Source organism: Erpetoichthys calabaricus, chromosome 10, assembly GCF_900747795.2.
Source record: "Erpetoichthys calabaricus chromosome 10, fErpCal1.3, whole genome shotgun sequence".
NCBI lineage: Eukaryota > Metazoa > Chordata > Cladistia > Polypteriformes > Polypteridae > Erpetoichthys > Erpetoichthys calabaricus.
Window position 1 is genome coordinate 84,879,164 of NC_041403.2, and position 144,179 is coordinate 85,023,342.

The 144,179-nt window shown below is 38.0% G+C and overlaps 1 protein-coding gene across 1 annotated transcript; it reads left to right on the plus strand.

The window, feature by feature from the left end:
- The first annotated feature begins 19,237 nt into the window (after positions 1 to 19,237).
- syde2 (synapse defective 1, Rho GTPase, homolog 2 (C. elegans)) lies at positions 19,238 to 118,380 on the plus strand. The gene is made up of 7 exons (XM_028811526.2): positions 19,238 to 21,332; positions 46,176 to 46,931; positions 62,072 to 63,189; positions 73,920 to 74,046; positions 96,632 to 96,813; positions 99,580 to 99,811; positions 115,882 to 118,380. The coding sequence occupies exons 1-7, from the start codon at positions 19,448 to 19,450 to the stop codon at positions 116,451 to 116,453; spliced, it is 4,872 nt and encodes a 1,623-aa protein (XP_028667359.1). The 5' UTR covers positions 19,238 to 19,447; the 3' UTR covers positions 116,454 to 118,380.
- The last annotated feature ends 25,799 nt before the right edge of the window (positions 118,381 to 144,179 follow it).

Here is a 144,179-nt window from a genome sequence, read left to right on the forward strand (position 1 = left end):
AATTAAGGATGTGGACAGTTTCCCACCAGTGCACTTAGGTAAGAAACACCCACACCACGAATTCCCCTGGAACTGCTTCAGCCACTCAACCACCATGCCACCTCGCTAAGCTGCAAGCGTGGCGATTATTTATTTAAAACTGGCCTCTTGACGTGAGCTGTGGACCCGCTATACCACAAAGTCCCTCTGTGCAATGCACGTCAGAGTTCACAGCGAATGCACAGGGAGAGACTGAACACGTGCGGAAATCATCGGCGTGTACGAACCGGAAGGGAAGTGTGTTGTCGTGAACAGATGCAAAAGTTTGGTGAACTTTTTGGTCGTAGTCCGATCTGTACATGTTCCGAGACGTTCGTGAGCCAAGGTTCTACTGTACCTATATATGTGTACTAATAAATGTACATGTGGGAAACATCTGACATCTGGGGCATCTGACTTTAAATGATAAATAAAACATTTGTTAACTGGAAGTCATTTTGGGACACTTAAAACTGAAACTTTTTTTAAGTGATGTTGTGTTACCTGAGTTGTGTGGTCTCTTTTTCTGCACACTTTTTCTAGATAGATAGATAGATACTTTATTAATCCCAAGGGGATTCTGTTTCTGATATAAAGCTTAACTTGTATATTTATGTTACAGAGCTGAAGCAACCATGTGCATTATAAAGAAAACGTGCTTTCATCTATAACATAAATACAACTTGTCAAATAATTTTAATGAGATCAGCCTTCAATCTAATTAAAGGTTAAAGTGTTTTTGATGGAATACTAGTTTCTCATAGGCTTTACATAAACACATCTGTTCTCCTTAAATTGAGCAGATTCCTATTGACCTTACAGCATGTTTTTAGTTTAAAGCAGGAAACCTGTACAAACACAGGGAGAAAATGCAGCCTTTTTTTTTTTTGAACAAATCAGTCAGTAGGTACAAGGAATATCTTCATTTAAATGTGAAGCATTTAGTCATGGAATAACAGACTTTGATTTTCAAGTAAAAACAAGGTCAAGATCCCTTCTTGCAACATGCAGTAAAAGTTTTTATAATATGGTATAGAAAGTTTGTAATCTGTAATCATTTAAGATCAGCTTACTAACCCTTACACATTGCTTTTTAATACAGATAGGATATTAAAGGGCATAAAGAAAAATCAACATTATAGAAGAGTATGCTGAAAATCAACAGATATGAATCTTACTTATTAGGATAACTTAAAAAATAGTAATAATAATAATAGTTTATTTATCTAGAACCTCTCCCATGCTCAAAGCTCATAATTATATCAGGTAATGCCAGTAATGATGCCACTTCCATTATGTTGCATCCTGGAAAGAAAGCACCAACAGATCCACTAGTTTTAATACTTATGGATCTCTACCGCAGTATTACACAAAAGGGATTGATAATAATTCATAATAGAAGCAACAGGATTGTCAGGGTACATGTACTTTTACTAATTTTAAAAATACTAATTTAACAAATGATTAGTATGACAAAACACTCAAAATATATATGGTACTGTATTTTGCATGCTGTGCAATTAGAAAAAAATCTGGCATAGTCGCAGGCTAGCATTACCTTCGGTGCCAATATCAGTAAATATTAATAGTCCGTCATGAACCATACCTTGAAACCTCTTGATTATTGCTTTCCCAAACTGAACTGGGATTCTGGGTGATTATTGCAATAAATAGCAAATCATTAAAACGAGCTGCTCTCAGTCAACTGTTTTGACCTTTTCCATTTTTTTTCACTTTAATCTAAACAGGTCTCATTATAGTCTCATTTTTGGCAATTTTCATGTAAACTTGGGGGTTGGTGGCAGGATTGGCATCCAGCCACTGTAAAAAAAAAAACCTCACACTGTGCCATTGTGGTGCTGAGGTGTCGCCCGCTGCACTTGGGTCCCAATCCAGGTGGTTCGTTTTGTGGTGGGTTTGTCAACACGCTATGCTCCCAACCAACCTTCATCAATTAATGCGCAATAAAAATATATAATAATAAAAATTAGGTTCTAGCTTTCCTCTTAGTGTATTTGATAGGTATGGACCATGTGGTTTCATCATGCAAGCAGGGAGTGGCATTTTAACATGTGGCAATTTTTTTATAAACTAATGATTATCTCGAGGGCGGCACGGTGGCGCAGTGGTAGCGCTGCTGCCTCGCAGTTAGGAGACCTGGGTTCGCTTCCCGAGTCCTTTCTGCGTGGAGTTTGCATGTTCTCCCCGTGTCTGCGTGAGTTTGCTCTGGTTTCCTCCCACAGTCCAAAGACATGCAGGTTAGGTGGACTGGCGATTCTAAATTGGCCCTAGTGTGTGCCTGGTGTGTGGGTTTGTGTGTGTCCTGCGGTGGGTTGGCACCCTGCCCGGGATTGGTTCCTGCCTTGTGCCCTGTGTTGGCTGGGATTGGCTCCAGCAGATCCCCATGACCCTGTGTTCGGATTCAGCGGGTTGGAAAATGGATGGATGGATCTTATACTTGAGTGACTCTTTGTTCAAATATTCTATATTTTTTATTTGGATCTAACATTGAAGTATGCTTTATCATGTTATCAGATCACCTTGACATGCACCTAACATGACAGGTACCAACTAACCTTTTAAGATTCTTTTTTTTGAGAAAGAGAGCTCGGCCAGCAGAGTAAAACTTTAAGCTAGTAAAAATAAGTACATAGGTAAATTAATAAATGAATAAAGATAAATGAAGTAAATACTTTTTTCAATTTAAAAATAAAAAGAAAAAGATTTCTTGTCAGAAGGAGAGTTCCTTGAAAATCAGTCATTTTTTTCATCTTTCAAATTGTCCATTTTTACTAGGCACCAAATGAACTGAACTCTTTGTAAAAGTGTCTTCTTTTACAATAAAAAATGGCATTGGCTCTCACCCTTCTTGCTCAGAATGAGCACATATGTGATACATCTGGCTTACAGGTATCTCTATTAACTGAGTGCCATGACATTTTGAAGTTTTTATCAAAACACAGAAAATATTACAGAATCATTATTAAGTTCAGGGTTATCTTCCCATGAGAATCAAAAGCTGCACAATCTAACCTATGCAAAAATGCTCTGAAACCTGCTTCACCTTTCACCTTCACCAACTACATTAACACTCTCTCTTTAGAAGTATCTTCAGTCAGTCAGGTAGTCCTGGCAGTACTACCACACACACACTAACTGGTCTAACACTAAATCATTACAGAGGTTTTTTAGAATTTATTTTCGCTGGTGTTTGGATTAACAAGTTTATGACAATAATTGTGTTTCATCATTTTTTTAAGACTTTTATAAGTCATTGTGTTTGATAAAACATGAGTAAAACCAGAAGCGATTATTAAAGGGTACACAGTTTGACAATTGTGAGGAAAATATTTTATTGTTCTTAGAGCTCTTACGGCTGGACTGGAGAATGGTACAAAACTACCTATGAGTTGTTCAGAAAAACTTGATTAACTACCGTATATTCAATAATCACAATTAATATTGATTTATTCTCTGGATAACTTGTTTTTAGCATATGTTTTTGCATGCAGTCAGACAAATATATAAAGTACATACTTTAATGGTTAACTTAGCTGTTAATAATATGATGCAGCAAGACATGTTCATTCTTTCAAACATGCTTACTCTAGTTAAGGTTGTAAAGACTGGAGTCTATCCTGGCAGCACTGTCCACAAGACAGAAATAAGCCTTGAACAAGATGCCAGTCATTCATAAGACACACTCACACAAATGCCCTCATTCGCTCAAATGAGGGTAATTTAGAGTTTTCCAATTTACACAAAAGACATCGTGATGTACCTGCTATACCAAAATGACAAAAAATGGTGAACAAGCCTCCAAATAGCAAAGGCCAGACTAGACTAGGACTTCACTGAGTCTGGGCCTAACATGCAGGCCTCTCTCCAAGTAGCGAGGCCCTAAAACTCATGAGGCATGGCATTCAGATTGATTTGTTCAAAAACAAAAAAATGTCCTTCAGAAGAGAGGTAAACTGTAAAACTTCCAGCATAAAGGACAAGCTCAACAAAATATCTTTAAAGATATAATAAATTCAATTTTTTATTCATGAAAAAGAAAATGGGAAAAGGCAAAATGAAATTGCAAAGGTTTAGAATAAAAGACTTTCCAATACAAAACAAACCCAAACCTCAATCCAATAAGTAGTAATCCAAAAAACAGAGACAAAAACATCCATTAAACCTAAAAAAATCAGAATAAGAATAATATACACAAACAGTATTCCACCATACTCCTTTGACACCCTGGGAAACCTAGTATATTTCGCCTGAATATTAAGTCTGTGGGTATTTCCTTAGCAGTGATGTCATATTGGCTCTGCCTCTGGGGGGCTTCCACCCACAAAACTCAAGAAATGTGGATTTGTGGCACAAACACACCTCACATAATAATGAAACAATATTTACATTAAACAATATTAACAAAAAATACATAAAAACAAAAACACCAGAAAAATAATACTTGAAAATGACCAAAAATGACAATAAGACTTTTTACTATACATATGCTAGGGAATAAAGCCAGGTTGGAATATAACGCACACATCCTTGAAGAAAAGTAAGTGGAAAATCATAGTAGTGAAGCAAATTCATTTGGAGACATGAACATGCAAATTCTACAGAGAAAGCAACCATGCCACATATTAACTACTGCAAGATGGATTAATTCATTTCTTCATCATCAGCAAGTGTTTCTATCCTAACCTTAGGTTGAAAAGATCTTAACTCTAATGTTGCTCTAGTTAGCTGCACTAATATGACTAGCTGAATGACTGCTATAATAGTGATGCTGTAATAATTTAAAAGTACGGTACTTCAATGAGCAACTGCTCCATTGAGAAACTTACTGGATTTATAAACTTTCCATCTTGAACTCTGATGCTTTAAACAAAGCCTTTGACTTTACATACTCTCTTTAAGTAAGAACCTGTTACTTAATGGGTCGTTACTTACATTTCCAGGTCATCTTACTCTTTCTTCCATGCCTAACAACATTCAGCAGTGCAAGTAAGCATTTTAAAATCTTTTTATTTGTAATATAAGGTAAAATATCCAAACAATAAGATGCTGCAGATGTTCTATCAGACGGCTGTGGCGAGTGCCCTCTTGTACGCGGTGGTGTGCTGGGGAGGCAGCGTAAAGAAGGATGCCTCATGCCTGGACAAACTGGTTAGGAAGGCAGGCTCTATTGTAGGCATGGAGCTGGACAGTTTGACATCTGTGGCAGAGCGACAGGCACTGAGCAGGCTCCTGTCAATCATGGAGAATCCACTGCATCCACTAAACAGTGTCATCTCCAGACAGGGGAGCAGCTTCAGTGATAGACTGCTGTCAATGTCTTGCTCCACTGACAGACTGAGGAGATTGTTCCTTCCCCACACTATGCGACTCTTCAGTTCCACCTGGGGGGGTAAACGTTAACATTATTCAAAGTTATTGTCTGTTTTACCTGCATTTTTTTTATCACTCTTTAATTTAATAGTTTATTTATTACTATCTATCTATCTATCTATCTATCTATCTATCTATCTATCTATCTATCTATCTATCTATCTATCTATCTATCTATCTATCTATCTATCTATCTATCTATCTATCTATCTATCGCACTAATTCGATATAACTGTGGATTTATCATTTTCTCTCTTCTCTTCCCTGTATGCCATGTCAAGAAAATGTACTAAGTCGTAAAACTATACATACCTTAAACAGACCTGTTCAAATAAGCTGTGATAATGATCTGAGTATTGTGAAGTATCTGTTACACTAACATTACACATCAAGACCATTTTCATTTTATTATTTTATTCTTAAAGGAAAACAATTATTTATCTTCTGTTTATCTCTTGATATATTGCCAGCATTAGGTATGCTATTTATAGTTCTCTTTATACCCAATACTTTAAATATATTTCTATTGAATCTAATGTTTAGATTCATTCTTTAATTTAGTTGAATGTATACTGTGACAAAGAAGCAGTCCATTGAAACATGGTAGCTATTTATGTTAGCTGTGATTATGTGTTATCAACTTAAGAGTCCTTGTTTGAATCAGATAGAGCCACATTCAGCAAAAAACATTACTACTGTGCAAAAATACCTTACAGTTTTTTCTGTGACCTTCCGCAGCGCTTTCTCAAATTGTCATGTCACTCTGACATCTGTGTCTTCTTTCTAAATAATATTTCAAACTATTGGCCTCCAAATTTCTATTATGATTGTTCTTATATTTTTTTTCTTTTACTTTTTACATATCATTGCACTTTCGTTTATGTGTTTCTTGGTTTACTTTAATGTAACCTTATTTCATTTTCATTTGTTTACTTATGTTTCCCCTTTTTGTTTGACCACTCCATTCTATAACATTGACTGGTATATTACGTTGTGCTCTCAAGCACTGTCCTTATGTGACTTAGTTCACATTTATCAAATCAATTTCAATAGGTACAGAAATGTATTCCATTGATTTAAAAGTTAATATGGTGTCCCGCAGGTCTCAGTACTCAGACCTTTAATATTTTCACTTTCCATGCTTCCGTCAAGAACTATTATTAGAGAATAAAACATTCATTTTCACTTGTATGCAGACAACCCCCACCTAGCTATACCTTTCTTTTAGACCAAATTATATTTCTTCCATAGTGTTCTTAATTAACTGGGTCAGTTTATTAAAAGAACAGATGATAACTACTTGTTTCTAATCAGAAAAAACAAAACCGTTATTTACCGGGGGGAGTGATGCAGACTGAAATAGTATTCTGACACTTTTTAACTCAACTGGTCTGAACATTAGTTTTACTGAATCAGCATGCAAATTAGACATTATCTTTGATACCGGTATGTCTTTTAAAAACACACACTACAAAACTATCTAAAGTCCATTTTTTCCTTGAAAATATTGCACAAATTAAGGAGGTTTCTGACTAAGGATGAGACTTCGAAATTATTTCATGCATGTATTTGTAATAGGATTAACTACTGAAATGCATCATTCATTGGCTGTTCATACTGTTTTATATGCAGCCTTTATTTAATTCAAAATGCTGCTGCATGAATCATTACAGGAACTAGAAAGTATGACCACATAAACTCCTGTTCTTAAGTTTTAACACTGGCTTCCAGTTAAGCTTATGGCTGATTTCAAAATCCTCCTTTTTGCATATAAAGCCTTAAATGGCCAAAATCCCACTGGAACGTATGATAACTTACAAACCAAAGAGCATTTAGAACTCAAGATCCCTGGCCCATTAAATATTTCAAGGACTCTCAAAATAGCATTAAGAGTTTTTAGTTACAGGCACCAAAACTATGTAATCAGCTACCTGTTTATACAGGAGATGTCGCTTCTCATCTTAAATCCAGACTGAAGACCCACTACTTTTGTCTAGCATACTCTGGTTAGAACTGTTGATTAAATGTGCATATTACATCAATTATTGTGTAAGTAATACAATAATTATGAGCCGTTACTAACCCTCCTCTGTTTTGTTTCTATTGTGTTTCTCTTCTTGGTGACCTCCTGAGGCACTTGGTGCCATACAGTTTTTGTGCCCATACAAAGACATCTGTGCTACTGGAAGCCTTGTAATAAATAGTTGGAAATATTTTGCTTTCATATCAAATGGCACAACATAGACATATACAGTAGAATATCCAGGAGATTGGTGGGAAGCCAGTTGGCCTAGGTCTCTCTGATTGTAACTGACTTTCTATGATATAACTGATTAATAAAGTATCTATCTATCTATCTATCTATCTATCTATCTATCTATCTATCTATCTATCTATCTATCTATCTATCTATCTATCTATCTATCTATCTATCTATCTATCTATCTATCTATCTATCTATCTATCTATCTATCTATCTATCTATCTATCTATCTATCTATAACTGACTGAGGAACTCCCAGCAGTTTGTTTTCCTCCAGGAATGTGGATGACTGGAGTTTTTGTTTTACCCTCCTCCTTTGTCAACTGGTCACAGTTTTTGTTAGGGCCCTATGATTACCATAAATAAAACCTATGATTTTATGTGTTGTGGAAAACACGGACAGAATCATGGAATTAATGTATAAAAATGGATTTTAGATTTAAAAACGGAAATGTGCAGAATTTAGAGACAGATGGGGTGACTTCTACAAAACTTCCTAATTAATTAAACAATTGAATAATCTGTAGTTCTGTCATTCAGATACTATTTTCTAGTTTGTTGTTTTTCAAGCAAACGCAATTCTTTGTAGAAATTCAGTTGTCCCTCTAAATGTTTGTGCGCATGTTTCCTGCATGTCTTCTCATTAAAAGCATGCGAATTAGCTAGTTGCACAAGACAAAATTGTCGAAGCGAGCAGTATCAGATACCCTAACTAGATCGAAAAAACTAAGACACACTGTAAAATTGAGTGCACAACAATATCCTGGCGACTTTTACAAAACTGGACAACAACTTTTCTGCAAGTTTTGCCAGCATACCATAGACTGGACACGAAAATATACTTGCAATGACCATGTCAAATCTAAAGAACAAGGAAAAATTAAGATCAAAAAGTGTTCCCCATCAGGTAAGAGTAGAGGAAATGACAAAATCGTCACATGCAAGACGCCAGTTTGTGGAGGACTTTGTGGTCATGCAAGTCAGACATGCCGCTCAAAAAAATGACGAAGATGCGTCCTTTCTTTATTAAGCATTGTAAACAAGGAGGTGCGCTGCCAGAAAATGAGAGCAGTCTTCGTCAAACTCATTTGCCCCGTGTCTTTGAACAACATACGGAAGCCGTTCTTCGAAAGATTCGTGGCAATAAAATTTATGTTGTAGTTGATGAAACCACCGATAGCCGAGACCACATAGTTCTCAACATAGTGATAGGTGAGTAAACATTTGGAAGTATGGTAATTCTTTTATGTAGGCAGTTCTAATTGTACATGAAATTATATTTAACCAGTTTTAACAGTCTTTCCCATAGAAAATATTATTAGTGAACAGCACTTGGTTGTTAATGTGTTCCCTTTTAAAAATAAACAATGATGTGTTCTGGATTTAATAAATGTTTTGCCTCGCAGTGACGAGGCACGCAAGGTCCACATTTGACTCTTCCGTTATAAACTCAGCACCTACAAACCTGGGCAGAATAGCAAGCATCTCTTCAGATGCAACGAGCACTTAAAAGCGTGCCTCTCTTAGTTTTTTGCCGTTTAATTCCTGGATTTAGCGTCTTGCAGATTAGTTTGCTTTTGCTTTGTAATTAATTGTTTTAAAATATGCAGTATATGAAGCTACAGATGTAATGATGCATGTTTTCAATCTGTAAACATTTAAGGTTTGAGAATAATTAATTATTGTTTTCATTCAATCATTTCATTATTGTTTGTTTTGTTGTAGCTGTTGCTACTTACAGTAAAAAAAAAAAAAATCAGAATCAAGGAAAAACAAAATGGTGAAAACCAATAATCAAAAAAAATAAAACGGAATTTGTGAAAAAATAAAACGGATTCCATAGGGCCCTATAATCAGTTTGGAACTGCTTTTTCTTCCTGTCGTTGTATTCAGCATGTTATTAGTAATTTGTGAAGTTAGTAATTGTGTTTACAAGTGAACTTGTTACTGCATTCTAAACCTGCACTCAGTGAACAGTGCTATACAGAAAAAAGCTTAATTGAATATAATTATAAATTTTGGAGGGATTCTTGAGATTTTACAGTATTATTTTTCACTTGAGGATTAAACTTAAATTTTCTGTTCTGATAATATTTCTGTATCATTTTTATAAATCATATATTTTAATGTTAAGTTTCAGTTTGTCCTTCTTATTGCTCCTATTTCTTAGTTTCTTTAAAAAGTGGCAAGAGTATAAAGAATGACAGCAGTGATACTCAACCTAGTGAAAGTGAGGTGAACAATTGACTTGATGCCAGATGGTGCACAAATTAACTGGATGGCACCCATTCTGTGCCTGTGTGAGTGTAAATGGTGGTGTAGGATTAAAATAATGTACATTTTAGATGTTAACAAAATGTAATAGATGAAAACATAGTGACATTAAAATGAAAAAAAAAACAAATGGTGGGGTCATGTTCCCAGGTCTCTACAGAAGCATTTTCCAAATTTGTTCTTTGCAGTTCTTTGTGCATACTTCCCATCAAGAGGCTGTATTTAACAAACTGCACAATGTCACTTGCTTGAGTTTTCCTTTAGAATCCAAAAAAATCCTTTTTGGAGGCTTTAGTAAGAAATAATGAGCAGATTTTGTTTTAATTTCAAACAGGATTTGTGGACACAATAACTGCATTTCTTTGGCTGTATTGCAATGCTCACTGTGCGTTATCCATAAAAAAGGGTCTTATATAATTTAACCCAAACTGATTAACATTTTCGTAAAATTTATAGAAAAAGAAAAGAAAGTTTGAAAGCCTAAAGCACTCTTGCATTTTTAGTCCCATGTAATCCAAGTTTAGGTTCACAGATGTCTATCCCGTCAGCATTAGGCAAAGTGATTGAAACAAGAAATTGTTTTCCTTCTAACAGACTTAAAGAAATGTGACATAAACTTAGGCAGGGAAGTCAGATCAAAACCAGATACTTAAATTTACATTTACACACCCATCTGAATATAGCTGCAGACCGCATAAACCAACAGTAGGCACCTTAATGAGATTGGCTGGTTGTGCAGATTAACCATAAATATAGCAACTGCCAGCCTAAATAGGACCGACTGACAAAACAGCCAATGGCAGACTGTATAAAAAAAGTGTGGGAGGGCAGCTGACTCCTAATCCAAAAGATTTACCAACTGCAAAGTCAAGAAAAAGTACATAGCCGCTCCCTGTCTCTTGATGGCAAGATGCACAGAGAGGACAACAACAAGGCAACTGCTAAATAGGTTGTGGACTGGCTGGCTAAGCAGACACAACAAAGGCTTCAAATTACATAATGGATTGGATGGCTGCTGTTACACAGCAAAAAAGAACAAACTAACACAAGAAAACAGCAGCCTTGCTAATGTGCAATGTAACTGTACAAAAAACAAAAAGAATTCTGAAAGATGGTTGGCTAGAGAGACAAAGCTGCTGCTGAGTTACTTCCTAGTAAGTCAGCTTATTGAGACTGGACCATAGCTGTTTAGTGAGACACTGAAAATTTCTCTTAAGCAAAATAGCCAACAGTCAGGAAGACATAAGCAACTTAACAGGACTTAACAAAAAAGTACAACCCCAGTTTCAAAGAAGTTGGGACACTGTAAAATGTAAATAAAAACAATGCAATGATTTGCAAATCTCATAAACCCATATTTTATTCACAATGTAGAAAACATATCAAATGTTGAAAGTGAGACATTTTACTATTTCACAAAAAATATTAGCTCATTTTGAATTTGATGGCAGCAACACGTCTCAAAAAAAGTTGGGATGGGGGCTGGAAAAGTAAGTGGTACTAAAAAGAAACAGCTGGAGGAACATTTCACAATTAATTTGGTTAATTGGCAACAGGTCAGTAACATGATTGGGTATAAAAAAGAGCATCTTGGCAGGGTCTCTCAGAAGTAAAGATGGACAGAGATTAACCAATCTGCAAATATTTGTCTACAAATTGTGGAACAATTTCAAAATAATGTTCCTCAACGTAAAAATTGTGAAGACTTTGAATATCTCATCACCTACAGTACATAACATCCATATTACTAACCGAGAATGGTAAACCGGATGGCATGGACGCAGGGACACGGCGATGGGACCATGAGACGTACTGCGCAGGCGCGTACAGCTCAACTAACGGAAATAACAAATAAAAGAACCGCCATATTGTGAGTGGCACTACTGCGGAGTGAGGTTAGGAATAATGTGCTGCTTGGGATTGTACAAACCGCTGAACGCTTTACACCAAATTCAAACACAATACAGCTCAACGATACACACACGAGCCCACCTGGATAAGATCAATGAACGCGGGTGCCTACAACAAGCGTCAGAAACTGCGGAAGCAAAGCAGGCACGGGTTAAGACACTACGGGGTCCGCAAAGGTCCACAAAGATAGTACGGAATATATAAGAGCACACCGATCAAAAAAAAATCAATCATGTAAAAGCACATAGTACACACAAATCATGTGCTCTCAGCGCATAGAAAGCGTATAAGGACAATACGGAGAATAGACACCCAAAGGCATTGGAGAGAAAAAAAGGCAGATAAGAGATTATGAAAACAGTGGAATTCGAAAGGCTCAAACAAACGATGGCGCGATACACATGCAGACAAAGGTACAGAATATGGAAGCAGTAAAATTCAAAAGTATTGTAGCGTCCCACCCAGGTTGAGGGCTTTTTGGTTTTAAGTGACTGTTAGGTCCGATTGAGGGAAGGCGGAGTACAGCATGGAGGACTGATAGCGGGGTATTGATTTCATGCGGTAATAGGGGGGGACATTGGAGAGGGTGCTAGAAAGTTGTGTTTGGGGTTAGGAAGTCAGCGATTGTTCAGGTAGAACTTTTGTGACACTTTGTCATGTCAGTCAATACAGTATCAAAGAAAACATAGAAACGATTGCATTACCGCAAACAAAAAGTGATTAATCATCAGAACCAGGTGTAATTGAAAAAATACCAGGCCAAATTGAGGTCTGAAAAAAAGTGTACACAACAAAGTCTTTTCGCATTCGCATCATTCAATGGACAAAACGTGGATTTACACAATAATGGACCATATGCTATGAGAATCTGTGATCCCACAACAGTTAAAGGAACGACAAGTTAAATTTCAAAGAGTACACAATTCGGTCGGGTGTATATTGATGATGCAAATTTTAACAGGCAAAAAGAAAGGTGATGTATATATTCCGCAAGTAACTTTACACACCAAAGGAGATCGTGATATGCCATTCGTAGTAAAATGTTTACAGTTTACCGTGAGAATAGCTTTTGCTATGACAATCAATAAATCACATGGACAAACAGAAAAACTCCAATTATTTATTACAGAAACAGAAACAATATTCACTCACGTGCAGTTATACGTTGCGTTGTCACAATGTGTCTCCAGAAAATATGCTTTTTAGTGAAGCTTTAAAGTAAAAGTGAAGATAATGAAATTGAAACAATTCCAACACACAAATCATGTGCTCTCAGCGCATAGAAAGCGTATAAGCACAATACGGACAATAGACACCCAAAGGCATTGGAGAGAAAAAAAGGCAGATAAGAGATTATGAAAGCAGTAGGGTCCCACCCAGGTTGACGGCTTTTTGGTTTTAAGTGCGTACAGTATACTATTAATGAACATTCATTAGGATTAATGAATATCATTTGCTATCATTGTCATTCACTTAACTTGCAGAAACAACTGGCAATACAACTAATGAGTTTACACGTTGTTGTCAAAGGGGTCAGGTTAGACTGCCTCCTTTGGATGAATATCCTTAATATCTACGGATGTTTCTAACTAACAATGTACCCGAAAGTAAAAACATTGTGGACTGCATTAGATCCTACAATAGTTCATTTGCTTTTACATCTACCGTGGTAAATATCAGGCCACCAGCTGGCAATGGCCCAATACTGCTTTCGCGTATGTAGACAAATATTACATCGGATTGGAACAGTGCACCCTGACCCAAATCACGAACGCAAATATGCACAGATCTACGTGTTAGATCCAGATGACGCACTCTATCAACGATTTTACTACAAATGTTGTGTATAAAGAAGTATTCCAATAGATCCTTCTAATGTGCCATGCTATGGGTTCTTTACTTCCTTTGTTCGTCATCTACACCTTTACAATTCCATATATCTCAGACATTCATCAATGTATTTCAGGTTGCCCAACCCCGGGGGTAGGCGAGCGAAGCGAGCAGGGGGCGGAGCCCCCTTGTCATCAAAATATTCTAAGAATCCGAAGAAATCTCTGTGCACAAGGGACAAGGCCGAAAAACAATACTAGATGCGTATGATCTTTGGGCCCCCAGGTGGCTCAGCATTAAAAACAGGTATGATTCTGTCATAGAAATCACTGCAAGGGCTCAGGAATACTTCCAAAAATTATTGCCTGTGAACACAGATCGCCATACCATCCATAAATGCAGGTTAAAGCTCTAACATGCAAAGAAGAAGCCATATGTGAATGTGATCCAGAAATGCTGCCATCTTCTTTCTGGGACAAAGATAATTTTACAATGGATTGAGGCAAAGTGGAAAACAGTTCTGTGGTCAGACTAGTTGAAATTTGAAGTTGTTTTTGGAAAACATGGATGATGCATCCTTCAGACTATAGAGGAGAGAGACCATCCAGCCTGTTATCACTCAAAAACCTCCATCACTGATAGTATGGTGGTGCATTGGTGCCTATAGAATTGGCAGCTTGCACATCTGGAAAGGCACCATCAATTCTGAAAGGTATATAGAGGTTTTAGAGGAACATATGCTCCCATCCAGATGATGTCTTTTTCAGGGAAGGCCTTGTACAGTTAGGTCCATAAATATTTGGACAGAGACAACTTTTTTCTAATTTTGGTTCTGTACATTACCACAATGAATTTTAGATGAAACAACTCAGATGCAGTTGAAGTGCAGACTTTCAGCTTTAATTTAGTGGGATGAACAAAACAATTGTATAAAAATGTGAGGCAACTAAAGCATTTTTTTTAACAGAATCCCTTCATTTCAGGGGCTCAAAAGTAATTGGACAAATTAAATAACTGGAAATAAAATGTTCATTTCTAATACTTGGTTGAAAACCCTTTGCTGGCAATGACAGCCTGAAGTCTTGAACTGATGGACATCACCAGATGCTGGGTTTCCTCCTTTTTAATGCTCTGCCAGGCCTTTACTGCAGCGGCTTTCAGTTGCTGTTTGTTTGTGGGCCTTTCTGTCTGAGGTTTAGTCTTCAACAAGTGAAGTGCATGCTCAATTGGGTTAAGATCAGGTGACTGACTTGGCCATTCAAGAATTTTCCACTTCTTTGCTTTAATAAACTCCTGGGTTTCTTTGGCTGTATGTTTTGGGTCATTGTCCATCTGTATCATGAAACGCTGCCCAATCAATTTGACTGCATTTAGCTGGATTTGAGCAAACAGGTATGTCTCTGAACACCTCAGAATTCATTCGGCTGCTTCTGTCCTGTGTCACATCATCAATAAACACTAGTGTCCCAGTGCCACTGGCAGCCATGCACGCCCAAGCCATCACACTGCCTCCACCGTGTTTTACAGATGATGTGGTATGCTTTGGATAATGAGCTGTTCCACGCCTTCTCCATACTTTTTTCTTGCCATCGTTCTGGTAGAGGTTGATCTTGGTTTCATCTGTCCAAAGAATGTTTTTCTAGAACTGTGCTGGCTTTTTTAGATGTTCTTTAGCAAAGTCCAATCTAGCCTTTCAATTGTTGAGGCTTATGAGTGGCTTGCACCTTGCAGTGCACCCTCTGTATTTACTTTCATGCAGCCTTTTCTTTATGGTAGACTTGGATATCAATATCCCTACCCTCTGGAGAGTGTTGTTCACTTGCTTGGCTGTTGTGAAGGGGTTTCTCCACCATGGAACTGATTCTGCGATCATCCACCACTGTTGTCTTCCGTGGACGTCCAGGTCTTTTTGCGTTGCTGAGTTCACCAGTGCTTGCTTTCTTAATCAGGATGTACCAAACTGTAGATTTTGCCACTCGTAATATTGTAGCAATTTCTCGGATGGGTTTTTTCTGTTTTCGCAGCTTAAGGATGGCTTCTTTCACCTGCATGGAGAGCTCCTTTGACCGCATGTTGTCTGTTCACAGCAAAATCTTCCACATGCAAGCACCACACCTCAAATCAACTCCAGGCCTTTTATCTGCTTAATTGATAATGACGGACTTGCCCATACCTGCCCATGAAATAGCCTTTGAGTCAATTGTCCAATTACTTTTGAGCCCCTGAAATGAAGGGATTGTGTTAAAAAAATGCTTTAGTTGCCTCACATTTTTATGCAATTGTTTTGTTCACCCCACTGAATTAAAGCTGAAAGTCTGCACTTCAACTGCATCTGAGTTGTTTCATTTAAAATTCACTGTGGTAATGTACAGAACCAAAATTAGAAAAAAGTTGTCTCTGTCCAAATATTTATGGACCTAACTGTATATTTCAGCAAGACAATGGCAAAACTGCATACTGCATCTATTACAACAGCATGACTTTGTGGTAGAAGAGTCTGGGTACTGAACTGGCCTGCCTGCAGTCCAGACCTTTCATCAATTGAAAACATTTGGTGCATCATTAAACATAAATACAACAAAGATGACTCAGGACTGTTGATCAGCTAAAATCCTATATCAAAACAGAATGGGACAACATTCCTCTCCCAAAAGTCCAGCAACTGGTTTCCTCAGTTCTCAGACATTTATGGACTGTTGTTAAAAGAAAAGGGGATGCTACACAGTGGTAAACACGGCCCTGTCCCAACATGTTAAAGATGTATTGCTGCCATCAAATCCAAAATGGCCTTATTCTTTTCTTAAAATGGTACATTTTCTCACTTTAAACATTTGATATATTTTCTGTGTTCTGTTGTGAATAAAACATGAGTGTATGAGATTTACAAATCATTGCATTCTGTTTTTATTTACAGTTACACAGCAACCCACATTTTTTGGTTTTGGGTGGAATTGGGGCTGTAACTAAATATGTCATATAGTTATTATAAATTATAATGTGTTGCAAACTGTGCTTTTCCTTTGCTTTATTTTTTTTCTTCTAGTAAAGATAATGAAACCCACGCTTGTAATAAAAAAAATAAATTTCCTTGAACAAAGACAAATAATAGTATGGCAACATTCATTAATACTCTATACCATCAAGCAGGACAGACTGAAAAAAAACTTTTAAATATACACCATAGTTACAGATCATACAGGATAGTCTGATAGGATTATTTATTTAGATGTTTTAATTTGCACATTGTCATAAAACATCATTTATGAATCAGAAAATAAATCTAACTACTATGATCAATTTGCACTGATTATTGCCTAGTTTTATTAGTTACAGAATAATACTCCTAGAATACAGTAAACTACAGTACATAGGTAATATACAATTAATTAAACAGCAACAACATACCATGTCTGCTTTGGGGGAAGCCTGAGCTATAAGGAACCGAGCGATTCCTCCCTGTGTCATCTGCTCTTTAGCCATTCAGACATGGGTAGCACTTGCATTGTGCAGTTTCAACTCGGATATCCTTCCATTGCAACCGAAAAAAGCTTGATGGCAAATATATTTGTTGCTAGGGACAGGGTTGGCCCACTGACATTCTTTCCCCCCCATTCAGATCTACAGTATATACCTCAACAGCCTTTTAGTTTCACAGGTGGACTTGCATTAGCAGACATCGCCATAGCAATGTTTACAGTCCGTATATTGTCTTATTCTGGACTTTCTGCTATACTGCAGGATGTGACTTTTTTCTGTCATTGTGTTAATGCAATAAAGGAGTGTGCAGAGCTTGTTTGTCTAACATTTGTATGCCACAGAAATAAAATTTAGTCACTCCGTTTGTATAACTGGTTTGATTTTAATTGTTCTCATGTTAATCTCTGCAGCAAGAAGAGCTAGTGTATATATGAAACGATGTGTATGAAAATAACATTCGAGTAGGGAATGATCCCATATTATAAAGTATGGGTGGCAACATCACCTGTGTATGCAGGTGAAGGTCACTATCAAGAACCAACACTGGAAATGATCAAGCGCCAGTAACCCGTTACAAATATTAATAGACTTGGATTCATTTGGCAATGCTTAATTAACAACATGTGAAGTGTAGTCAAATTAACGCATTTAGGTGTTGCGTTAAAATATTTTATTCTCAGAAATTTTTAGTGCATTAATCACAAAAGTTAAAAATAATTTGTCAGCTGCTCTAATAAAAGCAAAAGTCGCCAAGTAGATTTTGCTGGGATTTCTATTCCTGACAAAGATAAAAAAAAATAAACAAAAAAAAATGAAGTTGGGGAGACACACCTATTATCATATTCTCATAAGAAAACACACACAGGAGTGTTATTCGTGTGTCACTCTTGCCATTGTCACGTTTGTGACTTGTCCTGATGGTGATGAAATCACCAAAAATTAAGAAAACAAAGAATGGAAACTAAACCAAACATCAATAAAATGGAAAAAATGGTAGAAACAGCATGAAGGCATATCCAAACTTCCAGTAATCGTAACATAAACAAAACTCAAACGTGCAGAAAAAATAAACAAGAAAACAAATAAACCTAGATAGATAGATAGACTCTTAAAAATAATGCTTTGTAGTGGCACGTAACCATGTTGTGTGCATATATATATATAGAGAGAGAGAGAGAGAGTTCGGATAGAAACACTTTTTGCAGCATTGACGCTAAACCAATTTTATTTTAACGGTGGTACATAGGAAGATGGACTGCTAACCCAACACTGAATATTGAAGATGCCAGGTCTGTGGTGAAGTAAACTGCTGCGCCATGTTTGAAGTCTGCCACAGGCGATTACACATTCTAACCGCTACAAATCGACTACTAAATGTTTGGGCAAAGCGCCTTAACATGACGATAAAAGCCGGTAACGCAGGGAATTGTCATACTAAAACGCAGCAGTCAAGTCGTTCTCACGCTGTGACTCACTACATCATTTACTGAGATGGATAGTTAGAATTCCTAGACTCATTCCACCCCCCCCTTAACCCGGCAATATTTATTTCAATGCCGTTAGTCTGCATATGCGTGTCAGTACATGGCAAAACTCTGGGCTAAACTTTTTATTGCGCTTTGAATACAATATCAACTTGATAAAATTTGGACATTCAAAAAATAGTAATTAAGTAAAACAAAAATGAACAAAATCATATTCAAAATGCTACTGCAATTTAACTTTCCCTATTTTACCTGTAGAAAGGAGATAATCATTTTTAAATGCGGTTTCCGAATGCATTAAGATTTAAAAAGAACCAAGCAAAACACAGCTCTCTTCCAAGACCTTCGCACTTTGAGCAAAGGGTTCCTTGTCTCGGGCCTCGATAGCACCTATCGGAACCCTACCCTTAGACTCTCCCGGTACACTTATGAACGCCAACTCCACACCGGAAAAGAAATTTTAGCGAGATAGAGCTTGCGCAATTGAGATCTGCCCTTTCACCCTCTCTGAAAATATTTCAAGTATTTGAACTACAGATCAGAGAGAGAGAGAGAGAGTGTGTGTGTGTGTTTGTGTGTAAAGAGGGAGAGGGAGGGGGGGAGGAGGAGAAGAAGGAGGAGGGGTGAGAGCGTAAGGCACCCAGCGAAGGATCCTGACTGTGTGGCAAAAAGTTGTTGGAGAATGGAGAGACACGCGGGGTACACCGAATCTTCGATCGGAAGGATTCGTATGCAAACTGCTTTCAACTCACCGGGGAGCAGCCACTAAAAAGTGGAGAAATACGGGCGCAAAAAAGGAATGGCTGATCCTCTGCGGAGGACATTACTAGCAAAACTCCGGGGCAAGAAATCCAAGACAGCCACAGCAGCTGTGGGATTCGGCGTCGCTTCCAATTGCGATAACCGTGAAGGTAAAGAAAAAGTTTTCCAGCAAGTAGCCGAAGAGCAGTCGTCAACAGAGGTCGCGACAAGTGCTAGTCGGGGCAAGACCAAAGGGAGTGAGGGCAATACAGAGCGCAAGATTAGTGTAGTGCGATCAGACCGGGTGATTGTGGCTGGAAGCACATCTGCTCCCTGTGAGACCTTTGTGCAAGTGAACAGCCTGGAGATGCTCAGCGATCAGAACGCCGATGAGTTTCGGGGTCGAGATAATGAGCAGCTCGTGGGGGGGCCTCTTCAAAGAGCCACATTGCAGAAAATGAGCGAGAGGGACATGATGAGTCGCTTTAATGAGCACGATCCTCGTTTCATTAGTCCCACGCGACCCGCGTCCTTCGGGAGGTCAGATGCACATAGACATGCCTTTATTCCTCGGCAGTACACTGGGGACTCCATTGGATTTGGGATTTATGAGAATCACGGTTTAAACGGAGACAACGCTTTTGGACATACTGGGCACGCGTGTTGGAGAGATGCCCAGTACTTTGTTTCGAAGAATAACATGATAAATATTGCATCCCGAAATGGTGTAGTTGGAGGTTCAGGATTTAGCTCACACATAGATTACAGAATGATAGAGACTCGAGAAACTGGGGTGCGAGTTGATTTAAATTCGACCACAGAAACTGGCCGCAGCGTCTCTCGGGATAGTGCACAAGACGGTTCACTTCTTATGTTGTCCCAGAGTTGCGGAAATGGCCTGACATATAGCCGTAGTTACGGTGATAGCTTTCAGGGTCCCGCATACTTTCCCACGGACTTGACCTGCGTTAGTTATCAGACCTTAAATGGGTTTGAAGCTAATCTAAGGGAGGGAATGCAGCGGCACAACTCGATAGACAGTGAGGATGAAGACTACTATGACAACTACGAGTGCGATACTAATGGTCTTCAAATGGTTGCCGATCCCGCCAAAGAGTCCCCATTCCCGAGGCTGGTTAGCTGTGAGATCGCAAACAGTCTGGGAAAAAACAGTGCCCAGGAAACCGACAGACTCCGAACACAGCTCCAAGAAGCTTACTACTTGTTGATTAACGCTATGCATGATATTGGGACCGATAATCAGGCGGGCAGCACCGTTTTTGCTGATCAGGTGAGCACTTCCAGCTGCCACTCCGAGGACAGCGTGTGTACGCAGTCTTCTGCTAAGGCATTGGAGACAGATGGGTGCCCCGCATCCGAAACTCCGGAGCAGGCAACCCTCATAGCGGCACCCCTAGTCAGTCGGATAGTGTGCGAAACTGGCTTCAGTAAAAGTAGCGACGTCCGTAAAAGCACGGGGGACATAACGATGGTTAGATACACAGCTGGCTTACACCGTTCACTTAGTGACGGAGATGTGAGGTTGGCTGCGGACCACACCGGGTCCCCTCGCTTGGTCAACATCGGTACATATAACAAAGAATGCAAACTGCATATCCAAGAAGTACCGAACGGACACATCCTGGCAGGACATTACGGAAAAGACAGTGTTGCCACGGTAAACAATTTTTCTGGATTCTCGGAGGTTGTGGAACACGAGGGAAGCAAAACTGAAGGCTGCGCGGGGGAAAGCGGCCCGGTGAAGCCGCCGGGGGTGACGGTCAACAAGATGCAAGAGTGGATGCACAAGGGTCGTCTGCTCTCCTCAGAGATGAAACAGCGGATCACGGGCTCCACACACAGGTCCGTCGGAGTCTCGGAACCGAGTGCCAGGAAAGACGACACGGCCAAGAAGAGCGCCCTGGCCGCCTGCCCAAGGACAGGTAGGCACGTTGACCTGGCAACAGGGAAGCGCGCATTTCTTCTCGGAGCCTTTCGCCTGTGGCGTGAGGACGGGTCGCACTTGCTTGTCTACTGGGTGCCGCAGACGTTGGTGGAGGGCTTTACAGTGCACGCCTCTGGATATGGCTCTTTCTTTGAATACGTTCCTGGTGTTAAGGTGGAAGGTATCAGTCTAACTTCAGCATTAACCTTATTTCCAATCATTACTTTCTAACAACTCTTCACGCTGCGGTTCACCTCTCCTCTGTTTCACACCTGCCATCTCAAAACAATTGTACCAGTGGACTGCTTCCTTCATCTGAAACCTAACCAGCTTGTATTATCTTTTATACTTTAATGAGGTATTTCTGGAGCATTGTGCTTAACCCTAAACACAAATATTTACACTAATAAGTGTTAATTATACATCTGTTCTTTTCAGTTTCCTTACTTTAGTATAGCAGAGTTTATTAGGGGTAGGCAGTGTGCTTGGTGCACCAGACAATGGACTTTAAACCATAAAGTTAATTTTTCCGCATGACTGACAGTACTGTGTGTTTTTGGACAAGTTTTTCAGTCTGTTGTAGAAATGTAGGAATAACTGTACTATTTGCTATGCTTTACCTGTAAAGCAACATGCACTGGTGCTAAAGGTAGAAAGGAACTTTATCAGTGATTGTGGTATTAGAAGTCAGTTAATCATGTAATTATCAGTTATGTTCTAAGAACCCAAGTACAATATGCCTTTGATTGTCCTCCTAGAATTCTAAAAAATAGTGTCTTGTCTACGTAACTGTCATAGGAAAAGTCTAGCCACCTTAAATTTGAATATAAGATGAGCAACCTCCAAGGTTTTCTATTTGTAGAATAGTAGTTAAAATTTGTTTATGCTCAGAATGTTCAAGAGATACCTATTTTGTTTATTGAAGTAACAAGGATGAGTTTGTGCAACAAACTAATATCCTGTTGATTACATATTTTATATTATTTATTGAATAAAACAGTTTTATTGCACTTGTAATATTTTTAGTGTATACAACACTGACACTGTTATCTTAATACTCATGGGAAAAGATCTGGGTTTGATAAGCTTTATAAAAGTGATGTCTATAATTTCTGATTTCATGTATCTTAACAATCTTTGCATGTTGAATACATTTTTCTCTTAAAAGAGAGAAAGCAAAAGACTAACTTGGCAGCATAGGCTACAAGCTAGAAATTAACACTGAACAGGGATCACATGCATAGTTACACTCTTGCATACTGAGAGAAGTAGTCTTAACATGCACATGTCTATCTCTGAGGCTTGTTTTTTCTCCTACTATTTTACTACTCCTATGATAGCTTTTTTACATACTGCCGTACTAGGGTGTTGTACCGTGTTAGCCATTATGAATGTAGAGAAAAGCCAAGCAAAATGACACCTTTTATTGGCTAACTAGAAAGATTACAATATGCAAGCTTTCGAGGCAACTCAGGCCCCTTCTTCAGGCAAGATGTAATTACATACTGCCGAAATTTAATCTCAACTTTCTTGGGGATTTGCATCCCATCATCACAGCCAAATTCCACTTCCATGTGAAATATACATCTAGAGGATTGAGTAAGTATTCAGACCCCTTCAGTTTTTGCTTACTTTACTATGTTGTAGATTTAATTTTAAGTGGAACATTAGCCTAATAGAGCATTTTTCTTACCAGTCTACATTTAATAACCCATAATGACAAAGTAAAAAAAATGCTTTCAGAAAGGTTAGTACATTTTTTGAAAATCAAAAACTGAAATCTGTCATTCATGTAAGTATTGAGACCCTTAATTCATTACTTGGTAGAAGCCCTTTTGGCAGTAGTTATAGTTTTGAGTCTCCTTGGGTAAGTCTATACAAGCTTTGCACACCTAGATTTGGTCAACATATCCCATTCCTCTTGACAGAACTTCTAAAACACCATTAAATGCTGTGTAGGGTTCAAGCCTGGACCTTGGCTGGGCCTTTCAAGAACAGTCAAGAGACTTGTCCCAGCATTGTCTTGGCTGTTTGCTTCAGGTCATTGTCATGCTCAAAGGTGATCCGCCACCTGAACTCTGACCTGTCTTCCTGTCCCTGCTGCTGAGAAGCACACTCATAGCATGATGCTGTCACCACTGTATGATGATCAGTGCCTGGTCTTCGCCAGACATAGTTCTTGGAGTTCTGCCAAAAGATTTCAGTTTTTGTCTCATCATATCAGAGATCATTTTCTTCATGCTGTCTGAGTCCTTTTTGCTGTTTGGCAAACTCCAAGAGGGCTGTCATATGCCTTTTCCTTAAGTGTGGCTTCTGTTTAGTCTCTCTGTTATGAACACCTGATTGATGAAGTGCTGCTGAGATGGTTATACTTCTGAAAGGTTCTCCTATCTCAGCAGAGGACTTAATGAAGTTCTGTTAGACTGGCCATTGGGGTTTTGGTCACCTCCCTGACTAAGGCTTTTTTTGCCTGGTCACTTAGTTTGGCCAGATGGACAATTTCAGGAAGAGTACTGGTGGTTTCAAATATTCACGTTCACATTTATTGAGACTACTGTACTATTGGGAACATTAAAAGTTTTAGGTATGGTTTTAGTACTTTTCCTTGATATTTCACTTACCACAATTTTGTCACGGAAATCTACAGAACCTTTCTTGGACTTAATGGCTTGGTTTTTGTCTTGACATACATTGTGGATTGTGTGATCTTCTGTACACAGGTGTGTGCTTTTCAGAACTATGTCCAATCAATTCAGTTTGTCTAAGAAGGACTCCAATCAAGTCCTAGGCACATCTGTAGATAATTAAAGCAAAATGGATGCACATGACCACAATTTGGAGTGCCAGGCAAAGGGTTTAAATACATTGAATGAGGGATTTCAGTTATTCATGTTTAATAAATTTATAAACCATTCTGAAAACATGTTTTCATTTTGAGATAATAGGTTATTGAGTGTAGATTGATGGGCAGAAATGGCACATTTATTCATTAAAAAATATATCTGTTAGAGTAAGTATACAGAAAGGGATGGGGACTGAATACTTTGAGTCCACTGTATTTTTAAAAAATCATCCACCAAATAAAGAAAAGACATTCTTTATTTGATTACATATAGACAAATATCTATTTTAGAACACATTTTTAATCCTCCTTAAAAAGAAACTTGCCATGTGAGCATGTAAATGCCATGTGCTATTATATTCCATATATAGTTTTAAACTTACAAATAAAATGAAACAGTGAAAATATTTTAAATTGGGAAATTTATTAAAGAAATAAAATACAATTACTGACCTGTACCTTTTCTTTGCTCAGTTATTCCCCGCTTTTTTGAGTTTACAGGAAAATATTAGGAAACCGCACATTTTTTTGGGGATTTTAGCCTTTATGTTAAAGAGTCATTGTCCCAGCCAAACCTTCTTGCAAATGTCATGTTAATGTCTTCAGTTTCCATAAGTGTGTGTAGCTCAGATTCATTTTAATAATGCCCATAGAGGAGTCTGACATTTAACATCTCTGATAGTCAATATGAGCGTTTATCAAAAAGTAATTAACTTATTTTTATTCTGTTATTAAAACCTGTTTGATCTGTAGATAAAATATAATGTATAAGTGTAAATAGTTTTATATACAGTTTTTGTTTTGTTTCTAAATAGTTACTTTTATCACAATAATCTTTAAAGTTACATGCTTACCTGCAAGTTCCTGTCCATGCATTATTAATTTGACAAATGTATTACAGAAATAGCCTTTAAGGCAAAATTCCTAAAATATGACACAGTTCCTGTGATCAATACTGTTTTTGAAATGTTGATTTGGCTATAACTGGCTTTATATACAACTTTTGAGCCTGTCTTAGCTTTTTCAACATTTTGTACTGTTGTCTCATTGGATTTATTGGAATTTGGATTTATTTTTTTATTTTAATTTTGAAAGTGACCTTTTTGTGATTCCCCCATTTCTATGTTTTATTTACTGGCAACATGATTTTTTACAAGTACTTTCTCAGGTACCTCTATGAATATCCTTCATTTTAGTGGGTTAGTCTCTTGTGGTATTTTAGGCTTCATCACTTGCAGGAAAATAAAACAAAACAGTCTTACGCCCTAATAAAATGTAACCTTCGCCCTTAAGATTTACATTGATTGTTTCGATTCCCTGTTGCTTTACTTGAAAATAAGTTTATTAAAGTGGATGAAGTAAATAGTTTCAAAGTGAACACTGGGTGCTGACAGCTTCACAGAGTGCCACATGGGGCTCATGATTTAAAAGACATCAAAGGATTTTTATTTTGTGTGCAGCTGCTCTCAACACCCTTCATAATCCTTTACTAAATCTTCAGATGAGTGTTGCTTTTAGGTTAATATTTGGTATTGAAAAACATCCAGTGTTACAGTATACAGTATATGTAGGCAAGTCTGATATTATGTACTGTACATAAAAGAAACTTTATTTCTGCTATTTTATCATTGATAAAATCAAGGTTATTTATATGATTAATGGAGAATTTTTTTGCCCACTGATAGCAAATGCAAAATGAAGAAAAATGTCATCATTGTGTGTTTTAGCTCATTCATGTACATTTTTTTCTTTGTGTGAAATAGTGAGAATAGAAAGTTGAGTGAATAGTGTCAAAGCCTGCAGAGAACTAGCAGATATGCTGTGTGTTGCTCATGATTAAAATTAGTGGTATATTTTTAAACATCCATTTAATTTTCTTTATTTGAGTATTACATACTTTTAACTTTTGTCGTGTTCACTAAAAAATCAAACCCAGTGAATTTTTGCTTATAACAGAGCAATTTCTAGTAGTAAGCAACAGTAGACTTTCGGGAGAAACCTTAAGGTGGTTTTGTTTTCGTGATGGATTTATGCTTATTATATATACATATTTGTGCCTTTATTTCAGTGCTGTAATTGAAGAAATGTAGTAGTCAGTTCCATATTATGCAATATGTTTTAATTTTGTAAATACATTCATTCAAATATATGGAAAGAGGAGAGGGTAAAGTCTTATCCTAATACCACTGACCAAAATAAAGGAACAAGAGCCGAAATTGAACCTAAGTCCATCAAATGGCACTCACTAACATCCTGCAAGATTAAAGTTATCTATAAGTCTAACCACCACATATTTAGGAAGTGTAAGTATATTGGAAAACTTGAGTGTAGACTGAATACTGCAGTTGGTGACTGGGCTAGGACTGGGACCCAGGACTCAACTCTATAACAATATACCATTCTGTTTTGCATTAAAATGTAATAATCTTGAAACGTTTTTGTCCACACCTTTACTAAGAAGTGATACAGTGACAAGTTTATGGATGGAATCCTTTCAGTAAACAGCTCCAAAAGAATAAGCCATGAACCAGCCAAATGAAACCACACCACTCTAAATGTACATTTTCCTACATACATTTAAAGAAGAATGGATGACTTCCTGAATACCCATCTTACCACCCTTTTCTGTTCTGAGAAGCTAATGCATGTATGATGAAAACTGGCAAGAGATTTTTATGTAAAAAGCCACACCCTTAACAAACATAATAGTATTATGTATATATAAACCAAGATTTTAGTTTTTAAGAATTTTTAGCCATCTGCTAGTATTATGTATATATAAACCAAGATTTTAGTTTTTAAATGATTTGATGGACTATAAGATAATGGGCTGTCTAAATTTCACTTTATAATTCTTTGATTCTTTTATTTAAAATTTATCATCAGACAAGTGCAAAATGCAGTTAAAGATCTTTTAACTTTTCCTATTTAAAACACAAATAAAAAACATTGCTACCTAACATATTAAAAATAATTTTGATCTGGTGAGAAGTAGCACATTATTATAAACTAGCCAACCCGCGGCGTAGCATACGCCACATAATTTTGTATTGATGGGTGAACACTTCCTGAAAGACACAGTTGTCCAAATGGGGTGGGTTTGAGGATACGACTGTAATTGAATGAAAAGATGGAACTCTGGAGAAAGCAACATACAATTGTCCGTGACTGAAAACTGGGTTTGGCAGATACAGGCATATCGTTTTGAAAGTGTGTCCCTGTGCCTTATTAATTGTCATTGCAAAGGCCAATCTAACAGGTAACTGTCTGCGTGTAAACGTAAAAGGCAAATTTGAATCTGATGGGGTCATGGATTCTCTCTCGCGCCTGTGTGCGTGTGTGTCTCTCTCTCTCGCGTGCGCCTGTGTGTGTGTGTGTGTCTGTCTGTCTGTCTGTCTGTCTGTCTCTCTCTCTCTCTCTCGCGCGTGCCTGAGTGTGTGTGTGTGTGTGTGTGTGTGTGTGTGTGTGTGTGTGTGTGTGTGTGTGTCTCTCTCTCTCTGGCGCGCCTGTGTGTGTGTGTGTGTCTCTCTCTCTCTCTCTCACGCGCGCGCCTGTGTGTGTGTGTGTCTCTCTCGCGCGCCTGTGTGTGTGTGTGTCTCTCTCTCGTGCGCCTGTGTGTGTGTGTCTCTCTCTCGCGCGCCTGTGTGTGTGTGTCTCTCTCTCGTGTGCCTGTGTGTGTGTCTCTCTCGCGCGCGCACCTGTGTGAAAGAAAAGATGGAACTCTGGAGAGAGCAACATACAATTGTCCGTGACTGAAAACTGTTTATTGGCAGATACAGGCATATCTTTTTGAAAGTTTGACCCTGCGCCTTATTAATTGTCATTGCAAAGGCCAATCTAACAGGAAATTGTCTGCGTGTAAAAGTAAAAGGCAAATTTGAATCTGATGGGGTCAGGGAAATCCGGGGAATATGGACAGTTTGTGAGGTAGCAGCTGCGATTGTTTTACACTCCAGTACATTGCGGTGAATGCTGAGAACAGTCAGTCAAGTGCCTTTACAGAGACTTCTTGCTGGCATGAGGTTTCTGAGACACATGACGACTGAACCAATTTTAAGTTCGACTTTTTGCGTTGGCATGCCAGTGGGAGTAATGGCTGCCCATTGGGTCATGGGAATAACGCCGCCGGATCGCCAGTCGGCATCATTTATGGTCGGAACTACGACGGTATGTGATCTTCTTCGAACCTCCGACTTTCATTCTTGATTAATGAAAACATTCTTGGCAAATGCTTTCGCTCTCGCGCGAATTGTTGGCTCAGTAGTGCGTGTGCCATGGTCGGCTGCTTAGTGAATTGTTGGTGGGCGGGGCTCGGTCTTGCTTGCCATGGACTTAGTGAATTATATATATAGATAATTTCCTACATATTAAATTTTACGTTGAAATTCTTTAAAGCCTTACATCAGTGGTAACCACTGATTTTTAACATACTATTGAGGTATTGGTGAAAAAAATCTAAGTTGTTTAAAAGAACTATTGTTTAATATAAAAATGAATTACAGTTTACAAGGTTTAATTTTTAAATAAATAAATAGAGACACTAACCCTGCTGGAGACATCTGTATGTACTATTTAAATATCTACAGTATATATATTTTCACGCACATAAATAAACATATTTATGTTTATACTATCAGATATAATATTATAGGCAAAGTGTTGCCCTATATTTAAAGAAAATGTTTTATAACTCAAGCAGATTATTTATGAATAGGATCCACATATATGGCATGCATTATATATAAAATATGCAATCTTCCTTATGTAAAATTTAAATATATTAAACAGTTTCTTGATTGAATGCTACTGTTAAAGTAATCAGAATAATTAAAGTCAGTTACATCCTTTCTTCTGTTTTGGAGAGGCATTTCACACTTCCAGGCTAAAAACCTGACATGATCTCATCCTGGTTTTAGCTCTCTTTACTTCTTGGGGGAGGTCAGAGAATCCTTTTTAGAAAAGTGGGAAAGATAGGAAGTGACTTTTCTAAATGTGGAGTGAGTTAATCACAGGTTGCATATTCAATTACTTCAGTAAAACCAATTATACATATGGTTAAAACTGTATTCATGAAGTCCAAAAGTTAGGACGCCAAAGTTTCTTTTCTTTTTTCTTTTTTAAATATAACTTTTTCATGATTGCTGGGTAAGGCGGCCTGTATGACTGCAAGCCATGATTGTTTCCATTACAGAATATTAGTTGTTTACAGGCACTCTGTGACATGAACCAGTGGAATTATCAATTAACTTTACAAGAAATATAGGGATGTGGATCAAACATGTATGTATACCAGCCATTTTCCTCAATATTATTTTTAAAATCTTTTGCTTGAGTGTATTATAATTCAGTGTTGCATTAACATGTTGTCATTAGGTTAGATTAGAGGTGGTGTGTTTTTATTCAATTGTCAAACTGGCCAAATCATAAAAAAATTATTTGAGGAATACCTGCTAGCCAGGGTCTAAATTCCAGACATTTGAAAGGTCCTGTAATGATTGGCATGCTGGTCATTGGGGAGAAGTTTCAAGAGCACTGACTAAGGGTCAGAAAACCTCTGGTTTAAATTAAATCTGTGTAGCTCAGCAGCTGGTTTAAAATATACTAAGGCTTTAAGGATTTATTTTCACGTGTCAGTTTAAATTGAAGGTAGAGAAGGAAAGCCTGATTGGGAATGACATGTGATAATAATCTCTGCTCCTTTTTACTAGTGACAGCAAGAAACAAAAGTTAAGTACTTAAATGAAATTAATCCAAATAGTACTTGCCTAGTTAAATTAGGGGTTGGTTAGGAAATACTTTCTACAGTGGAAGATAATTCTTACTGTACTATTAGTTGTTTAGATGATTTATTACAAATAACGGTACTCTTGAATTTCAGATGCTCTTTTTTAACTAAGCCTTTGATGCATTGAGGGCAGATTTGTTGTTTATTACCTGATTCTCAAAATAATTATGAAAACTTTGTTTTTTTGGAATGAAAAACAATTAGTCAGAGTTGTTCTTGACTAATTAACTTAAGTGCTAATTAAGAAATTGACTTTCTAGTAAGGCAGAGAGACCTCAGCCTAACAGTTAATACTTAGATTCTTAAAGCTGTATATCAAATGAATGCCTTGTAAAGGAAAATTCATGGAAGTCACATGTGTTTTATCAATAGGTTCTGAGCCCCTCTTGTGTGCGTAATGCAGTCTTCCAACACTGCACTCTGCTAAATACAATTGATGCTTTTATTGAAATTGGCAAGTAACATCATGTCAGTTGTTTGACTGAGTGGCCCAAGGTTTGTTTTAATGTTCTTAGTGTATGCTTATAATATACTGGCACTGTTCCCCACATATAGCATTTGCTTTAAAGATTTGTACGCTATTATCTGATATGTGAATACTGCACAGTTACCATGATTGTGAGAATAGCATATAAAGTATTTATGGCATAACAGTTAAATGTCTTATCTACTTTTGATCTCTTATTAATGATCCATTCTGTTCTTTAATCTGGAGAAGATGATTAACCTTTAGATTTGGGTGACACTGCATTGTCTGTGCTCCGTTCCTGAACAAATTAATGTAATTGATTTTGTTAGATCTCAATACTTATAAAGCATCTTATCATAGTGCTCATTATAGAAAGGCACTATATAAAACATTTGTTTTATGCATTTGTAGCTTCTTATTAATTTAAAGTATAAAGTAGCACTAGAATGCTTGTTGTCAATTGTTTTAACAAATTTGATACAAAAAGTTGATGTACTGTGGCTATTCATTTTGTACCTTTTTCAGGGAAATGTATTACCTTTATTTGTACCAGCATTTTAATAACAAGTTGTTTTGGGGTTCTAAGCCATTTTGGCTTAAATGTGTATGAAAGTTTTAAACTTGTATTAAAGCGTTTAAGGGTCATTTTTAAAGTTTATATTAGATGTTGTACTCATTTGAGCAGTCATTTAATTATAAGGATCATGTTTGAAAATTAAGCTTTTGGCCTCCCTTCTATATGCATAGTGCAATCCAAAATGTATTTTTTGTTTGTTAACTATGTCTTATTTGTATTGTTTGTATAATAAAGATGGACACTTGCTAACTATTTTGACAGTATTTCTAGTGCTAAATGTAGGCGGGAATACATTTATCCAGTACAGGGTATAACTTGGGTACACTAGCAGAATTAACTTTGCCATTTAATCATAAGGCACATCCATACACCCACCCACCTGCATTCTCTTAGAGCAGGACAATTTAGAGTTGTCAGTCAATCTAACAACATGTCTTTGGATGATGGCATGAAACTCATGAGAAAACAGGGAGAACATGTAAATGTCATACCTCCAGGCAAGAACTGAGCTAGAGCCATAATAATATGAGTTGGTAATGATTTTTAGAAAATTTCTTTTATTTTTGTATTGTCAATGTGGATGAAAAGTTTTATCCCATTAGATTTCAAAGAGAATTATCAGGTTTTCTGTTTCACTCTGATAATACATGAATAGTCCCTAAATTACTTGTCACTGTTTTTGACAACATGGCATGTTGAATGTTTTAGATCCCACAAAAGGTTAATCAACAAATGTAGGTTTGTTTTCCATTTGAGTAAAAATGTTTTTTGTGGGAGGTGTATTGTTTCTATAGTACATTCTCTTAAGTGTTCAGATTTCCAGATTTAAGTGTTAAGAATTTCCTTCTAATTATGTTCTTCGAAAAGTGAGAGAAATTGCTGATGAACCCCATAAAAATATATCATGTAGATCACTCTCTGCAAAAAAGAGCTTTTCTCTTTTTAGAGCTTATTTTCATTTAGCTGGCATTAGCACTGGGGACAATTACTTCATCTTTGTCTTTTTTTTTTTTTACTTTCTCATATATGATATATAGGGAAAGCATTGTAATCGTCCAAAAATTTGATGTTGAGATTTTGATGAATCTTGACGTTTTAGACCTCCCTGAGTCCGAAAATACAATTTTTGGAGTTATGTCTTTGTGTGTGTGTGTGTGTGTGTGTATAAACACGATAACTTGAGAATGCCTTCACTTAGGTCAACCAAATTTTGCATTAGGTATTAGGTGCAAAATGTAGATTTCTATCAACTTTTGGGCTATTTTCGCTAACCAGAAGTGGTACTTTACCTTTTATTCATGCAGCTGCAGAGTCAGATTTATTCAGCTTTACTTTTATTATAATTGTTCAATATATTATTAATTTGATTTGATTTGTCGTTGATGGTTCTTTAATGAACATTATATAAAAGTATAATCATTGTCTTGCGGTTTACTCCTCAAATATCCATATATCTGAGTATACGAGAATGGCTAGGGGAGACCACTACCAACTTTTATCTTTGAAATACTACTAATAGGTAGGAGGGTTGTAACATTCATATTATCTGGTAACTTAAAAACTAAAAAAAATAATGGATATGGAATCAAATGTGCTGTACAATATGTAATAATGTGTGCATCTAAATAATAAATAAATTTCTTTATGTACTGTACTGGTGTGCTGTACAGGGTGGGTTGCTGACTTGTGAGCCCGATGCTGCCATAATAGGCTCTGACATCCTCTTGACACAAAATTAGATACACAAATTCAGGAAATAGTGGGACAGATGAACCCCACGGTACTGTAAAAGAAAGAAGACTTAAACTGTGATGCTCAAGTTTTAGGGCATTATTCAGGAGTTTTTTGCATGTATTTAATGTATGTATGTATTTATCTTTGTTTAGGGTTGTCAAAAGTATCAAAATATTGCTAAGTATTGATTTGTAACATTTTTTAAATTGTTTCAGTACTCATATTTCATGATATCTATTATAAGCCTACATTACTGAATGTACTTCGAGTTAATTCTGACTTTTAACTGTTGAGCCTCATAGTCTACCAATGGGCATTGCCCTGCAGATCTATTTCTTATTGTATTTTATTTCAAAATTATGGAAACATTAATCACTATAAGCCTGTAAACTGCTGTGTTTGAGGTAAGGATGACGTTTACTGCATTTCTACTAAAACGTTTTTGGAGTTAGTTAAAAGCTTAACGCATTAAAACAGGGATCTGCAATTTAATTTTACCTACAAATCAGGTTTATTGTGTGCTATTCATTCAGGGCAATACTCTTTAGCACTAGTGCTTTGTCGCTTTCTCGATTATTAGACTCTCACCGCGAATTGTGCTGTCGTAGCGTGTTGCTTTCTTTTATTATATGCAAATTTAAAATATTTTATCACATTTACTATATAGTGTAAGGCGATCCTTTTTTAGTTCTCAATTGCATAAACAGTGGCACTACTTTTCCGGGTCCTCATATTCGCTGTGTTTTGTAGTAGAAATTATAGTATAATGACTAAAGTAAAAGTAGGGTTGGATTTGGCTGGCTGTGGCGGACTCTTCACAAATGGGAGTCTGCTTGAATGCAGAAGTGTGCTGCTTTGACATAATCTTCAATTGATGACTTTTTTTTTTTTTTTACTTTGATGAAGGCCCTGTTTTATGCAGTTTTCTAATACTGTTGTAGAATCCAGCTGAAATTTAAAATCTGCCTATATAGAATTATGACTGTGGGTCAGTGGGACCTACAGCTTTTGGGATATGGCTTAATGTGGTTTAACCCCAGCGCTGTTGACTACTACTATAGTTAATTATTTGTATGGTTTAATGCGTAAAATTTCTGTTACTTAAAATCGAATTTCAATACTTAGTATTGTATCAAAATGTATTTATATCTTATATGTATACTTGTTACATTAGACTGCTCATTAACATATATACAATATGTTTTTATATATAGAAAATTATTTTTCGATTTTCATTTTTACACGACTTTGGAGATGAGTGCCAATGTATACAGTGCAAGTCATTTTTATAAATTATAAAATATCTGTGCCTTAGCTTTTCTACATTTAAAAAAAAGTAGTTCATAGAGAAAAATATGTACAGTATATGTTACATTCCTATTTTTAGTACAAAAGTACTTTTATACAGCAAAATGTAAAATAAGTAAATTTACTCTTTACTACTGCAATTTTTGGAAAGATAGCAATGACCTATAATTATCATTATGCATTGGCAAGCATGACAGCACTTTTTATGTGCCCATCTTTTTTTTTTTTTGCGAATAAGCTTTTCGACTCTAAAGGAACTGTAGTTTGTAAGTAGTCTGGAATGCCATGCATGTGTAAACCTGCTTTTATTTTTGTTGTGAACGACCCCTTACACAAAAACATTGCTATTTTTTCGTAAGTGTTGTAGACCATTCATTTAGCATCCAGAAAAAGATGAAGTCATAAAATGTTAAATTCCTAACATTCAGGAGAATAGTGTTAAAGTGCAGCCTTTTTACCACAGTCTGTGGTAGTGTCTACCACGTGCTGCTGATTATAGTGTATCTTGCTGACTTTGAGGCCTGCTCTTATGACCTTGACTATGATATATCGAGCAAGACCAGTGCTGTCCTGCTGTAATTTCCTGCTTGTTGAAACTGGCAGAACAACTACATTGTTGAATTTTGGATAGGTGCTGTTTAGATTGCTACAGGTAAGTGTCTGAGGTGAATAAAATAACCAGTGCTACTGCTCCCTGTGTTTACTATTGTTATATTTTCTCTGGACTGGTTGTTAAATGTGAGCCTTCAAAGTTTTAAGGCATTAGAGAAATTAATGTAGATCCTAAATTAAACCATTTTGAGCAATTAAGAATTTGTCCATATGAAAAGTTGCTTAAAGTTACTTAAAGTTGGAGCAAAAATACAGAAGAATACAATTAGATTCGGGTGATTAGTAGAATGATAATTTTATTGACAGGTATTTTTATATCTATTTTTACTTTTCTTGCAATTTATTTAATTGGGGTGATATGTTGGTGCAGTGGCTAGCACAGCTGTAGAAGGCTGAGTTTAAATCCATACCCAGTCTGCACTGGATTTTCTTCAGGTACTGTGATCCTCAAACATTGCATTATTGTGCATTTTAGGTTGATTGGTGACCCCAGATTGGTCTGGTGTGATTGAATGTGGCCATGTTCCCTGAATTTACCCTGTGATGGACTGTTGTTTTGCTTTGTCCATGGTGTTGCTGAGATAGGCTTTAATTCATGTGACCCCAATAATAAAAATGTAACATTATTATTTGCTCTTCATTCTCTTAAAAGATATTTGTCACTTATGAGTGGAAAAAAAATGGATTTGCAGTGTGAGCATTGACTTTATTGCTGTTTGCTAAATAAATAGGTTTTGTGTCTCAGCATCATCATAAAGACATAACATAAACACATTAAAAATACTTAAAATCTGGGGGTTTATTTTTTTATTTTGCACAGAAAAAATCATAGTGAGTAGGCCTAACTTTTCATCTCAGAGGTTTAACTGCCATTTTTTCATGAGCATTCCTCTATTATTTGTGTATGGGTTAAGAGAGATTTCTAAATTATAAACCATGATCACATGGAAATGAAAACAGTAGTGTTACTTCTAGCTCAAACTCATTCTGTGGTGAGTGTGAGTGAAAATATAGTTTAGTGGATTTTGTCAGTTGCTGTTCTGTGCCCTGTGGCACTTTATTTGGGATGATTTTATAAATAATAAATACAGTCTTGTAGTGAGTTACAGCCAGCAGAGTTGAGGCCATAGGAAAAGAGTAGGTTAATAATGCTCTAGGAATTGCCCAAACCAGCCGCAGTAATATATTGTTGTTATGAGACCCTGTAAAATACCAACAACAACAACAACAATAATAATAATAATAATAATAATGTTTTCTGACTCTTGGAGTGCCCTTTAAGGTTTATTTTGATCCACACTGCTACATGTGGCTAATTCTTATGCATTTAGCCCACACCAACTTCTCTTACACCAGTGTTTCTCAACTTTTATGGTCACGTGACCCAGTTTTGCCTTTTCAAATTTATTAATGACCCACTAGCTGCAATTAGCAAAGCCACCTTGGTAAAACAAGTATGACCAGTTTTCCCCCTTAGTGAAATGAGCACACTTAGAAAACAGGAAACATTCTGTGGAGCACTGTCACTTACTTAGGTGGCCAGCCACAATCCAAGGACAGCAACCCATGTCACGACCCAGTGGTTGAGAAGCACTGTCTCGGGCAACCCAATGACACCCACTTCTGAACCCATGATAGCAACCCTCGACTCAGTGGTTGACAAACACAGCCTTACACAGATGTGGCATAAGGGTGCCAAGAGTTGTAGATTGGTTTGTGCTACTCCATACCGACAGTTAAAAGTATGCATACTGGTGACCCACACCAGATATACAGAGCCTAAGTTGTAATGACCTGTACACTGTGACGGACATATGGTGAATTTGACATATGGCCAAATGGCCAGTCCCTGATAGAGATCAACTATAAGTCAGGACGTGACTATATTTAAATATTAATGCATGTGATTTGAATATGCGAAAAGGTTTATAATAAAATGTATACAAATCTCCACTCTGCCCATTATATTATTAAATACCATTCTTTAACACAACGTTTTCAAACCTGCTTAGTCCAATTTAAGGTTGCAGGATCCAAGATAAGACGCAACCATAGATGGGCTGCCAGTCCAAAGATTGGTTAAGCAGCTGTTGCACATCTTTTTACTAGGATTCAATTTTAAGAGTTTCTCAAGAAAACAGAAGTTATCAGGAATGCCTAATCCTAACAGTCTTATACAATGTGTAATGTGCACTCTTATTCATCATCACCAATATCTACTTTGGCACTGCTTTATATATTTGATGTGTTTTATATATTTTTTTATATTTAGTATTGCTAGGCAGGGAGGAAGCCTTAGTTGAATACAGATGGGCTTATATCTATAAATGGAGGCAACTAGTTAACCTCAGAGAAGCAAAGTATGTATTTTTAAAGAAGAAAATATCTATGCAAACAGACTCCAAATAATCTCAAGCATCTTAAATAGGAAAAGGAGACTGGAGAAACGACACTATGATCAGTTATAGATGTGGCTCAGTGATAGGGTTTTTTTAAATATATTTTTATTGATTTTATTTGAAGTGTTTAACATTCCATACAATCAAGTCAGACTTAACAAGCCAAAATTCAGCTCCCACCCAAGTGATCAGGAGTTTTGTTTGGAAACTTGCAACTTATTGAAGGAAGAAGGAACTTTAGTGCATAATTTTTAGTGGCTTTATTTTTCAGTTTTTTATTCTTCCTCTTCTATTCCTTTTAAAAGCTGACTTTATTTTGGTTGTCTTTGGTATGTCTTTGTTATATGTTAAAGTAAAGATTTATTGCATGTTTATATTGTGATCACAAAAAGAAAACATATCCATAGTATATATTGAAAGGTGAAATCTTTGCTTTCATGACCAATAGAAAACATTGCCATTACCATGTATAGTGTATATAGTGTCTGTATTGTTTATATCTTAACTGCCAGAACTACAGGTAGTGAGATTTGGTTTGTGTTGGGAGAGGAAGCTGTGGATTCTACTTTATTTTTACAAATAGTTAAATTACAAATTACTTTTGATATGCTGTCATTTTGTTATTTACAGTCCACCACTAGAAGATATCTTAGCTGACAGTTAATATTTTTCTATTTTTTGTTTCATTGGTCTTAAGAGATTAGTTACATTTTTTCTTTGCACTGCAATGTGCTAGAAAGAAGAACCCTGGCCTCTTGATTGTTAGCTTAACTGATAAATTTACTGATGTCATGGTCTACAAAAGGCCGCACTTGTATTAATCAAAATGTATTAATAACAAACCCCATCACTTGGCAACAATTTTCAAGAATATTTGATACATTATGAGAATTTTGGCTTAAATATCAATTTATTTTGTATGTTACATTTCCTGTGTATAGGGTGACCTATGTCCTGTTTTAATGCATTGCATCTCATTTTATACATTGCAACCCAGAATTTAACAAAATATCCCGTTATCAATTGATTGGTCATTTAATAAATGCACATGAAATTCCAAGGCCCCTACTTATTCTTTGATTAAATATACATTTTTACAATGTGCACAAAGCTCCAAGAGCAACGCAACAACCCCTCACCCATCCCACACTTTAAATATACATTTTTATAAAACAAATTAATCCACATCTGTTACACTTTCTGGATTAACAAGGGGGCTCCGCCCCCTGCTCGCTTCGCTCACCTACCCCCGGTGTTTTGAACCCGTGCCCGCTGGTCAGCTGTAGTTTCAGACGCGCGTTGTAGGAGCTTGCGTTGTTTTGAACCCGTGCTTGCCCTGCTTCTGCGGTTTGAGACGCGCGTTGTAGGCGTATATCCGTCAGTTGAGCCCGTTCGGTTTGAACCCGTGCCTGTTTTGCCTCCACAGTTTCAGACGGTGGATAGGAAGTAAAGAATGCATTGTATGGAAAATCACAAAGATTTATTGGAATATCTCTTTATATACAATATTTGTAGTAAAGATGGTTTGTTGTCCTTGAATGATTTTTTCTTGGTATTGGAGTATTTATAACTTTAAGCTTAATGTCAGATGAATGCTGAACTCATGAGAAGGCTACATAAAGTTGTCCATGTCCAAATACGCGCTCAGAGAGGTATATACCAACTTTGTCCATGGTCTGTGCTTGGGATTTGTTGATTGTCATGGCAAATGCAGGTTTACTGGGAAATTGGCGTCGCCCAAGTGTAAATGGCAATTGAAGGGCAGAACTTGTAAGGTGAATTCTAGGAATTAAAACAGTATTGTCAGTATGTGTCCTGTAAGTATTTTTGCTTCAATAACATTGTTTGACATGGTGTTGATGACTAAACGTGTACCGTTGCATAAACCCTGTTTAGTATTAACGTTTTTTAATAGCATGACAATTTTTCCGATTTTAAGGTTAAGATTGTGTTGTGGCAATCCGGCTGGGTTAATAGTGATCAGATATTGTAAAGGGAAATTAAGATGTTCAATGTCGTCTGCAGAATCAATTTTGTCAGAAAGAGGCGGCTTTCTCCAGGTAGTAATGCAATGACTTGGTTAATTATGTGATCCACATGAATATTCTTTGGACATAATATAGCCCGTCGCGTTAACAGTGTTATCTGGTCTATTGTTTTGGAGGCATGAGCGTAATTACATTAGTTCTTCCTTGTTTAGCGTTAGTAACATGGATAATGGATTGCACTTATTGTTAAGACGTAGCGTTTTCTGTGGTTGAATTGTTAAAAATGTATGACTGTAATGTGATGATTAAGTTACAGTGGTGTGAAAAACTATTTGCCCCCTTCCTGATTTCTTATTCTTTTGCATGTTTGTCACACAAAATGTTTCTGATCATCAAACACATTTAATCATTAGTCAAATATAACACAAGTAAACACAAAATGCAGTTTGTAAATGATGGTTGTTATTATTTAGGGAGAAAAAAAATCCAAACCTACATGGCCCTGTGTGAAAAAGTAATTGCCCCCTTGTTAAAAAATAACCTAACTGTGGTGTATCACACCTGAGTTCAATTTCCGTAGCCACCCCCACGCCTGATTACTGTCACACCTGTTTCAATCAAGAAATCACTTAAATTGGAGCTGCCTGACACAGAGAAGTAGACCAAAAGCACCTCAAAAGCTAGACATCATGCCAAGATCCAAAGAAATTCAGGAACAAATGAGAACAAAAGTAATTGAGATCTATCAGTATGGTAAAGGTTATAAAGCCATTTCTAAAGCTTTGGGACTCAGCGAACCACAGTGAGAGCCATTATCCACAAATGGCAAAAACATGGAACAGTGGTGAACCTTCCCAGGAGTGGCCGGCCGACCAAAATTACCCCAAGAGCGCAGAGACGACTCATCTGAGAGGTCACAAAAGACCCCAGGACAACGTCTAAAGAACTGCAGGCCTCACTTGCCTCAATTAAGGTCAGTGTTCACGACTCCACCATAAGAAAGAGACTGGGCAAAAATGGCCTGCATGGCAGATTTCCAAGACGCAAACCACTGTTAAGCAAAAAGAACATTAGGGCTCGTCTCAATTTTGCTAAGAAACATCTCAATGATTGCCAAGACTTTTGGGAAAATACCTTGTGGACTGATGAGACAAAAGTTGAACTTTTTGGAAGGCAAATGTCCCGTTACATCTGGCGTGAAAGGAACACAGCATTTCAGAAAAAGAACATCATACCAACAGTAAAATATGGTGGTGGTAGTGTGATGGTCTGGGGTTGTTTTGCTGCTTCAGGACCTGGAAGGCTTGCTGTGATAGATGGAACCATGAATTCTACTGTCTACCAAAAAATCCTGAAGGAGAATGTCCGGCCATCTGTTCGTCAACTCAAGCTGAAGCGATCTTGGGTGCTGCAACAGGACAATGACCCAAAACACACCAGCAAATCCACCTCTGAATGGCTGAAGAAAAACAAAATGAAGACTTTGGAGTGGCCTAGTCAAAGTCCTGACCTGAATCCAATTGAGATGCTATGGCATGACCTTAAAAAGGCGGTTCATGCTAGAAAACCCTCAAATAAAGCTGAATTACAACAATTTTGCAAAGATGAGTGGGCCAAAATTCCTCCAGAGCGCTGTAAAAGACTCATTGCAAGTTATCGCAAACGCTTGATTGCAGTTATTGCTGCTAAGGGTGGCCCAACCAGTTATTAGGTTCAGGGGGCAATTACTTTTTCACACAGGGCCATGTAGGTTTGGATTTTTTTTTCTCCCTAAATAATAAAAACCACCATTTACAAACTGCATTTTGTGTTTACTTGTGTTATATTTGACTAATGGTTAAATGTGTTTGATGATCAGAAACATTTTGTGTGACAAACATGCAAAAGAATAAGAAATCAGGAAGGGGGCAAATAGTTTTTCACACCACTGTATGCTATATAGTCTTCACGTGTGAGGATGCCGAACCTTTAATACGGAGTGTTCGTTTATTCTTATTGCCCATCAGGTGTTGTGCCTGTGTCTTGTGTGGTTGCACTGTAAATATTGTATCACTGTAATGTGATTCAAATATGTTGTGGAGTCCGTATTTGTGTGGTTTCTGTAGTATATCGTGTTTTTGCTTGTGGGTTATTAGAGGTGCGTGGATCATGCATGTGTAGTGTGTTTGCGTACTGTCTGGCGCTTTCCGTACTCCAATTGATGTGTGACCCTTTCTGGACTCCGTAGTCTGTCCCGTTTTGCTTTGGGGTGGTGTATCATGTCGGGTTTGATTTGTGAACCTTTCTCGACTCCGTATTCTGTCCCGTTCTACTCTGGGGTGGGGCGCTGAGTCCTGTTGTTTGTGTGATTGTATTACTGCAATGTGATTCAAATATGTTGTGGAGTCCGTATTTGTGGGGTTTCTGTACTATATCGTGTTTTTGCTTGCGGGTTATTAGAGGTGCGTGGATTATGCATGTGTAGTGTGTTTGCGTACTGTCTGGCGCTTTCCGTACTCCAATTGATTTGTGACCCTTTCTGAACTCCGAAATCTGTCCTGTTTTACTCTGGGGTGGCGTATCATGTCGTGTTTGATTTGTGAACCTTTCTCGACTCCGTATTTTGTCCCGTTTTACACTGGGTTTGGGCGCTGTAATCTCGGGCTTGATGGGTGACACCGTGTAGACTCCGTAGTCTGTCCCGTTTCACTCTGGGTCGTGTGTGTGACTCGTCCTTTTTGTGTGCTATGGGCTTTGAGTGGCGCCTGCGTCTGACTCCTCTTTTTTGTGTGCTATGGGCGCGTTGTCTCATTTCTTATTTCTGTTAGTGGAGGGGGGCTTTGTGTCTCAATTCTTATTTATGTTAGTGTGTGTACTCCGTAGTCTGTCCCGTTTCACTCTGGGGCTTTGTGTGGCGCCTGCGTGTGACTCCTTTTTTTTGTGTGCTATGGGCGCGTTGCATAATTTCTTATGCGTTGCCTCATTTCTTATTTCTGTTAGTGGAGGGTGGCTTTTCCTGTGGAGGGGGGCTTTGTGTCTCATTTCTTATTTATGTTAGTGTGTGTACTCCGTAGTCTGTACCGTTTTACTCTGGGGCGTGGGTGTGATTCCTCTTTTTTGTGTGCTATGGGCTTTGTGTGGTGCCTGCGTCTGACTCCTTTTTTTTTTTGTGTGCTATGGGCATATCCGGTTTACCATTCTCGTTGGAGGGGGGGGCTTTGTGTGGCGCCTGCGCACTATGTCTTTTGCGTCCACGGGCAGGTCCCTGCGTCCATATCTGGTTTACCATTCTCATTTAGTAATATGGATATGGATGACTTGTGTCCTGTTTTGGAATTATGCTGATTTGTTCAGCCTACTTATTATTTAGGTGGAAAATAAGTAATAATTACTTATTATTTAGGTGGAAAAAATATAAACACATAATTTTAAATATACAAGTTGGTTGTTTTTGTGTAAATCCTTTATATATAATTCAGGGGTGGACAACTCCGATCCTGGAGACCCGCAGTGGCTGGTCTCACCAACAACACATCTTATTTAATTTCATGGCTTATTAGTGTTTTAACACTGCCATGTCAGTTCATTCTTTAATCACAGAATTTTTTTTTCCTTTCTAATGTTACATGTATCATCCAAGTGATTTAAAGCCTAAAACGGATGAGTAATTTTCATTTAATCACTTTCTTTTCAGTTTACTTCTGAGTACTTAATTAAACCAAGTAGTGATTGATGAATACACAAGGGAGGAAATGGAGACAAGCTAGGTGTAGAACTGCTGGTTCTTTTGTTATTTGCATCTTATTGCCAATAAGGAACAGTTAAAACAATGAATATAGCTGTTTAAATAACACTAAAATAAGCAATTAAGCGTTCAAAATCTTAACAAACGAGATAATTAAAATGAAGCAGAAAATGTCACCTATGCAACAACCTTTCAAGGCCAAAGGCATGGACGGTCATCACCAATCTCTGTTATTGACATTATTAAATGTTGATGCCCAGATGTGAATTGCTGTCTCTGTTATGTAGATATCAAGAGATCAACTGAAAAATATCACACTTATGATAGTTTACATTCTTTGACTATATGGAAGCATATTTTATTATTTTGGAAAGATATTGCCTGCTGGTGCTGGAATGATAGTGCATGCTTGGGCTTTGGTGCTCTAATGAAAGAAAGATTGCAATCAAGAGACAAGAACTGAACAGTCTTTATAGGCATATGTTTAGTTTTAATTGGGTAAAAGTTTAGTGCAGATATTTTAGCATAGGCTGAGTGGTAGTGCAAAACGGTTCTAAATCGAGTTTGCATATTCTCCCCAGGTATTTACAGAATGATTGGTATCAGTGAGTTTACTCCCTCAATTCTGTTAAAACATTTCTTCATCAAGAGCTACTCATTCTGCATTAAAAAATGTGGTAGGTTGTGGTGCTTCAGCCTATTTCATAGTGGATGTTGGGCAGTATCACACATTTTCATTTTCATTTCTTTTATTGTGCTTATGCATGACATACCATGAAAACTGGGATGTGCATGTGACTTGGATCCTTTAAAAACCTATGGCTTTTATTAAAAGTAGAATTCAGTGTAATCAGGTTATTTATGATTGACTATTATTTGTGTAAGGTATATAAAAAAAAAAGTCTTAAGTGAGCTTTTCACCACCATGCTTCCACTCGGAATTAATCTTGCTTCATAGGCTATTTAAAATAACACAGAATTTAACGGCCGAAAAGTTTAAGAAAAAAATCACAAAATGATTTGAGTGCACATCTGTGTTATGACAAGCCACGGCAGAAAATAACAGCTGAAGATACTGAATTGCAGAATCAAAAGTAGGTGTAATGAGACGAACAACAGAGCCAAGAAAAAGGTTTTGAGATTAACCCCGTATACTTGAAAACAAGTAAGCAAGTTGTAAGCACAACAGAGCAAATGAACTATCTTTCTAGACTGAGTCTAAAATAAGACTGAGTTAGTATGGAGGGAATGGTGGCTTTACCGTATAGATGGGTGGGAGGAAGAGGCGTGTCTTTTGAGCTGCACCTGGAAATGAGGTCAGGAGTGAGACTGGGTGGGAGGTCTTCTGAGCTGTAACCGGAAGTAAGATTAGGTAGGTTTTCCTTCTGTGGATCTGTAGAGGAAAGAGAAAAGGTTTTAGTATGCACTGCCAACCCTTGTACCAAGAATCTGTGATAAAATTTATTAATTACAGTTTACTTTTACTGTCATAAACATGCCTCAGAAACGCAGAAGGCATGTTTTCTTGAATCAAAACCTTTGCTACTTCAAAGTGGATATATTCTGAAGGGTGTAAGGCTTTTTTTCATTTTGGGACCCTGGGGTTACATTAGGTCCATTATAGAATACAAGAGGAGGCTGTTTTTTTTATTTATAAAATATGCTTCACTTTAGAATGCAATTTTATGTGACAGATTTATATATACTGTGATTATATAGAAATAGATTGTATTAAAAATATTGAACATACAATATCATTTAATGTTATATAATACTTTAAACCACATTGGCCCTGGTGTAAGCCTGTCGAACGCCACAGTTTGTCCTGGAAAGAATATATGAGCATTGAATAAGCCTTTGTATGAATGTTAATCCTAATCCTCTAAAGGATTCTGATCAATAAATATTAACCAGGTAGCAATGTTACATTATCCATGATAAGTAAGTTACCTTGGTTAGGTAAGTGCCCTAAATAGAACTGGCATACTCATGCTGGGAGATATAAAGGTGTATATTAAAAAGGTGACATAGAGATTGTGAAGGATTAATCTAGGAGGTTAAAGTTAAAGGTGAAATTAAAAAATGCCAAAGAAATGCCCTGTGTAATTTAGTGCTATGAGCTAACAATAGCCTTTTCTGAAAGTGTTTGATAAGATTAGTTTAAACAGAATAGCTAAGTGACACTATATATTTGTGAGAAACCCAATTGCAGGATTCTGCTTAAAAAATTATTAACGTTAATTCTTTCCCCAGAAAATTCTGATTTTACCTTGACCCTAATACTTTACAACAATGGTAGCTGCAAATACATTTACTTACTAGGCTGCAAAATTTTAAAACAAATATTTGTGATTTTCTAAAAAAGCTATCATCTAGATATTGCTCATTTGCTTTCACCTTAGTCTGTCTTTGAATTATGTGTTTGAACACCTCATGTTCACACACTAGGGTTTTTGTATTCTATATACTCTGTCATTTTTTTCTACTTAAGTGCTTTCTTAGTTTTCTTGGTTTGTCTCCGTTTATGTGGCTAGCAATTAAGCACTGTGAATCAAAAGAATGAGAAATTGCTCACGGAAGTATCAGACAGACATGAGTAAGTTTCATTTTTAAAAGTCACAATTGCGTATTTGCCTGTGTTTTGCATTTTTAGTTAGTTTCCACTATGTGCTCCTCAAAAGAAATGCACATCAGACAGGAAAATTAACTAAGTAATCACAACACAAACAATGTATTTGAGAGCTTTAGTCTGCTTTCAGTTAGACACTGGGAAAATGACATTATCATTCTTTCAGTCAGCTCTCATGGAGACTGTCTTTTTTGTTTAATTGACCCCCCACCCCACCCCTGAAAGATTGAAATTATTGATAAAGTAATACATGCAGACACAGCACATTCCTCTTTCTTACTCATGTTTTTGTTCCTTTCGGACTAGTGAACTAAAGGAGGTGTTACTAAGTAATTAAATGAAAAGAAATCAAATAATAGCAGTGGCCAGAGATTTAAAAATGATAGAAAATGAATGAAACATGTAATTAGTATGGTGCAATGAAAAAGACGACTAAGAGCCCTGAAGCAAACAAATTGAGTTGTGAATGGAATGGAAGAGAGGAGGAGATGATTAAAAATAGACTCGCATGTTTTCAGATATCCTTAGAAGACAATCTTGTATAGGCCTCCAAAACCAGAGAATGGTAATCTTCCTCACTTTCTTTGGCTGGATGAATTGTAAGGAAGATTTATTTATTATGTATCATATTTATAAAGCCAGAGCGTAGTCAGGCCAAAAGGGGAAAAAAAATTTTTTTTCCAGTAGTTATTGAATAATACCAACTCAGCATTGTCTTCTGTTGTTAATGGTTTGCAGATTAACTCTGTCTCTCTCTCTGTTTCTCTCACCTAGAAACTGTAGAGAATGCACACAGCACTCTCATGGGCAAGCGAGAACCAAGAAAATGTAAGCATAATGAGACCACAGAATCAAGGTTTGCTGTCAATAGCATAACTGTGTCCAAAAAACGCAACTGGTTGCAGCAAAGTTCTCATAAAAATCATACTACTGAGGAGAGCATAATTTCTGGTGCATCTGAAGGAGATTCTGTTCATGGAACTAGTCCTCCAAGTCCCTCTGAAAGGAAGAGAACTGCCCAGCATCACGCAGTTTTGCATGTGGTATGCACTCAGCCTTTGCGAGCCTTTTGTCCACAGAACTCAATGAAACAGACAGGGCATCCAAATCAACAAAATACTAACTCATCTCCTCTTGGACATCCAATTGTTGATCTCACAGAAGACAGTGATGCTGATGATGAAGGAGAAATATGGTACAACCCCATCCCGGAGGATGAGGAGTCAGAACCAAATACTGGGTGCAATGTCAGTGCAAAGGTAGGCCGCACCCAAGCACCTAATTCAAACAGTCTGAGGAAACCAGGCAATGGAGATTCTAGCAAAAAAGTGGATTTCTTCCTTCCTCTTGGGAGCCCAGCTTCCTCAGAGGTTTTGGCTGACTGTCTTAGTGTTGTTGGCAATGAGGCCAACCACGCAAATTCCGCACATTCCATTGATCGTCCGCAGTTACACAAGCAGATGTTTGGTGGCAAGGTGGGAGGTGGCCCTTCTGCGGAAGACGTTTTTGTTCCAGTGACCCGGTCAGCAAGTAAGTGCATGTGTAATATGTTTGCTTTTTTTAAATGTTTAATTAGTAGAAAAATAATAATTTGGTGAGAATGATATATGGTATTTCATCCTGAAAAATCTTGTTCATAATTCTTCTGTATCATGTTTCAAAAGTTTCCAAGCAACATTCTTCATATTTGACACTAAGCACTTGTCCCATGTGTTTTTTATGTGAAAATGTGCTGTTGACTTACTGTCTGGCATACTTACCACTAATAAGCAATTTAGAGCCGTACTGAACACATCAGTCACTGGTAGCAGCAATCAGTGGATCATAGCATATAAGAGAGAGAAAAGACACAATGAAGTATTTTCTCCAATGTAACAGTTATAATTCAAGTTTGATATTGTGTCTATAACAAAGAATATTATTTACATATATATATATATATATATATATATATATATATATATATATATATATAGTGTGTGTGTGTGTCTATAGAAGTGAAGGTCTGTGATACAGTTTGCATATTTGTAGATAGAAGTCCAGGGAAGAAAATGAGTTGCATATCTTAAAATAGTTTTTTATTCCTAAACTTGGAATAATCTACTTGATGTCATCTTCAGATGGAAATGATTAGACATAAAAAGAATCTAAGGCAATATATAGCAAATGGGAGTGGGGTTTAAGGGGGGTAAATTACTATGGTGGGGTTTGCAGGGTGTTGGTCATAAAGTTTTTATTATTTGGATGTTCTTATTTTAAAGCCTATATGTTATATAATTCATGTCCAAGTGTCTGCTAATGGTGTTTTGTTTGAAAGCCAGTTTTCTGGCTTTAGTATTAGCCTTGAATATACTTGCACTGTGTCACAGTTAAACATGTATTGAATTGGTATGTGCGTATATCAGAGACCGTGGGTCAGCATACATGTGTTGCAAGTATTTTACATAAACTGGCAAACACTCTGCAGATAGTCCTTTTTAATGTCAAAAGCAGCAAATCAGCAGAGACATGGAATGCAGTATGAGTATACAGTATACAGTGAAATGCATGCCCAGCTGTATAGGTGGGACAAACAACTAAAACACTTGCAACACATATACAGTATGTGTGTATATATATATGTATAATATATAAAACATATCTTTATATCCCCGCCCCCCCCATCCATTTTTCAAATGATCTTAAAGCTTATTCCAATACAAGGTCAACAGGAGACAGAGCCTGTCCTATATATGTTGCATATATTCTGGATGGGATGCAAGTCCATTACGTGCACATCCATTGGCTGTCTATAGCCCTTGTGTTTAAAAATAAATTGGTCTTAGACTAGTGAGTGCCTGGTTTGACAAATAGCTTAATGACTGGATGAATAATAGCTGCTAAGTGGGTTTGCCGTTTGTGACTGGCCTTAAATGGTACCAGACCCAAAAGAGAGAGGGAAGGTATCTTCTGACCTGACCAAATCCATTTATAATAATGTGCAGTTAGGTTATGCACTTTCACTTGTTAAAGGCCTAAAACAGGGGAGGGGGCATCTTTTTATATAGAAAACATCCCAAGTAGTTCCTTAAAAATGAAAAGTAATAGTCTATAGATTAAAGCTGTAGGATGCCCTCTTGATCCAAGTTTAAATATGTAGTTTCTTAAAATATGAATTTTAAAAATGTAAATGAAACTTTTTGGTTCTTAGTCATTTATATGTCTCAAATCACTTTTGTAAGAAAATATTAGCTGTCGATACAGGTTAATCTGATATGCAATATCTGAAACTTTCTGAGTGGCAATACAATGCCACAAGGAGAAAATTCAACTCCAGGGAATGATTTATAAAACTACTTGGAAATTGAGCTGAAAAGTATGCTTATGCAAAAAAGTGGATGTGAATAACAAATGTAGATTCAAAATAGATTTATTCTTTCAGAGGGGAACAGGAAGGTTTGTAGTTCCCCCAGTTCCCTGTGAATAACAGAGTGCCACAAGGCAAATACACACGATTGGCAATCCAGGGGTGTTTGACAATGCAGAGGAAATTGTTGGTTGAGTGGGGTGTACTGATGCAACAAGCACCATTAACCAATGCAACACAGTCGAAAAGCTTTGTGAAATGTCATAACACCTGTGTTCCAAGGTGTTGCACGGCACAATTAAAATTACAAGTGACTTGTGCGTTAATGGTATTTCACTGCTTACAATTAACAAAATCAGCTTCATTCTCTCTTCAGGTCCTTATGGCAATATGAGTTCAGCATATTGCTCCAGTTACATTAAGAAAACTGGACACTGCTGGAAATTCTTTTAATGTTGCCAAAAATGTTATGTTTTATGTATGTATGCCCACACCATACGAAAACTGAATGAAGTGATTCATGGCTCAGTTAATGACTTTCATCACAGCAGGCATGGAGTGAAGGTTGGCCAAGATATTCTTGACCTGCTGGCCAGTTCCCTGAGAAGTGACAATGTATAGCCAATATAAACCGATGAAAAACCAAAAAGGTTCTCCAGTGCAAATATGCGGCATTGACCCTCTTAACATGGAACAAAAATACAGTCCATACTTCATAATCATACCTTCTGAGGTAATATGTTTGTCACATCAACACACATTAACAGTTTGGTGATAATGAATTATACGCATGGGTCATGTTTTAGCTGGTTTGATTGCATTTCCCTATTTGATCAAGGGTGTGTCCTCAATGTGTCTTATTATGTACTGTATATGGAAATATTCCAAAATCCAAAATGGATCAACTTGTATCAGCCAAAAGAATGAGCACGGAAGTGGAAACTTGTATGGTCTGGATTTCAGCATGAAAGAACAGAGTTTTTATTATTTTGTTCAGTATGAGACCACAGTCAAATTTGAATGTCAGTGAAGTCATGAGGCCACATCTTGTTGCACGTTAGGTGGCAACACTGTAGATTTCAGCAAATCCTAGTGCTGAGCCATCAAAATCAGAAGTCTTGTGTTTATTTCTGATGTACTGTATATGCTCATGCATTCACTGACTGCTAGAAAAAAATAAAAAAATAAAACATTTTTAAGCTGTTCCCTGTACAGATGTTTCACATCCTTGCACGCCTTTGGCTACTGGCTACTGAACAAGTGGGGGCTTGCATCGCTGATGGTTACTGGTTAGACTAGAGCTGCTTTTACACCTCCAGTCTATTTTAAAACCTCACCACCAAAAAAGCCACCTTCATTTTTCTGTATTCGTTCAAGGAGAAGGTCAAACTGGCAACCTATATAACTTCAAAAGAAACTACTTTTAATTACCCTCAGGAAAAAAATCTAAATACTGTGTAAACTGTGTGCATAGCATGTGCATTCATGTTTAGATGTAGTTTTGTGCTTATACAGTATAAAATATGTGCAGTTTTGTAAATTTTATTTCTCCAAATGCAGCATATCCTTCTAAAAAATTCCATACTGTACAATATTTACCTGAAGCACTTGTTCTCACTGACTGAATGAATTTTTTTTTTTTTTTTTTTTTTTTTTTTTGTGCTTTACATATGACAGTAGCGATTTACACCTTCACTTGTGGAGGCTGTTTTTCTCTTGTATAGTGTCATAAGTCTCAATTAGCAAATCCATTGCATTGTACAATGTGTGATAGATAGTCCAGCTGTAGCAGAGGCAGCAGTCTTATAGAAGCAGATTTTTTATCCAGTATACCGTAACAGATGTAGCAAAGACAGCAGTCGTTTCCAAAGAGCTTAGTATTGTTACTATGCAAGGTGACTGTGTTGTCTGTTTTGTCTTCAAGTGGAGCAATTTAAAAATTAAGCAATGTAAAGCTTTAATGATAGAAACATGCAACAAACTTTCAATTAGTTACTTTAATAGGTACTGAGCTGTGAAGTAAGTACAAGGTTGTCAGTTTACTGCTCATCATTGTGTGAAGTTTAGTAAATGATTTAAGATCTACAGTGTTTAGGGAGTAGCTTTGGATAAAAGTGTTTAAATAAAGATTAATTTTTGATACTGGAATTCACATAGGGCAGGACACATTCAGTATACAGGTATTTGGGTGTGTAACATTTATAGGAATGATGCCTAGACCTCTGAAAGCTTAGCACTGGTCTTCCACACTTTTGAAGGTAGTCATGGTGTCCAAGCACACACTCTCACTTTCATCCCAAATTGTTGGTAATTTAAACCCTCTACTTGGTGTAGAAAAGTTGAATAAAAGCATGCTCCTTAAAATCTAAGCTTGCTCTCTACAAAGTCTTCTAGTGATAAAGAATGTCTCATTATGAACAGTCCCCCCAACCCTTCAGGAATTGACCAGTATTTACAAATTCTCTGGGTGAATTGCTTTAAGTATGCTGTAGTTTGTTCTAGACTCACCTAATACACTTTCACCTTTATTTTCAATTTGAATGTAGTATTGTGCTTGTGTGCAAATTTCCCCACCAGTCTAGTTCTCATTAAAAAAGTAACACTAACGTATGAGTTTACCATTAACTCGAACAGTGGTGTATAATTATTTCCCTCATTTGTACCCTGCCAACAGTAAACTACATACTGCCATCAAGAATATAAGGAGATTGTGTTTATAGAATCCAAAGAATACCCTACAGCAAAAACGTGACATTCTTTTCTTCTTCACCAATGCAGATGTTTGTTGGGCTACCCTTGTGTTCAAATTAGGTCTTTTGATGAGTGCTGCATGAATCATTTGAAATGCTTAGAATTTATTTTCTTCTTCAGGCATCATTTTTGATCTGCTTCTTGGAATCTAAAAACATATATGTAGTGCTGCATTTTTCCTGAGCTGTGATTTTTTGCCTTTTAAGTGTCATGCAGGCATTGCCATCACCAGTCTTATATATTCAATAGATTCTCAAGGTTATATCCAGTTCAGCAAGGCTCTACCTTCTACATGGAGAACGTGTCATTGTGTCTACTCAAACAATCAAGCTGCAGTCCATCCAGGCATGCTGTACAGTGGTAATTCTCTACAGTTCCATGCTACAAGTGTTAATTGCTGCCATCTGGAAGTGCTGTGCATAGTGACATCGTAGTATTCTGTATTTATGAAACCTATGTACTTTTTTTAGTTGCTTATTTGTTTCATTTACTCTGTAGAGAGAGTTTAGTAATAGTGCTGTTTATTTGGACATATTATGTAAAGATTTGGTGATAAAGTCTGTCCCAAACATTTCCCAGATTTTGCATGTAAAAACGTGTGATTTTTAGATAATGTTTTATATGGTATTTACCATTAAGGCATTCATAAAAATCCTCATTCAGGCACAAATATTCAAAGAAGTACACAATAAAAGAGGAACACAAAATCCATGACAGCCCAAAAAATATAGGAAAAGCCTATCACTTATCCAGAACTATATATACACCAACATACATCTACTGTGGTTGTTTTATACCCACATAACATTCACAATGCAATGAAGCTTGATTGCCATTATTTCCAAAGTAATATTGCTTAGCATATTGATATTATAGAGGTCTTGTGATGCTCTTTACTGTAACCTGTTTGTCCTTCCTACAGTTTCTTTTCACAAGAATGCTTACATGTCTTGTTGCCCACAATACTTTTTATCAGTGTGCAGTACAGAGAAAGCATATGCTTATTTCAGCATCTGTTTAGATTCAAATACAACACAATGTTCAGGGGACCTCTGGATGTTTTAGATGCTGCTGCATAAAGACTTCTGAACAATATGCTATCTTTGCAATTAATTATACACTTAAAACAGTTGTGCCCAAATTACTGTCTGGAAATTTGCACAATAAATCATGATGTTCTCCAGTGTCGGATAACACCATTCATAGCAATTCGGATATCTAGTCTCTATATATGTCTGGAAACACTACTTGTTACTTTTTTTTGCACATGGGTCATTGGTTACTTCTATTGGAAGTGCTTATAGACAACATAGATTTTTATTATTTGTCTTGATTTCTCTCCAGGCACCTCACTGGAAACAGGAAACGTTTGCATAGTTTGGGTGAATACAGGAAATTATAGCTTTGAAACTTTAGCTGCATGCCAGCATTCCTCTCCTGGATTAATGTAAATGTAATTTGTTCTGGAAATTTAACTTGTTGGGAAGGAGAAGAAGATGAATAAGAACAAGTTTTAGATTTGTTTCTGCTAATGTTAAATATTCTGGAAAAAGCAAAACAAAAAATGGCTGACATAGTGAATTATCCAGGATGCAAAGAACACAGCAAAATGCACTCCTGCATTGCATTTGCTTACTTAGCCTGCTCATTTATCCTAAGCAATATAGAAACCACAAGTAAATTAATGTACTAGTGTTATCAATGAATTAGATTTAAACAGGGTTTCATAAAAGAGGTGGGATTTGAATTGGCTACTGTTAACCTAAACCCAGAATGCATAGTTTTACTTGGAGATTGTTTCTATTGTTTCAGATATACATTGAATCTCTCTTTGTCATAGTTTAAATATGTGTATGCGGCAATCAAGGCCATGTGTTGAGCGTAATGTCAGTGAAACACTCTCACGGATAACAGAGTATAAAGACATGCAGAAAGCATTTCCAATATTTTACTCAAAGGTATTTGCAAAATAATAATGTAATGCTTGGGAATGCCTTAGTGCTTCATTTTATAACATACTGTTAATTCTTTTAATCTGTGTTTCTTTTTTCTTTACTATTTATTTTTTGTCATTTTATTTTCTTCCTGCTTATTTTTGGTTAGCTTTTATGGGTTCATACAAATGAATAATGCAGCAGTTGGTCACTTCTGCTAAAATGGTTAGATGTCATGCCTGTCTATATCCAATTTATGTCTCGATGTGTCAGATGTCCATACTTCCATCCATTGATTTGAAATCTTCTTAATTTAATATAGAGTTGCAGTGTGGCTAGAGTTTATCTCAGCAGAAGGGACCAACCATGAATAAGGCACGCACATTTTTGGCTTACGCCTGGCCAATTAGTTGTCCCAACTATTAACACAGACATCATTAGAATGGAAGAAGAAAACTAGACTGAGCAAAACACACAAAGACACAGTGATAAACATGCAAACTCCACTCAAAATGCGACAGATTTTTACCTTGGGTCTATTTTAGAAAGGTTCATCAAAATTGACCTGTCTATCCTTCCAATGAATGTCGAAGGTGCAAGGTACAGTATGTTGATATCATATGTTCATTCCCATCTATAGTGTATACACTTTTTTTGAGCTTCTACCCACAATGACTCTTCTAACCTGAAAATGTAGCCTTAGATTTAATTTGTGTAGTGAACCTACAGAAACAGTGTTTGGGATTGTTTCAGTGATGCCCAAGTGAATGTAGCAAGCACTGGCTAACCAAACTGTGGTCAGTGAAAGAATACAAAGTGGATGACTGAACGGTTTATTTATAGTACAGGTATTAGCTTCATCATAATTTCCCAGCTCACTGAATTTTCTAAACTGTCTTGCCTTTTTGAAAGCTTTAAGAGATTTAATTATGTTATAGTGAGTTTTCTTTTTTTAAAGATCAGAGCACATCACAGAGTAAACAAACAAACATATTTACCTTTTTTTTGATCCTGCTGTTTCCCAGTTTTAGAGAAATGGGGTCTATGCCAATATCATTATATACAATACAGGGCTTTATGCCACTCAATTGCCAGGTGCACTGTAGGTCTATCTACCATCATCTATTAATAAGTGTGCTGAAAGAACCAGAGTCTTAAGTGGAAATCCTTGTAAACATGGGAAGAACATGTAAATTAAATTTGCACAGCAGGAGCTGAACTAGGGTCCATATACTGTGAGACAGCAGTGCCACCCATTATAACTTAACATCTTCAGTGGAGAAAGATTTTGGGAGAAAACCAACATTTCAAAGAGAAATCACACAAGGATGAGAGAAAGAGGAATCTCTATACAAAAATGAAAGTGAAGGAGCCAATGCCCAAACAATTCCTATTTTTTCTTACCTTTGATAAAAACTTTAGCATATTGTTTTATTTCTTCATGTAAAAACTGACAGTTTTAAAATAATACCAGCAATCTGCATTTGAGTTAAAAAAAGAAGAAAAGTTGGGATATGATAGTATACCTTTGTCTTTGGAAGCACTGAGTCTACTGGACTAGCAAATAAATCTGGGGAGCTTCCATCTATATTCACTCAATCTCAAGAAAACAAAAAAAAACAATGCTGAAACACAGCACATGGAATGCAACAAAACAGCCTACTAACAGGATTGTGTAGTGATTTGCAGTACAAGGGGAGTCTTTGTGTTTTATCAGACGCCACATTTCTAAGAAATTTCTTGCCAGAAGGGCACAGCAGGCATTCTGAACATAGTGCTGCCCTCTTTATGAAATGAGAGCAGATTTTTGTTTGCATTTGATAGTACAAGTGAAGAAATACATGATTAATAACATGCAAAGAAAATCCATCTATGGATGTACTGTATGGAAGAGCACATTATATTTAAAAAATGGATTAAAGGTAGCTCTTTAGATATTTAGATATTGTGTTTTTTTGACTACAAAATAAAGTTAACTGATGAATATTAAATAAGTGTCATGTCTATTGTGTATATTTGCAAATATACAGTTCACACATGAAAAAATCAATTTATCACATACAAATTATATATACAGTACAATATGTAGTGAAATGCTTAGTTGATAAACTTTTAAGAACTTTTAAGAAGACTATAAAGGAACAATAAAAATGATACTATAAATTAAGTAATGAATAATAAATAACAAAATAACTTAACTAAATAACTTAATGTACTAGTGTAAACATTAGGATATCATGTAGTTCTAGATACTTTCACTCATTTGAATTGCAGATCATATGCGGTGACTGCATATTTATATACAGTACATTATGTGGTGACTACATATTTATATACATTATGTACTTGCCCAACCTCCCTCTTAAGAGCGGAGTGGTGGCTCTGAGGGTCTGAAGGTTGGTGGAATGCCAGAAGTGACTCTGCTCTATTGGGCCCTTGAGCAAGGCCTTTAACCTGCAATTGCTTTGTCCTGGGTATGACGTTAACCTGCATCCAGCCCTGCAAGCAGGACCTCCAACTTGCAGAGAAGACTTGGGAGTTTGTGGCAGGACTGGCACTCCAGCCACTGTAAAAAAAACATCACCCTTTGCACTTGGGTTGCAACCCGGATGATTTGTCATGTGGTGGGTGCGGCATGCTCCTAACCAACCTCTCTCTCTGTATGTGATCTTAGTTTCATTTGTCCAAAGAAAACTGTTCCAGAATTGAACAGGCTTTAAAAAAAATGTTTTCAGGCAAAGTCTAATCCAGGCATGTGCAACCTTGACAGGACTATGGGCCGGATTAGAAAGTAGAAAGATTACGCGGGCCGGAGTACTTCAGGATATATATATATTTCTGAAAATCGAAAATGCAAGAAGGCCAAAAAAAAAAAACAACAAATATTTATTAATATATTATTTAATAAAAACTCTTTATTAATGCGACGATTGAGATTACATGGTGGACACAAGCTTATCAATATTAAGAGATATTGTGGACGTGGAAACTCGCAACGTGTTTTCTAGGTGCTCATCAGTAATTCGCATCCTGCTTTTGAATTTTACGAAGTTCATCCTTGAAAAACAGTTGCTCGCATTTATAGGTGCTGCCAAATAGAGTCATTCTTTTCTGAGCAAAAGCTGTCAGCTTTGGAAACTTGTCACGTGGGAAATAGTTTTTATAAAAGTCAATTCATTCAATATCATTGAATTTTGATTTCAGGACAAGGTTCTCTTGTAGTTCAATTAATTCCATTTGCAATGAAAGTGGAGCTAGTTCGACATCAACATCAAATGGACAAGAGAAAATTTGCAGGTTTGCTTCTTGATTTTTAAAATCACGGAACCTAGTGTTGAATTCTCCACTCAATGAATTTAATTCATTCACAAACGATTCACAATCAAAATCTTTGTGGTTCGCAAGTGTGGGAAAATGATAAGTACAGTATTGCCTTCCTTTAATTGGCTTTCCCAGAGTCAAAGCTCATTTTGAAATGATTTTGTGTGTCCATAAAGCTCATGAATCATTTGTCCCTGAGTTTGTAATTTAGCATTAAGTTCATTTAGCTGTGTTGTTAGGTCGACAAGAAATGCAAGATCACACAGCCAGGGTTTATTTTCTAGCTCAGGAATAGGTTTTCCTTTCATGTCCATGAAAAGAGATACCTCATTTCTCAAATCATAAAAACGTTTCAACATTTTTCCCTTGCTAAGCCAACGCACTTCACAATAAAATGTGAGATCTTCATGGTCAGAAAGAACGTCAGCCAGAAATTCTCGAAATTGGTGGTGATTTAGCACCCTGGATTTAATGAAGTTTATACATGCAGTTATTGTGCCCATCACATGTGCAAATTTAACTGATTTTGCACATAAGTTTTGCTGGTGAATAATGCAATGCAATACCGACAAATCTTCGGTATTGATTTTGTTACTTAATAATTCGTTTTTTATTTGGGCAACAACTCCGATGTTTGGTCCAATCATCGATGGAGCTCCATCGGTGGATATTCCGCATAACTTTTCTCACTTTAAATCAAATACAGTAATCCCTCACTTATCGCGGGAGATAGGTTCCAAGGCCGACCGCGATAACTGAATTTCCGCGAAGTAGGGACACCATATTTATTTAATGATTTAACATTTATTTGGACGTTTTTAAACCCTCCCTGTATTGTTTACAACCCACCCTTTACTCTATTAATAACAGGGACAACTGCTAAGCAATATGAAATCGGTAGATAAGTTTACACTTACTGTATAGCGAAGTACACGTAGCTATATATGACGTGATGAATATGCTGCGCAGTAAAAATGATGACGATGAAAGTGATGATCCCCTGAATGCAGTATAAAGAGCACGTTAATATTGAATGAGTGAGATGAGATGAGACTTCCTGGTTAATGCAGCACTGCGTCGCTGAGCCAATCAGCAGCACACAGGAACTTAACTGCGTGCTCTGATTGGGTAGCTTCTCAGCCATCCGCCAATAGCATCTCTTGTATGAAATCAACCGGGCAAACCAACTGAGGAAGCAACTATCAGAAGTAAAAAGACTAATTGTCCGCAGAAACCCGCAAAGAAGCGAAAAATCTGCGTTATATATTTAGATATGCTTACATATAAAATCCGCGAAGTCGTGAATCCACGAAAAGTGAACCGCGAAGTGGCGAGGGATTACTGTACAGTAAAAACAGTTTTTACTTCCTGGAAAATGTCTTCACCCCTTGTTGTATTGTTCATTGGTTGGAGAGCAAGCAACTTTTCCGTACAATTGAAGCTAGCATCAACTCCGCGAATAAATATAGCCAATTGAGCGGTATCGTTGGAGTCTGTACTCTCATCAAGAGCAATGGAAAATGCTTCAAATTTTGATGCAATATTTTTAATGCTTAATTTTATGTCACTGGCCATTTCGTCGATTCGTGGGGTTATTGTCCAACGAGAAAAACTTATCTTTTCCATTTCATGGCTTTTCTCTGGACACAGAACTTTCGTGACTGCAGTAAGGCATTCCTTGACAAACTCGCTTTCAGAATATGGTTTTGAGTGCTTCGCAATTTTTTCGCTAACAATAAAACTTGCACGAACAATAATGTCAGCTACATCAGTATGTTTGCGGAATAACATCTGTTGTGCCGATACACATTTTTTCAAATTTTGTATCTTATCTGTTCTTAGTTAACCTTTGTAACTGTTGTAATTAGCTGGTTTTGTATTGTAGTGTCTTAAAATTGTATTCCTTTAAAACTGAAATAGTTTCCTAGCATATCAAACAAAGAGGTTTTTCTTTCTGCATTATAAAAAAAATAATCGTCAGTCCGTTTCTCTTGAAATGTACGACTCTCAGCGTCCACTTTTCTCTTCTTTGTTGAAGCCATCGTAATTAGGGTTTGATCAAAAATTCACAAGTATTTGAAAGTATTGAAATGTAGGCCAATATAGCGTGAAACTCTAAACAACATGCAGATAGGTACAGCACTAGCAAAAACCATGAAAAGACTGCGCTATGCTACGCACGACAGCAGAGCAGAGAGATGCAGCAGAGTCAACGACTACGTGACTACGAGCTCTTACACACTTTAAACGTGCGACAGTTCCGGACGTGCCGTAAAAGTGGGGGAAGCACAATATAAAGTACTTCAGAAAGCACTGGCTGCATCATACTATCAAAAATAATCCAACAATACCACAAGAACAAACAGGCATCACCAAGAGGGCCAACGGGCCAGATTCAATGATATTTGGAAAAGTCGTCGCGGGCCGTATAAAATCAGTATGCGGGCCGGATTCGGCCCGTGGGCCGTAGGTTGCACATGCCTGGTCTAATCTGTCCTTCCTATGCTTGATGTTTGCCAGTGGTTTGCACCTTGTGGTAAACCGTCTGTCTTTACTTTCATGAAGTCTTCTCTTGATTGTAGACTTTGGGAATGATAGGTCCTACCTTCCGGACAGTGTTCATGGTTTGGCTAAATGTTGTGAAGGGGTTCATCTTTACCAAGGACAGAATTCTGTGATCATCCAGCACAGTTGTCTTCTGTGGTTTATATGTATATTCCTTCTTTTTAAGAATATACCAGATGGTTGATTTGACCACTCCTTGTGTTTCTGCTATCTCGCTAAAGGGTTTGTTTTGTTTTCTCAGCCTAATAATGGACTGTTTTTACTTGCATGGACAGGTCCATTTTGAGAGTTCACAGTGACAGGTTCCAAATGCAAATTCCATACTTGTAATAAATTTCAGACCTTTTAGCTGCTTAGTTGTTAATGAAATAATGAGGGAACTGCTCCCATTTGGCCATGGAACAGCTTGCCAGTTAAATGTCCATATACTTTTGAGCCCCTGGAAATGGGGGGTCTATGCCAAAAAATGGCTGTAATTCCCTTAATGGCTCATACAATATTTTTTGTAAACCCCTTAAATTGAAGGTGAAAGTCAACACTGCAATCCCAAAATGATTACTTTATTTCAAATCCATTGTGGCAGCATACAGAGCCAAAATTATGAAAATTGTGTCACTATCCAAATACTTATGTAGTACCTGTCTGCATGTTTACAAGCAGATCTCATAGTTAATAGAACAAAGTACCACTGTACAGTTACAGACATGACAAATAACATCATTCTGTGTCAGGATTTTTATAATGTCCTAAACATACTGTGTTAACATTACAATTTTCTGATACAAATCACAATGATTTTTTTCCACTGCTTTTTGAAATCCCATTTTGTTTGAGATTTTTTCTGATTACATAGTTAACATTTGCCATTGAAACATGTTGGAACTGTTGTATGGCTGCAAAAGTTAAATGAGCTGCATTTCCAGGGGCATGATACAATATGGACAAATGGTTACGTGAATATAACCTGACATTGGAAATGAAAGGCAAGCTTAAGTTCTGTAGTATAGGGAACATAGTTTGGTTTGGTCATATATAGTATTTAAATGTATCCTTGAATACTGGTAGAGATTTTTACTATTCTTAACCAAATCTTATTTTCCAGTTATTTTTTACAATAAAATGTTTCATCCTTCCTTATGGCTATACACTTTCAAAATGACTTTATAAAACAGTTTGACACTTGCTTTTGATGTGCTATGAACACCTCTGTTCACACAAGACAGAGAAATTCTCTTAGGGCATTTGGAGAAATGGATTACATTTGGAGAAACAAAGCCATGCAGTCAGATGAAGTTGCTAATACTGCAAAAAATATGTGTAAATAACTAAAATTGTTGCTATTCTTTTAAGGTACCGCTTCCATACCACATTAAGATTTGGATTAAGTGTAGTAACAACGAGTTGAGTGTTTTATTCAGATGACCTTCATTGGCTTATGGCAGACTGAAGGCTAGTGGAATGCTGTGGCTGCAGTTGCTGTTTTGATGTTTTGCCTGTATTTGTGTTCGTCCTTTAAAAGAGACATATATCACTTTCAAAGCTATCATATGAAAGGCTGACTCTAAAAGCTGTGTTAACTTGTCAATTTGAGAAGATCAGTTTCAGTTAAGCAATTAGATTAGTGCAAATGTGGCCTGAATTTCCTTTTCTTCTGTAACATTTTACTTTTTTATAGACGTCATGGGAAATCTATAGCGTGATAACCAGTACTTCATTGCTTTTTTTGAGTTTAAGCCCGAGGTGAATATCATAACAGTAGCCTCTCGCTCTTTTAAAATGTTTAAATAGAGCCACATGCAATGTTCTTTGTGCTGGGAACTGATTGTTTTGTGTAAAAATAATAAAAAAGCAAACAAAAGAAAAAATCCTCTGAAGCTATCTTGCTTTTTAGCATGCACAGGTATGCCTTTTATTTGATGAGCATTAACGCTCAGCTACTTCCTGGAAAACACCCTAATAGGTAAAGAAAGAGACTTCTTATAGACAGTCTTTTTGGCGCCTCCCTACTTGCGAAGAAGGCACTGTCTAGCTGTTCACAAACATTGGCTGATCAACATTAATTTTTGGTTAAATGGAAGGACATTACTTATATAGAGGTGGTACAGTAGTTAGTACTGCCGCCACTTGTTTTTAGAATATTGTGTTGAATTCCTTCCCTGCTAAATTTCTCCATGGATCGCTCAATTTCTTACAATGACTTGTGCAATTTTTTTAGGAGGTATCATTCTTAGGTTAGCTAGTGAGTCTAAATTGCTTTAGTGTGAGTGAGTGTGAGTATGAACAGTACATATTTGGACTGTCATCCTGTTCTTGGTTGTTTCCTGTACCCAACTTTACCAGATAGACTCCAGTTTCCTGCATCTGTGAACTGAATGAAACTGATTTATCAATGGATGCATTTTTTATTTGAAGTTCCAAAGAGATTAACACATGCAGGTTCAAAGGTTGGTGAGACTGTGTTTCAGCATAGTGAGAAACTTCAGTATAGATTTAGTGTGTATCCATATTTTCTTGAACCTGCTGGGCTGGACTGAAAATATTGACTGAGCTAAAGTGTATGTGCAGGAAATGTTATTAATATCCTGAACCAATCCAGCATCTAGTACTAAGTAGCATCTGAGCAAATCTCTTGATAGATTTGTAGAACCTTTTTGGTTAAACCTATAATTGTGGCTTTTCCCAGTATCTGATTCTAACTGAGAAGTCAGTCTGTTTAATTATGAGAGCTGTAACATTTGTCTTTATATTTTCAGCTACAGTCCCTCCAGATGGTACTGAAGCATCCAGTGTGGGATTTTCACCCCCTTCAAGTCCCAGTCCCATTAAAAAGGGAACCTCAATTAACTGGTCATTTCCGGACAAGATCAAGTCTCCAAGAACTGTTCGAAAGTTGTCCATGAAGATGAAAAAGCTTCCAGAGCTTAGCAGGAAGTTGAGTGTAAAGGGTGTTTCCAGTAACACCAGCCATTCAGAATCCCAGGCCACCTCTCCTAAAAGCAATGGAACCAGCAGTGGGATGGAGTCAGGACAGAGTTCTTCCTTGACTCCCGGATGTAGCACAGCTGCTGCTGCCAGTAGAAATGTCATCTCTCGCTACCATCTGGACAGCAGTGTCAACACCCAACACAGTTACAAGAAGAACAGCTCTGGGGGCTCAAAATCAGCCAGTAAGGGTGGCTACTTGAGTGATGGTGATTCCCCAGAACTTGTGACCAAATCAGGCAAGCATCATGGTGAAAATAAAAACAGTAAGGGTAAGGAGCCTGCTATTAACAATTCTAAAGGGCATGGCACAGACATTGATGTTGATGCCTTCCGCCACTACAGTTTTGCTGACCAACCCAAGAGCTCCCAGTACATATCAGGGCTTATGAGTGTACATTTCTATGGAGCAGAAGATCTGAAGCCCCCTAGGATTGATTCGCGAGATGTTTATTGTGCTATTCAAGTGGACTCTGTTAACAAGGCCCGCACTGCTTTGCTGACTTGCAGGACCACATTTCTTGACATGGATCACACATTTAATATTGAACTTGAAAATGCGCAGCACTTGAAGTTAGTTGTTTTTAGTTGGGAGCCAACACCTCGAAGGAACAAGGTGTGCTGCCACGGGACAGTTGTTCTTCCTTCCCTCTTCCGAGTCACTAAAACCCACCAGCTAGCAGTAAAGCTAGAGCCAAGGGGAATCATTTATGTGAAACTAAATCTGATGGAGCAGTGGGAGAATTCTCTCGACAGTCCTGATTCAGACCGGGAACCTATAGTCTTTGGAGTGGAGGCTTGGAAGGTAGTGGAGAAAGAGAATTCTGGACTTATGGTGCCCTTACTAATTGACAAGTGCATCAGGGAAATAGAAAAACGTGGCTGCCAGGTAGGATGTATAGTATCTTATTTAGTCTCACTGATGTGTTTTGCTCTTAATAATGTCTGAGTTTCTAGTTGGTATAAAGTTTTGTAAATATACATTACTAAAGGTATAATAGCCTTAGTTAAATATTAATTTTTTGAAGATGTTCTTGAACAACTTATTTGAAACTTACTTGCAGAGATTCAAAATAAGCATTCATCTCTAGTCCTAATGGGTAGCACCCCTGCAACCTTAAGACTGCTGGGTAATGCATTCCTTCCCAAGGACTTGAAAAAATCTTTAATTATTTCTTTCCATAGCCAGTTTGACTTCTGTTGTCTGTTAAAGAACAGCTACTAGAGCTTTGGCCCTTCATGCCTTATTAAGCCAGATCATCAGCATGTTCTGAGAAGGCAGAGGGTTTTTCAGTGACTGGCTTTGTATAGCAAATAGATGAAATTTAAAAAGCCTCTCCATGCCCACGGGCCTAACATACATTCTTTTGTTTTTCTTTTGTATTTTTGTGTTAAACAGCTTGCCTTTGTTCTGTTATGATTGACACTTAAGCACTTGGAGTTTTTCTTGGCATAGGTTTTGAAATGTTTGGGGCATTTTTTTTTTTTTTTTTTTTTTTACCTTACTTTTGCTATTTGCTTATTCATAAAACCGTGTTTTCTCTTCTGCTATCCTGAAGACCTACTTTTTAGTCAGCTGTGGCTTTTTATTCCTGTGTAGCAACTTGAATTATATTAGAGGTGAGAATTTTCGTGAAAGAAAGCCCTGTTTTTTCTAGTCGAGTAAAATCTTGCATACTCATACCTCTCTCCACAATATACCAGTTTATTACTATGAGGAACAGCAGAAGCTAATGACTTCAGGAACACTAGCTGCAGCACTTGTTATTGTGTTGCTCCGGTGCACAATGCTTTATTGCCTAAAGTTTCTGTTCTCACTTTTCTCTAATGAGAATGTCTGACCCATTTGGTGCTGAACTTTTGACCTCCCCTTGCAGCTGTGACCTTTGTTGATCCAGCTAGTAAAATGTGGGACAGATAAAGATTTTGTGTCTCTGTGCCTTTCCAGCGTAGTAATTTAACTGCAATTTGGCTCTTGCATGTCCTAGGAGAGAGTTACAGTTCAAAGTTTTGCACCAAACTTCTAATGAGGAGCTAGGAAATAGGGGTTTCTTATCACATTTTTGTAGAACACATTTCATAGGGTGTCTCCTGATTTACATTCTGCTGCAGCATCCTCCAAAGTGTATTTTTCTGGCACAACATGCACAATGTAGCTTTAGTTGACATAGGTCAAAGTTTACATTTGTAAAGACTTGGAATAAGCTAAAACATTACTTTTTAACCATAACTGCCTTAGTATTTTTCCCCAACTCCATATACTAAAACTGAACAGCAATAACACCCTGTGAAACATATACAGTTGTCCCTAATCCACATCCATGGATTTAACCAACTTTGGATCGAAAATATTAAGAAAAAAAATTAAGAAAGTTCAAAAAAGGAAAACTTGAATTTGCTGTGCACCAGTCACTACTCTGAACCCATGCAAATGAGGTTATGTGTAGGCATAAACTGCTGTAGTACTTGTTGTTTTAGGATTGTTTGCCTTGTGTCTTGTTTGCTTGCAATAAAGTGCTTGCAAAAACTGAGAAAGCATTAAACGTGTAGCTGGAGGACATGTCATTGAAGCATATCTCTACTGATGGCAAAATTATCTATGAAAAAGCACTTAGCCTTTATGAGCACAGTTGTGGGGGGCAGAGGAGTACAAGAAGGAGTTTAAGGCTAGCAAAAGATGTAGCTATGTAAAGCACCACAGCCTCAGGAATTTAAAATCAGAGAATCGGCATTGGATACAGCTGTTTACATAACATTTACATTGTATTAGGTATTATACATAAACTAGTGATAACTTAAAGTGTATGGGAGGATGAGTGGAGGTTATATTTAAATAATATGCCATTTTATATAAGGGATTTCAGCATCCATGAATTTTGGTATCCACAGGGATCTTGGAACCAATTCCCCTTGGATGCCAAGGAGTGACTGTAGTACCCTGTAATCAGCAGCAGTGTTTCAGTAGGAATTGATGATGGATGGGTATGTTGTGCATACATATTGCATGCATGCAGCAGAAGTTAAAGTGTGTTTAGTTAATAGAATATTCCTAGCCAGTATTATAGTTTTACTATCTGTAAAAAAAAAAAAAAAAAAAAAAATCAGTTGCCTGCAGAAAAAGTTGGTGATTTATTTTATTGTAAAATAGTGGTTTGATCACCATTTGTAAGACCCAAAGTGCAGTTTTTAAGTTGCCACCCAATTATATTAGCTGTCATGTTTATATGAAATAGTGAAGCTCCTATGAAATCGGACATTTGTTATGGCAACTTTTTCCTTTATTTTTCAAAAATATTATCTCTGTTTAACACTAGAATTACCAAAGCCAATGAAAAAACTCATAATCCCAGCCCACCTTAAATCCAGTCGCACCTCTCCATCAGCGTCTTTTGTGTTGTAAATGTGTTGATAAGCATAAGAAGCCTGCTATCCCATCCCCCCACCGCTGCAGGAAGGGCAAAAAGCTCAAGCCTTGTTTATCTGGGAGTGAGGTACCTGGAGCTGTAGAGGGTAAATAATACAGTACTGTCTGCTCAAATCCAGCTAAATGCAGTCAAATTGTTTGGGCAGTGTTTCATAATACAGATGGACAATGACCCAAAACATACAGCCAAAGCAACCCAGGAGTTTATTAAAGCAAAGAAGTGGAAAATTCTTGAATGGCCAAGTCAGTCACCTGACCTTAACCCAATTGAGCATGCATTTCACTTGTTGAAAACTAAACTTCAGACAGAAAGGCCCACAAACAAACAGCAACTGAAAGCCGCTGCAGTAAAGGCCTGGCAGAGCATTAAAAAGGAGGAAACCCAGCATCTGGTGATGTCCATGAGTTCAAGACTTCAGGCTGTCATTGCCAGCAAAGGGTTTTCAACCAAGTATTAGAAATGAACATTTTATTTCCAGTTATTTAATTTGTCCAATTACTTTTGAGCCCCTGAAATTAAGGGATTGTGTTAAAAAAATGCTTTAGTTTCCTCACATTTTTATGCAATCGTTTTGTTCACCCAACTGAATTAAAGCTGAAAGTCTGCACTTCAACTGCATCTGAGTTGTTTCGTTTAAAATTCAATTGTGGTAATGTGCAGAACCAAAATAAGAAAAAAGTTGTCTCTGTCCAAATATTTATGGACCTAACTGCAAATCATAGGGTGTATGAGAACAAGAGGGCAACCATTAAGAAGTATAGTAGGGAGGCTAAAAGGCAGTTAGAAATGAATATAGCAGATAAGGTGAAAGATGACCCAAAGAGATTCTTTCAGTACAGGCAGTCCCCGGGTTACATATGAGAAAGGGACTGTAGGTTTGTACTTAAGTTGAATTTGTATGTAAGTCGGAACGGGTACATTATTTTAATAAATAATATTGTTGACTGACTGTAACCAAGTGCTCTGCCAATGAATAATGCAGTTTCACCTCTCTCTGACCTTTTTATTATTTCTACTTTATTTTCAATGGTGATGGTTTTTCTCTTCTTTACTGTATCACCAGCACTTGCATCAGATTTGTGTTTCAGAGACATTCTTGAAGGGTGAAGACAAAAGGTTAAGGTGAGCTCTTCTGCACAGCACTGTACACGCTATCACAGCAGGATGGCACCCGTCGTCAACACGTCTTATGTACTGACAAGAGACAACTTCTTGCTATGTGCGTAACAGTACAAGAAGGCTTGCTATTGAGAATGAATGGGGCAGCGAGGGTGGTTCATACCCGCCCACCACACAGTCACCTCCACTACAGTATGCTGTCTGCAGCATCTGCCCACCGAGAATGAACACGGTGTGGCCAAAGGCGGGTAGTGAATCACCCACCACCGCCCCCATTCAACAGGCAGCCACCCGATGCACACTACAATGCTGCCCCCCGCCGCCCGGTTCACCCTCAATGGCCTCCATTCAGCCACAACTGGGTCACCACTTGCAGCATTACTGGCCACCCACTGAGAAGGAACGGGACAGCCATGTGTGATGAGCGGGCAGTGAAACGCTCCCTCCGCTCCATCCAGCCTGCGTCCAGTCAGGAGCAGTAGCTGCGGCAGCGTAGTGGGCGGGCAACGAACCGCCCCATCAAGCCTCCGTTCTACACACGAGCGATAGCTGTGGCCCCGGTTACTATGGACCACAGGTCACCGCTTGCTGCTGGGAGCTGCCCGAGGGACACTACACTGCGCGAGCAGCGAAATCGCCCTCCTCCTGACTCCGTCCAGCCACCGCTTGCAGCGTCCCCAGGCCGAAGATGATGGAGTGGCAGTTACTGAGTTGCATGCGTCGCAGCTGTGGCCCCATTCGTAAGTCGTAGGTCGGATGTCCGTAACCTGGAGACTACCTGTATTTTAGTAGTAAAACAATGTGGCCACCAGAGGGCACTCCAGCTGCCCAAACCCCAACATAGATAGATACAGACACAAGTTTGCCACACTGCACACGTTTATTATAGTGGGGAAGTGCTTTTCCCTTGCTTTGCACGGCAGCACAGTTCCATAACAGTCCAAACACAATAAAGACAGTACTTTCTTTTGTTCTTTCTCTTCCTCGTTCCTTCTCCACTCCTCTGGCAAGCTACGGCTTCTTCCATCTGACTCTGGCTCTCAAGTGAAGTAAGGTGGCTCCTTTTATGTTATACCAGGGAGCACTTCAGTTGGCTCATCAGTGTTAACTGGAAGCACTCCGAGGTGTGATGGAAACCCAAAGTAGGGTTCTGCAGCTCCCCCTGGTGGCATCCATGGAACCCAATAGGCTTGTGCCGAACTACAACTCCCATGGAGATCTGCAGGAATTCGAGGGAATGTTCTAATGAATTTCCAATTAAAAGGCTTCTGTTTTCATTTTTTAAGTATACATACACAAATCTACCTAACACAACCCTTTTACTCCTTTTACTCCACAGCAACTTTGGATACCATAACTAATATATACGGTACATAATATGTAGATATGTATAATATGTAGATATTATACATCTTATGATTACATCTTTACATATTACATATTACATACATTACATATTATACATATTATGATTACATCTTGCCTGAAGAAGGGGCCTGAGTTGCCTCGAAAGCTTGCATATTGTAATCTTTTTAGTTAGCCAATAAAAGGTGTCATTTTGCTTGGCTTTTCTCTACATTCATAATGGCTAACACGGTACACCACCCTAGTACTACATATATATATTTTCTCCCTTTGTGGATCTCCAGCTGCAAATATGCAAACCGTATCACAGACCTACTCTTCCATTCATATATATATATATATATATATATATATATATATATATATATCCATCCATCCATCCATTTTCCAACCCGCTGAATCCGAACACAGGGTCACGGGGGTCTGCTGGAGCCAATCCCAGCCAACACAGGGCACAAGGCAGGAACCAATCCTGGGCAGGGTGCCAACCCACCGCAGGACACACACAAACACACCCACACACCAAGCACACACTAGGGCCAATTTAGAATCGCCAATCCACCTAACCTGCATGTCTTTGGACTGTGGGAGGAAACCGGAGCGCCCGGAGGAAACCCACACAGACACGGGGAGAACATGCAAACTCCACGCAGGGAGGACCCGGGAAGTGAACCCGGGTCCCCAGGTCTCCCAACTGCGAGGCAGCAGCGCTACCCACTGCGCCACCGTGCCGCCTATATATCCATCCATCCATTTTCCAACCCGCTGAATCCGAACACAGGGTCACGGGGGTCTGCTGGAGCCAATCCCAGCCAACACAGGGCACAAGGCAGGGAACCAATCCTGGGCAGGGTGCCAACCCACCGCAGGACACACACAAACACACCCACACACCAAGCACACACTAGGGCCAATTTAGAATCGCCAATCCACCTAACCTGCATGTCTTTGGACTGTGGGAGGAAACCGGAGCGCCCGGAGGAAACCCACGCAGACACGGGGAGAACATGCAAACTCCACGCAGGGAGGACCCGGGAAGCGAACCCAGGTCCCTAGATCTCCCAACTGCGAGGCAGCAGCGCTACCCACTGCGCCACCGTGCCGCCCGCCGCCTATATATATATATATATATATATATATATATATATATATATAATAATTTATATATTTATATATAAAATAAATTTATATATAAATCTATGTGACAGATGGCTGGCATCCTTACTGCCCCTTAAATGGAAGGACATAGGGGAGAAAGCATGCACGGGCCATTATCTCCTCCAGACAGAAAGATGGCAGCACCATGGTTTCCTACACGGCATCATGGGAACTGGAGTTCTTGGAGTCAGTCCTGTTGAATTCCGTCAGTGCCACCAATGGATGCTGCAGGGACTTGAGAGCTCTACTTTGTCAGGCTCTCACCTCACGTGGAAGTGCTTCTGAGCTACAGCTTCGGAGCAATGGAAGTGCTTCTGGATGTAACATAAAAGGAGCTGCCTGCCACATTTGAATCGAGTCAGGAGGAAGGAGGACAAAGTTTTCTTGGAGGAGTGGAGGCAGTGATCGAGAGAGAGAGAGAAAAGAGACAGAAGATAAGTATTACTGCATGCTGCTGTGCTTCTGTACTGTGCTTGGTGCGTGGGAAATGCACACCTGAACAGTTTCCCACAAAAAAATTCTTTCTTTTATTTTATACTTGTGTCTGAGTTTTTGTGTTGGGTGTTTGGGGAGTTGAGTGCCCCCTGCTGGACACAATATACATATACAAAATGCAAAGTTGACTGACAGACTTCCTCAATCACTCACTCATCATCAAAATCACTATTTCCCGTTTAGCTAAAAAGCTGAAATTTGACAGGATGGTGCATCTATGTCATTAGGTATCCACTAGGAAAGGACATTTTGATATATCAATATTTAGGGGTAACATAAACTGGAAAAATAATACCTAAAATCTGAAAAATTATTTGATTTGTGACGTTGTAGAAAAAAGACAATTAACTGACACGATTTTTTATTTGTTGATATTTGTTGTTAAAAATGCCCTAGTGAATGGAACATTCTAATGTCCCTTTTGTGCAACACTTGTTGACAAGGATCGCACTGAGAAATAGGGCATGCCAGTTTATACAAATGAAAGTCATCTGCATAAGCAAAGTTCAGTGAAACTTGAAGAACATGCATTAAGTCAGTGTGCTGTAAAGCTCAAGTGCTTACCTGGCACTATGTCTGCGAGGATTGTCAATTTCTCACAACTGATCTAGTAAGAAAAGTATTTAATATATATCACATCTCCCCCATATCTTATCTGCAATCTTTTGTAGTACTAGGGTGTTGTACCGTGTTAGCCATTATGAATGTAGAGAAAAGCCAAGCAAAATGACACCTTTTATTGGCTAACTAAAAAGATTACAGTATGCAAGCTTTCGTGGCAACTCAGGCCCCTTCTTGCCTGAAGAAGGGGCCTGACAGTCAGGCCCCTTCTTCAGGCAAGAAGGGGTCTGAGTTGCCTCGAAGGCTTGCATACTGTAATCTTTTTAGTTAGCCAATAAAAGGTGTCTTTATTTGTTCTTTATTTTGACTTATATGATTTCTTGTATTAGGAATTTGTTAGTTTTTGCATACCCCTTGGGGTCAGAGCGCAGGGTCAGCCATTGTACAGCTCCCCTGGAGCAATTACAGGTTAAGGATCTTGCTCAAGGGTCCAGCAGAGTAGGATCTCTTTTGGCAGTGATGAGGATTTGAACCGGCAACCTTTGGGATACCAGTGCTGATCCTTAGCCTCAGAGCCACCACTCCACCCCAATTTTGCTTGGCTTTTCTCTGCAATCTTTTGGAAATTTCCATTGTGAAGACTACAATTCCCATTAGCCGATGCATTGCTCTAGACGATTTCATCAGCGCTCTCAAAGTTTAAATTAGAGCATCAGCAAACATAGCATGTAATCAAAGGTAGCTACTGCTGTGTTTTTTTTTTTTTTTTGTTTGTTTTTCCCTTAACCGCTTAAGGGTAAGAATTTCATTGTCTCACTGGATTACGACATATATCTTAGAAAGATCTGCTGCAGTGTCTTTCACGCCAACACCACCAAGGACTGTATGTAGCATGTTCAACATAAAGGACATTAAGCGAACTAGTAATATTAGCCCCTGATTAAATAATAATAATAATAATAATACAAATATTGTATGCAGAAAATGTATACACAAATGACAGTCACAGGTGAGGAGGATACTGAAAGGTGCACCAAGATCTGTACCGCTAATGTATGCTGAGTGGCTGTGGTAAAGTGTTTTTGTTTTATAGCTACCATTTTTTCATGGAGAGAGAGAGGCTTTGTATCTCATGTCATATAGACTCGTTGCACAGAAAGAAAAATCCACTGAATTTATTCCATTGAATAGCACATAAATATTATTATCAATATTCAATTGAGTTTATTTAAGTAAATTGTAGTTTTTGACAAAATTACTAGGCTAAGTTACCGGTAGTGTTGCTAGGAGATCATGGTAAATGGCCTGGGTGCTCCCTGTGTTAAAGTTTGCATGCTCTTCCTGTGTCTTATGGGTTTCTCTGGGTGTTTTATAGTTTCTTCCCGCTGTCCATAAGTATGCAGGTTAGATGGATTTGCAAAGTTAAATTGGCCCTCATGCATGCATGTTTGGTCACCCTGCAGTGGGCTGGCATCCTGTCCAGAGGCTGTTCCTGCCTTGTAGCCAATGTTTGCTTGGATAAGTTACAACTTCCCCAGGACCCTGCTCTGGATAAAGTGGTTTGAAGATGGTTGAAAGGATGAACAAAGTTACTCCAGCATGAATTGGTTACACTCATTTTAGCATTATGCAATTGTCTTCAGCTATATGATATCTTATACATCTAGTTATTATTTTGCATATCTTTTGATTCAGTTGTAACAATTATGTTAGAGAAAGCTTTACTTGCTTTTCATTAAAAAGCAGGTTTAAAATAGTTGTGTCAAATATTTTATTCCATTTTTCCACAGATTACCCTAAAAATGGATCCTGCTATTACGTAGACTAGGGTTTCTTAATACCAGTTCTCAGGCTAATTATCAATATTGGTTCTTTGATAATTAAGTAAAACAAAGTTCCCCTCTACCATCTTTGCTTGTGCACCTTCCAGTTGTTTTTTTTTTAATTCCATATAAACACTTAATTGTAATATAATCAAATCGCTTTCTTCTAACTAGTGTCAGAAGAATTACCAGGAAACCTTATAAAGGTCTGGGGCAGCCACCCATATATTATGCCCTGGCTACAATTTGGTAAATTTGTCATCATATTATTTGCTCCGAGTCCAAAACAGAACTAATTGAGAGGTGTAAAGATGGTGGCTTTATAGGCCAAGACCAGAAGTGATGTCATCGGGACTGGAAGTGATGTCATCCCTGGTGCCAAAAGTGGCATTATCGTTCGCACTGGAACCGGAAGCATGTGGGCTTTCCTGTAGATGGTCTGTAGAGGATTGAGAGAGAAAAAATCAATACATCTTGCCACCCCCTAGTCTGGTGTGGAACTACCATTATTCAGGCACTTTGGCTGCCTCCCATGCGCACTAGACACTAGATTGAATTTTATTTTGACTTGACTCAATAATCACATTTTAAGCTCAGACATTAAAATACTAAATTAATTCCATGTGATTTGTGCTGTATTATTCAAAAGTGTTTTATTCCTTTTTTGGTGATGATAGCATATAGTGATGAGAAAAATAAAAAGCCAAATGCTAAGTAGCCAGTGGAGTAGTCATGGATGTTTTGTGTTGCTGCATTATTGCACTTTTTCTGGAAGTTGTACAGTACAGACTTAGTTTTCCACCACACAATTGGTGTACACCATTTGGTCATTGCTGCCATCTGAATATACCATTTATTTTGCTGGTGGGTGGTGATTCTAGTTTAATAACACAGAAGGCAATGTGAAGTGTTTGATGCATGGTTATGTTCAAAAAGCAAGTTTAACAGTTTCCTATTTGGCTTCAATAAAATGTAGCCCCCTTAACTTTTACACTCTTTCCTGTTTGTGTGTGATTTTCAAATAGTTACTTTTACAAAATAAATTTCTATAATTTGTAAAAATGATTAAGCTACTTGTAGGCTTGTGTATCTCATTGTGCATGTTACATATGATTAGTTCACTCCCATTAATATCAGACCATCTGAAGAGCTCACAAATAAATGATTCTGGTAAATTCTTTGGAATTCTGGCAGGTCCTGACTTAGGAAATTGCTGGGTCAAGTTTCCTGGGATACTTGTTCACTCGTGCCCTTAACCTTACAGTTTACTAGTAGTTTTTTGGGATGGTTTGCAAATTTAAATGGGCTATTGAGTAAGTTTCCAAGTTTTTCTGATTCTCAATCTTTGTTTACTATTTGTGTTTGTAATCCTTGTTTACAATTCCTTGAACCTGGTATTTGTTCTGCTATTTTACCATATCTTTGTTTTGATTTTCAGCCCATCTTTTTCAAACACATTTCTGTATGCTTCTTTTGGCAATGACATAATTCCTCACCATTTGTGAAAGACTACCAAAAGTTAAACGCTTTCTTTAAGAAAGGGATGAAGACTCAATGAATTATGATGACATAAATTTACAGATGTCAATATCCCTGCTTAAAATGTCAAGAATGTCTGTTTGTAGCTGCCTATTGACTTGTGTATCTCTCTCTGAATTGCACTGTATTGGCAGGTGGTTGGATTGTACCGTCTCTGTGGTTCGGCTGCAGTCAAGAAGGAGCTCCGTGAGGCCTTTGAACGAGACAGCAAAGCAGTGGAGGTCTCTGAAAACCAATATCCTGACATCAATGTCATAACAGGTAGGCTGTCATTTTCAATATTTATTTTTCAAATTAATCAGCCTCCAGTTGAACTGGCATTTGTAAGACAAATGAACAATACACATGGTGACATGGTCTGTTTATTTAGTAAGCCAAAAAGGATCCTAGGTAGTGCCTGTGTCAGTGTCAGTATTATAAATAACCCTGCCCCAAGTTTCTGGAAAGCTGTATTTCCTTTGGGTATGAGCAGGTGAAGCCTGAAAAATAAAAAATAAAAAAAAATCCTGACATTTCCTGCTTATGACAGTTCAATGAATTTGGAGTATTTATAGTGTAATATAGTGTTTGTACCTTTAATGGACCTTGTGATACATCTGTGTACTGTATATTTTATGTGAGCATCTTTGTAGAAGAAAAATAAAAGTCACAAGTTACATAATTGTATCCAACTGCACAAGATTTCTACTTCAACCCTGAAAGGGGTTGTAGGCCCTTGGATGCAATTCCATTTGTCAATAATTTGATATTTATAGTGACATAACATACCTAACAGTCTGAAAACTACATAATCCAATTAATGGTCTCTTTGGGCAGAAGCAAACCATATATGAACATCCAGTCAGTTAAACTTATTGAACATCCAGTCAGTTAAACTTATTTACACACTCACACTTAAACTGGGCTATTTTAGAATCAACAGTTTGTCTATCATTTCAACAAATAAATGAAGATATGAAGAAATGAAAACTCTATACAGAGGAATTCATATTCAGGATGCTGGATCTGAGTGTCAACAACCCCAACAAATGTGCTCCCCTTATTCCTGAACTTCATATCACAGCAGCATATTTTCCAGCAGCAGAAGGTGTAACGCCTGGACCAAGAAAAACAATGGGAACAAGATTTTGTCATTTTCTTACTGTACTAATTTCTTTCCAGTGAATTGTATATTTTCTTGCCTATCTGTGTATAAATACAGCATTGCAGAGAAACCGACAGGTAGCAAAGTGGAAAAAAAAACTTGGTAACAGTGTGTTAGAAACATGTAAATGGACTGCAGGTGAAGGACATTAAAGATGTTTTGGAAAAACAGGGTTTAAATCTTGCTTACGACCACTACATGTACATTCTATGAATAGTTTATCTCAGAAAGCCTGAGTGATTAGCATGCTCATGGGATTTAAAGGTTAGGGTTAAGACTTGGTTTGAACCTACTTTGAAAAAACCTGAGGCTTTAATAAAGGGAATTAGAAAGCCACTTTTGCAAAAAGGTTGCAATTTTTTAGAAAGAAACATGTTGCTGAATTTAGTTTTGCAAACAGTTTAACAATTTTCTGCATGATGTTTAAAACAGAGCGTTGGTCCTTGAGTACTAATGTATTCTCAGATAGCACTGTTTTATAAAATACTTAATAACTCAATTAATAACTCAATATTGTAAATCAACATAGTAATAAGTCTCGGATTTTGCACACCACTCAGAGAATGACACAGGGGCACAGTTCTCATAATTCCAGAATCCCAGATTCCCACCCTGAGGACTGTTTGTTTGGGCTTTTGTTATGTTTAGTGTGGGTTTTCTGTAAGTTCACTTGTCCCAAAGATGCACAGATTTGATCAACTGGAAATTTAAAATTGTCCTGGTAAGTAAATGTTAGGTGTGTGTTCCATCTGGATGCCAATTTCTATTTTCAAGCTTGTTGGGAAATGATTACATGCTGATTTGTGTAGTGCTGCAAGTGGTGTTGCCAAGTGCTCCACAAATAATTCTGAAACAGAGTGGTAGTAGACTTTTGAAGCAGACATTTTTTTGAAGAAGACATTTCCCTAATGCAAACTTCAAGTCTTGTTGTACGTCAACCAAACAATCCTCACGCACTTTGACAGAAGCTTGTGTGTAACCGTATGTATAGACGAGCCGTCGCATATACAATATATTTCCTGCCTTTTATGCACAGCTGTGATATGTAATATAAATGACCAATCATGCTATACATCATTGGAATGTTCTGAACCTAAGCTATACAATAATAAAAGCCTTTCACTGTTTGTAGATTGATGTTGGTGAGATCTTTCATAAAAGCAGATGCACTCAGCTCATGAGGTGCTGCTCGCCTTGGAATATATGTATGCAAATTGCATATTTTACTAATGAAAGAGAGGAGACAATATGGAAGTTTCAGACAGCTGTGCAATAATTTAGAAAATCAGAAAAATTTCAAAATGTTCTTTGTTAACTGGAGTTTGGCTGATCATCCCTTGTCCAGGGCTTTATTTTTCATTTTAAGTAATTTTTAATGGAGCATACATGGCTTAAACGAGCTACATAATATAGTGCACATTGATTTTGGACTATCCCAGTCCACAAGCGTTACAATCACAGGACAACTGAATGATGAAACCTTGTCTGTTTTTAACTGAACTTGTGTGACTAGTAAATGAGCAAAGTGCATTGACGTGTATAGCAAGGTGCTAAACTCACACTGTAAGGTCTGTGTTTGTTAACTTCACTAAGAAATTAGTCACAAATAAAATATCGAACAAAATACATTTTTTAGGAGTAAACTGAGATATTTAAATTGGGCGGATGTGCAGAATTATCCTGTAAACCTTCCCAAATTGCGTTTTATATTTTTTTTGATACAAGGGTCCAAACCTTGGCTAGTCATAATCAGACCTGCATTATTACCAAAAAAGGATATTTAATTATAAATACCATTGAAAATACTATATTTGTTTTTTTTTACATATATACATCATCAGAATGTTATACAAAAATCATGTATTCCAGTTTGAATCATCTTTATTTTTTAGTTTTAGACAACTAGCTCATTTATTAATTATATCAGCAACCTGACAATACCTTATTTCCCTGCTTTCCATGGGAGTTTTCCTGTTCATTCAGTATTTACATACATTTGGTCCAGAGATTTCCGTTTCCCCTTACAATCCAAAGATAGGCAATTAAACCGATAGGTGAATTGGCTCAGAATGAATGCTTGTATAACTACACCTGACAAGGGACTAGCAGCTTATCCAGGTTTGGTGCTTGTTTTGATGTTTCTTGCAGCTAAGATAGGCTCTGAAAATTTCAAACAGTAGATGGGTGATTGCTAAAATATATGCTAGATTTAAGCAACATATTAATTCAAGCAGTTTTTTGCACAAATTTCAAATAGTCTGGCAATGCAGCTATATATAAGAACATTATTCTGTCACCTATTACTACCACACTGTGTTTAGAGGCTCTCAGCTACATAATTCCTTAAGCCTTAATTGATTTATAAGTACTGCTCTGATGGTGACCTTAACTTAAAAATTGTAAAAGGTACATTATGACTCCTGTCTACAGACTGCATTACAAAAGGTGAAGAACATGTCGAAAGGCTGCATTGGACCAGTGTCTATATTTTCCTTTAATGTCATTGTTGCTACTCTAGTTTGAATTCTCATCTGTAGCTTCTCTGTGTTAGTGAACAGAATGCAAATTGCTTCAGGTTATTTTCACACTCCATTCCTACTGCACAGTAAATATAATGTTACCAGATGTACAGTTTGGTAAGACAGTGGGCCACCTGTGGAGGCGTGCACTTTGCAACCGCAGATACCTGCCGAGGGCTGTCCACGGAATGTAGCCATGGCCTGGAAAGGCTGACGGCTTGACTTGTTGGTTTTGGGAAGAGGCCCGCAGTGATAGTCTTGCATCATGTCTGCTTTAATCTGCATGAATTCGCATGTCAGGGTAAAGCACACAGTTAACAGCCGAGTGCCTCAGAAGAATGGGACAGCGCTGGAGTGGATATTGGGCTTTGCTTGCTGTCTAAATTTGCTCTCTGGCTAGAGTGGTTATAGTGGGGGATGGGTTGTACAGCATGGAGGGACTTGATCAGCAGTAACTTGGCAGTGAATGGAAGCGCTTAAGGGGGGAGTGGAAGGAATAACTGCTGTGTGTTACATGGCTAATTTAATACCGGAAAGAGTGAAAAAAGATTAGAAGCATCTGAATTTCACTTACAAAAGCATATGCAGTTCAAGTACATTCATTTTCTTCCCTACTGATTTGCTACTCATTCACTATTACCTTGCACAGTGGCAACCTGTTATGTTTTTTTGGTCCCAAGTCATTTATTTCTGACTATGTATCCAATATTGCACAGTGTTGTCTTTTTTTTTGAGCAGTAGTACTGTGGTGGATCTACCTGTGCTGGAAAGGATACCGGTAATGAATTATGTGAGGATTTTGTTATATCTTAATTAGTTTGAAAGTATTCCATTGACCAGCAGATTCAAACTTGGGGTGATATCTGTTCTCTTACTTTTGTTTTAGCTTTACAGCTCTGTTGTCTTTTATTAAAAAATTGATATTTAGGAATGTTAAGCATATATCCATCCTAGAAATTGTCCATCCGTTTATAAACCTGCTTATTTCAAGTCAGGATACAGAAGAGATGAAACTTTGGTGTTTTTTCCATACTGTTTAATGTAAACTGATTTAATTGTGTACCGCTAGACTCAATTTGAACTGTCTCATGGTGTCAAAGTAACTCTTCAAAGATGGCAAATTGATTAACTAATCTAAGTTGTGCAGGTATGAGTGAGGTAATTGTATGATGGATTAACATTCTGTTCAGGTTTGAATCATGTAGCTGGTGTAGCATGAAGACACAAAATTAATTTTTGAAATTGGGAGGGAAATCCCCCACCCATTAACTTAAATTTAACACAAGGGGGGATTTCACACTCTATGGGGGGCACTTTGAAATTAATCATTGAAGCATTTTTTAAATGTTACAACTTACTCCTCCCTATGTCTACAGTAGTTTATACAATTTTGAGTAGACACGTTATTTGAAAGGCTGGCTGATAAGTTTGTTATTTCAGCTACTGTAACTTTACATACATTTGCATGTAGCAATTTCAACTCATATTTGGGCAAAAACATACTTGCCAAGGAAAAATTTCACCATTAGAATAATACAAAAAAATTTAGAGAATGTAAAATAATGCATGCTAAGAAAGTACCTTCTTAAATCCATACTATAATGTTTTTATGTCAGAGTATAATGTTTTGTAGCTTTAAAAAAGTTATGCATTCAGCATAAAGCTGTATGTGTGAATGTTAATTTAAGAAGTTTAAGATATTTGTAAAAAATATTTAACATATTTTAACTCTTGTGCCACAGTAGTGCACACTGACTAGCTCAGCTACTTTACAGATGCAACATACTGCACTAAGCTTAAATCTAGCACCATATTACCTATGTGAAGTCTGGATGTTCTCCTTGTGTGTTTTTCTTCAGTGTACTCCTGTTTTGTGAATTGTTCCCAGTGTGAATGTGGGTGTCTGTGTGATTGGACTGGTACCTTGACATCCTTGAGCATTATTTGTAATCTGTGTGTGTCACTGATTATTACTTTTCAGATTCAGGTTTGTAGTGGGATGACTGCCTTTAAAGAACTGATGATTGTGTTTTTCTTTAAATTTCTCAGTCACGAATTAGCAGCTGACAGTCAAATAAAAAAGAATAAACCTTAATGTAAATTCACCAAGCAAATCAAGTCAGTTTCCTCAATTTCTGTATTACTGTTGCTCAAAAATGTACTTCAACCTGTTTTAGCCTTCAATTTAACAAAGTTTAGTTGAGTTTCTTATAAGCCACAGTTTAAACAATGGGCACCACAAGCCCCATGTCCTCCTCTCCTGCTGCACACTCGTAACAACAATGCGGAACATCCGATTGCTGTATTCCAAAGCTGCACATTCTGGTCACGTGCAGTAACAAAAGGAAGATGACATCTATGCATATGACCTTAATAAAATCTAAACAATGAAAATAAAATCAATTGCCAAATAACAAATTTGGCATAACTATAAAATAGTGATTTAAAAATTGATTTTGTTTATTCTTGCAACAAGTTAAGAAGGCGTGCTTACAAAATAAATATGAGTTGGACATTTGTACATTAAAACTTAGAATTCTGTGCTAAATTTCAAGCCCTGAGCACAGCAAAATGGCTATTAATGGTGGCATCACTAGGGGCATTTGGGCATATGACTGTTTATTTTGTACATTGTTTCAGGCTGAAATCACCAAAGGGTACTCTCCACTACCCCCCAAGGGTCTTGGGTCTAAGGAATTAGGTTTAGTTCCCAAGTGCTGTTAGTATAGAGTTAGGATATTTTCTCATTGTTTTATGAGTATCTCCAGGTTTTCAACAAACCAGAATATTCATGATTGTTAGTTTGCAACTGCTAAGTGGCCACGTGTAAGTGTGTGTCTCGGTGTGCATGTGCAGTATGTACTCTGACATACTGTCATCCCAACTTGTTTTTCTCAGTGTGTGTGTTGGTGTGTGTGTGAGTGACTAAGTGAGTGGGAGACTTGTGTTCCATATGAGTTTTCTTTTTACCTTATGCCTGTTCCTGCTTGATTAGCCTGTACTTCACTGCAGATTTGTACTAGGCAAACCAAGCTTAGAAGTCAGATGCATGGACTGTTGCTAATCAACAGATTAAAAGTCCAATTGATATTTTTAAAAATCTGAACACAAGAATGTAAGATTTTGGAAAAAAAGAGACTGATATTGATAATATTTCTAGAGACAACTACAATGATTTTGTGCACTGAGCACATTTTCATACTCTTATACTTAATAATGCTCCATAGTGAAAGGTTCTATGTATGAAGTTGTTAGTGCAGGTGTTTATCAGCTGAAGGAGGCGAGGCTTGAATCCTGGGCCTGGGCATTGCCTGTGTGGAATTTGTAAGATCAAATTGTAGCTGTGTATGTAAATGTGCCAATCAAATATGGTCTTGTTCCATTTAGGGTTGTCCTGTCTTCTACCCAATGCTGCTGAGATTGGCTTCAACCCCTGTAACCTCAATAATATGCACTGCTCAAAAAAATTAAGGGAACACTTAAATCACACGTTGGATTTCAAGGAACAAAATATTTAAGTGGAAAATCTTTATTGAGTAATACTGTGTAATTCATTGGGAACAAAATGATGTAACAACGGTCAATTGAAACCAAAATCACCAACCCACTGAGGGCAAGATTCAATATCACACTGAAAATCAAAGTTAAAAATTGAAATCACAGGATAATCCAAATTGCATGAATTTCATGACTGTGACTCAGTAGTGGTTATGGCCACCACGTACCTATATGCGCTTCCGACAACATCTGGGCATGCTCCTAATGAGATGCTACTTGAGATGTGATGCTATTTGGCAGTACTGGATGCACCAAAAACATAACATCCCACAGGTACTCAATTGGATTCAGGTCTGGGGAAGGTGCTGGCTAATCAGTGGCATCAATGCCTTTGTCATCCTGGAACTGCCTACACACTCTGGACACATGAAGCTGGTCATTGTCCTGCACCAGGAGGAACCCAGGGTCCACTGCACCAGTTTAAGGTCTGACAATGGCTCTGAGGATTTCATCATCTAACAGCAGTCAGGTAACTGTTTCATAGCACATGATGTGTTTTATATAATACTTTGAAACCTTGATATATGAATCCAGATATTTTATTTGCTTGCTATTAGTTAACATATCCACATGATGTGTTTTATATAATACTTTGAAACCTTGATATATGAATCCAGATATTTTATTTGCTTGCTATTAGATAACATATCCTTACATACTTCAAAGGCATGCCAATTTAGACTTTAAATTGACCCAGTATGAATGAGTGTGGTCTGCAGTGAGCAGCTACGCATGTCTAGGAGTGGTTAATACATTTCACTAGAAGCTAACAAGTTTAGCTCAAGCCTCCCTACACAATCATGCATTTTAATATGAAGGAAAATAATGCTATGAGAATTAATGTATATATCATTTCATTTGGAAAGTGTGAATGAGCTATAATTACTGTCTTGTAAATTTGATTTTCAAGCTTACATACAGTACCCCAATATACCCCTTTGCTCTTATGCCTTTCGTATTATTTGCAAACCTTGCATTCCTACTCTTAATTTGACATTTACATATAGAAATCTTGTTTTTTAACTCCATTATTACCTGTCATAAAGTATTATCTGTTGAGCAACGTGCCATTTAAAAAATGTAAATAAGAGTATACAAAATGTTACGGCCCCTGCATTTTACATTTCTTTTTAAATCTTTCTGGGATTTGCTAGCTGAGAATTGAAGATAACTGCTTAAAAGGTCTTTTTTGTTTCAGGTGCACAGTCTTGTTTTGATCAATTTTCTACTTAAAGTATTAAGGGGGTTGGGATGTGGCTTATAACTAGGTTCATAGTTTAAAACAAGCCTTACTTTGTTGCAGAGTAAACAGAGACTATCGCAGTGGGCTGAAATATAGCTCAAGTGCTGTGCACATAGAGAGCTCTAGTTTTGCTGACTTCCACTACTTTGTATTTTTAGAGAAAAAAAGATTGTTGATTGTGTAACTTAGCTTCACAGAAATAATAATCTCTCTTCAAATGGTACCAAAAGATGATTGATTGCACATGGTTAATAGATGTCTATCAATAAAGCTTTATAAATGAGTTTATTTTATAATGTATACTAAAGAGAAAGAAAAAAAGGAATTCTTCTTAACTTTTCTTAAAATTCATCTTAGAGAAATTTAAAGTAACTTTTGTGCCTTGGGGAATTAGAAGTATTTTTGGCATCTGCCTGCTTTTTATCAGCCTTAACTTACAAACCTAAATTAAATTATAAGTAGTCCAAGTAAAAGTAGTCTTCAGCAATTTTCCAATCACCATCTTATGAGCATACATTGAGATGAAACTCATTATTTTTATATCATCTGACACTAACTCCAACCACTACCTTTAAAATTGTCACTATTGTAATGCAGATTTTCATTTTTAAGAGAAAAGATTACGAACCTAGTCCAATAATGGGAAAAAACTTAAAAATGGAGTAGCAAATACTGTGGCAGTGTTTAGTGGTCTGTTGTCCATTCAGATCTATTTGAGGTGTGAAAGTAACCCACACTAGCTTTGGAAGACCCATGCTAACAATTAGAGAGCCAGATGTGGTGAAATTAATGTGTGCGTTCTCCTATTGAGAAGTCATAATACTCTTTAGTGAGAAAAAAATTGATATTCTAAAAAGACAAGTGTTTTATTTACAGAGTTCCCAAAGTGATTCATTAAGACCTTTTTTTTTGCTTTTCTCTTAATAATTGGGTTTTTATTTATATGAAATGTGCAGTAAACCCCTACAGGCCCAGTTTAAAAATAATAATGAGATTAAAATTGATTTGGAAAAAATAAAGTGCTGAGATGGCCAGATGCTGGGACATTTAGATTGTGAAGTTTTTTGAGCAAAACCATTTACACAAATGTGTTAGGTGTTGTAAGTGTAGTTTGGCTGAGGCTGAAGAAAAACTATAACCCTGCTAAGGGGTTATTGCTAAAGGCCACATAGCAAGGTATAATAGTGTTCCCTAGAGGCAAACTTTAAATTTTAAAACAAGAGAAGCTAAACCAAACCCTATGCTACTGAAACATGCTCTGAAATATGTCAGAGGTTAATATTTTCAAAAGTTGTCCAAAGTCAGTTGACCAATTCAAATTTAGAAAGTTACCATTCATTGTGTAACATTTCACCCATCTTCACATCATATTTTTGCATTGTTGGATATACCAGCCAACAGCATGAAGCCAGCAAATTTGAAATAAATTACTTTTTGTGCCATCCCTGGGGTATAATAGCTGAATTTTAAATACTGTATATCAGAACATTTTAGAATGTTGAAGCAGTTGGAATCAAAGTCATCTTCTCTAATTCTGAAGTTGTAGTTGTCTTCTAGAAATTAAAAAGTAATCTCTCTGTTCAGGAGTTTGAAGTTGATATTGGAGGGACTTACATGTTAGGTGCTTTGGGATCTTTTTACAAATGATTGCAGAGTAATTAACAAAACTGGCCAGGAGATTGGGGTATCAGTTGTAGCACTGTAGCAGAAAATGGTCGAGAACAGAGAGTTTTGTTTTTGGAGAAAGTTCTTTGTTAAGTATATGTTCCTATCCTTGTATATGGACAAAGCAATGTCTAATGACAACAAGAATAATGACACAGGTACAAACTGAAAACATAAGGCCCCTCCCTCCACAGTGTTCCTTTCATTCTGTGAAAATGTGAGAATTAGTATTATGTACTGTACAAATATTAATATTGCAGAAAAATATAGGCCGTCCACATGATGTGTTCTTAAATCAGATGGGCAGGTATTTTACAAAAAATTAAATTCGGATATGAGCGTCCGTAGGCTATGCGCCCTAGGAACCAAGTTACCTAAATTCTATAACATTTCAGTAATTATTTACAGCTGTGATGCTGATGTTTCTGATCATAAAATAGGTAATTATGATAGCAATTGACGAGAAGAGTTCATAATTAATTGCAGAATTACGGTATTTGAGGGTTCCTCTAGAGTGCCTCTTTGTCTTGCACGATTTGGCTCAAAAACTAATCAGCACATCATCATCTCATAATAGGCTTAAGTTTCAAGTTTGGTATTTTTCCATCCAGCTGTTTTAGCTGTAGACTATCCTCAAGAAGCTGTCACACACACAAAGACAGACGTACATACATTCATCTTCGAGATATCAATGTTTTTGGTATGAGGAGACCCTAAACGTCGAGGTCCGTTGAAAACCGGAGATTACATTTTTGACGAATCTAAATCTTTCGTTTCATAGATGACAGGTTATGGTGGGGGAGGGCAAAAAGGAAAAAACAAATATCCAACAACATTCCCTGTAGCACAATGGTAGATTCTGCCTAGTGCAGGTTGACTGTTATGAGATATCATGTAGAAGTTTTGAGACTTTTTCATATTTGCCAGCATCATTTTCTCTGCTGCTTGTCAAGAGTTGTAAGAACAGAATCATCATTCCTGATTACCTTGCTAGCTTTAATGGTACCTTCACTTTTCATGATATTGACCCAGTGTATCACAGCATTAAACAGCTCTCTTGCAACCACAGGATTGATAGAGCATATTTTAAAGAGATTATGTACAGTGAAAAATTTCTGAAGATGGTTGTGATTTTGCTATGCTGAAAAAAAATCAATTTGAACTCCAACTACAGAATAATATTTGAACCATGAATTATTGTTCCAGTCATCAACACCATTTTCGTAATATAACTTGGAACATAATATCAACCATAACCACATTCATCATCTGTGTGGCCTACACCAGATATGATTGTAGTATCATTTGATTCAAAGACTTCCAGTTTGATTGTAATAACATTTGTCATTTAGGAATTAACAATGCAGATTAAACTACTAATATGGTTAACTGTTTTCAGTAATAGATTGCTTATTATTTGATAGCTTTGCTGTATATACACATTTTAGAAAATACTGAACTGTTGTTGAAACTTTATCTATACATATTAATAAAAGGCAAAGCCCTCACTGACTCACTGACTGACTGACTCACTCACTCATCACTAATTCTCGAACTTCCCGTGTAGGTGGAAGGCTGAAATTTGGCAGGCTCATTCCTTACAGCTTACTTACAAAAGTTAGGCAGGTTTCATTTCGAAATTCTACGCGTAATGGTCATAACTGGAACATATTTTTTGTCCATATACTCTAATGGAGGAGGCGGAGTCACGTATCGCGTCATCACGCCTCCTACGTAATCACGTGAACTAAAAACAAGGAAGAGATTTACAGCACGAGTCAAACGCAGGAACGAAGGTAAATGACGTTAATTTTTGACTGTCTTTTAATACTGTGTAAGCATACATATTAACACATGTGCAATTAAACGTGTGCATTTACGGGGTGATTTCTCAGGCTTAAAAGCTCGCCTTTTATCAAACGCGGGAACAAAGGTAACTGACGTTGTTCACTGTCTTTTAATACTGTGTAACCATACATATTAACACATGTGCAATTAAACGTGTGCATTTACAGGGTGATTTCTCAGGCTTAAAAGCTCGCCTTTTACTAAAAAGGTAAATGCAAAACTATTTTCAATCATTCTATGATCTGCTTCTCACAACTGAAGGCACCGTGGCTAATGTTATGTCACTTGCTGTCCAACCATAAGCGTTACCTGGTAGGTAACCGGACACTCTCTTCACTCCCTTTCGGGAATCGAACCTCTGAGGTTTTCTTTTGTTCTTAATTAAAATTTAAAAGCAATACTTCACCGCTGCTAAGCCCCTCTAGCGCTGATGTCCCAGGTTCGATTACCGTAAGCAAGTGCAGTGAGTGTGTAATTACATTCACGGCATTCGTAGTCTGATTCACAATCTGATTGTATGGGTGGTTACCTCCCAGGTAACGCTTATCCTTGGCCACCAAGTCAGGTCGAAGTGATCATTCGAGTAAAGGCAGCTTCACAAAAAAACAGATCCTTAACAAACTGTTATTAGTATATTTTCCCTCAATTTAAAAACATTTTATTTTCTGCTTAATAAAAATTTAAAAGCGGTACTTCGCCGGTGCGAAGCGCGTGGATTTGACCGACTGACACATACAGACATATTCATGAGTGCAGGTACTTCGGAAAGAAAGCACCATGTAAACCTAAAGTTTAAATTAAGTTCATAGACCTACAAAAGGTTGCCATTCATTTGAGGCAAGATTGCTTTTCTTCTGTACATCTATACGTTGCATTCTCAAGAGTGTGCTTGCACGGCTTCGGATATAGATATATATATATATATATATATATGTATGTCTATATATAAATATGTAAGCTTATAAGTACTGCCTTACTTCTCTTTAAGAAAGGAAGATGTAATGATACTTGATTTAAACGATTCCATGTCTTCCTGGGTTTGCGTAGCTTATTGTCAATATCTTTACACCTGTTTTTAACACTTATTTACTGAAACGGGCTTTCACGAAAAAAGTTAGGGCTTTGCTACAGGATACACCCTCCACAAGTTAAGCAAGTAAAAATAAAATATATATTTCTGTTTTATTTAAACTTTTTAAGTTCGTATGCATAGCCCCGTTTGGCTGTTTAATTTTTTTTTTTCTTTCTTCAGTGATATTTAATCTCCTTAAAGAAAAAGAACATATCCATTTTACTTTTTTTGTATCTCATTAGTAATATTTTAGTGTAAAAGGATAACCAGTATTTAAACCTTTTATGTTACTTTATACATTTATTTTACACAATGTTGAAAAATTAATAAGAAAGCTACATATTTTGGCAGCTGCTGCTTTCATTTTCAATGAAATGAAAAAAGCTCTCCAAGAGAAAACGTCAATGAAGAAGAAACAGTTTGCACTATCTAAAAATCAGAAACCCTCATTTATAAAAGTTTGCTGCAGATGACTTAACTGAAAATAAATGAATAGTTCCTATGTGTATAATACATATTTATCTATTTTACTTATGCCTTTATTCCACCAACTTACAACATCTGAGGTACAATTTGTTACATTACTTTTGTTTTTTGCAGCACAGGCAGGTGAAGTGACTTCCTCAGGGTCACACAGTGGTGTCAGTACCAGGATTTGAACTGACAAGCTCCGGGTTTACTGAAATATTACTGAACAAAGAAAAAAAACCAAAACGGGCAAATACGGCTATGCATACAGATGTCCATCCGTCCATTATCCAACCCGCTATATCCTAAATACAGGAGCCAATAAGTACATATGTTTATATACAGTATATATATATATATATGTGAATTTATGTATGTATATATGTATGTCTATATATATAAATGTAGATATGTAAATTTGTATATGTATATATATGTTTATGTGGATGTGTATATGTGTATATACGTATGTATATGTAGATATGTGTATATGTAGATATGTATATATATATATGTATATGTATATATATGTTTATGTGTGTGTGTGTGTGTATATTATATATATAAAAGACAGCAACACTCATAACAATGACAACACAATTACATTGACAATCATGTTATGTTATTTTTAAAATGTTTCCTTTTTTTTTTTTCATAACCTCTTTAACACACTACTTCTCCGCTGCGAAGCACGGGTATTTTGCTAGTTTAATATAAGTATGATTTTTAAAAGGCCTCCTCATGGCCTTGAAAGTTGATCCCTTAGTGTTGCCATGTGAAATTTGCGTGCAGGACATGGGTGATTTAAGGTTGCCAGCTTCTCAATCCAAAATAACATGTGATTCAACCAAAAAGTACTATAAAACATGTTAGCTGGACATAACTTGCAGAGAGTTGTTTGCTCACCAATACCAGTTTAGAAAGAAAGTAGGTGTATCTGAATGGATAGTCTTACCTCACATTTTCTATAGTAGTCTTATTTGATGCATAAATATTTGTAAAGAGATCTACTGAAGATGTTAAATTGTTGTGGTGTGAGATGTAACAAGCAAGGCATCATAGATAGCAAAATGGCAAGAGTGAATTTCTATATTATCAGGCTATTTGCCATCATTTCACATGAGCTATTTAATAGGTTGGCAAGCCTTTTCAAATTCATTTAGATGGAAAGAATGTTAAGGGAAAATAATAACCTATTCTGTCATCAAAATATATGCTTTAACTAAAGGCAACAAAGAAAAAAATTCTTTATTTGAGAACATTGCTTGGTTGTGAATGCATCTACATTGTGACTTATATGAGCACCATTAACAAAATGGTGAGGCAGAAAGAAGGCTTACTTCTGTATGAAACCGGTGTTAGCACAAACTGAGTAACTTAAAAATTGTTTTTTCTTGGCAACTAACAAACCACCTGTTTAATGACTGCACAGAGCCTTTGAATTGGGCATTATATTTGTTTTCTAAAGCTCTTTGCTCACAGTCAGTTCTTATCAGGGTCTCTGTTTGATTCATATCCTTTATTGGACATTAATTGTGGCCCTCTGTAGTCTGACATGTTTGAACACCTGCTCTGTCTGTGGCTATAGCACACCCGTGCTATTATTGTTCTGCTCGAGACAATGCCAGATAGAAAGCTGAATAGAAGTGGTTTAATAGTGAGACTTATAGATAGAAGTGGTTTAATAGTGAGACTTATAGTGTAACCATGTTACCTCTTACCTCGTTGTTTGTTATTTTTAAATATGTGTAGTCCTTCATGTCGAGCAGCCCCAGTACTTTCTCAAGGATTATGGAATATTATCATCAGCAGCATATAGCAGCTACTAACATGAGTGTTCTGACCCTTGCCAACATTCCTAGGCAGCTGTTATCCATATAGACTCCATGCAGGATCAAATTGTTCTTTATCGGACAATGAGCACCTAAGTGTGATTAGCTGATCACAATTTCACTAACAAAAGTCCTTGGATTTTCAATGGAAAGAAGGCAGTTAGACCCAGTCAATGGAAGTGCAGAAGAGTTGGCCTGTAAATTGGTGAGTACCTGAGTGGCAAAATAAGTGTCAATAGCCAGTGTCGGAAAGAGTAGAAAGAGTAGGTTCCACTGCTTGTTTTGTAAAATAAGTATATTACAACAGAGGCATTTAAATGAAAGTGAGACACTGGTAGTCATCATGTTTCTATGAATTGAAAAAAATAGGGTTCAGTTTGGATTATAATTTGCAGTGTCAATGAATCCATAGCTTGTTTTTTTAATGCAGGTTGATGCATTTTGGTAATGTAAAAAGCAGCATAAGTGCTAACAGAAGAGTTCACAATCAGACAAAAAGGTACACGGTGAAGATGTTTAACTTCTGCATACATACAGGCATTAGTTTACAGTTTACCTTATTGTTTGTTTTTGAGGTTATAAAGCAAAAATTGCTAACAATACAGTGCATAAATATCTTCTGAAACTGAGTGCTAATGTGTTCAGATAAGTTTATATTGGGTGCAGCTGTAACTAATTATTATGGTCTTTGTGGGGTTTTTTTAGTGTGTCTGCAGTTTTTTCTTGTTTTCATTTTAGAGTTCGACTAATTTCATAAAATATGGTTTGTTTTTTTAGTTAGCATTTCTTGTTAAATGTATAAGAGAAGAGTACAATGAAATTCTTACTTAATTAATGACACAAAAATGGCTCAAACAATTTTCACAAGATTTTTAATGTACCTTGTCATTAATGAATAATGAATAAGGCACTACTGAACCTTTCAGAGACTTAGCTATATAATTAAGGAAGCAGATTCTCTTAGGCACACTGAATCCATTTCAGGGTCATGAGATGCTGGAACCTGTCTTGGCAGCACCAGTTCAGTCCAATGCAGGGCAGAATTAACCTAACATGTACATCTTTGTGATGTGGGCAGAAAACTGGAGTTCAGCACAGTCAGCAACTGGGCTGAAATTTGAACAGAATCTCCAGAGGTTGTTTGGCAACAGCCGTAACAACTACAGCACTGTGCCATCCTGATTTGTAATGTATTTTAAGTAAAAATAACAGATCAATAACTGTTACTATAAGTCTTGTTAAATGACCTATAAATGACAAATAAGATAGATGTGATAATTATATGAAATATTAAGACATTGTATCTCAGATAAACTCCGAATTATTTCCAAAAGTCTTGGCTTTTTGTATGCATTATTGTTATAGTTTTAATGCTTCAGTCTTTTCAAACTGGGAATAAGCTCAGTTTGGGGTTTATGAAAAAAGCACTCTATAAATGAAAATGCATCATCACACATTTGTACTATAAAAAATTAAAGTATACTTAAAAAAGGAGAAAAAAACATGAACATAATGGATTCTTATTTCAACACTATACATACTAAAGCCCACATCACAAAGTTTACTGATGAAAATCCTGCTTCTTATTATGTTAAATTGGAATGTGAGTGCTGTCTCATGCTTGGGAATTATGCTGTTTGTAGCAAATAGTTTAAAATGACATTCATATCCAAATGGAGCTTGTTAAAAGCGCTGCAGGGTAAGTAAAGCAGAGGTTTGCGTGTGATGAATAGCACTTCCCACCAGACTGTACTTGCGTGGCTATTTATAAATGTTTTTCTGTTATTTGCCGTTACTCAAAAATGCCGGAAATCCGTTTCCACATATACCTGAACATCAGTGATTTTTTTTTCTACCCTAAAACCACATATGTTACACTTGGTGTGGAACAACATTCTTTTTATGGTTTAGCATTATTGACTGTATGCCTCAGGTCAAGCTTTGTTAATGCAGCTAGCAATAAGACCACTTTATAAAACAAATTTAAAATATTAAGAATTTATATTATATCAAGAATTGGTAATATCCACAAATCCATTTAAATAGTTAAGACCAACCAATTTCAAGTGTCATCTTATATTTGAAGTATACAGAGAAGAAGCTAGCTTCAGAACTTCAGACATTAAACTTAGCCTGGTGATGAATAAGAGCAGTGGGGTCTTAATGGAATCTGCCTGATGTACATCCATGTCCCCCCTTGTACTATTCATGCTGTCTTTCTGGCGGAGTAGTGGCTCTGAGGCTAGGAATCTGCACTGGCAATCGGAAGGTTGCCTGTTCGAATCCCGTAAATGCCAATAGGGACTCTGTTCTGTTGGGCCCTTTAGCAAGACCCTTAACCTGCAATTGCTCAGCGCTTTAAGTAGTGAGAAAAGCGCTATATAAATGCAAAGAATTATAATTATTATTATTTCTGAATTTATTGATTACATATCAATAATCACAAAACTTTATAAATGAAAGAAATAATCTCTGTCATTTAATTTTTCATAAGAAAATTGAGCTGGACAAGAATTCTGCTTTGCATCTGTATACTCATTGTGCACTTCTGTTTTTCTAGTTCTGAAGACCTCATTTACAGTAACTGTCTGAATTTAAACATATTAAAATATCTAGTACCAGCACTCTGAATATGTTTTTAGACTGAAGCATTTAATTATTATTTGTTTTTGGATTGCTTGTAAATTGAACGTTATTGGAATCTGCCTCTGATCTTTTAGTGTGGGAAGCATAATGTCATCAACCCTGAAAAGGCCAAGCAGTTCTGGAATCATAATGTAAAACAGGGTAGATGAAAAATTTGATGGATAATTTGAAAGCTGAGATATGTTGGCGCACAAAAGGAGTTATTGTCAGAATTACTTTGGCAGCTTTAAAGAGAGGGGAAATAAAGGACAGGCATGCTGAACATTTTTGAGAAGATTATGGAAGAGGTGGGTTTAATTTCACAAGTTTAAACATCCTGTCCACCCCCATTCTCATTTTAGTTGCGTCTAAGGGTTTAGGTTTAGTATTTGGAAATTGATGGACTGGTCAATGTTGTATTTTTTCCAGTTTGCAATTTATAGTATATACTTGATCAACAGCAATCATACATAAGAAGAACCCAATCAACTCAAAATTTAATTTGCATGGATTCAATTTACTTAGGGTTTAAATTTGATGTTTTATTAGAAAAAATATCAGTTTCAGTTTTCTACTTACTGAGGAAAGGACTCTTTAGAGAAGTACAATACAGAACTCTCTCTGGCATATTGTGTTTGTCAGTCTCTACAATGTAACACTTCATTTTCCTTTAATACCAGCAAGCCCGCGATTCTCGAAAGAATCGCAAATCCAAGAATGGCAATCACTTTCTATTCCCTCCGATACTTGGAGGGATGAAATATCATGGAGGGTGGGTGCGTCCTGGGAAAGTTCATTTAATTAAATAAATATATTTGTACTAAAGCGGCTTCTTTTTGGAGCTGTGACTCATCTGGTTCTGGTGTTTCAGAAGCGCGTTGTAGGCACCTTCGTTTATTGTTTTTATCCATGCAGTCTCTTTTTTGTTTTTCAATGGCTGTGTCGTCAGCGAGAAGTCGTTTGCTGATGGCGGCAGATTCGCGTGCTGAAGTGACCATGGCGACGGATCCGGTGCGGTGGTGTGGGCAGTCGCATTCGGGCGGCTGTACAACCTGGCGTGCACGCTTTACCTCGGGTTTAGTTCACAGGTCGTAGCCTTGGTAAAGTTTTCATTTAATTAAATAAACATATTTGTACTAAAGCGGTTTCTTTGTGTCGGCGCCTTCGTTCATTGTTTTTATTCATACGGGCTCGTTTATAGGTCGTAGCCATACGGGCTCGTGTTGTATTACTTATCGTTGAGCTCCTTCCTTTTGCAGCCGTGACTCCTAGCCTCTGTGTATTGTTTTTATCCATGCGGTCTCGTCTTTGTTGTTCTGTGGCTGTGTCGTTAGGTAGAAGTCGTTTACTGTTAGGAAGCATACTCCAACTTACACACACTGACTGCTGGCACAGTGGATTAGAGCAGGTGTGGTTTACAGGTCGTGGTGTTTGGGCGCCACGAACTGACTGTGGGAACTATGGGCTCGGTTTTGTATTACAAATCGTTGAGCTGTTTCCATTTGGAGCCGTGACTCCTTTGCCTCTGCTGGAACAGTGGATTAGAGCAAGTTTAGTTTACAGGTTGTGTTGTTTGGGCGCGACCTACTGACTCTGGGAAGCTGCTGGGTTTGACTCTGGGGCACTGCGGTGCAGTGCGCATGCGCTTCGGTGCGTCCGTCGTGCATAAATTAAACTGTCGTTTCGTAATATAGATAAAAAGTGTTAAAACTACAGGTTGAACATCCATAATTTCGTATATTTTTGGATTCTAGAATGTTTGCATATTTGCATTTTCTTAAAGCATTAGCCCTCAATTCCTCCAGTCTATGCACATTAAAATTCTGGGGATTTCAGGTAGAGAGCCAAAGAAGCTGATCAAAAGACTTGGACAAGATGAGAAAATGAAAAGCTATCCATTCTGAATTTCAGTAGCACAATGTAACTGAAACTTAATGATTAATGTGTGCATTGTAATGAGCATGGCAACAGAAGAGACAGACACAGACATAGACCACTGCTACTTGACTCCACTCATTTGAGAAGTGCTCATGTCTGCTATGATACCTTTCCATCATTCTGACTATTGCATCATTGTATGGCATAACAATGGCAAATAGAGTGTAGATAAGCATTGTGGTATATGTATATACCATGAGTTAAAGTGCTGCAGCTAAATTCTGGCATGGCATATTTGCAGTCCAATTAGACAGTAATGTAAACTTCCTTTAGTTATTTGTTTAGACGTGCAGTCAGAAGGTGGCTCGTGTGTATCCTATCCTATTCTATTCTGTGCTTGTACTGATGGTGTTAGGTACATTTATTGACTTGGGTGTTTTAGCAATGAAATCTGGATCTCCTGTGGCTCTTTGTTATCATATATCTTAACAGCAGTCCTTTTCACCTCCTTTAGATGGGATCTGACACATCATTTAATTTGAGTGCATATTTTACAATTTATATTTTCATGAACAAAGCTGCCAACCTTGTATCAACTCCTACACTGTCATTATAACTGAATAACAGTGTTTTCAGTATCACATTGTGGGCCATGTCAGATTTTGGAATTTCGGATTAGAGTTACTCAACTTCGAAGGCAGAAGTAGAAAATTCTGTGGTGGTGATTTTGATATTTGGGGAAAACTCACCTGCAGTCATATGATGATCAGTCCTGAGAAATGAAGAAGTAGGTTTCTGAATTTGTACAGTATTTCATTTAGAGCAGACCACTAGTCAGGTGTGATCTTTGTGTATTTACGCAGATTTCAGTTTAATTTCAATAAGTTATGGTTTGGGGAAAATGCTGTATTGATCTGAAATTGATTAATACTTTATATTGACACTTCATTAGTCTTTGTCTCCACCTTCCAGTTTTTTAAGTCAATGTTTACTGAGCAGCGGGCAACAATTGAGAAAAATTGTGCTCAGCCAAAGGCACTTCACTCAGACAACTCAATAAATATAATGCATGGTACAGTATATACACTGCCTGGCCAAAAAAAAAGTCGCCACCAAAAAAAAAGGTCACACACTCTAATATTTCGTTGGACCGCCTTTAGCTTGGATTACGGCACGCAGTCGCTGTGGCATTGTTTCGATAAGCTTCTGCAATGTCACAAGATTTAGTTCCATCCAGTGTTGCATTAATTTTTCACCAAGATCTTGCATGATGGGTGCATTACTTCATCTGCCTCTCTTTTTACCCTGATGTGCCCATCACTCTGGAACAGGGTAAATCTGGACTCATCAGACCACATGACCTTCTTCCATTGCTCCAGAGTCCAATCTTTATGCTCCCTAGCAAATTGAAGCCTTTTTTTCCAGTTTGCCTCACTGATTAGTGGTTTTCTTAGGCTACACAGCTGTTCAGTCCCAATCCCTTGAGTTCCCTTCGCATTGTGCATGTGGAAATGCTCTTACTTTCACTATTAAACATAGACCTGAGTTCTACTGTTGTTTTTCTTCGATTTGATTTCACCAAACGTTTAAGTGATCGCCGATCATGATCATTCAGGATTTTTTTCCGGCCACATTTCTTCCTCAAAGACGATGGGTCCCCACTATCCTTCAAGTTTTTAATAATGCGTTGGACAGTTCTTAACCCAATTTTAGTAGTTTCTGCAATCTCCTTAGATGTTTTCTCTGCTTGATGCATGCCAATGATTTGACCCTTCTCAAACAGACTAACATCTTTTCCACGACCACGAGATGTGTCTTTCGACATGGTTGTTTAAGAAATGAGAAGCAACTCATTGCACCAGTTGGGGTTAAATAACTTGTTGCCAGCTGAAAGATAATCACCCATGCAGTAATTATCCAATAGGAGGCTTGTACCTATTTGCTTAGTTAAATCCAGGTGGCGACTTTTTTTTTGGCCAGGCAGTGTATTTATTCAGTTCATATTCTCATTGACAAGCATTATGTCCTTGGGTCTAAGGTGATTGATGTACTGCAAAACACCTGTTTCCAGACCATGCAATCTATATTGACTGAATTAGAAAGTGGAAATCGGCATTCTTGCATAATATCACTGGGATTTTCTTATTAAAGCTGATTTTAAAATATATTTTTGTACGTTTACCTTTTAGAAGTATGTGAATTGTCCATAGTTTATTGCTTCCAGCTTCTTGTGTTGTATAAATTAAGCTTAGAAGTCTTTTCATGCCAGTAACTGAATAGCAGTTTGTGAATGAAACTACAGTATTACTCCCACTTCCCCAGAGAGCAACAGTCCAGGACTGTCTTTTATGATTATGAGCAGTGGTAGTGAAGAAGAATCAGTTTCACTCCTTATATTTGATTTGGCCATTGACTGTCATATGACAGATTGTGAGGTATTTTAGTTAAATTAGTAATAAAAAGAAAATATAGACCACCCTATTTAAACAAAGTTACTCTTAAAATAAACACAGTCTGGAAGCTAAAAGAATCAATAAGAACTCAGCTACCCAGCTGAGTTGTGATTGTAGCTGAATTCATGGGACCCTGGGTTTAAGAAAGAAAAATATCCATGGATCTGTTTTGTTCTTTATGAGCCATGTAGGGTTATAATGAGAAAAGAGTTATATACAGTACACTAAGGCATTTTGGCTGCTACTGTGATATCGAGGAAATATTTTTCAAGTAACATTTGAGACATTTGTGATTAAATCATTGTTTTACATCTTAAAGAAACTCAAAGTGATACATGTGTCTGTTTACCCTTGTTGTCTTTTACAGCACTTGAAAATGAAGGTCACCAGTAAAGAATCTTAAGTCTGATGATTAAATGTTCCATAGTAAGGCTTGGCTTTAATAAAGTGTTTTTTTGCAGACTTAAGGTCTTAGAGGGACACTGGAAAAAGAAAAGCCTCTAACTGGCACTTAGTTAAATCACTTTCTGTACTTTTTTAGGTGTTCTTAAAGATTATTTAAGAGAGTTGCCTTATCCTCTAATAACCAAACAACTGTATGAAGCAGTGCTGGAAGCAATGGCCAAAAGACCTCTCCGGATTGGTGCCAATGGATGTGAAAATGATGCCTCTGACTCGGAATACACTGTTAGCCTCTTAGAGCACTTGCCTGATATAGAGAAGGTGAGATACTATTACACCTTTCTGACTGTCATTCACCGTATCCAGTCTGTTTTCCTCATTGTCATATTTATTAAAGATAAACGCAATCCTTGATTTAGGCAACATCTGTGTGAAGTTTGAATGTTCTTGTCATGTACATGTGGACTTTCTCCTGGTTACCCCTTTTTTCTAATGCATCCAAAATGTATACATATTAGATGGATTTGGCAGTTCTTCGCTGACCTTGTATGAGTGATTGTGAGTTTGCGAATGAGAATGAGTGTGGTCTACTGTGCGCTGGTATCCTGTCCAGGGTTGCTTTTTGTCTTGTCCTCAGTATTGTCAGGTACAGTATTCTCTGGCTTCCCATGACTGTGAAATGGTACATGCAACTGCAAGGAAGGGACATTTTAAAATTTACGAATTAATGATTTATCAGTGGATGCACATCTGTTATATGGAAGCACTAAGCAGTCAAACACCTGACTTCATCCCACCCACTGTTAATATGAAAGCAGACAGTTAAAAATGGCCAGGTACACTTAACCATAATAACATGGAGGTGGATTTTAAACCTCTGACATTTAGAAGCTGAGTGCATTTCCTACACATTGGATTTAATATAAAGTGAACATTCAATGCATGGCTTATAGCATAATAAATCAATCTTTGAGATTCTTAAACAATTTTGAATTTTGGAAAATGCAAATTATTTAAAATCCAAGATTTCATGTTTATTATGTTATCATGAATAAAAATAAACATTGTGTTAAGGTGATATTTTAACTGTGCATTAATTGTGAATTTCCCATTGGGATTAATAAAGTATCTATCTATCTATCTATCTATCTATCTATCTATCTATCTATCTATCTATCTATCTATCTATCTATCTATCTATCTATCTTTAAAAGATAAGTCTGAGTTAAAAAAGGGCATTATTTATTACAGCTATACATTATAACACAATCTGCATTTAACATCACAGAAGTAAAAAAACTAAACATCCACATTTGACAGGATGTGTTACAGCCTACACGCAGGAAAAAAAGAGTACTTTTACCCGCTGTTAACTTTTTTGTGCCCCCCCACACTAACTATAACAAGAAAAAAAGGTTAGGAAAAACCACCATGATATTATATACATGGCTTTTAAAACACATAACATAAGAAGTTTGACAAGGAGCAGGGACTATTAGTCTATTAAGATTGTTTGGTTAAGCCAATTGCTAAATCGTCCTAGTATGTCATCCAGAACATTATACCTGACAGACCATCACACATTTTGTGTATGGTTGCTGCTCAACATAATCCTTGTCAGGATAACCACTGTCACTTGTCTCTGTTACAATTTGATTTTTTAACTTTGTTATTTAAAGTTTTAAAATGGATACTGTGTATGGCCAGTAAGGAATTAAGTATATTTTATTATTTTTTCTTGCCAGGAATATAACAAGGAAATTGATGTGCATCAAATTTACCATGTCAGTTGTGGAAATCAATGTTTGCCACTTCATTTTCACTCTTCATAGTAAAACTGATTTATTTATTGTTCTCTCTTTTCTCTGCTTCCTGCTTTTTTCCTTCTTTGGTTTCTATATCTATTCACATAGTGACAGTGTGGGAATGGGCCTCTGTATGGTGCCCCTTTCTTTTGTTTTCACAGGTCTTCAGTGTGTCTTCTCATGAAAGCTTTGCAAGTATAAAACTTCACTGATTCAGCTACAGTTTGGTTTCTATGGGAACTGATTCATGTGAATGGACAACCAAGCCTTTGTAAATTGTACAACTGTTACACTTCACTCTGGAAAATCATATGCTGCACTTACTTCATATGTTTCTGTTCTTATATTGGCCTTTATATATAGTATCACCTCATAAGAAATGATACAAATTAAAAACCTAAAGAATCCAGTCTTCTACACTTGCTGCTTTTTCCTGCAATCTGCAAGGGATACATTATAAATGTTAGCTATCCTGTGTTGTGGAGATGCTAACATTATCATGCAAATTAATGTGACCTATCTATTCAGCTTCACTGGCAACATCCCAGGTCAGTGCAGCTAATAGTTACACTAAACTAGGTATTTCCTCTCAAGTTAAATTACTCAAAAATGACTGCTTTAGATCCCCAATGATATTTTGCACTGTCTAATTAATCTTAGACATTGGGATTCATGCAGCGATACTGGTTTTTAAGAGTGTGTTCTCACACACAAACGACCACCATCTGGCATGTAATCCAGCACTTGTCACATTGCATCTAATGGTTGTAATGGTTTCTATGTCCATTTGTCTTTTTTCAGCAGCATGGTTTGTCACAGGACATTCTCCGTTCTTATCTAGAAAATTCCATGAAATTGTTTAGATAGCAGCAATTATCACCACAGTTGACTTTGACTCAAAGGTCACTGCTATCAACAGATGGGAGAGATATATTTTGAAAAATTTGTGAAATTATCTTCATTATAAACATCTGTTTTAATTATTCATGCTTTTCCCTAGTGTCTACCTTTTATTAATGAAAAAAATCTATTTCATAACATTCATTTTTCTTGTCACTGCACAAAATCTTTGAATACTTGCATTCTTTGTCATGAAAAATTGTGTTGTTAGCAAGTATTTCCATTGTAATTTTACATGACAAAAATACCTTTTCCACCCAAAATGGTAGCCATATGTCACATTCTTCTGTGCAAAGTGGTCAGACCAAGTACATCTTCCTGTAATGAGTCCAGAACTGAATAATAAAGGTATGTTAGTCAATTGTGGTTGTTTCTACCTCAGGCTACCCTGAAGATGCTTCTGAACCATCTGAAACTTGTGGCTTCGTACCATGAAGTAAACAAGATGACTTGCCAGAATCTTGCAGTTTGCTTTGGACCTGTTCTACTCAGTCAACGACAAGAGGCTTCCAGCCACAGCCACCGGGTTTTCATCGACTCTGAGGAGCTTGCCAGTGCTCTCGATTTTAAGAAGCACATTGAGGTTCTTCACTACCTTCTCCAGCTGTGGCCAGGTAACCCAATTGGGACATAGTAAACCCATTTTGGAGATAAACAGAAACATAATGTCTGTTAATGTTGACATGAATTGAGGATATTTACTGATCCATAATACTTTTTTTCAGGTACACTAAGGATATAACGTATATATGTATAGCAAAGCCCAATAATAGTTATTAACAGAACTTAACAAGATCTCTATGCTAAAAGTTCATTTTATTATAATATATTATAGGTATTATCTGTTTTTAGAGAAATCAGCTTCCCTGTAATATTATTTATACAATAGTGCACCTATCCATTTATTTTCTAAATCTACTTTTCTCATTATAAGCATTGTAACTGACAAGAATCTTCTATGAAAGTTCCTCAAGTCAATTTTTAAATAAGAGGGGAAGATACCTAGAAATCTTTATTTAGGAGTAAATAGAAGCATAGTTAGGTTGTTGCAGAGAATAGTACACAAAAATGATTGTTCACCAAAATTTAAATGGCTACACTAATCTTGCAGTCAAGCATAAATGACACATTATTAAAGCATTACTAACTGTTGGGTTTTTGAAAGATAAGCCAATGCTTGGCAGCAGTGGCAGAACCGACTTCAGAAACACACCATATGGAAATTAATGTAACGTGCATGAAATTGGAGGGTGGTGGGAAACCCGTGAAGCACCATGAGATTGAGCAAACCCTACATATATTGTGACTGATCCAGGAACGAAACTCCTCTATCAAGCATTACTGTGCGAATATAGTCTTTGAAATTATAGTGCTACATTACAGTAAAAATGACTATGAATTACAAAAACTGAAGATGTATACAATGGCCCAAATGATAGTCTAGTTTTACTATATTTTAAAGAGCACTACACTTTTTATTAATTTTAAATACCTAAGTTTGTTCTAATTTTTGGAGTAATTAAGAAGAATTTGAACTCACAATCTGTTTTCAGATGATAAAAAAGCAATTACAATATGTAGCACAAGCTTTGAAATTATAATTCTGATTGTCCACTTCAAGCTACTCTCAAGCTTACTCTCAAGTAAATGGAAGAGGGCAGCACAGTGGTTCACCTTGCACCATCTAAGTCTTAAGTTCCAGTTGTGGCCTAGATTTTCACCATATCTGTTTGAGGTATTCCATTTTCTTAAGATTAGTTGGGAACTATAAGCTGATACGTTTGAAGATGGATGTTAATACTAACAGAAAAGTTAGGGTATGGTCTACGGCAGGGGTGGGCAATGTTGGTCCTGGAGAGCCGCAGTATGTGCAGGTTTTTGTTCCAACCCAGTTCCTTAACGAGAACTCAATTATTGTTGATGAAGCACATATTGCTTAAGTGACATTTTGATGCTTCATTTTAGTGGTCTCGCTTGTTAAGGTTCTCCAACCTTAGTTGCTTATTTCAATCTTAAACTGCTGCATTCAGTGTTTTAATTGCTCCTTATTAGCAATAAGATGTAAAAGACAAAGCAGCCAGCAGTTCTTCAGCTAGCTTTTTTTCAATTACATCTGTGCGTGTTCATCATGCACTGTTTGATTTAATAAAACACTTAATAGAAAAATGTGACAAGACTGAAAATGATCTGTTTTAGGCTTCAAATCATTTGGATGATATCCTTGGAAAGGAAAAAAATCTACGATATAAGAGCCTTACATTGCACAGACTAACAAGCCATAAAATTAAATAAGGTCTGAGATTGGCAATGATTGGTTTCTAATTAAGCAATTGGGTTGGAATGAAAATCTGTAGCCACTGCGGCTCACCAGGACCGACATTGCCTACCCCTGGTCTACGGAATGTGAGAACCACTTAACCCTTAAACTCTACATCTAGACTGCTGTAAAATTTACATACACAAACACATCCACCATGAGAGTCTAAAAAAAAAAATTGGTAACAAATAAGCAAATGTCTTAACAGCTGTCTAATATGTAGTGTTCAACATCCTATAAAGGGAATAATACAGTATATATTATCTAATTGACTTTATTTCTGTACAGTGAAACAAACCAAAGCTTTGTTGTTTTTTATGGGACTAGTAAATAAAATGCAGGTTGCACTGATAGCCAGTGTAGCAAATGCCTTTATTTACTACTTGCATTCAAACAAAGAGTTAAAATTTTAAAGTAAGTTCACATGCTTTTTATTATAAACATAATCCTCCTGTCATTTTTCCTGTGTTGCTTTTAACATCATTGTGGTCTCATGCTTGAGGAGGTCCCTTTAGTTTCTATTTCAAGTACCCTTTATGACTCTGAGTAGGTCACTTATTCAGACATGTTACAGTTCAAAGAATGTGTAGTTCTGTAAACTGTAATGGGATGAGTATTGGGATGGTAGGAAAGGCCATTTATTCGTACTTAACAGTATATCTAATCTTTGACCACACAAGTTCTGCCTTAGTTTAAGCTGATTAAAAAAATTAACTAATCGCATAAATGTATGTAATTAATCATGATTAATCACATCTAACATTAAAACATCTAATTATAAAATAAATACATAAATCATTAAGTAAATACAACTGAATCACAAATTTAAAGTAGAATCAACGCAAATGAATTAAAAAAAATTAATGGAATAGTTTAAACTTAAACAATGACCTTAAACCTGAACTTTTAACAACATACTAATTGAGCAAGTACAATCTGGATTTGGAGGTATTCTTACTTGGCAAGTTGAAAATGAGGCCAATGCTTTAATTATATCGAATTGGCATAGCATATGAGACAGATGTGTCAAAGTAAAAATTAAACATTCAAAACAACTGTTGACTTTGAACGCACTACTAAAGACTGATTTAAATGAAAGAATAAGGATCTTTTAACTGGGCATACATTAAAACCTGTGTTGTAAATACCATCCTCAATTGTTCATCACTATCAACGACTTGTTAATTATACTCTACACAAATGTTTTTCAACTGGTGCACCATAGAATTAACAGTATAGTGCCCCTGGGTCCTTACCTGACAGAGATTCACTCCTCAGGTGGTTGACACCTGTCTGAGGAGGACGGGAATACCTGGAGAAGCCGACATAAAAGCAGCTCTGTAATTGCCGTTTTGCAGACACAGCACTTAGAGAGCACTTGCAGTAAGCAACCAGGAGATATGTTCGGGGGTCCATCAGCCTGGGTGCATGTTCACCAACAACTCTCGCAGAGCCAAGGGACAATGGCTATACAAGTTGCCTCTGACCACTGGTCAGTGGAGTCAGACAGAGAGGGGACCATCTGTATGAGCAGGCAAAGGGATGAAGCAGCTGGAAAATGCATCCAAAATGCTCAGTAAGTGCTGTGTTTATGAACAGCAATCTCTGAGCTGCTTTTTTTTCAGCCCCCACATGTCCCACCCTTTTAGACAGTTTAGCATTTGTATAGATTTAATGCTTTTGTGGTTGGTAAAATCATGGTATGCCTTGGGATTTTTTGGGTTACAGATAGTGTGCCACCACAGAAAAAAGGTTGGAAAACACTGCTTGACCCAACATCTTTGCTCCTAGCACACTAATAAAGATCTCCATAGCTGCTATCTTGCTTAATAACTGACACTGCATTACTTGGATGGTAGTGCTGCATTCTTTGTATAAATTAGCGAAGATACTGCAAACTTGAATCTTGGTTAGAGATAATCATGACACTTCTATTTTGTAGACTTCTGTCATCATATTAGGGCAGTCAGCACTGTAAGCTACCTGGCAAAACAGCCAGTTAAATACAGAGGTTCTAGAGACTTATTTTGGTTTTAGTGCCACTCAAAGATAATTATTTAACACTTATGTGATATGAAATTGATTCAATCTTCTTACAGAAACATGACATGAAGAAAAATAAATCGGGAGTGTGCTCCTGATGCTCATATATAAAATGGTATTTTTGCACTCAGGAAGGTCTAAAACTTAGATTTATCAAAATCTTGAGGTTGCATTTTTTTCAAGATTCATACACTATACTGTATGTATACAAGAAAGGATAAAAGCATAATTTTTACCTTCACAACTTTTCTCTATTGCACCAGGACTGCCATAAACTCCCCCTCCCCTGCACCTATGTCAGTGTGTATAAATCAGGAAAATGAACACCTGTGCTACGTATTGACATGTGGTGTATTGTTGTGAACTGCATAATATGAAATGTTAAACCTTTAAAAGAAAATTTAATTTCATAAAATTTTTAAAGGTATATACTGTAAATATGGTACTATTTGTATATGTAATTCTTTAGGTACACACTTATTTGCATTTGTTTAGTAATGTTAAAAAAGAAAAAATGTCACCCTGACCAAAGCACTGCCCGAGGCGTTTTCCTCATTGCCAACCCTGGATGCGACAATATTTTCAACACATTAAACAGGCCACATTAATCACAAAAATTAATATATTAACTTTGCCAGACCAGAAAAAAAAATTAGCTGGATAAACTGTAGCTGAGCATTTTTGTATAGTGAATAGCAGTCTTGCCTTATGGCTCCAGAGGTCATAGTTTGCTTTTCAGCTTGTAGAATTTACAAATTCTCCCTTTGTCTGCATTAGACTTCTCTAGATTTGCACCCACATCAAAAAACCTGCAACTGTAAATCACCTGATTGTCAACGAGTGGGTCTGGCATCAAATCCATAACTGTTTAATGCCTTGCATTTTATATTGCCAAAGTAGTTTTTGTCTCCCCAAAGCCCTCTAATGTAGAAATGTGATTTTAATAATTAAATGATTAAATTTGTCACCGTTCTCTATTTTATTTTTTCCCTGTATGTGCTTGTATTATATCGAAGTGAAAAAAGATGAGTGATTACTAATTGATCAGAAATCTGTGTGGATCAAAGGAAAATTTAAACCAACTAAAATGATAGTTACCTGTTCTTTTTTAAAAAATCTCGTGTTGTTACATAAATTGATTTTTTTTCAGTAGTTTACTGCATATTATCTGATGCTGCCTGATCCAGGTCATCTGTGAATGGGACTGATCTCATGGTAGAAACACTGAGTGCAAGGCAAGAATCAGTTCTGAAGAGGGGTGCCAGTCTATTGCAGGTTGAAAGGAAGTACATGTTCTATAATTATTTTGCATTGCATTTTTATAAAAAATCTTTGCATGCACACACCTTTATAAATAAAGTCATTTTTTATCACTGAACAGAAATAATAAAGGAACATATAAAAACTTTACTTAATGAAACACCTATTGCTCTGTCATTTTGTTTCATTGTGTTATGATTAACTGACCTACCACTGTGAGAATTACAGATATATGAAGGTTAGCCTGTCCTGTAAGCATATGCACCATTTCATCTGGTAGTTTAATATCACTACCATACGAAAAAAACAGTAAAACGTAATACTTTCCTGCACTGATTTACAGTCATCCAAGTTGAGGCCATTTATACTTAACGACCGATGGTCATAGAAACTGTACACGTGTTTATCACATACTGTACAGGCGGCACAGCTGTATATATGTATGTGTGTGTATATATATATATATATATATATACGAGGGGGGACCCAAAAATAACCGGAATTTTGTTGTTGTTAGGTTGGTACTTGTAGTACGTGGTTGGGCCGCTAGGGCGATCTAGTTACACTCCTCACAAGTCAGTCATCAGTCTGGAAGGTTGTGCTTGTGTTCAGTGAATTTTTTTTTTAAAAGTAGGTTGCGCAACAGTGTGAGAAGGAAATGCCCTGATTTGTGGGAGTCGGGCGATTGGTTCTTTCATCATGACAACGCTCCATCTCACACTGCTCTCAGCATTCGCCAATTTTTGGCAAGAAACGGTATGACAACCCTGAACCACCCACCCTACTCACCGGATTTAGCTCCATGTGATTTCTTTTTGTTCCCTCGGATGAAAAAAGACTTGAAAGGAAGGCGTTTTGCTGACGTCGAAGAGGTAAAACAAGAAACGACCAGAGCATTAATGGGCATTACTTCAGACGAATTTAAAAAATGTTTCGAACAATGGAACAAACGGTTAGATAAGTGTATTTTGGAGAGTACTTTGAAGGAGACTAATTGTAGTTTGTACAGAAAATTAAATTAAACACGTTTTAAAAATATTTCTGGTTATTTTTGGGTCCCCCCTCGTGTATGTATGTATGTGTGTATATATATATATATATATATATATATATATATATATATATATATACTGCGGTGGGTTGGCACCCTGCCTGGGATTGGTTCCTGCCTTGTGCCCTGTGTTGGCTGGGATTGGCTCCAGCAGACCCCCGTGACCCTGTGTTCGGATTCAGCGGGTTGGAAAATGGATGGATATATATGTAAGTTACTGTATATGTACATCTCATGTGTAATTAACAGATTTGGAAAACATGTTTTTGATACTGTTGGTATACTTTTGTATATTTTAATAATAAAATACAGTACTGTTCATTAAACATGCTGTAAAAACATTTTGGTTCGAGCATATTGTCCATGGTGGTCTGCTGTTATTCTTCAATTGTTTTCTACTGTGCGACTTTTGACTTGCCATAACTGTTCATAGCTTTTTTTTGTGCTTGTCTGAATAAATGGTATAAATGGTGTGGTGCCTCGTTGGTGCGGTGCTGAAGATCCAATGAATGCTTTGCTCTTTATGTGGCTCTTTTAGGTAGATCGCTGTCCTTAAAATGGCTGCCTGCTGTCACTGTTTTCGAATGCTTTTTCAATTTTAGTAGCCTTGCTATTTTTATAGGCTCCCTTGAAGCTGGCTATTTACATGATGGAATGCCAGCTAATACTTTTCGTCCCTGACTGATGCAACTTGTCAGCACCATTACATAGCCCTCCCTTCATCCTTGCAGTGGCACACAAGCTCTTTGAAACGTGTCTCCAATGTAGGTGTGCTGTTAGTAACAGAGGCACAACAGCAGAGACCTTGAGCGCATTGTCGTAAGGTGGCACAGCTAAGATGTTGAATGCTATACTGCCAAATGACATAGCAGAGATGGTAATTACTGCGCTGGCGTATGATGCTGCAGACATGTGAAATGCTGAACTTCTATGCAGTGATCTGTCCATAATGTGTGGGCAGATGAACCTCTTAGTATGGAGCTGCAGATGTACTGGTCGCTTGACTGTTTTCCTTCACTGAATTGATACTGCTTTTGACACAGCTGAACTTCAATCTTTCTGTGATGGTTCACAACATCTATCAAGAAGATAGAAAAGCCTTGTAAATAGTAATATATCCATCCATTATCCAACCCGCTATATCCTAACTACAGGGTCATGGGGGTCTGCTGGAGCCAATCCAAACTAACACGGGGTGCAAGGCAGGAAGCAAACCCCGGGCAGGGTGCCACCCCACCGCAGGACACACACACACACACACACACACACACACAAACCAAGCACACACTAGGGACAATTTAGAATCGCCAGTGCACCTAACCTGCATGTCTTTGGACTGTGGGAGGAAACCGGAGTACCCGTAGGAAACCCATTCAGACACGGGCAGAACATGCAAACCCAGGTCTCCTTACTGCGAGGCAGAAGCGCTACCCACTGCGCCACCGTGCCGCCCATATTAATATATCTTTTGTTATTATTATTATTGTGGTTGTTACTATTTCACAGGTTCTGATATGTTTTCTCACACTCAGAGGACCCTTTAAGGTTTGTTTTGATCAGCACTGCTCCACATTCCTAATTCTTATGCATTTGGCCTGCACCCCCATCCTTTACATGTACGTACTTATACCAGCAGTTAAAGTATGCTTACTGGAGACTCACACCAGACCCATGAAGCCTCAATTGCAATGACCTGTACACTTCGTGACTGACATATGGCCAAACTGATGTGTATGACTGTATTTTAGAGTACTGGACATGTTTGGTCAAGCTGTTAAAGAATGTTTGATGGTCAGAAGGCATACCTAAGCTGCTTATCCTTAACCATGAGCCAGCGGCCATACTACATGTATTTCAGAACAGGCCTAACATGTTCAGGCCCGGACAGTTCTTGGATGGGAAACCATCTAGGAAATGCATAGGTTACTCCTTTAAAAGGTGTTGTTGAAACCAGCAGCGGGGGCATACCCTGTGGTCTGAATGTGGATTCCAGTGCAGTGACAGGGACACTGAGCAATAAATTGGTGGTGTCCTTTGGATGAGACGTAAAATAGAGGTCCTGACTCTATGTGGTTGTAAAAGATCCCTGGGCATCCTTCGTAAAGAGTAGCATGTATCCCAATATCCTGGCTAAATTGCCCACCTCAGCCTAGTAATTCTGCCCCCCTAATCATCCCCTGTCTCTAACTGGATAACTGTCTCACCATTTCACCACCTAATAGCTCATGTGTGGTGAGCATACTTGTGCAAAAGTGGCTGCCGTTGCATCATCCAGGTGGATGCTACACGTCATAGTGTGATGGTTGAAGTGGGTTTCGACTCACTATGAAAAGTGCTTTGAGTAGTGATAGGTGTTATATAAATATAAAGAATTATTATTGTTTTACACCCAGTTCTTCAGGGCAGAAACATTTAGCATGTGTAAATGCTTGTGGACAGTTGTGGAGAACCATGACACAATGTAACATCTAGTCTGTAGCAACACTTTGCAATTCTAAACTTGCTGCTCTGTTGTCCACTTTAGCCTTTGTCATAACCATTGTTTTAGAGTTGTATATTGTCACTTCTATTTTAATTATTTGTGTGGTATGTTTTGTAACCTCCACTCAGTTTTTTCATGCTTTCTGAAATCCACACAAATATTGAGGATTTTGAGACTGGTGTCCATTAATGTAGGAAAGACAGCAAGAGAGTACAAGGCTAAACACATCTGTCTTTTCATTAGTTATTTCCTGGAGACCACACAGGTTAGTAGTGCATTTCTAATTCCAAGCAATATTTGACTGTGCATGCTCTGGAAGCTACAAGAGCAGCAATTTTTTTACAGTTAATACATCTTTATTAGATACAGTGCATATAAAAAGTCTACACACCCCTACCAAAATTTCAGATTTTGTGTAATAATAAAATTAAACAAGATAAATCCTGTCAGAACTTATTCCACCTTTATTGCAATCTATGCAAAGAAAGTGAAAAGAAATCAGAAACTGTGTTGTGAAAAAGGGAAAAAACAAATCATACCAAACCTGGTTGCATTACTGTGCACATCATCTAAACTAATACTTAGTTGAAGCACCTTTTGATTTTATTGGTGACTTTTTTCCCCACTCCTCGTTGCACAGCTCTCACCATGCTTTACTGTGGGTATGCTGTGCCATTTTATTTTTGTGCCAAACGTACATTTTGGATTTATGGCAAAATAGTTCAACTTTGGTCTCATCAGACCATAATACATTTTTCCACGTTATTGTGGGAGACTGGGTATACCTGTTTGTAAAGTTTAGCGGAGCTTGGATGTTTTTCTTTGTGAGAAAAGGCTTTCGTCTTGCTACCCTACCTCACAACCCAGATATATGAAGAATATGATTGATTGTTGTCACGTGCAGGGAACAAACCAGTACTTGCCAGAAAATCCTGTAGCTCCTTTAAAGTTTCCTGTAGGCCTCATGGTGGCCTCCCTGACCAGTTTTCTCCTTGTCTTCTCATTAATCTTGGAGGGACGTCCTGATCTTGGTAGACTCACTGTTGAACCATATTTTCTCCACCTGTTGATGACTGTCTTCACCGTGCTCCATGGGATGTTTAATGCTTTGGATAGCTTTTTGTACTCCTGTCCTGTCCTGACTGATACCTTTCAGTGATGAGATCCCATTCATGTTTTAAAAGCTCTTTGCAGACTATGGTTTTTGGAGTATATTGCAAATAAGAGGATATCAGAATAAACCTACAGGAACAGCCAAACTTTATCTGAGCTCAATCTGGCGTATACTAACTACTAATTGAGATGAGACTTATTGTGATTGTTTGATTCTGAATTCAGCCACTTCCTTGATTATTAAATAGGTTGCTTACTAATGCAACCAGGTTTTTGTATGATTTTTTTCTTTTTCACTAAACAGTTTCTGATTTGTTTTGCAGTAAAGATGGAATAAGTTCTGACAGGATTTATCTTGGTTTCATTTTTTATTACACAAAATCTGCGATTTTGGCAGAAGTGTGTAGAATTTTTATATCCACTGTATCTTGTCAGACATGTGCACCACTGTATCATAAATGTGTTTTACTGATGTCTCTGGCAGGGTAAGAAGTTTAGTCTTGAGTGTCGTGTTATACAGTTATTATGGCCAGTGGCTGACAATATATTAGAGACTCACAGAAAGCGTACCATTGTCGACTATGGAGCAAAACATGAACAAAGAAGATGGAATTACCAGAGGTCTTTGCTGAACTAGAAGATTTAATGCAGACAGCTAATTTCTTGCATAGATACAAATCTACAAGACACAGCTGACGCATAGACCAACCAAGCCTGGCATTCACTTCCACTGCATCAGATGCAAAAGTGAGTGTATTGAGCTTTTTGACAATTTACTTAGTAGAGTTCATGTGCCACATTTCACTTTAACAAACCTTGAGAGATGTTATTTCATTGAACTTACTATGAGGAGCAGGGGTCAATAAGCACTGTGTGATTTCTTCTGCTAGTGTCTTTATGTGAAAAGACAGCAGTTCTTGTATGTGCTGTAAGTGACTGATGAAGGTTACTTTTAAAGTCTTGTTCAGCTAATTAACATCACTGTTTTACTTCATCTGTCTTTCCTTTCATTGTTGGTTATACATTATAGACAAAACTGTACAAGTAAGTAAAATTGCACAAGTAAGAGTTACCTTTTGCTTGCCACCCTATAATTATGTAATGTGCCTTCTTGTTTCAGCTTCTACATCTGTGGCAAGGACTATTTTTTTAATTTCTGATGTTTATTGATATTTATTTACTGTTGTATTTAATTTTCATGAAGTTTTATGTTCTAAATGAAAAGTTAATTTTCTATCACTTTTTACAGTTAAGACTATCCCATAGCACTTTGTATGTACAGCTCATTTCTTGCATAGATACAAATCTACAAGACACAACTGACACATAGACCAGCCGAACCTGGCATTCACTTCCACTGCCAGCGTAATTTAGCATTTCAGATGATGGATGCCCTCTCTTCCATGCAAGTATAAAGTAAATATCTTTTAAAACACAGCAAGTTATATTTGCGTTGAAGCTGTCCTGTTTTACCTTCCATTCTGAGAAAAAGGGGCCTCCTGAGCGACTGTGGGAATGTTTTGGAAGCCAAGGAAGTAACACATTAGCAGTTAAATTCTTTCAACCTTGAGAACACCAAAACAAACTCAGAAAATATAATTAATGATTAATGTAACATAACACGATTATCTTACCAAGTAAATAATTAGCTTTCCCAAAACAAGGCAGAAACAAAGAACAAGCCCACTTTTTACTCAGCTACTATATATATATATATATATATATATATATATATAGTATATATATAAAACAGGTAATGTGTCTGTTATCCTCAGTTGACACATAATTATTATTTTGGTTTTACTTTTACAGGCGTCTTACTATTTTAATGGAGGCCTGTAAACCCTGGGCTTGCTATGAATACTTAAGAATGGATTGTTCTCAAATCCATGCTTGGCACTGCATTTCCTGCTGCTCCATGAGGAGTAAACGATTGATTTTTGGATCACTATACATTTTTTAATAATCTGTCTACTTAACATGGGGACTAATTTGATCTGTGCTACCTGCAAGTGTAATTAAAAGTCTCAAACCTCACTCTTGTATGTTCTGACTTTTTACTATTGTAATACAGTACAATGAGATTTACAGAAAAAAGCAAAGTAATGAAGTTGTCTGCAGTGCTACAGACATGCATGTATTTAAAAAAACAAAAAACTTTTAGCTGTCTATTCAATCATTGTGTAGTTCTGCAGCCCTGTTGGGCTTTATGTGCTCACTACCCAGGCCCCATATGAGTCCATTTGTACCAAAATGTCCAGTGTAATTTCAGCAAACTAGGATTCTTTTTTTAAGTAACTTTTATTTTTTACTCTTATCATGAAGGAAACTGCTCATGCTGTTTGTGAAACACTTGACATAAAGCCTTCCTTAAAACTAAGCAGAACAGCATGAAACAGGACATCTCGCAATCCATATCCATATTACTAAACGAGAATGGTAAACCGGATGGACGCAGGGACATGGGCCGTGGATGCAAAAGACGTAGTGTGCAGGCGCCACACAAAGCCCCCCTCCAAGCACCGGAAACTGAGAAATGATGCGCCGCGCCCATAGCAACAGACCCATGCAACAAAGCGCCACACGAAGCCCATACCACACGAAACAGGACACACACAAAAAAGAGGATTCAGACCCACGACACACAAAGCACCCCTCCACTAACAGAAATAAGAAATGAGGCAACGCGCCCCTAGCACAGCAAAAACAAAGGAGTCAGACACAAGCGCCACATAGCACACGAAACGGTACGCACACAAAAATGAGGATTCACACCCACGACACACAAAGCCCCCCTCCACTAACAGAAATAAAACATGAGGCAACGCGCCCCTCAAAAAAAACGCATGCCAACAAACGACGTCATACATAGACAACAAGTGACCGGACTACAATACATATACAGGTGCGACACCTGATGGGTAATAATACGAAAAAACGAAATGTCCGTATTAAACATACGTCATCTGAACACGTTCAAACTATACACCATAGGTGAATCTCATTACAATGATGCACTATTAACCGTACAACCACAGAAAAGGCTCCATATTAACAGTGAGTGCGATCCTCCTTATTACTTATCCATATTGCTAACGATAAAGAACAAACAAGTCATGATTTCACGATCGCGGCTACAAAATGATACGTCTCGAGTAACGGGACCACAAACACGTACCCGCATGACAAAAAACAATAAACGTCGGCGCCTACAACGCGCTTCTGAAACCGATGAACAAAAAATGTCTCGGATCCAAAAACGCAAGGCTCAACTAACACAGTTACAGAAACGAGCCCAGATGGACAGACAGAATGAACGTAGACGCATGCAGCGCGCGTCTCAAAGTGTTGAAGCGAAGCAGGCACGGGTTCAAAAGGAAAGAGCTCGAGTTACAGAGATACAAAAACGGGAGCGAAGAGACAAAATAAATAAACTTAGACGTCTACAACGCACGTCTGAAATGCCGGAAAACAAGCAGGCAAGGCTCCAAAAAGAGAAAGCTCGACTGACCGAGATACAAAAACAGGCCAGGCTCAATACAAACAATGAGAAAGTAAAAACTTTATGCACTGCATTAGATCCTACAATAGTTCATTTGCTTTTGCATCTACCGGAGTAAATATCAGGCCACCAAAAGGCAATGGCCCATACTGCTTTCGCGTATGTGGACAAATATTACATCGCATTGGGACAGTGCACCCTGAAACAAATCAAGAACGCAAATTTGCACAAATCTACATCTTGGATCCAGATGACGCAATTTATCAACGAATGAACCTTCCTGAAAACAAACAATGCACGGAGCTTATAATGAGAAACGGCACTCATGTCATAAACAATCACCCATTAGCTAAGTCTATAAAAATGCTACATGAGGTTGAAACAGACGCCAATACAAAAGCAGCAGCAGAAGGTGTAGCAGCGACTACAATTGCTTTAGTCTTAATAAAGAACAAAGTACAAGATCCAAGACGATACAATCTTCCCGTCGTTAATGAAGTGGCAATTGTCTTTCAAAGTAAAGATGGGGAGCCTCCGTTTGACCGCAATATTGTTCTGCATTTACGTCCTGATGGAACCAACAAACCTGCCTTCCAACGCATAGACATTTGCTTTCCACAACTTGATACTTTAACATACCCCATTTTGTTTCCTTCTATTGTTCAGTCCACCTTAAAATACGCGGACGACGTCCTACATAAACAACAAGAGACCGGACTACAATACATATACAAGCGCGACACCTGATTGGTAATAATACGAAGAAACGAACAGTCCGCATATTAACAGTGAGTGTGATCCTCCTTATTACTTATCCATATTACTAACGATAAAGAACAAACAAGTCATGAATTCACGATCACGGGTACAGAACGAGATGGCTCGAGTAATGGGACCACAAACACGAACCCGCATCAAAAAAAACAATAAACGTCGGCGCCTACAACGCGCTTCTAAAACCGTGGAAGAAAAAATGTTACGCGGACAATTGGCATTGCTTTCAAAAGATACACTTGGTACAAAACATGCGATGTCCAGATCCAGAATATAACAATTGGTTATCACAACTGGGAGATGGTACACTCACCAATACAGATGGACTTCACCCAGATATTATTACAATTCCTAAAGCCTTTATCTGCGACGACTTAGTTACGGAGATATTTGGAACAACAATCTCATTAGACCAAATACCCCTTTTAACACAACGGACTATATTATGTCCAAAAAATATTAATGTTGATCACATAAATAACCAAGTCATTGCATTACTTCCGGGAGAGGCACAGCTCTTTCTAAGCTCTGACAAAGTTGACTCTGATGACGACAATGACCATCTTGATTTCCCCTTAGAATATTTGAACACTATTAACCCAGCCGGATTACTACAACACAATCTTAACCTTAAAATCGGAACAATATTCATGCTGTTAAGAAACCTTAACACTAAACAGGGTTTATGCAATGGTACACGTTTAATCGTCAACACCATGACACACAATGTTATTGAAGCAAAAGTTCTTACAGGATCACATGCTAACAATACTGTTCTGATTCCTAGAATTGACCTTACAAGTTCTGACCTAGAATTACCTTTTACACTTAAACGGCGACAATTCCCCATTAAACCTGCATTTGCCATGACCATCAACAAATCACAAGGACAAACCATGGACAAGGTTGGCATCTACCTCTCTGAGCCCGTATTTGGACATGGACAACTTTATGTGGCCTTCTCACGAGTTCGCCGTTCATCTGACGTTAAAATTAAGATTATAAATAATCCATGCCAAGGAAAACTCATTCAAGGACAAGACACCATGTTTACTTCTAATGTTGTGTACAAGGAAATTTTCCAATAAATCTTTACACTGTGCCATGCAGTTTATTCTTTCCTTCCTATGTGCGTCATCTACACCTTCACACTATGCTATATCTCATACATACATCACGCTGTTTGTAATTACCAAACACCAGGGGTTGGCGAGCGAAGCGAGCAGGGGGCGGAGCCCCCTAGTACAAAAAGAAATGACAGGAGAGCGATACAATGTCTAACTTTACAAATCCAGAAGAAAGGTGAATATAATACCGTTAGCACAGAGGAATGCAGTAGTTATTAGAGCTCTATGTCTTCATTTTACAATATATAAACGTAACATCAAGTGTGTGTGTAGTACATTCAATGAAACAGAGTACCACATTCTTTACCTACAGCAATATGCTGACATTTTTTCCATTACACTAGGTAGGGTTAATTTGCCTTACCATGAAACTTGTAATGTCAACAAACAGGGTGCACTACTGAGAACAAATTTTGTTGTGTTTCTTCACTGGAAACTTAACTTCATTCAGGATTTTTGTACTATTTACCATAGGAAGCAACTAACACAGGAGACCAGAGTTTTTATCGTACAGATTATGAGGAAGAGTCCAGGTAATGTGTCTAAGTGTTTCTGAAAGCAAATGTGCAGCCAAGTAACGCATTCTTTTACTAAAAGAGCTGGAAATATCTGGAGAACTCTGAAGAATGACTACTCCTTGCCAGAGGCAGGGCACTCTCTATTCAGACACTCATGCACTGTTTCTACACACATCCATTGCTCTGCCTGTACACAGACCCTTTGCTAAGCCTACATATGGTGAAATACCTCATACATAAAAACACACATTGCCAAACAGTTGGCTTTTGAAGGCATGAGTCTTTCCCTTTGGTTGCTATTGTTGTTGTGTGGCATTTAAAATTGGTTATGACTGTGTGTCTGAAATGGTGTGTTATGCATGACTGGTGTGTACAAATAACTTTTTTGAAATGAAACTTGTTTTTAACTGCTTGTAAGCACACATACATTTTTGTGTACTTTTTTTGTACCACATCTTTCAAGTGCTTAACACATTACTGTGATTCTTTTGTTGCAGTGATGGGTTCTCATACCAAAGAATTAAAGCTGAATGATGACACTGAGAAGCATCTAGGAAACACAAACTACCTGCGCAGAAAGCCACAGCAGTCACGGCCACAGGTCCTCCATTTGAATAACATGGACATAGCTGGGGTGCTTAGGCCAAGGCAGGGGAGGCTGGACAGTCCTAGTAACCGCTACGCAGGAGACTGGAGTGCATGTGGTGACAGTTACTTCAGCTCAACGGCCATGAATTCAGGGGGTGAGGCTGATTACGACGATGTCCCATCAGAAGATACAGAAAGTGACGAGGAAATGACTTTTGAAGAAGTAGAAGGACGTTCCAAGACCGAAGGACCTGAAAATCACATTCATACAAATCCAAAGCAAATATCCAAAGAACACACCTATCAGGCATACATGGAAATACAGGACATTGGCCCATCCTTGTGTCATCAGGTCAACTTGCGAGATCTTCAGGAAAGTATTGACACTTTAATTGGAAACTTGGAACGAGAACTCAATAAAAATAAACTGAATGCAGGCTTTAAAGCATCCAATGGCCTAAAACAAGAAAATCCTTTTTAATGACAGCTTTGTGTCTTCTGGTTATTGCATGATTTCAGAGTGACTTTAGACTTCTGGCTGCAAGGAGTTGTCATTGTCTGTGTGGGTTGTTGTACAATCTTTGGTATTCTGTGATATTTGTTAATTTTCTTCTTATTAGAAGAATTCACTCACCCCAAGGGGTGTTAAGATGCCTTAATTGAGGCAAGGTTAAATTGTTTGGCAAAGCTTTGTATTAAAATACATTGAATATGTAAAGCAATGCACTTAAGAAGCTGATTTTGGGGGCAGGTTTTTTTTTAAAGTAAGATATTATCTATGTGTTTAATTTGAGATATTTGTACAGAATAGAACACCTCAACCACTTTACGTTTTCAAAATGAAACCTCATCACTGGGGTATGAATTGCTGCTTGCTAACATGAGGTTACATTTAAATTCTTCAAGAAAATGCGCATATGTAAAATCATTTCATGCAATACCTTAAAATGTTATACCATTTGAAAATGTCACAGGCTATACATTTTACAATGGCATGTCTGTTGTATATTTAGCGTAAACGTGCACAGTCACTGAAAATTATGCCCAGTGGAAATTTGTCTCACATACCACAAAAACAATGAAAATATTGGCCATTTTTTTAAGGGCCTGATATATACAGTATAATGCTCGGAGTTTAGTCACATAATTGAATTTCTTCTACTCTTGAAGATCCTTGAAGTCTGAGTAAAAAGAAATCCTGTCACTCTTACATTCCTCTACCTTATTAAATAAGATTTGTGTACAATCCTATTTGAGAGAAAAGATTAAAATGATATCTTTGTAACCCTGTATATTTTGCTGATGTGCAGATAAAGCAAGAAGTAAAGCACCAAACAGAAGTCTTGTGCTAACATGTGGACTTGTTAAGAAAAGAAAACAAATCATTAATTGTATGTTGAAATAAATAAGACTGTGGGGAAGACAAGTCAACCTAGCATGACTGAACAACTCCAGACTGTGAATATGAGTGTGATGAAATTCATTACGAGGCAATTGGTATTCACGGTGTGGAAAAAAAAGAAAAAATCAATTGGTCACAATAAGAATTGCTAGAATTTCCTTTATGCCACTTCATAAAGGAAAAAGCAGGTTCAGAAGATGGATGGATGTTATGAGTTCTGGTTTTCTGACTCTCTTATATTTTCCTACATTTGTCTGTGTCCACTTCATTATGCCATCTTGTTTGTATTTCTTTTGTTTTTTCTTGACTGCCCATTTTTTCTTTCTTTGTAAGCATTTCAAAATATTATTTTGATTCTGTCAGAAGTATAACCTTGTCGAGTGTCTTGTAAAGAGCTTTATGAAAATGCTTATTATTAAAACATTATAAAAGTTTAAACTGCATAAATAGAGATTAGCTATTATATATACAGTACATACACATAATTAGTATTGTATGCAATATACTGTATTATATGCCTGTTAAATATTTACGATATAGAACTACTAGTTAATACATTGAAGTATTAAGATGACCTCATATCCTTGTCTCTCCAACTCCATACAGTATAGCAGAAGCACATATGTAATGTAGTCATCGCTCCTTGTGCAGTCCCATGTCTACGATTACCCATGTATGACATAAATGCCATATTTGGTTCATTCATGCCTGTCATTAATTGTGGCAGTAGTTTTTAGCTCACCATGAGATGCATGACTGCCCACTGCACAGCCTCCTATATCCTGGATAGTGATTACAGGCTCACATCCTATGAAGTCCGACTGCACCTGTCTGTTCACCATACAATGTCCTGAGTGGTGTAAATCTCCCTTCTTACCTCTAATAATGTGAAGATATTTAGTTTTGGTGCCATTCCTCACAGTCTGAAATGAAATTTCAAGGTCTTATGTATTGTGAAATTGTATACCATGAAATATATCTATAAATGTATGAGTGTGTGTATATATATATATATATATATATATATATATATATATATATATATATATATATATATATATATATATATATATATAGTTTATTTGTAGCATTTTGCAATCTTTTTCCTTCAGTCTGTTACATGAAACGTAATAATGTGATGGAAGTATCACTAAATATGAAAATTTTGCTTTATACTGATTCAGGTAAATTTGTATTGTTGTTGCATTAAAAGTATATATTTTATGTTCTATTCAGTGTATTGCTTTAGAAAAGTTGACAAATTTCATTTTTATTGCAGCTGTTTGTTCAAGCCCAATGAAAATAAGAACATTCGTGTGGATTTCGGAAGTGTCCACTTCTAAAGACAGTAGCTTTCCTTGTTTGTAAGGAAGCTGTAGCCTCTCTCAGAGTAAGTTAGCTTATAGTTACAAGCTTAAGATGAATGTCTTTAAAAAGCACCATTTTGTTTGTACCCCTGCAGATGCTGAAAGATGAAACATTTTGGTTCATCTATGATTAATGTTTCTAGTTATCAGATGAAGTTCAGTTCATTGAACCAAATGATGACTAATGTGGTAGAGCTGTAGAACAGCTCAGGTGTTCAGTTCACTGCCCTTCTGAAATGTAGGTGGAAGAGGATCAGGAGTAGCTGGATTTCTGTATCTTTGTCAAGTCTGTTTTTAGCCGAGAAGGCCTTGTGTCACTTTTTCCTTCATAGCTCATATATACAGTCTGAAAAGTGGGGCACGTTTAGTTCTTTCCTGAGGATGTGATGGTGAAGCAGAAGAATGATAGGAAGTTTCACTTTCTTTTCACCACACCACACCACAGTGACCAGACACAGAAAATGGTGATGTTAGGATTTTAAAGATGTTGAGGTTAAGTAGTGACCAGAAAATGAGATTAAAGACAATTCAGACAGCCCTATCACTAGAGTTTTCTTGAAAGTGCCTTTTAGCTTTCACTTAACTAATAAAAATTAAAAAAACACCAGAAGAGGAGAGGACTGAATCGAGGTCAAAAATACAGGTGGGAATCAGAAACAGGAAGAGCTGTCTGCTGTATTAATAAAAATGTTAACAAAACATGATAAAAACGAATAATGCATGGAAGCAAAAGTAGAACACAAACATTAAATATTCGTTTCTGACTCCTGATTTCTGATATGTTGGTGTTGTATGGCATGTGAGGGGCCCATAGCAAGACAGAGGAGGTACAGGGGTTTTAATTTAAAATAGTGCCAGTGTACGTTTGTGCTGGATAGACACATGGCCATGGAATGCTAATGGAGTAAGCAATTGCGAACGTGCAGTTGAGTGATTTGCGCACCCATCCCTCATGCAGCTCTGTGAATCAGTTAGTGCAGGACAAACACTTCCAGAGATAAAAAGGAGTCTGAGTAGTTGGAAAGAGTGAGAAACAGAAAAAGAGGATAAAACGAGGAAAAAAGGTATCCGCAGGATTGGGCTAGAGCCACTGCTGAGGACAGGAGGCCAGGCCATCGGGACATGCCGTGGTAGAAGGAGGGAAATGGCGCTGCAGGAGGGAATCAACCCTACGGTGTTTCTCGGGAGCGAACAGGGCTCATGTACCCCTGCAGATGCTGAAAGGTGGAAGGTCCCAATGGATACCAAGGGAGATGGAAGGTTGACCACGTTTGCCGGTGTCTCAGCCCTGCTTTAAGACTCTGGGAGGCTAAGCAGGGTAGATGAGCGAGAAAGCACTGGGGAAGAGGCAAGGGAGAAGACAGACATTACTGTATTTTTTGTTCCATTCAACAGAAATATTTATGGGAATTTATTTTTGGTTTTCTCTTTATGCACAGTTTTTAATTGGACTGCACTTTCGATATATTGTTCACAATAAATGCACAATTCACTTTGCACCATCTTGCAGTGTTCTCATTGTGTGACTAGTCCATTCTCGGTTCATGACTATTGATGTCCCGGGTACTGCCAGGCTGCATGCATCATGGATGGTCGTGGAGGAGTACATATGCTCCCCTTAGGTGGCAATTAGCCAGCTGTCACCACCTTGTACACTACAGTATGTGCAGGATGCTGTGAGCATTAGACTGCGATATGGAAGCATAGACCCATCAAATCATTGGTGGATACCATATTGCTGTGACTAATAGCAGCCTCCAGGAGTCACAGAGGCCGCTGGTATAAATTACTGGTGGTCATTATCTTATAAAGTGCTACATTGAATCAGGGCAAGCGGGGCGATTTGGAGGGGAGGCTGAGGATGGGCTGGTGTCTCATACTATACACAGTAAATGCTGGCTAATCACATGACTGGAATGGGCTGTATTTGAAAAAGTGTAAAATGATAAAACGGAGAAATACAAATGAAAAACATCAAAAAAAGCAGAATACAGTAATCCCTCCTCCATTGCGGGGGTTGCGTTCCAGAGCCACCCGCGAAATAAAATCCGCGAAGTAGAAACCATATGTTTATATGGTTATTTTTATATTGTCATGCTTGGGTCACAGATTTGCGCAGAAACACAGGAGGTTGTAGAGAGACAGGAACGTTATTCAAACACTGCAAACAAACATTTGTCTCTTTTTCAAAAGTTTAAACTGTGCTCCATGACAAGACAGAGATGACAGTCTGTCTCACAATTAAAAGAATGCAAACATATCTTCCTCTTCAAAGGAGTGCGTGTCAGGAGCACAGAATGTCACATAGATAGAGAAAACAATCTCTAGCAAACAAATCAATAGGGCTGTTTGGCTTTTAAGTATGCGAAGCACCGCGGCACAAAGCTGTTGAAGGCGGCAGCTCACACCCCCTCCGTCAGGAGCAGGGGGGGAGAGAGAGAGAGAGACAGAGTTTGTTTTTCAGTCAAAAATCAATACGTGCCCTTCGAGCTTTTAAGTATGCGAAGCACCGTGCAGCATGTCGTTTCAGGAAGCAGCTGCACAAAAGATAGCAACGTGAAGATAATCTTTCAGCATTTTTAGACGAGCGTCCGTATCGTCTAGGTGTGCGAACAGCCCCCCTGCTCAATCCCCATACGTCAGGATCAGAGAAAGTCAGCGCAAGAGAGACAGAGAAAAGTAAGCAATCTAGCTTCTCAGCCATCTGCCAATAGCGTCCCTTGTATGAAATCAACTGGGCAAACCAACTGAGGAAGCATGTGCCAGAAATTAAAAGACCCATTGCCTGCAGAAATCCGCGAACCAGCAAAAAATCTGCGATATATATTTAAATATGCTTACATATAAAATCCGCGATGGAGTGAAGCCGCGAAAGGCGAAGCGCGAAATAGCGAGGGATCACTGTATACACAATTAGTGTGGCTTAATTTTGCTTCTGGATTTGGATTATTGGTGAGATGCAGGTATCGTGAAGTGCCGCTTCCACTCTTATGGCTACAACCAGGAACCCTTCTTCCTCCTCAATTAAATACAACACCACAGGCTGGTAGAGCAAGATGTCTTTTTGGGGTTGTGGCTGTGGATGTGTTGTGTTGGCTTTAGTTGCCAGAATCTATCTAGCAGGATAGGAGAGGCCAAGTCTACAGAATGAGCCCCTATTCTATGCTGTAACAGTCACAAGTGACTGCGCTTTGTTCACTTGTCTTTAACTTTCACATCATCTTTAATTGTAGCGTTGTAAGTTAACAAATGTACAGTACTTGCTTGAACTTCAAAGACTTCATTGATACAAGTGTACAATGGGAATGGACCAATTAAAAGCAGTATATACTGTATAGGGAAAGGACTGTGGCTTTGGTATTTTTCATTATTATTAATACGTCTGTTTTTGTGTGGCGTTTTCTTCGTTGATATACTAGTGGTCAGTGTGTGTGTGGCATTGGATGCCCACTCTCCTGTTTTGTTTTTGCTGCAGTCCAGAAGGGCTGTGGTGTATAATCGATCACCTTCCAGTTTAGTTCAGGGAGTGCCACAATGGATTGCTTTCTCCAAGTCTTCATTTTTCCTTCCACATCCCAAAAACATGCAGGTGATGATGGACTGTCTGATGGCATGGATGGGTGTGCCCTACGATGGACTCATTCCGCTTCTCCATCGTACTCGATAGGCTCCAGGAGGCTCACGTACAAAACTTATGCTCGGAAATGTTTGTGAGCCATTTACTTGCCCAACATTACTGCAAGTTCTGACCATCCACAAGACCTATGCAGACTGTTTTGCTGTTGGCATTTTTGGATTACTTTATCTGTTGAAATAAGTAAGACCATTTACATTTGCCCTTAGTCATCATTGCACTTGTCCATCTCGGTATGTGACTCTCTGTGATCCAGGTGCAAGGAGGTGATGCCAGCTCACCGTCATATTTCGGTGAGGTGTGGACTTGTGTGGTCACACGGTTGACTAGTGACAGGTTCAGCTCTGAATCAGTAGTGCTAATGGCCTGTGAGATGGCCAAATGCTGACCAGGTAGAGCACTGCAGCAAACTGCACTTACAGCTATTGTGAGATTCACATAAGACAAAAGCCACTGAGATATTATGAGTTCTGTGGTGCCAGATGGTGTCACTTTACCAGCTCACTTAATTGTGCTGACCTTCAGATTCTTCCCTGCTGAGTAATAAAACACCAGTGTCGATTTTCATAAAGATGCAGCTGTAGTTTATGATAAGAGAAAGCCAGGAGGGAGAAGCTCATATAAAAAATATGAATTGCTGATAAGCAAGGCTGGCACCATTTGAAGATGGCTAGCTTCATCAACAGTATGTATGGAATTGCATATCAATATGGCCCCCAAAGTAAGCAATTAAAAGGTGCTGTACATGCCTGCAACACTGCAACCCCTTGTATGGCTCATAATTAATTTTTCTCCTAACTTCACACACTTGGGTCAGTATTAAAGTTAGCAGGCCAAAAAGCTCAACGTAAACCCTGATTTAATACATCCATCCATTTTCTTCACCCTGGGCTAAAGTGACCAACTCGGGATAGGATGCCAGATTTACCTGAAGCAGGTTGCTATGAAGCCTCCTTCTTGGTGGTTACAAAATGAGCTGCCATTGTTGTCCACTTGGCTTCATGCCTGTGTCTCTGAAGCTTTGTCTTTAACCTAATAGCCAGCTGAGGGCTTACAGTTGGATTAATGTATGTCTGATTTTTTTTGCCAAACTGGATTTAACTGCTTCTACTTGAAGTGGTTTTCTCCTAAACTCGTTTTAGTTAAACAAAAACAAATAAAATTCAAGATTTTGTATTATGGAGTGGTGAAACACTGTAAAGAAAGCAAAGAACAAGGATTAAGGTTGGGGGGGGGATCCATCCCATATATTGTAAGGCCACTGCAAGAGAAAACATGCGTAATACTCCGCCGAGTAATTATAAAAGACTGAGTCACAAAACAGGACTGAATTGCAGAGCAGAACTGGTGGGTTTTATAGCTGAGGAGGAGGAACAGGCAAGTTATCTGGAGGGAAAAGGCGGTGTGGTCATAGAAGGGTATGGTCTGGAGCCGGAAGAGGAAGTGGACTAGGGCTTACTTGTTCCTGTAAGGAGGGAGAAGAAGCATTAGTGCACATGATTAGCCCTGCATACTGGAGTTTTAACATTAACTAGACCCTCTGCTGCCTCCCCTGCGCACATGTGTGACATCACTGTGGAATGGGAGACCCGGACACAGACAGGCAGACACGTGACAAGCCATCACCACACGTTTATTTACAATAAAAACTATTTACAAAGTCCATAAGTGCACCACCACACAAACCCCAACAGTCTCCCAAAGTCCAGGCTTCCTTCAGCCTCCTCTCTATTCACACAGGGCCTCTCTTCGCCCACCTCCTTCTCCGACCTCGTCCAACTCCTCACCCAACTCCAGCCTTGATTGTCGGGAGGTGGACCTTTAAATAGGCAGCTGACTGCCGACCACACCCAGCCACCTGTGACAACACATAAAAGCAGTTTTAAGTTGTGAATGTGAAACATCTTAACAGATTCGCCCTGATGAATGAGACTGTAAACTGAACACACATTTGAGATGGCCTGCCCTACCAAGTATGCCTATAAAAAGTACTCAATCTTTGGAGGTTTTCACATTTTATTATTAAAAAGCATTGAATGATCGTGGGCTTAAAGTGATCAGCAGAAAAAAGGGTCAAAGTGAGCACAGATCGCTGCAAGTTAATTACAAATATAAAACAAAAATGCACAAGTATCCACCTCCTTAATATGACACCTCTAAATCATCACTGGTTCTGCAAATTGGTTTTAGAAGTTGCAGAGTGAGTTCAGTCGAGACACCTGTATGTAGTCAAAGGGGCTTCAACTGATTGTAGTATAAATGCACCATATCTGGAAGGTCCAAATAACTTGTGTATAATAATGTATAGTCAGCAGATATGACAGCTGTTAGTCTGTGCGAACAGTTCTCTATCAGCTTTGCACATCTGGACACGAAGGTTTCTCCATTCTTCTTTGCAGAACTTTTCAAGCTCAGTAAGACTGAATGGAGATCATGAGTAAATTGCCTTTTTCAGGTCCAGCCAGAATTTCTTAATTTGACAGAGGTCTGGTCTCGGACTCATGCCACTCTAGGACATCTTCTCCAAGGCATAGGCTTCTTGCAGACCGCCTTAGGCTTTTCTTGTAGATTGCTGCATTCATTGTCTCCTCTACCCTGACAAGCCTTCCAGAGTCTGCTGCAGAGAAGCATCCTCACAGCATTGTGCTATCAACACAATGCTCCACAGCGGAGATGGTGCGTTTTTATTAATAGTCAGGGTTTGCTCAGAAAGCTCAGTTTTGGTCACATCAGACCATAGGACCTTCTTCCAGCTGACTTCAGAGACTTCCAAGTACCTTATGGCAAATTCTAATCAAGATGTCCGAAGTAGGTGTACAGGTTTTGTTTTTTTTTTCTTCTCTCTTTGCCAATCTCCCATAAAACTACAACTGATGGAGCACCCGGGCAAACGTTGTCTGCACAGTCTCCAATCTTGACCGCTGTAGTTTGTAACTCCATCAGAATTATCACAGGACTCTTGATGGCCTCTCTCATCTCCTTCTTGCACAGTTTTTGTGGATGACCTGCTTGAGGCAGATTTACAGCTATGCCATACTCTTCCATTTCTTAATGATTGACCTAACTGGATTCCAAGGGGATGTACAGTGAATGAGATATTTTCTTGTCTCCGTCCCCCGACTTGTGCTTTTCAATCACCTCTTTAAGGAGTCACCTGGAATGTTCTTTTGGCTTCATTGTGTAGGTCAGGCCATGACACTAACTCACCATTAGTTAGTTGGACCTTCCAGGTGAGATGCATTCATACTACAATCAGCTGAACCCCCTCTGACAATAAATAGGGGTCTCCATTGAACTCATTCTGCAACTTCTAAAGCCACGTAGCTGTTCCAATGATGATTTAGGTGGTCATATTAAAGTGGGTGAGTACTTAATCAATTAATTGTGTTTTAAAGTTGTAATTAATTTAGGTAACCTAACAGAGATCTATTTTCACTTTAGATATAAAACGGTCTTTTTCTGCTGATCAGTGTCAAAGAGCCAAATTAAATCCCATGTGATTCAATGTTGTATAACAGTAAAATGTAAAAACCTTCAAGGGGTGAATACTTTTTAAAAGCAAAGTATGTGTAATGAGAAGTATAATTCCTAGCCACTTTATTAGGCAGACGTTTGTCATAGACAGTACAACCCATTTTTGCCTCCAGATCTGCCCGCATTTCCAAGCCATGAACTCAGCAAGGAACTGGAAACATTCTTTACTGATTTCTGTCAGTGCTGACTCCGTTGCATCACGCAGTCCTGACTTTTTGGCCACATATTCATGCTGCAAACCTCAAGTTCCTTGTGATCCTGTAGGTACTGTTTAGGAGTGAATTCTGGGAATTGCGCAAGCCATCAGAGTAAGCGAAGGTCACCAACGTGAGATGACGTGCTTTCTGACATGGTATGATATTCAATTAAAAAAGCAGGGACTGTGGCCATATGTCCTGCCAGTGAGGCTGTCCATGTCACAAAGGGAAAGGATTGGGAAAAGGACAAAGAAAATAACAATAGTAATAATTCATTACATTTATATAGCGCTTTTCTCAGTACTCAAAGCACTATCCACACAGGGAGGAACCAAACCCACAATCTTCCACAGTCTCCTTACTGCAAAGCAGCAGCACTACCACTGCGCCACCTGTGAGGACAAGAACCAAACAACATAAGTTAAAGGAGCGTAAGTCCTAAACTGAAAACATTCTGTTTTTAGAAATCTGGATGATCCTCCAGATGCTTCAGTTGGTGTTTAAATGCCATCACAGTTTGAGACTTCAGAACAGCACAACTTCCAATAAATGCCCACTAGCATCCTGTCTAGAAGGTGACATTACAAAAGAGCAAATAATACCATATTGATTAATTATATAACGTTCTAAAAAAATGAGACGAGCCTAGGAAGCCTTAAGTTTAATATGAAAAAAAGTTCTTGAGAGGTCAAGAAATTTGTACATTTTACTTATCATCATGACACCATAAATTGATGTGGTATTGAAATGGTGCTCATTAGATATTATTGTGTGCCATTCCTTCACCATTGCACTACCCAACCAGCTGGTATTGTTGACGCAAGGCAGGAAAGATCCAGGACTTGTGCTGTTTACACCTCATTCTGACCCCACCACCTGCAGCACAACTCCAGACAGACAGAACTTGATTTGTCCCCATGGGGGAATTTGGCTTTTTACACATCTCTTTAAATAAATACATACATTTAATTGGTAGATAAGTAAATAAATAAATATACACACGTTGGTCAGAACAATGAAGACAATTAAAAAGAAAGAAAAGAAAACTTCATACCCGGCAGCCCCAGTCACAGTGAAGTATGCAGATGCATTGCTGTTGGTATAAAGGAGCCCCCATGGTGTTTCTTGACACACTTCTGCTGAATGATTCAGTGGCTAAAAGTCCCCAGTTGTTAGTGTGTCAGACAGAGGATTTGCAGCATTGTTCATAATGGCACTCAGTTTTGTTTTAATTCTCTCTTTTGTTACTACCTTCAGGTGGTGCAGAGTATGTCCCAAAATGGAGCCTGCCCTTTTGATTAACTTGTTGATTCGGTGGGCCTCTTCTTGAAGTGATGTTACCATCCCACCACAGCACAGAAAAAGATTCATCAGACCAGGCACTATTTTTCCAATCATCGGTTATTCTTTCTGGTGATCATGTGCCCATTGTAAACTTACCCTCCTGTTCTTAGCTGAGAAGAGAGGAATCCATCATGGACTTCTACTGCTACAGCTCATCTACTTTAAGGTCTGCTGCACCCTACCACTACTGGTATGTTTTCTTTTTTACCATACTCTCCAGAGACTGAAGTGTATGAAACTATTTCTACCACTATTCATGTCGATCATCAATCACTTGTTTTGCCCATTCTCAAGTTGGATCACACAAAAGTTAAACCTGCTGACCACGTCCACATGCCACGTGTACTTACTTGTAGCCAAGTGATTGGTTGTTTGGACAAGCAGGTGTACCTAATAAAGTGGCCACTGAGTGCCATTCACACCTAAGCCCCTTTCTGAGTGACACTTTATAAAATACATTTCTGTAATAGAGTGGTTGAAGGCAAATTAATTTTCTTCTGGTCGATTCTGAGGTGCGAGACCATAAATCTGTCATATCCTGTAAGCTCGAGAGCATTCATTTTGGCACACCAGCACTGATTATGTTTGTCCCCCCAAAGGCAGCATGTTCATTTTTTAAGTTTAACGTAGGCTTTCGCTACCCTCTGTGTGTTGACAAGCCAAGCAAACAGATCAGGGCAGTTAAACGACGTGCCAGTCGTCAGGAAATTCTCATTAATGAGTCACTTTCATCTTCATGAGAGTTTTGATATGGCGCGCTCTGAAACAGGTGGCTTAGGCTTTCATGTGGTCAGTCAGGCCTGCGGAGAACAAGGTAGGAGCTGTGAGGAGCAGCTGTGCACACAGGTGAGCACTTCCCACAGAAATGGAAAAACAAAACAAATAATTAAGAAAACTAAAACAAAAAAAATTCATAGTCAACTTTGTTTCATAGGCTTTAAGTTATAATAAATAAATCAACTGGTCGTAAGCTGAACTTCAAAGAGGGCTCTTCTTACATTTGGCACACAGGAAACTGAAAAGTGACTCTGTTTGTGTTGCTTTTATGGTTTTAATCATTTTTTCAAAACATTTTCTTCCACTTCACATTTTGTCAGCCTTAAGGTTTTTATGCCACAAAAGAAGAACATCAGCTTTGATTTACCCATCCAGTCCTGCCCTGGCATCCCTGGGAAGTCGACAGCAAAGCATGAGCAGCATTTCTTAACTTCATGATTTACCAGATGGATGTGTGGAGCATCATAGAGTGAGAGGGAGATAATTGGCGAGTTCATTGACAGACTTGGTGTGCAGCAATAGATGTTGTGCTGAGGATAATTGTGAAGAAAAGGATGCCCAAGACAGTGAAGTCAAAGTCAATTCAAGTTGGGGAGTATGCACTGGTACAGTGTGTTGCCGTCCCACCACACAACTAAACAGCTCGGGATCCCGGTTGGCAACCCCCCAGGCAGACATGCGGTCCAGTCCCACCCTCCAGAAATGACCCTCTATCTGCCGCAGCCAGGTGTTACGTGGGCAACCCCTTGGCCTGGTCCAGCCACTCGGGTCTCAGCAATGAGGCTCTTATGAGCCGGATCACCCTCGGGGAAATGCGCCACATGGCCATAGTGCCATAACAGACACTCGGTCACAGTGCGGGACTCCATGAGCAACTGCTCATTCAACACAAAGTCAAACCAATGGTACCCAAGGATTTTCTGGAGAGACACAGTACCAAAGGAGTCCAGTCTTCGTCTGAGGTCACTGGATAGCGTCCATGTCTCGCAACCATATAGCAAGACAGGAAGCACCAGGACTCTAAAGACTTGGACCTTCGTCCTTTTGCACAGATATCGGGAGCGCCACACACCCCTTTCCAGCGACCTCATGACCCCCCATGCTCTCCCAATCTGTCTACTGACTTCATAGGAAGAGTCACCAGAGACATGAATGTCACTGCCAAGGTAAGTAAACCTCTCAACAAGGTCGACACTCTCTCTGCAGACAGACACACTGCTGATGGCTGTGCCCAAGAGGTCATTAAAGACCTGGATCTTGGTAGACAGTGAAGAGTGGAGGGAAAAGATTTTGGAGAACAATAAGTTCACACCGGTAAATTTGAAAAACAACCATTAAACTGGTGATGATGACAAAATTTATGATTTTGGGGGAAACTGATCTATGTCCTTCCCTGTGCTCAATTTTGCAGGCTTTCACCTTGAAATGTCAGAGAAATACATACAGTTAGGTCCATAAATATTTGGACAGAGACAACTTTTTTCTAATTTTGGTTCTGTACATTACCACAATGAATTTTAAATGAAACAACTCAGATGCAGTTGAAGTGCAGACTTTCAGCTTTAATTCAGTGGGGTGAACAAAACGATTGCATAAAAATGTGAGGCAACTAAAGCATTTTTTTAACACAATCCAGAACTGAATATGTTGTCTGTTCACAGCAAAATCTTCCACATGCAAGCACCACACCTCAAATCAACTCCAGGCCTTTTATCTATTAATGACATAACGACGGACTTGCCCACACCTGCCCATGAAATAGCCTTTGAGTCAATTGTCCAGTTACTTTTGAGACCCTGAAATAAAGGGATTGTGTTCAAAAATGCTTTAGTTGCCTCACATTTTTATGCAGTCATTTTGTTCACCCCACTGAATTAAAGCTGAAAGTCTGCACTTCAACTGCATCGGAGTTGTTTCATTTAAAATTCATTGTGGTAATGTACAGAACCAAAATTAGAAAAAAGTTGTCTCTGTCCAAATATTTATGGACCTAACTGTATACTGTAGTTCAGAAGTGAGATCAAGCTTCGATTGAAAAGCTTTCATAGAACTAGTCAGCTTGTTTCTTTTAAAAGTTCATGTGAATTTAGGTTTTGCTTTTCCTCATTATGTCATTCCTGTGCCGTCACAAAGGTATTTGCATCATTGAGCATCTGTGTGTTCATGAAGGTGCCCAGTTCCTGTCTAGCAGCCACAAATCAGCTCTATAATGGAAAAAGCAAGCATGGACAATGGATGGATGCAAGGACCCCGGTTAACAACTAATTAAGATGCAACTTGCTTACATAGTACATTGTAGGAAGTGTCACGCCACAGCAGATGGGGATGGCCTCTCTCCATCACTCACACTTATTAAAAACGCTGAGAGCCGTTAGTCCTCTTCAGTAACGCCACAGGCCCACACATCAAATAGGTCCTCTCCTTTTTTTTTATTAAATTTATTGATTTTATTGTCATCATTCCATACAAATAAGATACATTTTTACAAAAAATAGGATTGAAAACAAATCAACCCCCATCCTTGAGGAAGAGAGTCCTCTCCTGAATTGCAATCCTGCCTCTGATGTTTAAGGGAATATTCCTTGCATGACATATTTTTTAAGTTACTTACCCAAAGTATTTCGTAGTAGTGACTGAAAATAATTTTTAATCTCATGTTTTCATGCAGAAAGGAGAGAAAAAATGTTTATGACATAACAGAACTGAACAGTGACCAGTGCTGTACAATGGCAAACAATTTGAAAGATGTCCATGGAAAAAAGAAAAAATAATCTCACGTTACTTATGTTGCACAGTCCACATGTCTGTTATCCAGTTGCTTGCTTAAAACGTTTAAAGTGCATTCTTTTGTTTGCTAAAATATTTTAGTTACTGTATTTCTGGAATTCTCAGTGTGTACATAAACAGTAAACCCAAAGGCCCTTGGGAGAGACTTTTTGGCTTGAAGACACACCCTTTCCCTTTCATTCATTGATCCAGAGACCTGCCTTTAGTTCAGAAAGTCCCTCCTGTGAGTCTCTGGGTTTACTGTTTATGATGTGCGCTGATAATTCTGTTCATGGGGACAAACGAACGCTCCAAATACCAGCACTGTGCCTGATGCAGGCTCGGATCATTTCAGAACTTTACCAGCACAGCAAAATGACCATTAATTAAAGCGGGCACATTGGGAAGTCCGTCTGTTTTGATCACATTGTGCATTTAGGAACATCTGTTCATCAGATATACTGGCACTTGTGTCCCTGTTTCTTTGTGCTTCTTATTACCTTTATTCATTGGACATTGCAGCCCTCTTTTCAAGGCTGGATGACATTATTGGGCAGGGATGCCAGATGTTTTGTCGTTTTATATAGAATTGATTGTCCCAAGACTGAAATCCACTCTGTCAGAAGAGTTTACTATACACCAAACCAAGACATACTTAAAATCAATTATCAATCATATTCTGGTAAGTAATAAATAACGTATAGTAGTAGATATGTACACATGTGGCATAACATCAACATGCCCTAAATTAAATGAAAATAAAACCTGCATAAATACCACCATTAGTGCTAATAATGATAGTGATATGGCTCATCAGCACCACCTGAACTCCAACCAACAAGTTCTCATTTATCAACCTTTGCACCAAGTGCAGAAATGAGAAGCTTGGCATAAAGAGCCAAAGGAGCATCGGCATACGTCTGAAAGCTCCACAAGTGCTCTTCAAGAACTCTGCACTCTTGTAACAGGTTCACCGTTTTAACTGTCCTACAAATGTCTGACACCCATCACTTTACCCCCCCTTCCATCACTTGCTGGTCTGGTCACATTACTGGACCTCAGCTGGGTGTCTTTCCCAGACCTCTCATAGTGTGGTCTACTGCATCATTGGAAAGTTCTTTGAGTCCTGTTGTCATTGATCTTCAGTGCCTTACAGTAAATGAGAAGGGGAGCTTTTATTGGGGGTGGGGGTGGGGGTCGGGAATTTGGGCCCCTGCTGTAGCATTATGTAGTCTGTTTCAGTACTTTAGGTTTTTGTTTTTCACATCTACTTTTTCTTGTGCTTTTCAGGATCTTTAGCCAGAGTATTTTGTCAAATCTGAGAATGTCCATTTGGTTCTTTTCACCATTACGAATTGGCCATTAAACAGCCTGCTTTTATGTATTCACCTCGTCCCTTTTGAAGTCAACTTGTCCCGATCCGCACACCAAGCATGGCCCCTGTTGTCTGCAGAGAAGCTGGCGCCGACAGGCCACACTGGGCATGTGTCAGCCTCTATGACCATGGCGGGGTGGTGTATGTCTAATATTACTACATTCAAATCAATGCTCTTGCCCTTGAGAGTATGGCCACTACATACGCAGTATATTGTTTAATATGTACCATGAGTATTTACAGCTTTATTAAATTACGAGTTATTTTATTGCTTTGAGATTGCAAAGTCATTGACACATCAGGCAGAGTAAAAGTAGCAAAACTGTAAATTTGTCAGGATGTACAGACAGGAAAAATATCTTTGCGTGTTTGGAATATTTTTTTTCACGTTTACATTCCTCCTAATTTATTTTTGCTTATTTTTAATGGCTTTTTTTGTCACATCCCTGATGATGTTGTCTGCATTTGCCTCCTGCTAGTTTCCATGGACATTTTCCTGTTGCATTGTTGTCACCGCACATAGGCTAAGTGACTTATTTAACAGCAATGAGCAATGGAGGACATCTACATTTTTAACTTAATTCAATAAAATACATAAATTGATACTAAAATAGTAATTAGGAATATTTTCAGATTATTCGACTTAGCTCCCCGACTACTAATTTAGTTTTCCCCCTGCATGACTGATCTGTCTTACCATTTCAAAACCAGTAACAGGGCTCCTTTGCCACTCGATATCAAAAAATTAGGACCTAATGGCATATACAATATGATATTAATATGACATGCACTTTGGTCACATAGCTTGAGGACCATCTGTATCGTACAGTATGAAACTGTGTTTGGGTATGTTGCTGAGCTCTTGAGGTTTTTGGAGCAATCACTGCAGAATTAAAAGCTCTGGGAAAGCAAAAAAAATAAAACCATTGGAGCAAATGATGCTGGCTTGGCAGGACAGGCTCATATTTACACATCACAAAGGCAAGACAGTTTTAAATATAACTGCATGGTATTCTGGAATTAAATACAAAGCCATTGGACTGCAGTGGTCTATGCAGGGTGCCACCATCTATGGAAGTTCTCAATCCCTTTGACAGTCATTTTCTAAGTTCACCAGGTTGGATGGCTGCCCTATTCATAGGCGGCATTACAGCAGACATTTTTATGGCTGGAGATCCTTCCTGACACCAAACTGGTTTAGCTGCCTTACAGCATAGAAGAGGGATAGTGACTATATTCTAAACCTGGGTCACAGAGATAAACAAAGACAGAAGAAGAATAAAAAGAAAAATAATCATTTAGACAAGTAACTGAGAGCAGCACCCCACCATACACCAGCCAGATATTTCTTATAGCTTTCCATTTTTGTATAGCTCACATTAGAACTTGAAGAGTTATATTCTACATCAAACACACCACTGGCTTTTGAAGGTCATCGTTGAGTTTGGGCTCCCATTGGCAACGCTTCTGAGAACTGAAGATATGAACTGAAGCCAGCCACTGACAAAAGAATGAAAGACGTCCTCTGTGACATTACTGCGTGGCGGCCGATGATGACTTAACAGTCTTCTGATTGCTATCACAGCCTCTCATACACAAAATGCAGCCAAAAGCTCACCTGAAACACTACCACAGCAGCCAGCATCTAAAATATCAAGAAGCCTTGAGAATGAGCTGCCGTCGGGGCGCTTTGAACGCTCCCAACGCTTTTTTTATTTTTTAATCTGATATGAGTCACAATGTTTGCTGAAAGATGAACTACTGCTTCTGTTCACATGCTCCCAGCCCTTTGATCTTTAATGACTCTCATAATAAGCAACTTTTGGCCATTCTTATTATTTCATTCTCCAGCTGCAGAGATCAGCCTATCAACATCGAGGCAGACGAGCGTAAGCTGTTATATAAAGGTGGCCGCCTCAAAGAATGTGGCACATAGTTTACACATTGCTGTGGAATTCATATTCGCTTAGGCACTGTTTAATTTCAAATCATTTTCAAGAGTTACAGTACATCTAGAAAAGAAAAAGAAAAAACACATCAAACAAGAAACCTAAAAATGCAGGAGTAAAACAAAACCTGCTGTAGCAAGTATAACCTACGACCTCACTTAGGCTGCTGCTCCTGCCATAAAAGTTCAACATTAATGGAGTGTCCGGAGTGGAAGAGAGGGGTAAACGTGTGCATCCAGCAGTCAGTGTGGGCACTCATCCCAGCTTTGACATGGTTGTTGTATTTTTTGAAATGAATTCTCCTGGTCTTCAAACACAGCTCGGCCTGTTGCTTTGTGCACATTTCCAAAATTGTGAAAAGTGCTCAAGAGCTCAGTGCCATTAATCCCACCACCATCACTGCTAACATCATTCACCCCCCACTCAGATATCTCTGCAGCCTGAACCTGTAACAGCAGCATACATCAAAAATGAAGATAATCACAAGGTTCAACTTGCCTCCTAATCGACTCCTTTTGTGCACCATAAGTAGATGTGAATAAATCCCACTTCATGTTCTTATAGTAAATAAATGTGAAACTGCTACAGGGGACCCCGCAGAGAGAAGTCCACTGCTTTTAATAGGCACCAATTGAGAAATACTGTTAAAATGGTTCAAATGATAAAAACCAGAACAAGTCAAAAGCAATAAACCTCTGACAATTTTCAGCATTTTCTGATTCAGAATAACGGATAATTATGAGTCATTCTAAGCATAATTTGGATGATTAAATGGTGATTCTAATTAGGACTAGAGTCTGCATATATATACTGCACCATAGGCTGACATCCAATCTAAGGATGGTACATACTTGCCTTCAAAGGTTCAGAAAACCCGTTGTTAAAGCACTGGCATCAAGTATGCTGACCCTGTTTTGATATGAATGCTTACATTCATAAGTAATCTGCTGCATTCCCAGCACTCTGCCTGCTGAACAGTGGCTTGCCTCCAAATCTGGTTATACTGTCTATACGACTCCTGCTTGACAAAAGATGCAATAAGAAATTTAGTTTGCTTGCATCTCAGAAACACTTACAGTTAGGTCCATAAATATTTGGACAGAGACAACTTTTTTCTAATTTTGGTTCTGCACATTACCACAATGAATTTTAAATGAAACAACTCAGATGCAGCTGAAGTGCAGACTTTCAGCTTTAATTCAGTGGGGTGAACAAAATGATTGCATAAAAATGTGAGGCAACTAAAGCATTTTTTGAACACAATCCCTTCATTTCAGGGGCTCAAAAGTAATTGGACAAATTAAATAACTGGAAATAAAATGTTCATTTCTAATACTTGGTTGAAAACCCTTTGCTGGCAATGACAGCCTGAAGTCTTGAACTGATGGACATCACCAGATGCTGGGTTTCCTCCTTTTTAATGCTCTGCCAGGCCTTTACTGCTGCGGCTTTCAGTTGCTGTTTGTTTGTGGGCCTTTCTGTCTGAGGTTTAGTCTTCAACAAGTGAAATGCATGCTCAAGTGGGTTAAGATCAGGTGACTGACTTGGCCATTCAAGAATTTTCCACTTCTTTGCTTTAATAAACTCCTGGGTTGCTTTGGTTGTATGTTTTGGGTCATTGTCCATCTGTATCATGAAACGCCGCCCAATCAATTTGACTGCATTTAGCTGGATTTGAGCAGACAGTATGTCTCTGAACACCTCAGAATTCATTCGACTGCTTCTGTCCTGTGTCACATCATCAATAAACACTAGTGTCCCAGTGCCACTGGCAGCCATGCACGCCCAAGCCATCACACTGCCTCCACCGTGTTTTACAGATGATGTGGTATGCTTTGGATAATGAGCTGTTCCACGCCTTCTCCATACTTTTTTCTTGCCATCATTCTGGTAGAGGTTGATCTTGGTTTCATCTGTCCAAAGAATGTTTTTCCAGAACTGTGCTGGCTTTTTTAGATGTTCTTTAGCAAAGTCCAATCTAGCCTTTCTATTCTTGAAGCTTATGAGTGGCTTGCACCTTGCAGTGCACCCTCTGTATTTACTTTCATGCAGTCTTCTCTTTATGGTAGACTTGGATATCGATATGTCTACCCCCTGCTGGAGAGTGTTGTTCACTTGGTTGGCTGTTGTGAAGGGGTTTCTCTCCACCATGGAAATGATTCTGCGATCATCCACCACTGTTGTCTTCCGTGGACGTCCAGGTCTTTTTGCGTTGCTGAGTTCACCAGTGCTTGCTTTCTTTCTCAGGATGTACCAAACTGTAGATTTTGCCACTCGTAATATTGTAGCAATTTCTCGGATGGGTTTTTTCTGTTTTCGCAGCTTAAGGATGGCTTCTTTCACCTGCATGGAGAGCTCCTTTGACCGCATGTTGTCTGTTCACAGCAAAATCTTCCACATGCAAGCAGCACACCTCAAATCAACTCCAGGCCTTTTATCTGCTTAATTGATAATGACATAACGACGGACTTGCCCACACCTGCCCATGAAATAGCCTTTGAGTCAATTGTCCAATTACTTTTGAGCCTCTGAAATGAAGGGATTGTGTTAAAAAAATGCTTTAGTTGCCTCACATTTTAATGCAATTGTTTTGTTCACCCCACTGAATTAAAGCTGAAAGTCTGCACTTCAACTGCATCTGAGTTGTTTCATTTAAAATTCATTGTGGTAATGTACAGAACCAAAATTAGAAAAAAGTTGTCTCTGTCCAAATATTTATGGCCCTAACTGTATATCCCAATACAAGTGAACAGCCTTGTGGATCTGTTAATGTGGAGATATTCTGCCAAATTCAAAATGCATCACATGATGGCTTTTCAAGGTAGACCTGCCTAAACACTCATTAAGCCACCCATCCCTCCATTTTCTGAACCGACCAAATCCATTTCAGTGCTACCCAGAACTGAAGGATATAGTGCAAGGATTAAGTGTAAAACGTTAACTAACCACGGATGGGGTAACAGCCAGTCAAAGGTCAACCATGTACACACCGACAATTTAGAATTACCAAATGACTAACTATATACAGCTTTGAGAAATCTGGAATTGCACCCTCCATCCACACAAGACTTCAGTCAAATGCAAAGTGAAATTCAATTCTAGCATTCGCTTCCCAAGTAGTTGGATTGATGGCAACCACTGCTTAGGTGGAAAATTGGCATTCATGCCTTCCTGAAGCCCAACGCACAACATCTATAAGCAACGCCTCTTGCATTCTTGTCCCCTCACACTCCAAGATGATCTCCATGTTCTGAAATGGACAGTCAATGCATGAATGGTTAATCATGGGGTGCAAGAGGAATCCACACTTGAAACACATCTTGAGCAAATTCCAGAATTAGACAAGGTGGCTGAGTCTGACACAAAAACAAAGGATAAAGGCAGATGTGAATAAGCACACCCCCCACTCTCCACTCGCATAAAGGGAAAACTGGGGGAAAATGAAAATTCAAGATTGTTTGACCAGTAGAAAAATATAAGATTTAAGGAGTCACGATCATGCAACTGTTTTCCCCGTTTTAAATATTGATAGAAAAATGAAGACATTTACAAACTTTCATTTCTGGATACAAACCCTACCCTCGGCTGTTGTGTTTGGGACACCACATCGTTGCCATATTCCCAGCCACCTCATAGAGCTTGTCTCTTCTTCTCTACTACTTCAACTCATAACCATTGGTGAAGGTGGAGATATAAACTAACAAGAAAATCAAAAGCATCAATCAAGGACTTAACTTCTACCTCTCCACCTTGGTCTGGTACAACGTCATCAAGACTGTCCACACCACACTCTTTCGCTGTATCAGAGTCAGATCACCCCTACACTCTTCACTGAACAAGACCCAAGAGTATCTGAAAGCCCTCACTCTAGGCAGCTGATACCCTGTAACCAGCAGAGCACAAGCCACTCTTTGCCTTGATGGGCCTATGACCTAAGATTTCGAGGCACAAATTCACACTTGACTGCACATCACCCAAGCGTGTCTGAGATGACAGCCTAAAGAGGCCAAGTGGACAATCTGGCCTGTGAAGTGCAGACTGCAGATCAGATGATCTAAATGGCTCGGCTACATTTTCCATGACAGTGAAAAACATAAGTGATGACAAGGAGTGTCCTTTGAGGAGTCACATGTCAGCTTTAAATGGACTGACACTCCCAGCCTAGGCATTGTGGAACTTTCCACCACTGCCGCAGCAACATCACAAAAATCAGCCAGATCTCACAAGATTACAAAAGAAAGCATGGCGCTGGATAGTGCCAATGTGTTGCATGTTGATGAGCATGTGCAAGTAAGAATTTCACTGTGCTGTGTACACCTGACAATAATGACACTTTATAGCTAAAATATATATATAAAAAAATACTTTTTGAAAACCACGCTTATATTAAGTTAAAAAGTGTACTAAAAAGTAAAAAATAAGTCTCTCATACGTCACTCGTAAAATAAAAGCGTGGGCGCTTTTGCCAAGATTTTAAGAAGTGTTTTTTGAATGTTGATTGATGTGTTGTCATCGGAAGTGAGTAAGTGTGCAAAGTTTCAAGTCATTTGGACAATAGGAAGTGGGTTAAATATCGATTACAAGATTTGTACCAGACAACAAACAGGTGAAGTTAATATAAAGCGTGGCTGACTTTCTTTGGAATTGAAGTCAACGCCATGACTGAGCCTCTCAAAGATGTTCATTGTAAGGAGCTACATTGTTCCAGTGACGGTGAGCTTTGGATCCCTTTCCTGTGTTTCAGTTTTCTGGGTGATTCTTGTCTAATATTTCATGTGTCTATCTTGACAAACCTGCCAGACCAAGTTGCTAAAAGGCATCCCCATAATATGATGCTACCCATCAGTAAACTCTGGAATGTGGATGGTGGGACCTCACTGGTGCACAATATTTCATTTGTACCACACATCCTGCAAAGCATTCATAGCAAAATGTTCTCATTTACTTTCCACTGTATTTGTAATTTGTAAGTAATGTTTCACAAACATTTTGAGAAAAAAAAAAAAAAAAGGTACATTTTTTTCCACACACAAAGATCTTTCTTGTAGAACGCCTTTGGGACGTATTATCATGAACATTGTCTTTAGCTAGTGGCACCAATGTCTGTGAGTCATCCGGGGTCTCAGCTGGCCTTGCAATGGCTTCCCTCAGAAATGCCTTTTGCTCAGAGAAAACATAAAGATAATTCTTAAACCTGCTTAATCCTCTTCTGAGTCGAGGGGGAGTTGGAATCTGTCCAGTGGGTGCATGGCAGGAAACAACCCTGGACCAGTGCATTACAGAGACCACTCACTCACTCACACAACTGTGGTCAAATTTAGAATGTTCAGTTAGTCTAACAAGACAAAGACAACCATGAAGTGTGGAATTCAAACACAGGACCCCAGATCCAGGAGGCAGCAGCACTAACCAATGCTGCCCTGTGCTACCCACCATGAAAATCAGTCAGTCATCGTTCAACCCACTATATCCTAACACAGGGGGTCTGCTGGAGCCAATCCCAGCCAACACAGGGCACAAGGCAGGAACAAATCCCAGGCAGGGCGCCAGCCCACCGCAGGACACACACACACCCTCACACACTAGGGACAATTTAGGATCGCCAGTCCACCTAACCTGCATGTCTTTGGACTGTGGGAGGAAACTGGAGCGCCCGGAGGAAACCCACGCAGACACGGGGAGAACATGCAAACTCCACGCAGGGATGACCCGGGAAACGAATCCAGGTCTCCTTACTGCGAGGCAGCAGCACTACCACTGCGCCACCATGCTACCCTCACCATGAAAATGATATGTACAAAATGAAACATTCTCATTGTTTAGGTATTAAGTCATTATTTCTGTAGGGGTGCATCACTTATTGCTTGACTCTTCATATATGAGAACTCAGGGTGCACATTTATATTTATCCAATTAGAAGATACTTCTATCCAAAGTGACATACAAGAGAGGTCAATATAACTTTGGTTATAATATCAGCCTAGCGTCTTTTTTGAAATTAGTGTTACACGAGTGTTTACTAAAATCTGTCGGAGGGAGCTGTAGTAAGGTGGTTCTAAGGCTACTACATTTTCGTTTAAAACTGCAGGTATTAGTCTTCATTTTCATCTTTCATCCACACTACCTCAGAGATTTTAACCTTTGAAAATGGGCTCCAGAGTCGTATATCTCTGAAAATGGTGGCTCAGCATTGCATTGTGGATGGGTGAAAATGGAGAATGGAGTGGAATGGAGAATTTTGAAAACTAAGACTTTAATTGTGATGTGATTGGCTCATGCTTATTACGTGGCACTTTCCTGATTAGTTCCTGCTCATTACATTTTCTCAGCTGCTTTGCTCACTTAAACTTGTTCGTTACTCTTAATTATAATTCTCCTCCATCACCAGTCCAAACAAACCAGCTTGGTTTTTTATGTATTCACCATTGCTGCTCTCTGTGTGTAAATGCAAGCTGCAAGTGAATGTCTAACATGGAAGACGTTTCCTTTCTGATGCATGCATGGCTAACGTAGGTGAACAGCTACACCAAGTGTGTTTATTGTCACTTTATTGTGGGTGGACATGCTTTCATAAACAAGGTGAAAACACTGGTGTGGATTATTTTTGATTTAAAAATGAAAATATAGTCGACCACCTTTGATTCTGGCACAGGCTTAGAACTAAAACCCTATTGGAATTAAAATTTCTATCTTCATGACAGACCTAAATAAGCCTAGAGCTGGGAGAATGGAGGCAGTGGCCTTCTGGTAAGGATAATTAGTGATGAGAAGTTTAAACAAGTTTAAACAAATGTGTATCCTCATATGTGATAGTTCTGTATTTAATGGGTGCATTTTTTTTCTTGCATTTTGCTTTGACAGTCGTCTCGGTGATCTGTGCCTGAATGTAGTGAGGACTACTGAGCAAGAACAGGGCAGTTTGTACTGCTGAATTGCATTCCTGAGGTGACAATGGCAGACTGGTCATCTAGCTCTGTGCAGACGATTACTTGTGTTCTGTTTTGTGTGTTGTATTTACCCCATTTTGTGACACCCAGCCTACCAGGAATGGTAGGATTATCTCTCTCTGAATGGCCCTTCCTAAGGTTTCTTCCATTTTTTCCCTACAAAGTTTCTTGAGAGTTTTTTCTTATCTTCTTAGGGGGTCAAGACTGGTGGGCTGTAAAAAATTGAGCCTGTTAAAGCTCATTGAGGCATTCCTTGTGAGATTTTGGGCTATACAAGAAATACATTGTTGTTATTATTATTGAAGTGGTCAGATAGTGCTGGAAAAGAAGGAATGGGGAATATGAAGAATAAAAGACTTGTAGGTGGGCAGGATACCTGCTCCCACTATTAAAGCCTGATTAAGGTCTTCAGGTGTTTTATTGTTTTAACTAATTCCCATGTTACTCTTAATCTATAAACACAATGCCTGTAATCCTTAATATTCTTGTTGCTTCTGCATCAGTGCTGGATTTATTGGACGAAGCAAACCCGTAGATTACAATATTATATGTGTACATTATAATGTTAAAGGCCATGAATGGTAGCCGGTGTTATAAATGATCACTTTAAAATATTCTGGACCGACAGAAAGTGCTCGTCATAGAACGGAGCTTTCTAAAGTGCTGCACAACGAGCTCCGTTTTCTATAAAGATTCTGCAGTTCAGTGAGGCCGCAGTAGTACTGTCACATTGTGAAGACCGTTGCACATAACAGGTAGCACATCTATGATAATGAGGATGTATGTGCAGATTATATGATTTAATGTTTTCACCTTTTTCTTATCAAAAACTCTTAGACCTCACATAATTCATTTTCTTTTCTTAACTAATAAAGAGATATAGTTTAGGGCTGAAAATATGACCTGTGGTGCTGGGCCATTTTTCTTCTGCTTCAGTTCACTGGTTCTTTAGAACTTATACAAGACAAAATGAAATATAAGATAAAATGTCAGTTAAAATACAACCAAAATGAGAACTTGTTTCAGCAGAATCTTTGACCCTAACTGGAAAGTCACGGAACGAGGGAGTGAAGTCATCCGTATAGTGTTTAGTCTAGCAGCTCGCCTTGACAGCCACGGCTCAGTTACAGGCTATCTGACCCACACATGAGACTTGGCAACGGCAAGACCTCTGCATTATTGATGAGGAAGGTGAAATTTAGGCTGATGCTGCGAAATATTATTTACATGTCCTCATCGATTTATACATTATGCAGCACATACCCCCTTTGTAAAGTATTCACTAGATGAATTTCATCTTGTATCATAGTGGTTAGCTTTTTTTTTTTTAATTAAGCATAAGCATAAGTAAAACTGCAATATAATATCAGAATAGATTTATTTTATTAAGAAAGCCGTTAAAATGCAAGCAAGGCACATCATTGAGTCAAGGTTGTTTTGTCAAGGCTAATTTCCTGGCTTTTATGTTTTTTTTTTAATTTGAAATTGAAAAATAAAAAAAAAGTCACAAACAACATTAAAACATACAAAAGTTTATAAAATTGAAAAGACCATTCAGCCTTCACAACTTGTTTGAAAAATTCAAATCTGATGGTGGGTGCCGCTACAAGGTCAAACTATATCAAAAACAGAGGGATTTTATTAAGCAAACAGAGTGGGCTTGGGCATTCAAAGGGATACATACACACATGAGCAACACTAACCAAAGCCAGAGTATACCCTCCTGCCCTGGATCTCCGTCCCACCTGCCTACCTCAAAATGTGCAACGCCGGCGAATTGTCCCTTCTACCCTCCACTGTCTGCCAACTGAGCCCTCATCCAAGCTCACCTCCTGATTCCACACTCAGTTTGGCTCAGTGCTTAAGCCCTGCCATGGAGGCAATGCTGGGTCAATCCCTGTGAATTCAGGAGTAAAAGATAATTAATACTCAACATGTTACTGAAGTCTGTGAGCAGATCTTCTTTTCTTTATACACACATATGCATGAAAATATTTATCTTGCTACAGAAATAAAAGCATGTTAATTGAAGATAGATAAAGGAATAAAGAAGGACGGATATTAAAACATCCAGTTTGAAAGTCCCCAGGAAGCTACTGAATTTCTGATGTGCTTTGGGGGAAATAGGGTGGTGTGGAGTGGGAGGAAGGAAAGGGGCTATAATTACATGAAAGGTTACCCTGGCCACTGGTGTGCTCATAACCAGTAGAGCTTTTCTCAGATTAGTATATAATTTCTTATGTTTTGACTGTCAGATGAGTACAGTATATGATTTCCTAATGTACTGCCACCTAATTGGACTCACTTTCTTTGTCATTGTATCTCTGTTCTGGCCACTTGTTTTAGTAGGTCTACAATTCCCGGGGAGCATAACTTTTCACTCCTGAGCCCAGTGATGCTTTTACACTGTCCTGAGGCCATTTCAGAAAATTATACTTAAACAGCCGCAGACTGCCTTGTACGCCTTATGTGCTAATCTAATTAAATGAGCCATGCTTCCAGGGCTGCTTCTGGCTACCCATCTTCAGAAATTAAAATACTGGCCTGCAGTTCCTCCCAGGAGTCCACTCTTATCCTCTGTTAGATTAGGAAAATTCTTATGGTATCCTGCCCATTCCCCACAAGACCTCTTGTGCTCTTATGCCCACTTTGTAGTCCCAAGAAACATACACTGGCACTTTGAGGAGCACTCTTGTCATCAGAGTGTATTTCTCTCCCAATATCTTGCCCTTCCTTTGCCACTTTTTTGCCTCTAATTCTCCTGCAACCCTTTGCAGTCTTTAATAATACCTAAATCATCTGTGTAGAAGATGGCAGGGTCTCTGCTATCACATGTCTCAAGTGTTGCACTTCCGCAATGGGAATTCTTCTTGGCTTACATCATTAATGTGGTTTCTCAAATTTTATACCTGTGT

Coding starts and splice junctions, on each gene's coding strand:
- syde2 (XM_028811526.2), top strand. CDS start 19,448: ATGGCTGATCCTCTGCGGAGGACATTACTAGCAAAACTCCGGGGCAAG. Junction 21,333..46,175: donor GGCCGCCTGCCCAAGGACAG/GTAGGCACGTTG, acceptor TCTCTCACCTAG/AAACTGTAGAGAATGCACAC. Junction 74,047..96,631: donor TGACATCAATGTCATAACAG/GTAGGCTGTCAT, acceptor GTACTTTTTTAG/GTGTTCTTAAAGATTATTTA.